Source organism: Aythya marila (assembly GCF_965140915.1).
Source record: "Aythya marila genome assembly, chromosome: 1".
Taxonomy (NCBI): domain Eukaryota; kingdom Metazoa; phylum Chordata; class Aves; order Anseriformes; family Anatidae; genus Aythya; species Aythya marila.
Genome location: NC_139042.1, coordinates 187,926,424 through 188,070,602, shown reverse-complemented (window position 1 = coordinate 188,070,602; position 144,179 = coordinate 187,926,424). Strand labels below are relative to the sequence as shown.

Sequence of the window (144,179 nt, the reverse complement as noted above, 5' to 3'; positions counted from 1 at the left end):
CAGCTTTTTTAATGATGCCAGGATAATTGGATGATTTTTTTCCTGTCATCATTCAAACTCTGCCCATTCTTTAATTCCAGGATCAAGTCTATAGTGCTGCACAGAACAGAGCACTGCATTTTCATCATCTCTGACTGTATCTGAATGTTTTGACTTCACTACACATATAACAGAATCCAACCAGACAGAAGATGATAGCATCAAGATTTTATTCTTTTTGAGAGTTGATCTGTACCTAGAGATAGCATTGATCACAAGCTAGATGACAAATTGAGAGATTAATAGTAAGGGAACTAGAAAATAGGAAGTGAACAGATGCATACAGAACACGTGTAACGGAAAGCAGGAAACTGAAATATTTTCATATTTCTGAAAAAAAAAAAAAAAAATGAAATATTTTCCTTTTCCTAGAAAGGATCTGTGGCAAAACAAAGCTAAGAGAAATGGAGGCAAGATATTAAATAGACTTGTCAGACTAGACAGAAGTTTTGCATATAGGAGAAGAGAAGAGAAATAAAAAGGGAAAATATAATTACAGCACTGGCAAAGAGAGGAAGGGGAAAAAGACAGATAGAGATAAAAAGAGAATAGTGTGAATAAAGTACTAAAGAGAAGGAATAAATAGAGATTAGACTGCAGTATGCAAAAAGCAAGACCAAAATGTGATTGGAAAATATGTGTGAAACTACAAAGAAAATAGTGGGTAAGTAAGAATTAGTAGGAAGAGTATGTTTTGGAGGACAGTTGCATAAAAACATAACAGTTTGGAAGGAAAAGTCAGAGAAGGACAGGAAAAAATAAAATATTTTTAACAAAGTGAGGTGCTAAATATTCCATGTGTTGTCCAGCTACTTTCACAACCTAATGCTGTAATACTCAGACAACAATATTTTGGGTCAAAGTAGGAGACAATCAGTGATGACCATTGATAAAAATGGTGATGAATATGAATACCCATCTTAGGAACGCAGCTCTTGGCAATTTCCTTTCCACCTCTGTCAGGCATTGATTCAATGATAGCGAATAGAAGGAAAGGGGAAACGAGTTATAGTAGTAGCTAGAAAGATATTCTTATTTCTCTTTAGATATACAATTGACAGCTCTTGAGACTCTAGGGGAATTGAAAATTTTCCTTTTCATACAGACTTGGGTTATAGCAATGCATTCCATGTATAGGGCATCTGCCAGCCAAAGTCCTTTCATCTTGAGCGAAATCTGAGAATGTAGCAGTTATCCTACAGGCAGAGGGAAGACAGTGGACCAGTGCCATACCAATTATACCATTTCTCAGAGGGATCCACTCACTACAGGCATTTAAACTCCTTCAATTTTGTTTCAAAAAGGCAGTCTGTGTCAAAGGCTGAAAGCTTCTAGTTGAATTCTGAGCTGCAGATCTTCACTCTCATGGATCTGGAGGAGCAGAATATGACTGATGCCTCCCATAGTGATGAGTTATCTTCTTTGAAATGTTAACAATCATGCTGCATGTCCCATATTTCTCTTTGTGCACAATTCATATGTAGCTGATGATGGAAAAAATATACATGGACAAACAGCTATAGCAGCATTTTCACTTTTTTTTTTTTTTTCACAAACAGATAAAAGAACAAAGTCAATGAAAAGGTTTTTTTAATAGTTTGGTTTGGATTTAATTTGCGTTTCTGTTTTTTTCCCTCCCTGGGCTGTGCTCATTAATAACAATGACAATCTGCTGCAAATTATATCTTAATAGCCTTTCATACACCCCTGTGGCTGAACTCTTGCCAAGGTGCCATTGGGAATTTTTTTTAGGATACTAACTAGTTCCCAGAGGGAGGGAGGAAGAACTTACTCTGAGGTAGGTAGCAGAGCTGCTATTCTGTCCTTAAATAATAAAATAGGAAAAGAGATGTGGCCACTCCACAGCAGAACAATTTAGGCTGGAGGAGACCTCTGGAGGTCATCTCATCCTTCAGCTTCAAAGTTCTACCAGGTTGCTAAGTGCTTTGTCAAGTTAATCTCTGGATATACCTACAGATGGAGATTCCACAGCTTTGATCAGCCTGTTCCACAGCTTAACATTTCTCTTCATGTATATTCTTTTTATTCATTGAGTGGGATTTTCTCATCTGGTGGATTGTGTCCACTGTCTCTTGTCTTTTTACTGTACACCTCTGAGTCTGAAGCCAGAACTGGATACAGAACTCCAGATGTGGCGTCAACAATGCTGAATAAATGGGTGATCATTCTGTATAGTCTCTGACTACCTGCATCACTCGCATATGAACTTCACATTTGGGTAAGAAGATCTAGATATGCACTTTTTTCTCTGCAGAAAGTTGAAAACAACAATGCTAATAAAACAGAACAGTGATAATGAAACAGAACTTTGCATTAGCAAAGGAGACCATAAAGGATGACCTTCCCTAATATTTAGGCCCACGGCCATAAAAGAGAGCAAAGAACAGATCACCAATCTGTTCAACAGATTACGGTTCATGGACTGTTTTTGTAAATGTTACCTTCAAGAAAGTTTAATTTACTGTTACAGGATGTTTCTAAAACTCAACAAATTTCAAACAATGAGGGGGAAAAAAAGACTGTTTTCTTCAGAAAACAAGCATTTTAATAAGACTCACAAATACCTTCATCATTTCTCAAAATTCAGAGCAAGATACATTATGCCCTTCTGATAAAGGTTTGGTCCTGAATTTGGAGTTCTTATTTAAAAAAAAAGGATAGAGAGAATGCAAGAGCTAAAACAGGAGAGAGCAGGGGTGGCTTTGGGAGGAACACAAGAGACTAAACGCAGAGGTGGTGAGACAGTAAGTATCATGAGGGCCTGAGGGTGATAAAATTTGTGTGGGGGCTCAACAGGGGCAGATGAACTGTTTAGCCAAGCATCTAAGGAAGATACATCAGAATATCTTTCAGGACTAAAGGTCCAGCAGAAGATTTTCAAATATTTAACTGTCACAGTAGACTACTATCATTTCTTCCCCATTTTATGATTCTTTCAAATTCTTCTGCGCAAAACATGTTGCATTTCAAGGAAATTTTGTTTACTAGCACAACTAAGAAAAGGCAATTAGTGGTAGTACTAGGCAACTCTCTTCTGAGAGGTACAAATGTGTCCATTTACCAATGCCAACCTGACCCACTCTGTACAGAGGTGTGTTGCTTACTCAGGGGTTGTGTCAGGGATGTCACCAAGAGACTACCATGCCTAGTTTAGTCCACTTACTATTACCCACTGCTGTTGTTTCACATGGGCAACAGTGATATAGTCAGGAGCAGCCTAAGGAGTATCAAGAGGGATTAAAGAGCCCTGGGAGCAGAAGTCTATCCAAGCTGGACTTGAACACTAACAGGGATGGGACATTCACAACTTCTCTGGGCAACCCATTCCAGTGCCTCACCACCCTCTAAGTAAAGAATTTCCTCCTTATATTTAAGAGAACTAGGAGAAGTGCTTCAGCCCTTTCATCATCCATGAGGGCCCTCATCTGGAGTCATTATAATACTTCCATGTCCTTCTTGTGTTGGGGGCCCCAGAACCGAACATTCTCTCCAGGTCTCATCAGAGCAGAGTAGACAGGGACATTCATTTCTCATCAGGGCTGCTCTCAATCCATTCTCCACTCAGCTTGTATTTGTACTTGGGTTTTCCCTGGCCCAGATGCAGGACCTTGCACTTGGCCTTGTTGCACTTCATGAGGTTCTCCCAGGACCACCTCTCAAGCCTCTCCAGGCCCATCTGGATGGCATGCCTTCCCTCCAGCATGTTGACCATACCACACAACTTGGTGTCACTGGAAAACTTGTTGAGGGTACTCTCAATCCCATTGTCCGTGTCACCAATAAAAATTTTAAACAGTGCCGGTCCCAACACTAACCCCTGAGGAACACCACTTGTTACTGATCTCCACCTGGACATTGAGCTGTTGACCACAACTCTTTGAGTGAGACCTTACTGCTAATTTCTTACCCAATGAATGGCCCATCTATGTCTCTCCAATTTAGAGACAAGGATATCATGTGAGACAGTGTCAAACACTTTGCACAAGTCCAGGTAGATGGTATCAGTTGCTCAGCAATATTAATACTATTATTAATAGTAATAATAAAGTATGCAGCGAGAATAGAAAGATATGTAACATTCTTTTTATTCTTTTATTTATGGGGCCTGATGACATACTTCCCAGATCCTGAGAGAATTGGCTAATGTAGTAGCAAAGCCACTCTCCATCACATTTGATAAAACACAGCAGTCATGTGAAGTCCCCTATGACTGGAAAAATGGAAACATCAATCCCATTTTTAAAAAGAGCAGAAAGAAAGACACAGGGATCTACAAACCAGTGAGCCTCATCTCTCTTCCTGGGAAGATCATGGAACAGAGCCTCCTGGAAGCAATGCTAAAGCACATACAGAACAAGGAGGTGATCTGAGGCAGCTAGCATGGCTTCTTCATCAAGGGCAAATCATGTCTGACCATGGTCCCACATGACATTCTAATTGCTAAATTGGAAAGATAATGGATTTGAAGGGTGGACCATCTGGTGGATAAGGAACTGGCTTGATGACCACACCCAGAAAGTAGTAGTAAATGGCTTTATGTCCAGGTAGAGGCTGGTGAGGATCGGTGTCCCTCGGGGTCTGTCTTGGGACCACTGCTTTTCAATATCTTCATCAATAATATAGACAATGGGATCGAGTGCACACTCAGCAGGTTTGTAGATGACACTAAGCTGAGTGGGGCAGCTGATATCAAAGAAGGAAGCCATAGCATTCACAGGGACCTGGACAGGCTGGAGAAATGGGCCCATGTGAACCGCATGAGGTTCAACAAGGCCAAGTGCAAGGTGCTGCAGCTGGGTCAGGGAAATCCCAAACATGAGTACAGACTGGGAGAAGAACTTGTTGAAAGCAGCCCTGCAGAGAGAGACTTGGGGGTTCTGAGGGATGAAAGGAAGGCTTGTTATGAGCCAACAGTGTATACTTGTAAGGCCAGAAGACCAACTGCATCCTGGGCTGCATCAAAAGAGGAGTGGCCAGCAGGTCAAGGGAGGGGATTGTCCCCCTCTCTCTGCCCTTGTGAGGCCCCACATGGAATACTGCATGCAGGCCTGGGGCCCCCAACACAAGAAGGGTGTGGACCTGTTAGAGTGAGTCCAGAGGAGTCACAAAGATGATCAGAGAGCTGGAGCACCTATCCTGTGAAGAAAGGCTGAGACAGCTGGGGCTGTTCAGCCTGGAGAAGAGATGACTCTGGGGATACCTCACTGCAGCCTTTCAGGGCTTAAACGGGTCTTATAAAAATGATGGAGAAGGACTCTTTACTTGGGTAGATAATGACAGGACAAGGGGGAATGCTCTTAAAGTAAATGAGGATAGATTTAGATTAGACATTAGGAAGAAATTCTCCACTGTAAGAGTAGTGAGGCACAGATTGCTCAGAGAAGCTGTGGATGCCCCATCTCTGGAGGTATTCAAGGCCAGGTTGGATGTGGCCAACCTGATCTAGTGGGTGGCATCCCTCCCTTCTGGCAGGGAGGGTTGGAACTAGATGATCTTCAGGGTCCCTTGCAGCACAGGCCATTCTATGATCCTGTGATTCAGTCCTCATCTCAGTGACGTTGTTGGCTGTGCCTAAGACACAAAGCACTGTATTTCAAAAGAATTTAACTTCTTAAGATATCATCTCATACAGACTCAAGTTCTCTCAAGATCCTTGCCATTATGTTCCCTTTCTAAGAGCTACTACTGCCTGTCAAGCCAGTGCCCTAGTTCAGGTCATAACCCGCCCTCAGCTACTGTTAAACTGTGCTGTTGCCTTGAGCCTGTCAACACAGCAATGTGAAAGTCCATAAAAATCAAAGACATTCTTCTCTCTCCACTCAAATTTAGCTTGTGCTCACTGTGGCACCTATCCATTTTTTCCCTTCCTGTGAGACAGTTGCCTATATCAGTATATTTCTTCACTAATTACAAATGTAGATTATTGCCAAGTAATAAAATTATTTACCAGGAAAACCTGTGGGGAACTCTCAATTTTTTATGTTGTGTTTGTATTTAAACCCAGAAAGGTTGGGGCCTGGTAACAGGGAAAAGAAATCAAAGAGTACCTGAGGCATCACTCTAAATTGGATGCAAATTGATAGAATTAAGAGGATGCAGTCATACAAATACTAAAAGAAAGCAGCATACCTTAATCTATAAGGAACTATATTCTAAGATGTTGCAGTTCTTATCGTATATATGTAATTTATTAACTCAGAGCAACATAATTAATTATAGTAATAATAATAGAAACAACAACAACAGCAACAACAGCAACAACAACAGCAACAACAGTTGTCCCTCTGTTACAGACAGAGGGTACTGACTAAGGCTGCCTGGAGGAAAAATAGTTTTATTACACCATACCCACAAGAGGACAGCTTATTTTCTTTTTTTTTTTTTTTTAAACCAACCACTGTTTAAAATTATTCTTGAGATGGTTTGTTTACTTCTCTTATTCATCCAAAAACCCCATGGAGCTTTACTTATCAAAAACAGTTTTCACTAAACAATTGATAACAACCACAATTAAATTTAATCTGTAATTTGAAGTAACTCGAATTATGCCCCAAAGCTCTGTGGCATGTTCACTGCTGCTCTATCAAGTCTCATTCCTCATCAAAGCTTAAAGTTTTATATTCCCTTTGGATTTTACTTTCTACCTTTTAATGCTAAGAATATTTTCAACAGTACAGAAGTAAATAGTTTGCTCATTAATCAGTTTCCTCTGAATATCAACATTATTTCTTTTGTAAGTTGCCAATACAGGATTTTTATTGTCTTTTCTAAAATGCATTTACTTTGCAAACATTCAAAATCAGTTTTGTTTTTGCATTTTCTTGACTCCTTGTGACATGGAGGTACTTCTTGTTGAATAATATGAATTCACTTTCCATAATGAAAATATAGAGACAAATTAGGTGTAATTTGTTAAACATATGCAATATGGCAGCATCCTGCTGATACCACTGCACAGATGTGGAAGAAATTTAATTGTCAAGGTGTTAGCTCCCTGTGAAGTATTGAGAACTGCTAAGAAGCAAGACATAGAAAACACTTGAGGTTAATTCTTTCCTATTTTGGCTTCATCAACATTACATGCATTTAAAGATAATGAACATGCAACACAGACAAAACAAGCTTACTCAATCCTTTGCTAGTATCACTCTATTCAGTCATGGTGTTAAATTTATATTATTAAAGTTTTAATGGTCTTCACACACACTATGGGAAAAATCAATCCTCTACTTTGATTCAATAGTTATAATCTGATCAAAAATTCATTCTTTTTCATGAAAGACAACATAGGAAGTTTAGCGATGATGCTTTTGTCAAAGCAATAACACATTTGCACATTAATGAAGATGGACTTTAAAGATGAGATACTAAAGATCAGATCTGAAGCCACACCCTTCTTCTGGCATGTGAGTATCTTAAATTTTATGAAAAGTAGGAGGAAAGGGATGCAAAAAGGGATACCATCAAATTATTTTCACTCAGAGAGGTTTTTAACCTAACACTCACGAGTATGAAGTGTATAACAAAAAATATAAGAAAAAGATACAATAAAATGATGTCTTATAGTACACCAAGTGTGTTTTTAGGAAAAAGACAACACTCCTATTTACATGATCTAACTACATGACCAGCTCCTCCAGGGAAACAACTTTTACATGACTCTGTGAGGCTAGTTTAAAACAGATTTTGCATTCCTACTCTTCTCAAAGTCCTGGGGCTAGTGACACAATCTCTATGTCATAACAAGGTAGTGGTAAAGTACTAGGGAGCTCTACTGATTCACTACAACCCCCTGCCCAATTCCCATTGACCTTCACTGCAAGTTAAAGTTGTCTTCTTGCTGTCTGCAAAATTAGATTAATTGGAGCAATATGAATGGCGGATTAGGAATAGGAGAAATTTACTTTTTATGCATTTCAATTCCGATTTGGTTTGGTTGTATGGTAGCTACAATTAGAAGAATAGGCTGCCCTCTTTCCTCAATTCCTATGCAATACATCAAATGGAAAAGCAAGCAGAAAACTGTCTGAGCAAGGCATTTCTGAGGAAGAGACTTGTAACAGCTCTACAGATTTGTGTACATTAGCTGAAGTGTTATAGAGGCAGACCTTCAGCTGGCATTTCAGCTCCATTAACTTTCAATAGCACTATAGCAAATTACACCAGCTGACGATGTGCTCCATGATGTTTAATATCTGACGACCAGAGAAAAGTGGATTAAAACAAGATCAAAGGCATACAGGCTCCTAACTCTCTCTATTTATCAGTGTGAATTTAAGCCTAAATTTCTTTGTGGGTTTCATCCTTCACTTATTTTAGGATCATATTCAACGCCAGGGAAACATCATTTAGCTGAGACTGGGAATCAGTATGATCATCCAGTTATACACAGTTCATTAAATAGTTTTCTACTTGCTTTTCAAAAAATAACTCTGTATTTGTTTAAAAACTAGAATATTTTGTGTGTTAGTCATACTATTTATACAACATTTAACATGTTTAGATGATATTTGAGGTCCTTTTTTTCCACTTGAGAATTATAAATATAAAACTTCAACTATCAATTCCTGTATATCTTTATAACCATTTCTGATACAATATTGATCCTTGTACTGATAAATTATACATAAAATTTGAACTACAGAATTTCACATATAGGAAAACAAACATACAGATTCACAAAAACACAGTAGAAATTTACACAATGGAGGAAAGCAGTTACAAAGCAAACAAGCCATTTTTTAAATTGGAATAATGCCTTCCATTTCAAAGTCCTTACAGAATACCAAAAGCAGTATTTGACACTGGTAACATATTACACATATCCTGATCACAGACTGAAATTATGCCCATCTTTATCTAAGACTTTTTCTACTAGGCTATTTCATATATATATATATATATATATATATATATATATATATATAAGCATCTCTTTCAAGCAGCTTCCAGCATGTTTTTATTCAAACTGTAATACAGTTGTAATATGTCTCAGCCTTCTGGAAGCCTTTTTGATTAATTTGACTACATTTTGGAAACTATATTCTTGCATATTTTCTACTCAGTAAATTGCATATGAATAAAACAAGGCTTCCCTAAAATGGGGTAAAGCCTTGAGTGAGAGATTTGTTAACCAAGCTATATATTAGAAGTATGGTGCACTCTTCTTATACAGTTGTCACAGACAAAGTCTGTTCATAAAACTTCTGTTTTTCAGGTCATTACTTGGAAACAGGTGTCTGAAACTTTTAATTTGCTTGAAAATGAACTACTTGAAAAAGAATTGAGATGCCTCAATGTAAATCCGTTGCTGACAGTAATTCAGTATACTACAGAGATTGTGTAGGATTGTCACACTGCAAGTTTATCCTGGATTCTTCAAAATATATTAAGTAATTTTCCTTGTTTTATTTATTTATTTATTTATTTTTCTAGTCCATCTACTCTCTCCTCTGCACCAGCACATATAGCAGTCATTTACTGCCCTTCTCAGGAACAACCACTAACACAAAGAGATGGACTGTGTGTGGATAAACACTGAGCTCCTCATATTTAGGAACAAAGTCAGTGATGTGAACAATGAGAAAAAAATATTTATTTCTACATTAAATGACAAAGCTGCTGTGAAGTCATCTCATTGCTACCAACTGATAATAAAATGAAGGCCAAACAGTTTAGTAGCTCACTTACATGAAATAAGATCCTTTAAATCTATAATTCTTCAAGCACCTTCATTCTGTTTGCAACATATTACTTACCATGTATTCTGGTTATCAAAAAGCAATTTAGAATAATGTCCTGGGACATTTTTCACTGTAGAGAAGATAACTTCTATTTTTTTGATTGTTTGTTTTTAGGTTTAAAAACCATTAATATATTTCTGCTTTCCTATGCAAGTACTAGTAATACTTGTAATCGCTTTGTAAACGTTACACAAAGTCTGGTGGGAGACGCTGGAGCCAATGTCAAAACATGAGAACTACTGTCTAGAGAAGTGCTGGAGTGCTAGCCACAAGAAAATTTTGGTGGACAAAAAGAGTCAAAAATTGGTTCCAGTTTCTCCTTCTAGATTGTTCCCTCACATAGTCTTTCTCTAAACTATGCCAGCTGAAGAAATAAAAGAAAGCCAAAATGAAACTATTCATTATAAACATTTGATAAGAAAATTTCACAGACAACTATTCATAATCCCACAATTATAATACAACTTAATCCCATGAAGGAAAAGGGTAAATTGATTGAAACATAAAATGCAAAATTGGACCTAATTCAACCACTGTGAAGTGTGATTTTACATTCATCAAGCTGGAGAGAGGTAGAGAGACAAAAAACGGTGCAAATATTGTTTTTCTAATTACATCTGGAGTAAACTGGATTTGAATAATCTGCTTATTACAGATTTTGACAAGATTCCTCACTATGTAATGTTGCTAATAGTTTCAAACAGAATGGATTAAACTTAACATGTTTCTAGGAAGCATTTGGTAGAATTGAAGAAAATCAGGATTAGATGATGTCAGCAAACAGAGGGATTAGCTACAGTTGCACCATGAGAAAACATTAGTAACTGCTTATAGTTAAGAAAAAGGTGAAGGTCATTTGTCTGAAAAATGCAACTATGGCAAATAATTAATTAGCAAGTCAAAACTACACATTAATCATATTTCACTCCCTTGTGAATTAAGTCACTGTGTTAATGAGGCTAGAATAATAGTTTTCAAATATATTTTGTATATATCGGCTGTACTCAACTTTCATTTGAAATGAATGCAAATTGCCCTCCATTTGAATCCTCACTTTTCAAATAAATCTGCAACAGAATTGCATATCAGTCTAAACTGTTCAGATTCATATAACCTATTATTAGCACAAAGTGTTTTCCAGTATAATTCATATGTTTATATTGTGGTCAAAAAAGTCACTTATTGGGACATACTTTATATCAGAATGTGACAGTTTAGTTGAAAACAATTAAGAAAAACTATTTTCTCTTGCATAGTGCCAATAATTAAATGGAAACTGTATTGGTCTTTTCTCTTTTCCAGTCTTATTTTGGCTAATGTTTTAAGAACCTCTGAAAATATAGTTTTTTTATTTAGATGACTTACATTTCCACAACTATGCTTAGTGAAACTGATGTGAATGTCCTTGGCCTATTTTTTTTGCTGGTGGTGGTGGTGTTTAGTGTTGTTTGTTTTGGAAGCTTGATATTTCAATATATATCCCAAAGGGTGTCTTTGGGAAACTGACAATTTTGATAAGTAGCAAATGAAGATTCACATGCCTTTATGCTGGAAAGTCCATTACTTAAAAATCTGTAATTCAAAAAGGGCACCAATTTGTTTACAGGCTTCATCTCTACTGAGCCTTTTTATAGGACACGTGGTATCATAAACTAAATCTCTTTTCAGCAAAATCACTTTGCAAAAATGGAGACATTCAAAGATAATTGCACTTTACAAATATATTTTTAAATACATTCTGAAATTTGATAATACATTACCCTATTTCTGAACTTCAACAATGAAATAGGTTATGAAATGTTTGGCAACATTTTTTTTGTAAAGAAATTTCTGTGCTTGCAAAATTCTACAATTACGAGCTGAAATATCAAGAGCAAGTGTCAAAAGTTAGCAAGACAGCTAACTTTTCAGACCATGTACAGTTACTACTAATTAGACAAGTAAGGAAGACTTACATTTATTTCAGTATTTACAATGCCCTAAACTTTAGGAGAATTTAGACCTACAAGTAGATCCAGTGCACATTTACCATTGCTGAACCTTCCTTGAAGCCCTAGTGCTGGGATTTATGCAGGAAAACCCAGAGGGACCACCAGGGAGTCTCTCTTGTGCCACTTCCATTCCACATTGCTGGGTGACAAAAATAACTGGTAAAATTCTGAATTGTATATGCACAATCTGTGAAGGTAAAGCCAATTACATTATTTGTATTACCTAGATAGTGAAATCAGGGTCATACTGAAGTTAATCAGTATGTGCCATCAACTTCAATTAAGTATGATTCCATCCTAGCAGACAGTGTGGCCTCCAGTGAGATTAAAATAAATTTCTGTATGAGCACCAGGGCAATTTATTGGCCACACAAAAAAAGATGTGTATGTTCATTTCATTTTCTGTCCTTGAACAACTCTACCAAACTTCAGGGTAGAGGGTGGAGGTGGTAACCCTGTTTATGAAGTTAAGTACGTGTGCTTGCAGAATTTGTGTCCACATGCTTCACGTATTTTGCCACTTCAAATGGTGACATCATTTAAACATTTTCCTGTTATTCAGAATATTCAAGAATAAATTATAATCATAATAAGCTTACAATTTGAATAATTTCGGTGGGAGTGTTATATATCTTCTAGAGCATAAAATGTGTCTTACAAACTGTTGTTGGCTCTCTTAAAATTCTGTAACTTAAATATTGCTAATTCAAAATGTTGTCCAAAACCTGTCATCTGGACTGAGAATATGAATGCCAGGTTTAAACCCAATGAGGATTAAAATGAGATTTAAAAATGGAAACACTGTCAGATCCTTAACTATAGCAGAGCTTCCAGGCACAGCAATAATACTAGCAACAGTTGTTTGCAGATGTTCTTGTCATTTTAATCATCAAGTTAACAGAATTAGCAATGATCCACAGTTGTCTTTAGTATTCTGTTTGCAAACTATTACATTGTGAAAAGATGAGGGGAGTCATGACAGTTTAATAGAAAAACATTAGTTATTTTAAAATTTATTACTTAAGGTATTTAAATGTGAAGTGCTGGTGAAACTATCATAACTCTTATCTCAGGAGCATTTCCATTATATTTTTAGTGTAATTTTTATCTAAAGCAAAGCTACGCTATTTGCCTTCTGCCACTGTTACTGCCAGATAATCTTGCACAGTAATGCCCCATGTAGCACATAATATCAGGTTACATATTACATGCATTGAAGCCATTGCCTTTAGTGTTATCAATTATGTATCAAGCATATCTTTAAGGTCCTATTGAAATATAATTTAGGAATGAAATAAGCCTCCACAGAGTTAAAGAACTGGTGAAAATATATTCTTGTAAATCCAGATTTTGTTTCTTTGGTGTTTCTGCCTATTCTGCAGCTTTGTCTAGATTTATTCTACCTAGTTTTGCTCTAGATAGAATCAAGTACTAAAGGATTCAGCTGCAATAGCTATGAAAGGCACATATAAGGTGCCAGCTGAGCATAGAAAGCCCCAATTATCATGACTAAATTGCTGTCTGTCCCTAGGCAAGCTAGTTTTAAAACAGTGTTGGCATGTTTACACGTGGTGCAGTCAAGCCACTAGACTGAAACACAAATGCATTAAGATTGTGCTGTAAGTGAACAAGCGAGATCATATAGCCTGAGAATTATAGCCATACTTTCATGCCTCAAGACTTCATGCCTAAATACTTATTATCATTAAAATAGTGCCTGTAGTCCAGCCAAGAATCAAGATTCCCTGTTGTGTTAAGCAGTGTAACCACAGAAGAGGACTACACGCTCCTTGAGGCAGGATTTGACAAAATCTCTGAGTCTGCAGATGCTACTAAGCTCATTTTTGTCAGATAGCAGTAACAAGGCACTACAGAAGGAAATCACAAAAGTGGGCAACAGTAACGTCAGGTGATCCTCAGTGTAGATGAACAAAAGATAATAAATACATCTAGGGAAAAGTTACCTAAACTATACCTCAGAAGAATATGCTGACCTCAGAAGTGGCAGCTGCAGTTCAAGAAAGAGGAGGTGGTTTCATCAACAGTTCCCTCAAATCAACAGTTCTGTATGTAATGGCAGCCAAAAAAAGCCAACAAGTTATCAGGAAAAATATTGAGAACAAGACAGCAAGTATCATTTTGGTGTCATATAAATCTGGGAAGTGTCCATATCCTGAATACTGTGTTGTTGCTCTGCATGTTTGAGATCAGATAAAATGGTAAGCCAATAAAGCAGCTGCCTCACAAGAAGAGACTAAAAAGGGTGGGACTCTTCAATCTGGAGAGGGATAAGAGATACGATTAAAGTTTACAAAATTCAAGGTGGCAGTGGCTAAGACAAATACTGAACTAAACTCACTAAATTCCTCAGTACAAGAACAGAGAGTGCTTGATAAAAATAGCAGGAGATCAATTTCAAACAGATAAAAGAATGTGTCTTTACACAGTGCGGAGTGAATTTCTGGAATATGCTGCCACAGGAAAGCAGACAGCATCAGTAGGTTCAGAAAGGGATTAAAACAATTCATAGGCTATAAACAAAGAAACTAGAAAGGAGTACTAAAGGATGTATCCTTTGCCATCTCTAACATTACAGCAGTGGGTATCAAAATGCCTACATGAAGAACAGACAACAGAAAGTGGTGAGGCTCATGTGTTCTTCCTAAACAGCTAGTCATGTTGTCACTAACTTTTTCCCCATTTCTGGAAGCACATTAATCAATAGCAGCTAATACACAGAGTATACTGAGCTAGCTCCCAGTCCATATCCCAGCCCTCCAAATCTATCTAATCTATAGGTCCCTAACCAAGGCCTATCAGATATTAAACTGGTAAGAGCTGATTGAAGACTAGATTGATCATTTTTATTATTCTTAAACAAGGTTGAAGCCAGAGGTTCTTAATGCCTCTTAAATAAACCATTCTTGGGCTTCCAGTCTGCAGTACCATATGACATTAGAGTGCAATCATATTTTTCACAGTATCCTTTCACTGATATATTTAGGATCTCATTCCCTATGCCTCAAACCCACAGTGTTTAAACTAAGGTCTTGGGAAGTTGTACACAGACCTTTTGTCATGGTTTTGGCTAATTTTCTTTGTAGAAAATTATCCATCATAGGTAATTGGTAATTGGTAATTTCTAATTCCAATAGAAATTGTGATAAAGCACCATTTTTAAATAGCTCCTGTGATGTGATATTTCATTTACTTAACATTTGTGAGTATCAACACTTCTTTCAGGGAATAAAGGTGTAAGCTTGATCCTCAGGTGTGTATATGTCAAGACACTGAGCTCAGAGATATTATCCCAGTGGGTAATGGTGTCCAGGAGGAGGTGTTCTGGTTTTGTTGTTTTAGTTGCTGCACAGCAGTGCTTACACTAAGTCAAGGACTTTTCAGCTTCTTATACCACCCTGCCAGTGAGGAGGCTGGGAGTGCACAAGGACACAGCCAGGAAAGCTGGCCCAACCTGGCGAAAGGGATATTCCATACTATATGATGCCATGCTCAGCAATAAAGCTGGGGTGAAGGAGGAGGAAGGGGATCCAAAGACCAATCCAAAGATTAATATTAGTCAGCTCCTTTTACTCCAGAAGTAACTAGCTATTGTTTACCCAGGCAGAAAGGGTATAGCATAAAACACAAAGAAACAAAAAGTTGTGGTTTTTTAAGGATTTGTGTTTAGCTTTAGAATATAATAGAACAGAACAGAACAGAAAGGAATAGTTCAGTTAGATGGGACCTTCAAAAATCATCCAGTCCACCTGCCTGACCACTTCAGTGCCTTGAAGCCTCCTTTTCTCCAGACTGGACAACCCAGGTGTCCTTAGCCTCCCTTCATAGGACTTGCCTTCCAGCCATTTTTCCGGCTTTGTTGCTTTCTTCTGGACACTTTCAAGGACCTTAACATCTTTTTTATATTGTGGAGCCCAGAACTGCACACAGTATTCAAGGTGAGGCCACAACAATGCTGTATATAGCAGGAAGTAAGATCAAAAGTCAGACAACTCCATTCTCTTCCTGGTGAAACCATCCTATTCCTACTAACTTCCATGTAGAGCTAATTCAGGACCATCATCCACAATGACAACAGTCCCTTCATTTATGGCTTCACTCTCTTTAAACTACAGCCTTATACAACAACTTTTTTTCTCAGGAAGAAATTTCAGCAGACACTGGAGAAGATTAGTTTTTTTTTTTTCCAAAATTCTCTCAGTTAACTTAATTTAGGTGATCTGAGTGGAATTGTTTCAAAAACAAACAAACCAAAAAAAAACCACAAACAAACAAAAAAAACACATTCATACCCAAAATGCTATTGGGAATTCAAAGAAAGCTGCAACTACACACAAACTCAAGGTAACACAGGCATTTTGTGGTGTCTTGTAAGGTCTTGCTTCCATAGTGTTGTAGTGGGTTTACGTGGCAAGGTTTTGGTAGCAGGGGGCCATAGGGGTGGTTTCTGTGAGAAAGATCTAGAAGCTGCCCCATGTTTGGGAAGGGCCCCATTGTTTTCCAGATCTGAGCCAATAAGCGATGTTGTTTGCGCCTCTGTGAGAGCATATTTAAGACAGGGAAAAAAACGCTGTGCCACACAGCAGCTGGGAGTGAGAGAACAGCCTTGCAGGTGCCAAGGTCAGTGTAGAGGGAGGGGGAGAGGTGCTCCAGGCGCCAGAGCAGAAGTCCCCTGCGGCCTGTGGTGAGGACCATGGTGAAGCAGGATGTCCCCCTGCAGCCCATGCAGTACCACGGTGGAGCAGGGTTCCATGCTGCAGCCTGTGGAGGAGACCACAGTGGAGCAGGTGGCCCTGCACCCACGGAGGCTGCCGCCTGTGGAACACCCCTGCCGGAGCAGATTCCGGGCCAGACCTGTAGCCCATGGAGAGGAGCCCACGCAGTAGCAGGTGATCTGGCAGGAGCTGCTGCCCGTAGGGGAGCCAGGTAGGAGCAGTTTTCTCCTGAGGGATGGACCCCGTGGTACGGACCCATATCTGGAGCAGTTCTGAAAGAGCTGCTGCCTGTGGGAAGCCCACGCCGGATCAGTTCATCAAGGACTGCATCCCGTGGGTGGGACCCCACAGCACAGGGGACGAGAGTGACCAAGAAGGAGCGGCAGAGAAGAAGTGCTGTAGACTGACCATAACCCCCATTCCCCTGTTCCCCTGCGCCGCTCGGGGGGAGGAGGTGGAAGAGGGTGGATGGGGGGGAAGGTGCTTTTGGTTTGCTTTTTCCTTTGTTTTCTCACTTCTCTCGCTTGTTAGTAATAGGCAATAAATCTTACTATCTCCTTATGCCGAGTCTGTTTTGCCCATTACAATAATTACTGAGTGATTTTCTCGTCCTTATCTCAACCCTTGAGCCCCTTTTCACATATTTTCTCCCCATTCCTCTTTGAGGAGGGGGAGTGAGAGAGCGGCTGTGGTGGAGCTCAGCTGCCCACTCGAGCGGAACCACGACAAGTGTCCAGCAGATTCAGTGCAGTAGGCTAGCTTTGGATTTGTCTTTTACAGAACAAAGAAATCCAGCTCAATAGAAATTACCAGTAGAAATTTGAACTGGCTAATTAAGCAATATCCTGATAATATGAAAACTAATACATCTTAATACCTACTGGTTGGAGACTTCACAGCAGCATTGCCCAGGGACATATTGTGCCTCCACAAAACAGTGGTGTCTTGCTTCTCACCAGATAGGGTAATAATGCTTATTTCAGGTACTGCCTGTCACTAGACTGTGTTAAAATTATCCTAGTATACATTGTTAATTGTGGAAATAAGAGTTTTGTAAGTGCCTGTTTCAAATTTGCAAGGCTGCTGTATTCAAATTCTGACTACACATCTTCAATTTACCACTGGATTGCAGCTTAAGCGCTACATAGTTTAAATGTTTCACTAGATGCAGTTGCAGCTGTATAGATAAACTCTCTGACTTCACTGGCAGTTCTTGTGTGCTTAAATCCTTTTTTTTTTTTTTTTTTTTGAATGCTCCAACTATATGGAGCATTCAATGTTAGAAAAGAAACTCCATAATCTCTCTGTTGTTACACACTTGATCTGATAGAGAGTTTACAAAAGAAAAGATAGATCTTCCATTACACCAGAACAAAACTTGTTTGCTTTTTTTGTTTGTTTGTTTGTTTTTGGTTTTGGTGGTTTTTTTGCAATCTCCCCCCAACCAAGAAGTACAGCAAGAAGAAGGATTTTTTGCAACACCTTCATGTCCTACAAGGAGAGCTACAGGCATGTGTTAAATTAGCCTGGATGAAGGCAGAAGTTGAATTACATGGACTCACTGATACACACATACTTGGAGAATTATCAGAAGTACATTATGTACTCACACAAAATGTTTTTCTTCCTTTTTTTTTTTTTTTTTTCCTGTGATACAGCATCTCAGGCAGTCTACCACTACTCTATTACTTAAAACGTATATTCTGAAGGTCACTGTAGCCATCTGTTGAAACAAAACTCTAGAAGGAGAGGCATGTATTGAGAGTTTTCATTAGTTTATTTATATTAGTTAGCTTACATGTGCATAATGCTAGTAGTACATTTCCTAGGCATATACAAAGATATTCATGTCTTTGACAGTGCATCTGTAGCACAAAGATAACGGGTTCCCCATCAGTCAGTGTTCTTAGCATCCAGGAAAGTATGACATGCTGAAAGAATGACCACTGTATGGCACTAATGTTAGCTAGCATCCATCACCGGATGTAGATATACTCTTACGACCTCAAAGAAGCTAGTATCCTATATTCTTTTCCTTCAACTTCTGCATTTTGGGCAAACACATATAGAGCATATAGAGTTCTCTAAGTAGAACACTTGCATACCTCAAAGTGGCATAAAATGTCATTGCTGCTTTTATTTCTCTCATCTGGGCAGTGTCCTCCATTCCTGAGCTCAAGTGAGCACAGAGGAGTTCTGTGGATTGCAAGGATGCCAGACGTTCACTGCAACTGGATTTCTTCCTGAGATCTTCTTTAACTGCATTTAAATTCATGTAACAGCGTGGATCCCTAGCTAGTTCACAGAAAAACTGAATTCAGTAAAAATAGACTCATGAATAGTGAGTCTCAGAGAGGTTGTCACGTTTCCCTCCCTGAAGATCTTCAGAAGCTGCCTGGGTGAAAAACCTGCTCTGGGTGGCCCTGCTTGAGCAGGGTGTTGGACCAGATGGGCTCCACAGGTCCCTGCCAGTCTCGACCATTCTGCAATTCTGGGACTGTAAGGAGGGTGCTTCTCTGGAAAAAAAAAAAAAAAAAAAGTGTAGCTAGGTAAGGAAATATTCAATAGTAACTGAAGCTGAAATTTTAAGTACATTGAAGCTTACTACCAATGGGATATTACATTTGATTTAGCTTTTCAAAGATGTTGTATATTGATAAAGAAATTACTCTACTCAAAAAAAAAAAAAGTCCTAAGACATGCAGCAACTTAATTTTTAAGAGACTACACTCCCAGTGATATTTTATTTTACAGTAATCCAGAGCAACTTTCAAAAGATTTTTCAGCACTAAAAAAATACAAAGCAACAATGCTATCATTCATCAGTTATAGACTGCATTCTCTAAAGTTGAAAATCCCTCATGTTTCAAATGTAAGGATCAACAGCTGTGACCACTGTGTCTTTTTTTTTCCATCAGTTCAGTTTTTGGTGCATCAACCACCCATACATGGACTAATTCTTCTTCAGTGTCCTAACCATGAGGCTAAAGTAAACAATCTGTTTATCTGTTCTTTTTCTGCTCTGTAATTTACACTTAGGGCTACACAGTACCCATTTGTAATAGCTGTGGTGAGATGAGTTCTCCTAAACTTGCTTGGCAACAGAGCTCATGGTAAAAGAGAAACAGTCAAGAAAACAGTCATATGCCTAGAAGAAACACTCTGGAGCAAATGATTAATATCTAGTGAGTTTGATCCCACTGAGTCAGACAAGTAGATTGGAGAGCTGCCGAGACTTAAAGCATTTATAGTTGCTTATGATCAAACTTTGGCAGGATTTAGGTAGACCAGATCCCACCTGCCAAGTATTTGTTCTGAGAGTCACAACATGACTACTACAACCTCAATGCAAACCAAGTCACACACTAAAAACACATAAAAAACATTGTGACATCAGTATACTTCATATACTTCATTAGTTAACTATAAATTATAGGTAACTGAAGAGCATTTCTGTGAGGAAAGAAGATGTTTTCTTGTTACAGATGTGGAGTTGAAGCAAAGATAAATACATTTGTTTGGCCATGTTCAAAAAAAAAATACAGTTTAATAGATAGATTAAGCAGAGCACTGATATGAGGTATAGGCTTAATTTTAAACATATAGGCATTGGCATTTAATTACTAGGGAGACTTTATTTCACCAGATACCCTTTATGTAGAATAAGATCTCCCAGGGCCTTGCCTTATATGGAAATAAAATATATGCTTTCCACTCTGATTCAAATACCATCCATGGCTTACAAAACATATCACTGTTTAACAATGAATAATGTGATAGAAGAGATAAAATAATGTTTCTTCTCTGACCAATACTAGTGAATTAGCAGATAAGGGAGCAGAGATACATGAATCCTCCTTAATCTTATAGAAAACTACAGCTTGCTAGAAAAGGATTATGTGACAGAAACACATTATCAGACATTTACTTCTGGTTTATCATAAAATATTTGTTCCTATTATACAGTAAGAGTTGAACCAATATGCTAAACAAGAAAGGAGGAAATGAAAATATTTCCTTAACTTTCATATTCAGCACAGACATCAAAAAGTACATCACTTAAGTGGTTTAATTTAAACCATTTAGGGCATTATTACATGTTGCTCTAATAAGGATTACATTGCCCATCAACAGAGGTATAAAGTACACCCAAAATCTTTAATGGAACTTACTGAGTTTCACAGATGTAAAAGATGTAAAATCAATCAAATAATTTTTAACACACTATAATACTACAGAAGACCATTACTTAAGAAAAATAAAAAATAAAAATTGTATTTCAGATACCTACTCTAGGTAAGTGTTGTATCCCTCACCTTTAATTTGTAAAGATAGCTTTTCCAGATTGATAAAAAATTATATTGCACACTTCCAATGCACTTGAACCCTGTGTAGTTTAGAACTGCTCTCTACCTTCCCCTGCTAAAGATTTTTATAACAACGATAGTTAAAGATTCTGTTATTCTCATTATTCTGCTTTCTACTATGAATAAGAAAATGTGGATAATGTTGCATGTAAGACAATATCTTTTTAGGGTTACTCCCCATCTTAGAATGGATGACTCCCATTCTTAGATTTAACCATTACATCCAATAACCTCATAGGGAAACAAGAAGAGAGAAATGCGTGCCCATGAGGACAAGTGCACTTTTGAATTGCCAAAAATGTCTAAACAGAGGAACACTGCACCAGCATTGTGGAAAATTACAGGAAATAAAACTAGTACTTTGTGTAATTTCTCAATATGTCCAAAAGAATGCTGAAGAAAGCCTCTACACTCATGATATCTCTATCAGGTGATCATTTAAGTTGTGCAAAGTAGTGAATATCTATTATTTCCAAAATGGCAGCAAATAATTCACCTGTAAATTAAGATAGTTTATTTGAAGAGTTCTTTTTTGAAACTATTAGCCAGATTTAGAGGTAGTCAGATAACACTGATGGAAAATTTGTTCATTGATGATAACAATTCTTGCATTTCAAATCCTGTTTATTTGCCCACCTTTGAACAGTTGTGCTTTTCCACAATATTTTCCACTAACTGTTGCTATTACTACTCAGAAAAGCAAACACAAAGATAAAATTAAAATGTGGCATTGTGTCACTTCTAATTTGAACACATTGAAAATACATCACAGACTTAATACTGTTTCCATATTAATCAATGGATGGCAGAAGTCCTGTTGATTGCAGTCAACAGAATTAGATTGAAAAGCTTTAAATAGTAGATTGGTGTTTTTTTATGGTGGGTGAGGCTTCATTCCTCCAGTTCCTGCCTTGAGATTTTGTGACTTGGGAGGTATGGTTAGGGCAATCACTGATGAAGACTGAGGCAAAAAAATCCAACAGAATTTAATGCAACTACACAGACCGTGATTCTCTTGAATAATAACTGGGGTTCCACTTTGAATGTGACAGCTAGTTCACAAACATGGCTTTCAGAGGAAGAATCACAAATGACTGACACATGCTATCACAAAATGCCATCTTCCCCAAACAGGTCAGAATACAGCCCACTGCCCCTAAAGCCCTGAGCCTTTATCTGGATAACATTCAGGAGGCTCAATTAGACTTGTGTGACACTTGTGTGTCAATTAGAATGTGTGACTGTCTGATTCACACATATTATCAAGCAAGTTAAACAAAAAGGAATATGAAATCAGACTATAAAATCAAGGAGTTAGACTAGACAGGTTCCTAAAAAAGGACACTTATACAGAGATAATGGTATCGAAGATCAAAAAAAAACATTTGCAGTGTGTACTCCTGTAAGTATGTTTATCCTTTTTTGACTATATTTTTCTGATTTCAGCATAGAACAGTGAAATATTCACTTTTTGAACACTTACTAGGTGCCAATATCCTTATTCACCCATGAGATACAAACCTATGTTCTAAAAGAGTTTTCATCAGCACTGAGATTTGTGGAGATAAGCCTGACTCCAGATAACTGTGGGTATTGAAATATGGTCTGCAACTTTCCTTAATGTCTTTACTTTTTCTTTTCTAATTTCCCATATAAGAGAAAAATCCATAGGCACATCCTTAATTCTAGTTATGCAAAAAGTAGCATGCTACCTCTGAAAGAGGAAGATGGGGGAGTTAAAATGGTTCCATACTGAGGAGCTTAATCAAAAGAGAATTCTAAAAATCTCCTTTTCTCAGAATAGCAAATTTAAGTAATCTTTATTTATATCATTCTGTATGCAAAAATGTATGTATCAAATTGCCTGGTGCTATGAGATTCTTATGTGAAAATGATTGGGATGGACATCATAAAACAAAAGAAACACAGGCAGATGGAGAAGTCTTTTTTTAATAATTTTTCTCTAATGCTGATACATAGTGGACTTTAACAAGCAGCAGGTGTTTTCTTATCTTTCCAGGATAATCAGTAAATTGCTTGCATCGTGTATCCATCAGCTTTTCCGTAACTCTTTCAATGTTTGTTGCTATTTTATACGTGCCAGTTTTTAGTGTAGTTCAGTCTCCTGACAGGTATTACATCCTCTTTTCATCACCTTTACTTTAGCAGTTTTCAAAAATATGGAAGTCAGACTTTTCATTTGAACATGTTTCCCTTTAGGAGGTTTATATTTTTTCTCAGGAAAAGTATAAATTTTACTGAAAAAGTCTAGTGTATCATTTGGGGATTCTTTTTTTGCTTTTTTCCTATTGCAAAACTGTTATGACATTCTAATCAAAGGTGTTAATTTATTCTAAAAGAAGAAATGATGCAAGGCTAGGAGCATAGCAATGTTCATGTGTTGGGATGTTGAAGAGTGAGGGAAGAATGACATTCCCTCACAGTGGTGAAAAGATTTTCATGTAAGTTTCTATCTTTGCCACACAACAGGTTCAGGTTAGAAGTGCCCGTATTCAATGCTTCCTGACCAACTTGAGCTCTGAGCAACTTCATCTAACACAGGCCCTTCAGCCTACAACCACATTCTTCATTCTCTTTCAGACCAAAGTATCTCCAATACTAGCATTAGCTCTTTCATTTTTACCAGACTTGGCTATTCACTTTATGCCAAAACCCTCCCAATTCTCATACTTTCCCAAATTCAGTTTTTAAGTAATTCCTTAAAACTTCAAATTTGTTTTGTATTCTTTTAGGAGATGGACCATAAAATAAGTGTGTGTGTTCAAGGGGAAATCATGGCTTTTATTTATGGATGCAGAAAAGAGAAGACATCTATTGGCCTTCCTATGAAAAACGACTGACTCAGGTTTTACACAGGCCACAGTAATTATTTGCTATCCAATAACATCACTAGTAACACCAAAATAAAATGTGGGTGTGCAAAGCTTTGGAAAGGAAAGAATAGTTTACTATAAAACAAGGATCAGCTGACTTATAAATTGATGACAGGGGCTTCAACTGTTGCAGAGCCATTTTCTCTTATAAAGTATTCTGTGGGTTTCAATAGGATTATAAAAGAAAAAAAAAAAAGGAAAAAAAAAAAGCTTAATGAGAAATTAAGCAAATGTATGTAAGCAGTTCAATTATGTATGCATTTCTTTTTTTGGAACACATTACACAATAGTTTTTGTTTGTTTTTTTGTTTGTTTTGTTTGTTTTTTAAAAAAAGTTGTAAGTACCTTAAAAAGGAAATGGTAATGGGGTTTGAAGCGTGAGGGTTCAGCTAATATATTCTTCTAAATTTTGAATTCTGAGATAAGACATTATGCAATAGATTTTCTTTGTGCATTCCAAATTGAAACATCATTTATTGAAAAGATATGCTGTGAGGTTAATTATGATGAGATGACTGGCGTTTTCAATGAGAAAAAAAAAAATCTTGCAACATGTTTTTCTCTATTATATTTTCCTTTCTTCTTTCACAGGAAAAAAATTAAATCACCCATTCAGAAGGCTATTTATGTTTTTTTATGGCATCTTTTTTTTCTAAGAATTATTTAGAAATCCTACTTCTAATGACCAAGTGGTTTTATTAGACCTAGACTGTGGGCAGAATTATTAACTATTCATAACCTCTTTTTTTCTTAATATAAAATGACTTACCATATCACAGTGAACCAATGCAGAAAAGGAGAAATATTTCCACAAAGCCTATCCCTTTAAAAAGATATTAATATACAACTTGCTAGTACCTCTTTCTATTGCTTCAAACAATTATATTATAAACAGAAATCTTCTAATCAACATCTAAATAACTCTGCTGTAATAAACGGGTAGTACACGGGTAGCAAGGTTAGACTGAACATCCAGCTAAACATTGTTAATGATAATCATTCATCCCTATAACAGCTTCTTTCTAATATTAAAGGTTACATTGTTCATGTGTGTGATTTACAGGATCTGCAGGAGCAAATGGCTGAGAGCATATTGCTTGGGTAACCGTAGGGTTATAGCTGTTACAGCTTCTGTTGGTTTCAGCTGAAGCCATAATATGTGCTATTAAATTAATCAATAACAAAACCTTAAAATTAAAAATAGTAGGATTATATATACATGATATCTGATTATTATGTTACATTTTCTGGCTACAGATTATTTATGTCCATTACAAGGAAGAAATAATAATAAAAGCAGCCTACAAGAAACTAGGGAGATCTCTCTAGACATGCAGCGCTGTTCTGAAACAGGCAGAAAGCTGCAAGCTGCAATTTCAGTCTTTCTTTTCTTTTTCTTTTTCTTTTTCTTTTTCTTTTTTTTTTTTTTTTTTTTTGTCAGTAGCAACAAATATCCAACAAAGCCAAGTACTACAGCTATTAAAATAGAGACTTACATTTTCAATCACAAGATCTGAATCTGCCTGGACATTTCACACAGTGATAGGAAACACAGAGTAGGCTGCAAGGTGATAACAATTTGTTTTTTAAAGTGAAAACATACTCTGATAAGAATAAATGAATAACTGCTCAAGTGGAAGAAAAACAGAATTTTCTGCTCCTCCTCCCATGCATTTTGATTCCCACCTTCCTCTTAGCTTTCACAAACTCCCTGTTCTTTCCTTTCAGCCTATCAGTTGAAAGGTAAATTTTTATTTTTCAGCTGTAAACACCATTCTGACTCCACCTCTTCTTGCCACAAGGTCTGAGATGCAAGCCAGCAGAACAGGCCTCTACCACTTTTGCTGCAGGAAACATAGCAAGAATGGTTCAGTTAATAAGATATTAGCCTGTTCCACCACATGCTCTCTAAAGCTGTGTCAAGATGACAGCACAAGTATGCTATTCTTACTGCCCTGTCATGTTGGTAGGGAGGATACCCAGATAGAAGGAGCTGTTCGAGCCTATCAACCCACACTTCCAGCCTATATGCTGCCTTCATATGTGGGTCAGCAGGATACAAGAGCAGTAGAATCATGGAATATGCACCTGCACCCAGGAAGGTGCTCATAAGGGGCATTCACCATGGAAAGACATTTCTCTCTAGGTTTCTGCAGATACTCAAACATAGATTGGGTTTTGTTCCTGACTGACATTGAAATGCATGTTTTGTTTCTAAAAGAAATAGAAATGGACCTTCAATGTGAAAGGACTCTTTAAAACTTATAGATGTGAGTTTGATTTTGTGTGTGATTCAATTTAGATTGAGTAACTGATGATCTCATTCCCAACTTCAACCTTTGCAAAGACATGTATTACTTCCACAGATGATTTTCATTCACTTAGTAAACTAAGATTAATTAATAATTCGAGATGGATTAATGATCAAAGTAATTTTAAAAGTATCTTCATATAATTTGTGTGAATTCTTATGAGAAAAATATATGAGGCATTAACATGTTAGTGTATAATGTTTGTTGATAATTTATCAGAACACAATTTGAAACTGGTAACTTATTTCTGTTTTTGATTCCTAAATAAATAATCAGCAAAGATGCTTTTTAGATATATGGAACTTCTCATTCAAATGTCTTGCCATCTTAAAAAAAAAAATGTACTGATTGAAAAAAAATTGGTGCTGATTGATGCTAACCCGAACATGAGCCGGTAGTGTGCCCAGGTGGCCAAGAAGGCCAATGGCATCCTGGCTTGTATCAGGAATAGTGTAGCCAGCAGGACCAGGGAGGTGATCGTCCCCTTGTATTCTGCTCTGGTGAGACCACACCTCGAGTACTGTGTTCAGTTTTTGGCCCCTCACTACAAGAAGGACATCGAGGCCCTGGAGCATGTCCAGAGAAGGGTTACGGAGCTGGTGAAGGGCCTGGAGCACAAGTCTTATGAGGAGCGGCTGAGGGAACTGAGGTTGTTTAGTCTAGAGGCTCAGGGAAGACCTTAGTGTTCTCTACAACTACCTGGAAGGAAGGTGTGGGGAGCTGGGGTCAGCCTCTTCTCACACATAACCAGTGACAGGATGAGAGGGAATGGCCTCAAGTTGTGCCATGGGAGGTTTAGGTTAGAAATTAGGAGACATTTCTTCTCAGAAAGAGTAGTCAGGCATTGGAAAGGGTTGCCCAGGGAGGTGGTGGTGTCACTGTCCCTGGAGGTGTTCAAGGAATGGTTGGATGTGGTGATTAGGGACGTGGTTTTAGTGGATGACACTGGTAGTAGGGTGATGGCTGGACCAGATGATCTTGGAGGTCTTTCCCAACCTTAATGATTCTATGATTCTATAAAGGGACTATGTTTATAGTACTTCTATAACATGGAAATATGTTTATTTGTACTTATTTCTAATTTGTGGCTCTAATAGTTCCACTGTGTTTCTCACTGAGGTACTTTATAGTTTTATCTGTCCTGAACATAGCAAAGATTTTCCTGCCACTATCAGACTTCACCGGCTTTTCAAATCTCAATCCTCATTTATGACAGAAGTTGCTTTTTTCACTAAATTCAACATGCAACAGGATGGAGACATTGTAGTCATTGTAGACATGTAGTAGGATTTCAGTATTAAGTTCTTTATTTTGTTTCACTCATTTAAACAAAAATTTTCACTACTACTTCAGTAAAGTCCTAAACAGAATATTTTACACTGAAACATTTTTCACAGTCTCCTGGAAATCATCCGAATATCTGACATGAGCTACTGGAAAGCTCCCTCTTTAGAAATGTAAGACAGAGACATCTCAGGCTCATCTGCTTTCAGGGAAATGATCAAGTGTTTCTAAGATAATAAGCAGAGATATCAATGGAAAGTAATTACAATTCACATTTTTAAAAGTTATTAAAATATTTTAAACCTTATTTAAAATACCAGGTAATTATTTTTCTTTCTAAGGCACTTTTTCTTTTTCTCTTTTGCTGAAACAAAACCTAGTTGAATCTACAATGGTCCAGTAATTTATAACCACGGCTGGATCATTAGGCAAAAAGACTTCCTTGATGAATTCTTACAGGCAGTGAAGTAGTCCCCAATTACTCCTGTAATGTCTACAAGTACTTTTTTTTTTTTTTTTTCCCTGAACATTAAGCATCTAGTTATGGAAGCAGTTGAGACTTCAGTATGTTGCACAACTGGTCATCTAGAACATGTTTAGGTGAGAAGCATCTATTATATATGCTTGTAGAGGTTAAAATCTTTGTCTACAAAGGTCCATATTCTGCAATTATTTTAATTACAAACTTGAAGCAGAGACAGCATTTCTTAATCATAAATCTTGTATACTTTTTAAAGTTATAAAATGTTCAAACAACCAAACTAACAACCAATACTTTTTGTTTTGTTTTTAGCACAATTAATTTAGAATTAATCTGATCTAATAAGAAGTTATATTGAGGTATTATACCATATGCAGTGTACATTCCCCTAATAATAATAGTTTTATTCCACTAGACACTAATTTTCAAGTGAAAAATGTGTCCTGAAACAAAAGAGGCAAAAGTCATCAGCAAAATTGTTTTTTCATTTCATCAAAGATTCAAACCTTCCAATATAATCTGATTTTTGTTATATCATATGATACCTTTAGAGTATTGTTCTCTTGGAACAGAGTTGTTGAATTAGGTGCAGTCCATTTGTATTCTTGCAAAAGCCTACCGACTTTGTACAGACATGAAATTACAAAGCCTCATAAGACCTGAATAATAGGTATGTTTTATTTTTGTACACATACTTTTAGCTGAAGAAAAATTTACTTCCCTATGTGACTTGACTCAATGCGAATAAATTTTACTCTGCACTGAGCATGTGCAGTCCTGATGATTTATTCCCAAACTCGACTAGCATCTTTTTTAATTTCTAATGTCTATTAAAATAACCAAGACTTAATTCATTACCACAAGAACACTATATAACAGGATGTACAGACCAGAAATAGAAAAGCCTTGGCAAGAGAAGATGGTATCTGTCTTAATTCTCCAGCTACCATGCAGAGAACGGTAAATACACAAGAATGTGCATGGGATCAAAAACCAAATGGGCAGGCCAGGAGGTAGCCTTCAGGCATAGCACGTCTTCTTGCATCTCATTACCTATCTTACTTGAAAATAATAGTGCTTTATTCCCATTTACATTTTAATCTCTTTTTAAATATAATTGAAACTCAGGATCTTGGATCCAGCTGCCATCACCAAGCAAGAACAGTACTTCTGAAAATCTTCTGACAGACAGTAAAAGATGCTTAGTAGACAGAGAAAAGAGAAGGCAGAGGATCACAGGGATGCCCTGGCCTCCTGACAACTTTCAGAGCTCTTGGAGGCAGTCCCTGTAATGTAAAGTTTCCACCAGAACAGACCTTTTGCTTTTTGAAGGAACAAAATGGATAAAAGTTTCCCATGAGAAAATTTGCAGGGAATGTTCCCACTTTGTGTTGTTCTCTCCACTTTTTCCTCACAATAGGGAAGATCTATTCCTACCTTTCCCAAATAAAACAATCCTGAAAGAAGACAGTCACTAATAATAATCAATGCCAGGTTGTTCACCCATTATCATAATGGAGAACTCTAGTGGTGGCTGATACATTTCAAACTATACACCTATAGCAGCAACTTTGCCTTTTGAAGTCCCATTACCTCCTCCAAACTGTTGCTTAGCTCTTCTAAGGGGAATGAGTGCATTTGGTAATTTTAGGAGCAGTAATTATGATTTGAAATCACAGAAATTGCACAATTATAGTCAATTATATAAGAGGAAAAAAATGAGAAAATATTTTATAATACTATACTTATAGCTCCTTACAGAAGTCTTCTACTGTGGTGCTAATTCATTGAAATGCTGAGAAGAATGGGAATAAATGACATGGCACAGATGAAATTAATATTACAAAACAGATGTTCAACAAGTCTCTGTCTAGCTTTGTTTTTTGCTGTAACAATCAAGAATTCACAACTGGTATGCAGATTTTTCTATAACAGAATACCACTTGTGCATAAAAATAACTCTTTAATGTACTTTTTTACTCAGCAACATTGTAATATATTCAAGGATAAATGAGTCATCTCACTGTTGCTCATTGTTTGGCATCATTTGTTTGGTTATATTCCAAGTCATATGTTAGATAATATATCAAGAAAATTCTCATTTTAATATTCCTGAAAAAGTTGCATTAAAAATCTAATGGACCTACCTGGACTAGTTCCAACAGCTCTTTTGGATTTGTCTGGTCTTAAACTACAGCACAAGCTGGACAAGTTAGCCTTTAATTTGGTTCAGATGATCACAGTCAATTCATCTCTAAATACAGGCAATTTCACAGGAGGTTGTCATAATTCTTAAGACCTCAAAGAAAGGGATAAATGTAATATAAAAGGTGCATGTAACACAACATGGAATGCTCTAGCTTATGATAAAGGAAGAAAGAATCAGAATTCTCTCTCCTATCTGCTTTAAACAAAAAGACTTTAATGTGAAGTAAGGGACACCTATACCTTGGTATATCCCCAGTAAGTCTTAATGCAACCATCAGGAGCAAATAGAAGGGAGAGAAATACAGCCCAACAACCAGACTGGTACTTTGACTCCCACTGCTGAAAAAATACAGGCTAAAATAAGTGTGTTTCTATCAAGCTCTCTAAAGCAACAGTTCTAAAGCAAGTAATAATATCCTTCTGAAAACTAGCAATGTAGGATTCAGTCTCAAGATGGTTTATCAGCAATCCAACAGTGCCATCTACCCAATTTCAGTAGAATTATAGAGCATATTCAGTAGAATTATAATGCAACACAAACATAAGTAATTCTCTAATGCTAAACACTAGCAAGATTTGAACAATAGAAAGTATACAAACGAGCAGTGATCACTCATATATTAAATTGATGCAGGCAGAGTTCAAGCTACTCATAAATGTACCATACAATTTACACCCAAGACAGTGAAAAAGATACTGTTGTCTCCTCTATCAAGCAGGGGAAAAAAAAAAAAAAAGAGGTAAGATTAGCTTTGCTTTTAAAAAAAATGTTACATCTATTTATTAGAGAACATCAGTTAAATTATTTTTCAGTAAGTGGCTTATCGTCTCTTTTCATGTGATTGCCAAGTGATTCTCTGGAGTTAAACATTTGAAATCCTCTCTGAAATTTACAGTCTATCAATATTACAAAGTAAATTCTGTGTCATTTAAAATAATGAATAAAGAGCTCGTTAGGCAAAAATATATTTAAACCTAATATCTGAAGGATTCCAATTAGGAGAAAAAAAACAAAACAAAAAAAAAAACAAAACAAAAAAAAAAACTCTTTTCTTGCCCTGTGGAGCTTAAGTCAGCAGATAGAATAAATGAAAAGTTATCTTACCATAAAACTCAGAAAACTAAGGTGGAATGCAATCAGGATTTTAGAAGTAAGAGGCACACCCATCATACTTGACTTTCAGTTTAACATATAAGTTTTAGTTTCCTTTTCCTTATATTGGAGAAAAAAAAAAAAAAAAAAAAAAAAAAAAAAAAAAACTGTGTAAAATTAACATGATTTAAATGAAAGTAGCAGGTGATTCACAGGACAGGCAGTACTCCAACTATAAGACTCAATTACTGAGAAGTAAGATGTCACCCGTACACTTCAACAACAACAAAAAAGATTCTTCTTAAAATACATCAGGGAATGTTCAGTGCTACTTTATAGAAGCCAAGTGGCAACTTTCTATTACATGCCCCAGTGTCATTGTACAGTGGAAAGCACAAAAGAAAATCACCTGTTTAATGAAGTACAGAAGTTCTATGGTGCTCAAGGGAAAAGTCGGTAGATTTCACTCCTCCCGTATCTATACAAACTTGCAAGTACTGTACAAAGGCAGTCCTATCTGCAGACCAGTAAACAATATAGACCTATCACAAGTAGGTATGATAGGTCTTTCTATGATGAAGTGGGACCAAAAGATTAGATGTTCCTGGTTTGGGGACAAGTTTTACTCCAGCCCATAGCTATCAGTGAGCAAATCAGATTAAACACTGCTTGACAAGTTCTGCAGAATTCATTACATAAATTATGCAGTAATATTTTTCTTTCTTTTGCCAAATTTATAGAGATGGTAGAACAATTAGTAAATTATTCAGAGAAAGATGAATCTCTCTTACAGTTCATTGGCACTAAAGCACTCTATATTGTATGCAGAATATTATATTCATTAACAAAATATCCAAAGTTATTTGTAAATTAAGCTGACATCTGAAAATTTTGACAAATCACATGTATGTTTATATTGGCACTACTATAAAGCAGATCCCTACAACTCAAAATGTCAGAAATATTGAAAAAGAAATCCTTTTTTTACCATGAATAAGAGAATTAATTCTGTCATTATATCTTACATAATTAATTGCTTTTCTGCTCTTTGCTGGATGACCTCAGTAGGAAGATCTGTCTTGAATAATCCACTGTCTGGCCTTAACTTGAACACCTAACTTTTAGACCTCTAATACTGGGTGAGATGAATTTCATCAGATACTTTGGAAACTACAAGAATTCATAGTTTAATCAATAGTCTTTATTATGAACAATCCAATAGCATCTTAAAAACTGATATAAAGTGAGATTTTCAAAAGCCTACAGTTTTGGCCTATCTCTGCCCCCATTAAAGTCAATGGGAGTTTCATCACAGACTTACAGAAGCAGTAAAGAAGCATAAAGGGGATTATTTCAAAACATCTTTAGTGGTAAACTTCACAACTCCAGCTCAAGACTGAGTACTTTGAACAGTCTTACCCTCTATCATAAATCCTCAAACTTAAATACATTACCTCTTAAAAATATCTTCGCTCTTTCTGTGTATTTCCAAGGTATGAAAGTGAGTTGCATAGACAAAGCTACTTTGGATCCATATATTTACTATGAGTAGTTTTACAGAGCTATAAGCTAAATAAGAAAGCAGAGATTTCTGTCTGCCCTCCCCTCCCCCAATCACTATTCAAGTAATTAATTTTGTTAGAACAAGTCTTAAAATTTCCCTCATTGTTATACTTTGCTATTTTAACTAATATGTGACTTCAGACCTTGTATACTAAATTTAGGCTACACAGGTGTGCATTAACTTTAGTTTAACATGACTGCAAGACTGTATTCAGAGCAAAGAGGACTATACCAATTGCCTCCTATGCAGTTTATTTCTACCAGGGCAAAACTAATGTATTTGAGATGACAGACAATGAGGTCACAGAAGTATTATTAAACTCAAACATTTTGATCAGAAACATTTTCTGCTACAGCTGGAAATGCTCATGAATTCTACCATATATTTTTGTCATTTCTATCATATTCTATTACATGACATATTCCATAATAATGAGTATGAATTCTGTTATCTTTGGGAAGACTACTACATAGGTCATTCCAACTCTACCCTTACAATTCTTCTATTCAAACTTAGCATAATAGACATGTATCCAGCTACAATATATGACCAGAGATTGACCTTCTGTGTTAGCCCATCTTCAGCAAGAAAAACTGTTCAGCAGCAGTTGATAAAAAGAGAGTACTCTTTTAAATGATCTAAAGGAAAAAAGTCTCTGTAAATGCAAATACAGATACGCAACTACAGTTTTAGCTCAGTGCAGCAGTCCCCTGTTTATAACCAAACACATTGACATTCAATAAATAGTGCTGCATAAAATTTCATCTCCCTGTAGGGAAAAATTTAAACTTACTTTATTATTCCTCTGGAATATTTTAAATGAGAAAAAAATGAAGATAAACTGCGGTTGACCCTAGGCATTATAAATGCCATTAAGGCTCTCGCTCTGTTAGGCCCATCTGTTGCTTTTCAGGCCAGCTATTCATTAACCTTATTAGCACTAGCCCCTATAGCCTTCAGTTGACATTTCCCTGGTTAATATGGAAAGCCCATTTCCTAGCACACATGAAGAGGCTAATTAAAGAATCTGTATGAATTCTCTAATAGATGCAGTAGGATAGAGCAATAACTCGTCTGTGTTTTTTGAGATCCAATGTGAAATTCCTTTCTATGGGCTACTGGACTATAGTGCTCTTACATATGAATATGTAGTTTTGCACAGCTACTCTCCTAATCAAATCAGCAGAAAATCAGTCTTCTTGGCATCAGTAATAATCTCTATCTGTTGCAGCAATATAAATCCAACTGGTACACTATCGAATTTGTACTAGATTTACTGATGAGCCGAAAAAACAACAGCAAATGTATTCACTCAGCAGATATACCCAGCAGCTTAAAATGATGTGAATACATAAACCGTTTATCACATTTAACCCATTGATATGAAGTCACAGGAAGGTGAATGGTTTGGTATTTAATCCCAGTGCTTCTTCACACTGGGGATTCATGCAATTTTTTATTCCCACAAAGAATATTGTGAGCAGTTTAATTTACAGAATGAGTTTAGAAGGAAATGTTTTTTCTCTCTCCATTTTAGATTAGGTACTGCAAGCATAAACAAAATTCCATATATTTCTAAACCTGCACACAATAAACCAAATGTGTCAGAAAGCAAACAAAACAAAATCCTTCCATGTCATAGAATGGGTGGCAACACCAGACATTCTTTCATGCATTAAAAAGGAATGATGAATACTTTTCTGTCAAGAGGTTGTTTGCAATTATTTCTGAAAAGCCAAAAAGTGAAAGTAAATGAATTAATAGGTTAAACTAGACAGGGACAGTTATTCAGTAGCCTTCTTCGGCATCCTCTTGGCATTTCTGATTCTTCTTGTATCTGTGGTAATACAAGGTAATTTTCAGATCATTTTTTCCCATAAGTGGAATTTCAGGATAATTTATAGAGGTGCCCTATTCTTTGTGACTGGTTTATTTAGTTAGAAGGAAGTCTTTTAGAATTTTAAGGCTAAAATTCAGACTGTCCTTCCTAAAAACACACAATTCAGCAATTCAGCAATGTAATTAATTAAAAATGAGATCTGACCTACAGACACAATTACATTTACTGTAGTTAGAATGTACTAGAAGGCATATGGCTGCCCAAGTCCCTTTTTCTTCAAGGTGATAGTCATCAAGTATTCCACCTCTGTTAATCATTGTGTGTCACTTCTGGTGAAGTTTTCTGTCTCTACCATACCTCTGCTAACCCTCTGTAAGACACAGCTTCTCTTTTCTCATTCAAATCTTTTTCAACCATCAACAGACCAGCATTAGTTGGTATGAAAAAAAAAAGAAAAAAAAAAAAAGAACAAGAATAGTCATAAACATTACAGATCTTATCCAAAACTGAGCGAAATCAGTGGAAAGATTCACAGAAAATTCACACGGCTTTGGAGTGCGTTGAGTGTCTTGCATAACGATATGTGTCACTGATAATGTTATCTCTGCACACCATGCAGGTCAGAACCACAGATCCACTTACTCCTATCCCCTCAGTGGGATGGGCAAGAGAATCTGAAAGGTAAAAGTGTGAGAACCCATTGGTTGAGATAAAGACAATTTACTAGGTAAAGCAAAGGCTGTGCATGCAAGCAAAGCAAAACAAGGAATTCATTCACTTCTTCCCATCAGCAGGCAGGTGTTCAGCCACTTCCAGGAAAGCAGGGATCATCACGGAAAATGGTTTATTAGGAAGACAAACAACATCACTCCAAACGTTCCCAGTTCTTCCTTCTTCACCCCAGCTTTATTGCTAAGCATGGCATCATATGGTATGGAGTATCCCTTTGGCCAGTCTGGGGCAGCTGTCCTGGCTGTGTCCTCTCCCAGATCCTTGTGCACCCCCAGCCTCTTCACTGGCAGGATAGCACGAGGAGCTGAAAACTCCTTGGCTCTGTGTTAGCATTTCTCTGCAACAACTAAAACATCTGTGGGTTATCAGCACCACTTTCATCAAAAATCCAATACACAGCACCATATGAGCACGTACCAAGAAAACTAATTCTCTCCCAGCCAAAACGAGGACACCTCCTCCTGGACACCATTATCCACTGGGATGATCTCTCTCAGCTCAGTGTCTTGACTTACACACACCTGGGAATAAAGCCTTCACCTTTATTCCCTCAAAGAAGCGTTGATACTCACAAACCGTAAGTAAATAAAATGTTACATCACAGAAGCTATTTAAAAATTGTGTTTTATCACAATTTCTATTGGAATTTTTACCAATGATGGATAAAATCTAAAGATGCAGTTCAAGTTTGATAAGCACCTCAAAGCTTGTATGCCTGTCTGAAATTTCTTGACTACAAATTCTGAATGATTTATACCTGTTAATTTTAGCTGGAAACTTTAGGAGAAGAACCTGTCTCTTGAGTCACGATGCAACTGTGAAAACTCAAAGATAATCATTAAGCATAAAAAAAAAAAAAAAAAAAAAAAAGAGAGAGAGAGAGAAAAACAACCAAATTTCTTCAAAACTCAGAAACAGGTTTAGATTATCTTTTTCAGATCTGATTCAGGAAATACTTTAAGAAATTGATTGTCTCTTCCTTTATTTAACCCACTGCTTTTAGTTGGTAATATTATTGTAATTGTTAATATTAAAAATACCCTACAACATATTACAAAATTTGCCTAGCATTTCAATGAGACAGAGAGAGAGATGAAAAGAATAGAAAGTTTCTGCCTGCTCCTCTGCCTTCACTCCTCTGCAATGTGATGAGCAGCAAGCTGGAACTCAGTAATGGAAAAACTCTCCCAGTGCTGGTGCAACAGATGTTTTTAAAATGCTTAGACTCCCAGAGATAACTACATCAGATCCCTCATCCTAACAGAACAGCATATTACCCAGGAATCATAAAGCAGCTTTTATGTGAGATTTCACATAAAAATAGAAGGTACAAAAAAGAAAAGTTTCACACCTAGGAAGCTACTGTCTTTTTTACTCAATGTAATTACTTCCTTTTTTCCTGCATATGCAGCTCTTCCAGTTTATGCAGCTGTGACAGTACATTTATCAATTTGCTGGCATGAAGTTTGTGCTTTTCCTTAACTTGCATAATGCTACCTCACAATGCAGTTCCTAATTTAAATCAAGATTCTTTTACAAAGCTCAGTACCTACATACAAAAAATCTCTGTGCCTCATCCTTTATAGCAGAACAAAGATAAAATATAGGAAGTATGAGAAAAATACACATTCATATTCCCATTTTTAGATGATATTGTCTTCTTGTACTTCTGCAGTTCTTTGTTCTCCACCAGAGTGAGGCTAAGCACAAAATACCACCCAACTAATTCTTGTTAGTGCTGTCAAGAACTACCAGGTAAGTACGAAATCTGAATATTGCATACTATTCTTTTTTTCTTTTTTTTTCCAATTAGAAGAATAAGTTATCTGCTTATTTCTACCAGCAAATGAAAGAAAAACTTGGAGTTTGTGATTCTATTTCAAAACAATTGTTCACAGAGTTTGGACTCTATTGGAATGTAAATATTTTCTTTGGGGAATTGGAAGTTCATCTTCTTTCCAGGAGAATTTAATACATATTTCTTAAATAATCTATTTGAATGCATTTTACTCAAAGACCAAAGAAGCTCCTTCCACATAGAAAAAGAAGAGAGCATGTCTCTCAATCTTACAGGAATTGAAGAGATGGACTGTCAAGGTTTTAAATGTGCAGGGGGCAGGTGAGTTTGTCCTGCTTATAGCAAAAAAGCAACCCAATAACAACCACAAAGCCTTCCTTGTGAGCTAAGTTATGTAAATTGAAGAATGCCCTTACTGTCAGCAGGTATATTATTTCGAAGAAGACAGACAACTGTGTTAATCTCCCTTCTGCTTAATCCCTGTCTCTCCACAAATCATTGTGTCGACAGTTTAAACTGATTTAGATGTGACTGAAATCAAGAAAAGGAGATAGTCTCAGGATGCTGAGGTTGATGCAGGCCTCCAAGAGGTAATTTTGTTTGTGGTAGAGAGAGAGCGCGGGAGAGAGAGTAAATCTAACAAATCTAACAAAGCAGCCCTCTGGCCCAGCCCTGAGGATCAAATCCAATTCTACCAAGATACACATTAAGCCCTGTCTATCACAGCTTTGCCCTTGAAAAGACAAATAATGATGAGATTCACCTCGTTGTGCTTGTCTCTGGAGGGAAGACACAAAAGACATTTAAGGAACCTGAACTATTGCTCATTTTGAGTACCTTATATTATTTAATTGTTATTATCTTAGGGTGGAGGTAAAAAAGCAGTTAACACTCTTAATTTAACCACTTGCTATCCCTTAAATAAGAAGCAATAATCACTAGAGTAATAGATGTAGTCAATAATCAAGAAAGCTGTGGTTGGTAAGACAGTGGCTCATACATTATGCATCTTGACCAAATTATTTATTGCAAACTGCAGCTTTTGTACTTCTTTTAGGTGAAAAGGACCAATTTCTACTTAATGGTGTGCTGAAAATCATTGTGGAAAATGTTCTCAAAAGACTGCTGTGAACCAAAAAAAGCCCCGGTGCAACTTTGAATATTTAATTTAATCATTTTCTGATAGTATAAAAGTTAGATTCAGTCATTTTCCCTCTGTGCCTAGACTCTGTCAAAACCAGTCCTTTAGCACTATTTTTCAGTACTTAATAGTCAAGTTTTAGATGAAAGAGGTCCTTTTTCAATAAGGATTACTAGCATGCCGCTCTTGAAGTTTTTAAAACAGAAATTCTATCATTTAATCATTTCAGCTTTAACTCTTATCTGATCAAATTAGCATTTGCAAGACTGCACCTAAAATAACAAAAATTGTCTTTGGAATAATCTTCAATGCAAAGAAAATTATAATTACCTAGGTGGTCTGCATGATCACAGCTTGCAAACCTGTCTTAGTCAAAAACTGGAAAATTAATTAGTTAATGTTAGTGATACTCTTTGAAGATGAATAGTTCTATGAAAGTGCTAAGAATTATTAGAGTTATTAGATAGCACAATTAACTGCTACTCACAATTTAAAAAATTGAAGTAATTCCACTGAACTAAAGGGGATGCCATTATTTGCAATTCTTTGGGCCAGCTCCTCAGGGTCCAGCTGATGGGTAGAGGTGAAAGCAAAAGAAAATCTGTGGAGATCATCAGTATACAAGACCATGGGGCTCTTTAGGAATGACCAAAAGGGTACAGGACTCAGCATGAAGCAGTGGCCAGAAGCTATGCTTCAACTGAGGGCTGCAAAAGCACAATCCTCCCTGTTATGCTGACAAGTACCTTCCCCTTTCTGTGGGGTCTCTCACACTAGAAAAGAGGAGCATACAGGGAAAGAATGATATCTCACAATATGGGAAATGGAGCGTGTGTTAGTAATCCCTTTGGAACCTTTTTTAGTCTCCTCTGAAATCCTACTAGTCAACTTCAGCTGAAATTATTTCTGAGAAAAACTTGGGTTTTGACAAAATAGCTTTTTAGTGTCAAAAAAGGACTTCGTCAAAATTGCTCTGACCTATTCTAGATGTAGTAGTTCACTCCCTGGACCTTGAAGGTGCCTCTTTTGCCAGGCACTGCCTCTTTGCAGACAATGACTATGCTGTATTTCAGCACTTTTATCTGTTTGTAGCTATCCATTCATTGTGTCCTGTGGAGTATGTTTTCATGTTATTAAAACATGGCACTATGTGGTAATTACCACCTAGAGATGTATTTTATGTGGTTGAAATTGAGTTTACAACATCTGCTGTAGATTTCATTCTCAAACAAGTTTATTTACTTCATGAAATACATTTTTTTGTACATTTTTTCTTAAATGTTTTTAGATCACAGGAATGAAAGAGCTAAGAAAGTATGAGATGTAGAATACAAACTGCATGTAATAATATTAGCATATAATGGTGTAAGAATGAATTGACAAATTTAGGTTCCTTTTCAGTGAGCCACCTTTCCTGGAACTATTCATAATTCAGACATATTAGAAGAGTCCTTAACTGTGATATTTTATGGACTGTTGAATATTCATAATTCAAACTATACATTTTCTTAAGATTGCTCAAAGGAGTTGCATTGTGAAATTTCTGTCCACTGATTGCTCCATCACACACAAAGAACTGATTGTGTTTGCAGAATCAGAAATGAGTTTTTGCCACTACTTTCTCATCGGTTTTAAAATTCACTTGATGAAAACATATTGTTCAGTGAACTACATTGCATGTATACCTGCAACAATATTCTAACATTATTGTGCAAGTGAAAAACAATCGAAATTTTACTGTTTTGCATGTGCTGTTTTGTTTTTGGTTTTGAGAATAAGTAATAGAAGTTTATAGTTTTTCAACTGAATTCCTTTCATAAAGTGTAGATGTTATGAATGATTGTGGGTATGTCTTCACTGGACGAATGTTTCAGTCAATGCACACACAAAAGACACTGAAAGCCACTAAAGATACAGGCTCATGAAAATGAAAAAACAAACAAAGAAAAACATCATTGCAAGAGAGTTTGTGTTTGCAGAGATCTAGGAAACATAGTGATAATTAAACATAGTAAGAGGAAGCCTCAAAGTTAACTGCATAATTGGAAACACAGAAGAAAGCTGTGACAACCTCGTTGCTGAGGTATTTCTGTCAAGGAATTATCACTGGAGAGATATCCAGGGCTCTGTACTGCACTGGGATCAATGAGTACAGGCAATGGCCACCTTAAGTTGCCTGTGGTAAATGCAACCTCTTTAGTGACTACAGAACAGTGAATGGGATGTCTGCAGTGGCTGAGCAATCCCAAGCCTTGTAGCACCAGACATACAATAATGATGGCACTAGACAAGAATGCCCTTCATGTTGTCTTATTTGCCCTGATGCTACATTTATAACTGGATGCTGGATATGGAAACATTAATAATTCACCTTTCCAAATGCAAGTAAGTAATAAAGGAGTTGTCTCTAGCTCATGGATGAGATGCAAAAGCACAGCATTGTCATTAAATTTGATCAATGTTCATGCTTCCTGTTCAGCCCTGAAAACTTGTCTTCATGAGACTGAGCACAACGACTGTGATAAGGGGAAGGTTCCCAAAGCCATGTTATCTCATGGCACAGTCAGGTACATTCTGTAGAGCAACAAGAGATTTGGGCAATTTCTGCTGGCCTTTATGCTAGGCTAACAAAATGCTGCATCTATCAAAGAAGAAAGACTAGAAGAAAATGGCCCAAAAGGTTAAAATATTTCAAAGAACAACTTGCATAAATACAGCTAACATTCACAAAGTGCGATGATAACCAAATCACCATATGTCACAAAAAAAAAAAAAAAAAAAAAAAAAAAAAAAAAACACACGTGGGCTGGATATTGCAGTATTAAGCCTTGCAATTAATCTGCTTATTAAACTGCTTACTACTACCTTTGTCTGGCACTAACTTCGTTGGAACTGCTGTACTTTATGCACTAAGTGGAACTGAGGAAATAATCAACTTATACTGGTGATGGGAAAATTATGCCAACACATTCCTATGCAATAGCACTCACCAGAAGAAACAGGGCCTGAGTGGAAGACAAAGGGTATGACCTGCACTGAATGCAATGCTCCAGACAGGAACTGTCAAATCCCCTTCACCTGATCCTCCCAGCAGCTCTTGGACACTGCACTGAAAAATTTGTTCACCTGCACGCCATGGAGGTGAGAAGGGAAGCTGACATCTCAAGATTATTTTATTACCCAAGCAGGTTTTCTGCTCTAACCACGGTATGTAGCAAAAACCTAGTTCTGTATCATAGAATTAACGATTCACAATAGGATTCTTTCCAACTGTGTATGATGGGAAAGACCTAACTTAATATCTTCTTGATCACATTGTAAGTCTTAATAAACTGATAAAAGTAATTACAGATGATTAGTGTTGTTGATGTAATACTCTTACACTTCTGTAAGGCCTTTGACTTACCACATTTTGATTATGAAATTAGAGCAACACAAAGCCAATATGAAACCCATTAAAGGATTAAAACTGTCTGATAGTTTGTTAAAGGGGTATGAAGAGCTCCAAGCTTCAAACATCTATCTAATCTGTTGGTTCTTTGGTTCCCTCAGTTCTTTCATAAACAAAAGAGAGAAAAAAGAGGAACTTTTTCAGAGCAAATGTAACTTGTAAGCTTCAAAACAGCTTTGGGAAGAAAAAATTTGGTACTGCAATTCCATGAGGAACTCTGAAGACTAAAAACTGAGATAACTAAAGTTAAAGTGCACCAGAAAGAAAAGGTAAAATAAACATCATCATTTGCTTCAAGAGTGGATAGCAGTTATTTTTAAACGTATGTTGTATGATATATCTATGATTAAGCATAAGTACATTACTAACAGACTTAGAGAGGACATGAAAGTGTGCATGAAAAGGCAAACAATATGGACAGATCACTAATACTAAGGTTGGCTCACCTACTAAAATGAGCACCTGGGCAAGCCACTTGGTGTGGCTTTTTGCACTTCTTACTGCATTCAATATGGTCAAATGTAGCCATACTTACAGAATGGGAGAATCTGTCTCCTACCTGAGGATATGGGCATTAAGAGATGTAACCATCTGCACACAACCCCCACGTGAAACAGTGAGCTCAAAATCAGACACACACAGACTTTGTATGAATAAAAAGGATATTTGTTAGGAATAGGTATGATATCCATATTTCTGTACTTGGCAGTAGTGCAAATACCTACAGGGATATTGTGTTGTCCAATTTCAAGACCTGCAGTATTATAAGGGTGTTAATAACAGAAAATGTTTATTGAAGATTACTGATTGGAAAATACTTCCCACAGCACATGTCCTTTGGTAAGTACTTTATTCTGTCTTAGTAAAGGGCAGGTTAGGGGATGGCAAGCTCAAAGTCTCTGTACCTACATGACAAACAGGTACTTCATAAGAGAAGATTCATAGGTCTAGTTGGTAATTCTGTAATGAGATCAAATGATCTAGATGAAGCAAGCCAAATTCAGATCAAATATAAAGCACTAAAGACTAATAAAACATTAAAATAATTTGCTACTGATTATGGCAGACTTATCTCTGCAAATGCTTTCAACAAGATTGGCCATTGTTCTAAATGGAACACTCTAGTTCAAATGGGAATTAATTCAAAAATCTCTGATGGGCTATGTTATGGAGGAGGTCACAGTAAACGATCACAATGGTTCCTCCTGGCCTTTATAATCTATGAATCTCTGAACTTGGTTCAATAAAATGAGTTCAGCTTCCTAGCTGCAGGCACGCCAGAAAATGGAGAAGGCTTTCTCCCGTTCCTACCAAATAAGCTCCTATTCCAAGCTCCCAGCAAACAGACCACTGAAATAAATTAATGTTCATCTTGACACAGCTAGTTGGTGCATGAATCTGAGAAATCTATCTTGGCTGTTTTATGTTTAGGTATCTTGGGCCAGAATTAAAATGAAATGTAATTACCTAAAAGAGGCAGTCCTCAGGGACAGGACACAGCTGACTGTTAGTCCAGTCCAGTCCCAAACCTACACAATGCACATAAGCATTCTCTATAATCAGTCAAAAGATGTAAGCATTGACTGCAGATCCAATTCTCAGTGTCCAGGACAGCTGGGTTGACTCACTGCCTGATGGGCCTTCCTTCCTCACCGACTATGGTGTACCATAAATGCCTTGCACAAACTGAACACCCAGCTTTCAGACAGCTAAACCTGAGAGTATGTGGTTAAGTGTAAAATTCTCTTTCAGACCCTCAATTGTTGCCCAAAACTGGTGTTGCAACTGAAAACAGGGGTATATATACCATCTGGATGGAAACAGTTAGAAGACTGATCAGGCCAGGCCAGGTTCAAACTACAAAATAACACTTAATGAGATTGCCACTCATTAACAATACACATTTCCAATGGTTACGTCTTACTGACTGTCAATAATTATCAGTACATATTCAAAACATTTAGACCTTAACAGTCATATCCTCAATTAGCTGTGGTTACACAGTGCCACAGAGCTGATGTGGTACGTTTACCTATATGACTGCTGTGGTCCTCCCAGACTGAAATGATGAGTCTCTTCAGCAGTCCCCAGATATCTGTTAGGCTTTTGATGTGCATGGGGCTAAGATCTTGGAAAAAAAAATAGTATTAAATTAAAAGCACTTGACCCAGAAATTTTATTTAAATAATAAAAAAAAGGTGCTATCTGTCGTACTTCTTAAGTTTTGATTCTCAGTGCCTCCATGGGAAGGGTCTGGCAAAGCCAGGGAGTCACTGCCCAGCAAACAAGAGCCCCTGGGGGGCTGAGCCTGGGGGAAGCTGTGGGAGCAGGGAGCAGTAGCATGTGGTGAGGAAACACATAAAAGTAAAGCCAAATAGACCCCACTCAGCTGCAGTAAGGTCACATGCAATGTCCTTATGACCTACTGGGATATTGGAAGTGTGAGCACAGCACCAGTGAAAAGGGACTTCTTTTACAGTTTTAAAGATATGGAAACCTATCAATGATAATTATATTAATTTGAATTGATAGTGCTAATATTATTGTAACTGGATTAATGACAACTGGTTGTTGTATTTTGATTAGATTGCCAAAACTTGATTAAGACAGTTTATTTTTGCCTCTGCATATGGAGTGTATTCCATTTTTCCTCATAAGAAGATTTGGAATTTAAGACTTCTGTCAAAGCTGAAATTTCTTCAACTAGAAATTCATGGGGAAAAATAGGATTGCTCAATGACACGTTGCAATGGTGAAGATGAAAAAAGAAATTGAAAACCACCCTGTAACTGTAAGAGAGCTGTCCTGCAAAACAGACATCAAGTAAACAAAAGATTTCCGTTTTGTTAAATGCCTGAATAAATGCCAGATTAAAGCATCTATTCATTCATCTTTCATGAATATGTTACTTGATTTGTAGATAACTTAATTTACAATGTAAATCTAAAATCATCTAAAGTACTAGCCTAAGACCTATTCAAATCATTTGGGGATTTTTTACTGACTTCAGTTACCTCATCCTTAACACTATGGGTAAAGGACACCAAAACCAACAAATGTTCCAGCTTTCTGCAATTACTACATGTTATTGCTTCCTGCTGAACCAGATAACCAAAAGCTTTCCAAATAGATGGCTTGTGTGTACCAACACAGGTGCTATCACTGATCCATCATTGCTAATCTAAAACTTCAGATCTGTTTGTGGGGATGAAATTCCTTCTAGATACAGTGTTTGGTTGTCAGCAACCACAACAGCCCTTCTGCTGAATAGAAACATCTCATATTTCTGCACTGCATATGAGAGTCAGGGAAGACAAATCTTTGAGAGCACTGAAAGTTGTTAAAGTTGTACTGAACACTTTGAATTCAAAAACACATAACTCAAGTCTATCTAGAAGACTCCAATGTGCAGATCCTTGCAGCAACCTAATGAGAAATCAAGAATGACTAAAGGACCTTTGAAGGCTGTAGAAAGGACAACAGTGTAGGAGATGAGATGTGTGCTCTACCTTTTCACCTGAGTTAGAAGATACTTTTTTCACTGGCATGGTGATGGAAACAGGCATCCCAGTCAATGAGAGGAAAGGGAGGAATCCAATCAGCAATTACCATTCATCATCACAATGTCAGCTGATGTTCACAAAGCTGGAGTCAAGAGACACAAGGAAGCATCTGGTCATCACAAGAAAGGAAGCATAAAACAGGATAAGAAATGTGGTAAAAACACTAGAAAAAAAATCCACAAAATTGGTATTCCCTAACAAATAATCTTGAGATTCAGTTTTGAGTAAAAGTAACCTGAGAAATCACAGAAACATGTTAGCAACCAGCTGAAGAAACATCTCTGTTTACTAATTTGAAAAGTAAATGACATTAAATGACATACTGGTTGACTTAATCCTTTCAGTTTCTGTAACTTTTCACATAATTTGATGAAAAAGGAGCTTTCACATTCACTTTTCTAATAATCTTGCAGCCTTGACAAGAAAAAGGTAAAAACTCTGCAAAAGCTGTTGCTTTTCCCAGTGTATATGAAGCTGCTCTTAGATTGGGTGAGCTGCTGGGTGGGAAGAAAAAGAAAGATAATCTATGTGCACATTAAATACATGCAAGCACATAGCTTTCATGTGCATAGAAGTGTGTGTGTTTATATAGATAAATATCAAAAAGTGTATTTGCTACAGACAAAGCTTAGTTCAGACAGATGCCCCAAAGGAATACATTCAAGAAGGTAAAAAGAAAAAAAAAGTGCTCCAATAAGAATGCTTTTGAACACCCTGAAGTTAGCTGACAAACATCCATTTCAAACAGATTCAAACAATGCAGCATGCAGGAATGGTAGACACTTGTAGAAAACAGAACAGTTTGCAGTAGTGAGATCTGATGCAGTGCCGTAGCTAAGGTAACATTTTTGAATTTAAGAATCAAAACAAAGAGCTAAAAAAAAAAAAAAAAAAAAAAAGAAAAGAAATGGATGCAGTAGTACAGCATACATGGCTTATTAATTCAGTCACAACATTTCTGTTTTATGCCACTATTTTAACCAGAGACTTCTGATTTTTAAACACAGACTTCTGATTTTTAAACAAAGCTTCTTACTCATGCAGGGTTAGCCTGGATTTTAAATTCTCACAGAAGCAGTTTCATGTTACAGAAAACTCAATAGATGGAAAATAGATTGTTTTTCTTCGGTGATTATTTTATTCCATAGATCACGGAGTAGCTAAAGGCAGTGGGACGCTCCCCTGTGGTGCTTTTTGCTTGGTATTTGTCAAGTGAGTTGCAGAATTGTTCATCCGGTACTAATAAACAATCTCATTAATGCTGTCTGAGCCCTGCTGCCTGCTTCAGCAAATCTGTCCAAACCTTCATAGACTAGTCACCTTTACTGCAACATGCTCTCTCTCTTGTGTGCAGGGAGAACCCCTCCTCCCTGCTGCATTCCTTCTCTCCCCTACTCCCTCTTCATAGTCCCAGCCATTAAATTAACACACAAAGAATGATGTAGAGAAACCAACATATCAATTTCACAGGTGTATATTGCTCTCACAAATTACTTTACACTATGCAATACAAACCATATGATCCAGGGGACTGATCATTTTTCATCCCCCCATGATTCACAGACTTTGTTACTCAATGAAAACAGTTCATTAAAACTCCAGAGAAAGCTGATTTAAAAGCAGGGATTCAAATCCCCTTCAAGTGCACCTCAGATCTCAGTCCCCTATTTAGGAAAAGCAAATTAATTTGCTCCATTAGCCCTTCCAAAAGCAAATAAGTCTCCGGACTCATTTCTATTGTCTGATTAGTCACTCCTCAGCATGGAAAAACCTTGCCCATGTAGACAATATTTGTGTGATGGGCCCCTAGGAACTTCCATTCCAAGTAGAAGAAAGGTGAAGTAATTAGTATGTTTCTGGAGATGGTCACAGAAGCATTTAATTATTGTTGTATCTCTAAATAGGCAGGTAGGTAGATAGCCAGTTCTATTTTTCTACGAGGAAACATTTTGCTTTGAGAGTTAAAAAAACTTTAGCTTGTTTTTTCTTATCAGTTATTGTTTATATCTTATGTAGAGTCTTTACAGAGTCTTTGTGCAGTAGGTTTACAGTTCAAAAAGATATTTATCTGAGTTATTCAAGCATGACAAGAGGAACCGCTAATGACAAAATGACAAGCCAGAATACCCTTATACGAGAAGGTCTGCAGATGTAAAGGTATTGACAAAAGTGTTCAGAGCATCTATACAATGCAAATGTAGGGTCTGAAGGCTTTGAAGCCTCCAGAGTGAACAAACTCAATGCAAGAAACATCAAAATAACAAGAAGCAGAAACAGAGAACATTTCTATGCAGCCAGAAATCTCAGCTCCTCTGTTTTGAGACCTGACCTACACACAAAACATCCAGGTGACAGATTTCTTTGGGATCAGGGGCAGGCATTCATGTGTGTACATGTCACATCATCCTTTTGTTCAGCCCATGTGGGTACTGAAATTTCAGAATCCTTCTTTTACCAAATTGTGGTAGAGAGTCACTCCTTTCTGACTGAGATAGAGTGAATTCACAAAAGGTGATAGCTCCTTCTAAAGGAATATGAAAATAACTGCTTAATGAGGAGATGGGTAGCATAGTTTTCCCTTCAAACCTTGCTCAAAGCATTCAGGGCATCTGGATTTTTGCAGTCCTGCCCAGGATTATTCATGCACATCAAGAAATCTCATTTTATTCTTTGTAAAATATGCATGGCAATTTTCTAATGCCAAAAGAGGGGAAAGAAGATGATTCTTTACCATTAGACTCAAAGGCTGCTTCAGAAATGAGAAGCAGAGATTTGAAAGTGCGCTGAGTTCCATTTCATAAACTTTCCTTCCACATTTTCACCTGAAACTCTGTGTCCTGCCCTGCACAGCAAACAGCTATAATATGAGAGTGACACTTAGTCAATGCCATACCTGGATATAAAACCATTCACTCAAGGCATGCAAAATAGGAAAATCTTCATGTTCTCCCATCCCTGCTTTCTTAATTCCAGGTTAATTTTCAATACAAATTTATAAAACAAATTTTAAATACAATTATGTTTTTAAAGGAGTAACCAGAAGTGTAAAGGCACAATGTTTTTCAGTAATAAGCTTTTAATAAAGATATGTTTCCCAGACATGGGAGACAAAAATTTGGCATTCTTCAATGACTAAAATTCATGAACTTGCATGTAGAAAAGGTCCACGAAGCACATCGAAAAGTCCTGGAAAGCAATCCAATACATCCCACATTCTTAACTGAATTCAGTACTTCTGGTATCACTGGGTGAATAGGTGACTATCATCTATACACATCACCAAATCATGAAACCTCATGAAAATGGTACCCTCTGCTGCTACTACAAAACAAAGAACAAGTGTACCATAAAAAATGCACTTGTTTGTTTTACTTGTCTCTATATGCTGAAAGGAATTTTGCAAAAGGGATTAATAAAATTAAAAGTGAACCTGTGTTTTATGGGATTATTGACCAATAGGGTGAAATAATCCCCGTGCATAATTATGCTGAATAAACAGACAATCAGCTAGGCCATTTCAATGAAACATAATCCAAAACAGTCCACCAAAAGGAGACATAAATTAAGAAACAGATTTATCATCAAATAAAACAATTTATTCCTCACATAATTTTCTTGTTATTACCATTGTCCATTTTCTTTCTCCTCATTCATGCTCATTTTGCCAAATCCAATTTCACTTTATTTGTTCCCTTCTCTTATTTCTGTGTTGTGTACTATCTAGTCATTTCCACACTTTTCATGTCATATCTATTCTCCATTTTTCCTTTATAATTCCAATCTAAAGAATTTCCCACACTCTTCATCTCTTTCCTACACAGTGATTCACTAGGTTTCTGCAATCTCCTCTATACACAGTCTACATATTCTACCCAATCTTCTATCATGAACATGCATTTCAAGTACTATTGTTTTCATTTTTCTGCTGAATCACATCCAGCTAAACTCATGCTACATTGTTCTGCTTCCTAGTTTTTAATCCCAATAGACATTAGCAACATATCACAAATTTCTTGCTAAAACTGTCAACCATTTCACAATTTAAAAAAATAAAAATAAAAAAAAAATCACAGATAAGGAAGTCAAATGCTTGGTATGACTGATATTAATGCTTTCAGCAACACTGAGCAACCGAAGGGAGGATCTCAAACACAACCTATTAAATATCAGCAACTTAGAAAAATATTGCATTCCTCACTTGACATTTGTTCAACTGCTTACATTTCATACTGGTATGGATTCACACATGCATGACCCTGATGACTTTGAACAAGGCACATCTACACTGCACGTCAGAACCCTGGTTTTGCAGTGACTGCCACATGTCTTTCAGGCAACATTCAGGCAAAAAGCTCAGGTCTGCAAGCAGTAAAACTACATCTGGGTAGTGCCGCATCTGACCAAATAAGCTCCATCTGCCTTGCATGATTGAATTACAGTGTAATACAGCTACGCTTCACTCCTCCTGAGCCCCTGGGTCCTCTCTGATCTGATGTTGTCCATAGGCTTACCTAAGCCAGTTCAAGTATCTCTCTCTGTACATGATGTAGTTGAGCTCTTAAAATTACAAAGGACAACCATTCTTCATTCTTCTCTTCTTTGGCAGTGTGGCTGATGGGCTTCCATTACCTGGAAAAAATCAAATGTGAATCCACATCAATAAAAAGGATATACTTTTGTAATATTTAAATAATAGTTAGGTGTTAAGTATATATATTCTTTTTACTATTGTTATATAGCAAGAATTTCCGGGGACCCTGATAAATCTGTGAACCTACAAGAAGAATGTCTTTGTGACAAGGAACATATAAGAACTGCATTGAATTCCATCTAGAAAAGTATCACTGAGATGCTATGGTTTTTGAGATGTCTTAAAGAATCTGTATCTGAAAAAAAATTGCTAAGTTGTCTTGATGAGCACCTTAAAAGCTTTAGTTGCCTAAGAAAGGTTATCCACAGACAAGCAGTACATCACGGTCATGTGAACAGGAATTTTTGGCAGCAAAAACAATTCACTGTTTGACAGCATAGGTGGAGTCACCTCTAAATTGAACATTAAAGACTGTAACAAACATCACAGAAGGCACAGGTACCCCTCTTCTTCACAATCCAAGTATGTAGAATTTATTACAGTGAGATCCTGTACTGTACTACTGTTTATGTTATGTATTGTCTTATTATCAAAAAAGTGTAATTGTAATATTTGATCTGCATTTTATGTTTATTTTTAGCTAGTTTGGTTATCTGCCTTTGAGGCTTAATTGTAAAATTCTGATACAGAAGACTGATCCCATTCTGGGTAACACACAGATTTCTGTACCTCAGCATCAAGAATCATCAGTCCTACTAAGGATTTGTAATATAACTCATTTTATGTCAGTAAGCTAATCTAGCATACACAAACACCAGACTACCCCCAATGCTTGTGCTCCACAGCAGTGCTGTCAGGCAGTGTCTATACAGGCACAGCACATTTGATCTGCCAGCCCTGCACTGCCCCAGAGGACAGGATAATACCCCTAATTCACTACTGACTCACAGGCTAGCTGTCTCCTTATGCAAGAATCAGAGAATCACAGAATGATCTGAGTTGGAAAGGACCTTAAATATCATCTAATTCCACTTCTCCTGTCATGGACAGGGACACCCACCACCATACCCGGGTGCTCAAAGCCCCATCCAGCCTAGCCTGGAATGACAGTCACAGAACTTTGTGTGGCAAACAGCACACGGCCCTGATATTACTGCCTGTGTGGATCCACCACACCTGTAACTACAGTACATAGTTACCTCTCTTCCATTTCTTAGCAGGTTGGCCATGGCTAGCTGCCAGACACCCACCCAGCTGCTCTCACACATCCTCTCCTCAACGGGACCAAGCGGTGAAAATAAAATGAAAAAACTCATGGGCCAAGAAAAAGACAGGGAGATCACTTGCTCAGTTACCATCATGGGCAAAACAAACTTGACCTAGGAGAAATTATTTTGACTGACTACTAATTAAAATAAATTTGAGTAGTGAAAAACAGACAAATCACCACAAGCCCTTCCCCTCGCCCCATCCCTTTCACTTCCTCATTCCCAGCTCCCTCACCTCCTCCTCCCCAAGCCATGTAGTAGGCTGTGGTCAGTCCATAATGTGTCCTCTCTGCTGCCCCATCCTCCTGTCGTGGTTCCGCTCGAGTGGGCAGCCGAGCTCCACCACAGCTGCTCTCTCACTCCCCTCCTCAAAGAGGAATGGGGAGAATATATGTGAAAAGGGCTCAAAGGTTGAGATAAGGATGAGAAAATCATGCAGTAATTATTGTAACGGGCAAAACAGACTCGGCATGGGGAGATAGTAAGATTTATTGCTTATTACTAACAAGCTAGAGAAGTGAGAAACAAAGGAAAGAAAGCAAAAGCACCTTCCCCCCCATCCACCCTCTTCCACCTCCTCCCCCTGAACAGCGCAGGGGAACGGGGGAATGGGGGTTATGGTCAGTCTACAGCACTTCTTCTCTGCCGCTCCTTCTTGGTCACTCTTGTCCCCTGTGCTGTGGGGTCCCACCCATGGGATGCAGTCCTTGATGAACTGGTCCAGCATGGGCTTCCCACAGGCAGCAGCTCTTCCAGAGCTGCTCCAGATATGGGTCCGTACCACGGGGTCCATCCCTCAGGAGAAAACTGCTCCAATCTGGCTCCCCCACGGGCAGCAGCTCCTGCCAGATCACCTGCTCCTGAGTGGGCTCCTCTCCACGGGCTACAGGTCCGGCCCGGAATCTGCTCCAGCAGGGGTCTTCCACAGGCAGCAGCCTCCATCGGTGCAGTGCCACCTGCTCCACTGTGGTCTCCTCCATGGGCAGCAGCGTGGAACCCTGCTCCACCGTGGTACTCCATGGGCTGCAGGGGGACATCCTGCTTCACCATGGTCCTCACCACAGGCCGCAGGGGACTTCTGCTCCGGCGCCTGGAGCACCTCTCCCCCTCCTGCTGCACTGACCTTGGCGCCTGCAAGGCTGTTCCTCACTCCTCTTACTCTCCCGGCTGCTGTGTGGCACAGCGTTTTTTTCCCTGTCTTAAATATGCTCTCACAGAGGCACAAAACAACTTCGCTTATTGGCTCAGCTCTGGTCAGCAGTGGGGCCCTTACCAAACATGGGGCAGCTTCTAGATCCTTCTCACAGAAACCTCCCCTATGGCCCCCTGCTACCAAAACCTTGCCACGTAAACCCACTACATCTCCTCACCTTTTCCCCTCCTCCAGTATGCTTCCCATGGACTGCAGTCCTTCAGGATAAACCTGCCACAGTATGGACTGTCCATGGGTCATGGTTTCCTCAGGAAATACCTTCCTGCTCCAGCACAGGGTCCTCCACAAGCCACAGTGTGGGTATTCTCCGTGGCCTGCAGGGGGGTCTCTACTCTGGTCCCTGCAGTACTACCTCCCCCTCCTTCTGTGATCTTGGTGGCTACAGGGCCCTTTCCCTCACTTTTCACTTGTCAATACCTACATGCCATGTTTTACTCTTTCTCAAACACTTTTTTTTTTTTTTTGGCTGCTGGGCTCAGCTGTGCCCTGCACTGGGGCCATTGGAGGCAACTGGAACCAGCTGTGTCCAGTATTGGGCAGCCCCAGCCTCTCCTTACAGGGGAGTCCTCAGCCCTGCAGCCCTGCTGCAAGCACATGGGCACAGACACACAACACATTTTTATTTTTATTTTTATTGTTATTTTACATTAGCCCTGTGGTGGAGACACACTGTTTGTTCCCAGATTTGAACACAAAGAGATGTTAAATGTGTCACCCCAGATCTTAACACCCCCAAAGTGTGACAGAACAACCTCAATAGGTGATTATAGCTTGTTGTCAGCCAGAAATTTCCACAGGGTCTGTCAGTTTTATGTGATTTACGTTGGCTAAGGCAGTGAACCATGAATAGAAGCAGCATTAGTTGAGGGTTATGCACAAACACAGCTGAGCAGGATTTGCTTGCCATTTATTTAAGCATCTTTCTATGTTTTTGTCTTTTTGTCCATGACCACGGAGATACATGCTTATTACTTGAAATAGTGCATTTTTTACATTTCAATTCCTTTGATTTGTTTAGCTCACGACAAGGTCAGTAGGATGTTTTAGCTCAGTCCTATTTATTAGATCAAAAATATACTGTGGCATATTCTGACAAATGCACAACTGCAATTCTTACAGCTTTCCCTACTGTAATATCAAAATCCTTACGCTTACATCATTTTACATTTTAATATAGTCTATATAGCTTTATATGGTTATAACAGTGTTTTAGGGACCATATTATATAGATACCTAAGGGATCTGATCTGTAAGGTAAAGTATCTGCAATGGGTCCATGCATATCAATGCACCCTTTAACAGCTCTCACTTGAGCAAATGATTTGCTTCAGGTGCTCCTGTGAAGAATAGTCAAAGATGAAAAAGATTAAATATATATATATATATATTAAACTAAATTGAAGAATAGAGAAAAGAGGAGATGAACAGAAGAAAAGTAAGACAAAAATACAAAACACCCACTAAAGGTGTTGGGAATTAATGTAGGGCAAGAGGGGTAACTGAAATGCGCACTTACCCGCCCAAGAAAGATAATACTCACTTATAACAAAATTCGCCTTTTTATACAAAAATAAGTCTCCTGATATATCTTTACATCTATTGTTCCTTGGTATATATTGTGGTTTAACCTAACAGTCAGCTAAGCATCACACAGCCATTCACTCACCCCCAGCACCCCACAGTGGGATGGAGGAGAGAATTGGGAGGAAAAAAGGTGAAACCTTGTGGGTTGAGATGAAAACAGTTTAATGGGACAGAAAAGGAAGGGAAATAATAATTATGATTATGATGGTGATGATAAATAATAATAATGATAACAATAATAATAATAGAATGTACGAATGTACAAAGCAAATGATGCACAATGCAATTGCTCACCACCTGCTGACTGATGCCCACCCCAACCAGCCACCCCATATTAATTATGCCATATGGTATGGAATATCTCTTTGGCCAGTTTGGGTCAGCTGTCCTGGTTCTCTTCCTTCCCAGATCTTTGTGCACCCCCAGCCTGCCCACTGGCAGGACACCATGAGAAGCTGAAAGTCCTTGGCTTAGTGGAAGCACTGCTCTGCAACAACTAAAACATTGGTGTGTTATCAATATCATTCTCATCCTAAATCCAAAACACAATACCATACCTGCCACTAGGGAGAAAATTAACTCTATCGCAGCCAAAACCAGGACAGTATATCAGGTGGAAAGGTGAATTAGGTGTACAACACATGAGCCACTAATCAATCAGCATTTTATCAAAGTTATTCCTGGTTTTCAGGGTACATTGAAGAGGATGGGACCAGGATGGCTTTAAACCTCTGCAAGCCTGGCTGCCTTTGGGACATGGAGAAGTTCATACAACTTAAAGCAATAGTACTCCTAATTTGTCCCAGGTTGTACCAGACCATCCTTTGTATTGTAGGGATGTATTATTGTATATCCAAGGACTGAAAAGCACTGTACCGCTTGATATAGTTTCTTTGTATTCCACCAGATCATTTCTGTGATAGCAAACTCTTAGCTACCTACATAATAGAGCATTTTGTCCCTTTGAACTGCTCTGAAAAAAGATCAGAAGCTAATCTGGACTATTCAAAAATGTATATTTCTTTGCCCTCTCAATCTAGTGTCAGGCACATGAAGTCACTTAGCACAGACAGACATTTTCACAGTACTAAAATGGTTCAGAAATTTCTTTTCTTGGTTGAAATAAGTCATAAACTCCCTGAGACTGAATATATTCAAGCATGATGTATTATATATTCTTCAGTGGACTACACTGATGATAACGGTGGTCTTGAATGTAAGAACTATAACTTTCTAAAGTTATGTAACTTCCATTTCAAATATTTTAGTTTATGTTTACTTCATCTAAGAGTTACAAAAAGTGTCAAAACCAACTGACCAAACAAACAAAACAGCAATAACAATAACAACAATAATCCCTGAGTAGATTTTCCACTGCTGTGGAAAAAAAAAAAAAAAAAAAAAGACAAGATCTCTTTGGCCAGTTTGGGTCAGCTGTCCTGGTTCTCTTCCTTCCCAGATCCTTGTGCACCCCCAGCCTGCCCACTGGCAGGACACTGTTTTGTCTTTGACAAAACTGAGTATTGGATAAAATGCCATTCACTGCCAGAGGATTGCAAAAGGTCTTCTTTGAATTTAGCAACCTTCAAATGTCGGTATAATACTTAAATTGCCCTTAATTTAGTAGCTGGACTGAACTAATTATCATGAACATCAAAAGGTTTCCAGAAATACAGTCATTAAATATTTTTCCTTTTCCTAGCCTTAAAAAGCAACTCCTGGCTTTATTAGCATAAGTTTTCTCTTTAATTGGGTGCTAATGATGGTGCTTTTTCAAGGTTTTTCACAGCTAGTACCTTGGGATAAGTAAACATATAAATAGGTTTGGTAAGCTTTGGGGCTGAAGTCTCAGGTTAACAGCATCATTATAAAAAGGATATACAATTACTACACTAAGTATTTTCTTAAGTCACCTTTGGTGCTTTACATTTCAAAATGACTTGTATGACTCACCAGTCATTAACATATGCCCAAACATTTAAAAAATAATAGTAACAAAGTTATTTTCTTATAGCTTCGGTCAACTTCTTATTTTCTTATAGCGTCAGTCAACTTCTAAATGGCCATTTCAGTGATGCATTATTCAACGTTATCCCTGTTCATAATTTTTGCTTTAAAGTGCACTCAAAATGGAGTAAACTCCTCTAGAAGGAAAACACAAGCAAGTGATATCTGTAGAAATAGGCTGTCATACCAACATTCTTGGTACATACTTTATTTACATATTTAGTTAAAGACCTTTTACTCTCTGTAGCCATGACTGGTGTTTGTTGGCAATTTAAGTCCTTCTTGGTTTCCCATCATTTGCTACCTTGTGCTTTCATAGAGCTAATAAAATTTCTGTCTTTCTTTATAACTTAAATAGGTTCAGGCTAAGTTTTTTCTTTTATCTTTTCGTTCTAGTAATGCAGGAGGTATAGAGGAGTGAGGGTTGTCACTGATGGCATTTGAGGCATAGGTTTGTCAGTGATAGAGTGCCACAAGCCCTGGTCCTAACCTGTATCAATCTAGTGGTGCCACAAGTCATTATTCTTTCAGAAGCCTATAACAGCCTCCTATCACCAACCTTCAGTCTGCAAAAGCACTATCTTCCACCAGAGAGTATCTCTATTCCTGTTCTCAAAATATAATGATTTCTGCTTTGAAATTCCAGGAAAAGAACAAATCAAACTACTATTAATGTTTTATGCACTGACCTTAGCAGCAGTGGCTTTAACTGTAAAAATATTACTTGTTAGTAAATATTCTTTCCTACAAAAATGCTTCATTCTGTGTAGCAGACTTAAACCTTCCCCAATCAGACAAGGAAGAGGAGAAGGTGGCAGAAAGAACGCTACAATTCACCTATTCTCCAGACTTCCTAGGTCAATTTTCTCTTTGCTAGACATTTTTAAATGCAAAATGATTGTCACTGACATGAAAAACTCTCCATTCTGCAGAAATTCTGACATATTGATCAAGATGAAAGAAAATTAGCCTATGAAGTAGGAATAAGGGAAAATAAAACTGTAAAGTTAATATTGACTAAGTTTATCTTCAGATTTTGTAACTGTTTTTAGTACTTTAAAATCTATTTAAAATATTTAATATTTTCTTCATGAAATGAAAAATTTAGGATGATTCTTTTTTTTACTCATCTTTTTTTTTCATTGAAAAAATAAGCTCCTCTGAAGCATCTAAGGGATATGACTGCTTCTCAACACATCGTTAGTTTTTCAGTTGTTGGAGTACTCAGTGTGCACTTGGGCTGAAATAAAGGCAGCCTTCATCAGGAAAAAAACAGATTGAGACTTTCTCGACAGAGTGGTGTCTTGGCATTTCCAAAGTCACTGCAGAATATTTCCTTTGGTACTGAATCACAGAAATGCAGTGTAAAATTATTCATTGTCCTTTGCAGCCTTTCTCTTTCCTTGCCTTGCCTTTCCTTGTCTTCCCTTGCCTCACCTTGCCTCCCCTCTTTTCCTCTTCGTTCCTCTTTCGTTGCTTTATTTTACTTTACTTTTTTTTTTCCTCCCTGTAAGCCATACAAATTTAGCTTCTGAACATAATTTTGCAGCATTCTTGTGGAAATACCAGTGGTAGTACCCACAATGCTGGAAATGTTTCCATTCTAAAGATATTCTACATACAAAAAAAAAAAAAATACAAATTCTAAATGCTAAATAAATAATTTTTTTTTTTAAAAAAAAAAGTATTTTTCATTTTCTTTTAGCGTTGAAACAAGGTAGATTTCCTTGTGATCAAAAAGACTACTTCAAGCCAATTTCCATCTGTCTTTGAATAAGGTGCAACTATAACAATTTGATATGCCAGACAGAGATCTGAACCTTATCCTTACAGCTAAAAAGTTTGCTCATGCGTGTCTTTGTGTTTTTAGCTATACGAACGCATCACCTTCTTTAACAATGCCCTCTGGTCAGCTGGCTTACTGCACCAGGCATTCAGCTCCAGACAGATATGGAGAATATTAATCATGTCAATGTTTTACCTCCTACTGCCTTGACCTTCACTGGGGAAAGCAAAGATCCCAGAAATAGAATATCCGAAGGAGTAGATTAATTTGGGATGAATCCTTTTCATTTGGGGCCAGATCCCAAGCCAGAATCAATTTAAAGAGTCTGTGTACACCAACAGAATTATGTTACTGAAACCAGTTGAATATCTTTTGCAACAACAGGCTCTTCACTCCTCAGGAGAAAATTATTTTTCAGTTTATAATAGGCTGCCTGAAATATTAAAAACACTAAAGTAAGCATATATATATTCTAAGTAAATGGTGTCCTTTAGAATATTTAGGAGCTAAAATAAAACTATCACGATTGGCACTTTGTTAATGTTTGTATAATAATAATAGTTATTAATATTATAAATATATAAATATAATAATAGTTATTAATATTATAAATAATAATTAGTTTTATTTTTGCAGGCTCTTTCTCAGGTATCTTTGCAGGCTTTCTTCTTATAATTCCTGGATTTTTTTCAGCACCTTACTAATACAGTATTGCAAATATATCCAGTCTCAATTTCTTATTTTTAAAGAAAGTTTTAGCCTTTACAGCTACAGCAGAAAACACACAAAAAATAAAATAAAATAAAATAAAATAAAATAAAATAAAATAAAATAAAATAAAATAAAATAAAATAAAATAAAATAAAATAAAATAAAATAAAATAAAATAAAATAAAAACTCTCTAATATTTTAATGGCATGAAAAGTCAAAACAGCAAATTAAAAAAAAAAAAAATACATTAAAAAAAAACTCAGAATATTGAAAACAAACTGGTAATATTACTGTTCATCATTCCAGCTTTTGAGTCTGGCAGTGAAGCTGTTAGTCCCATTTCACAAATGAAGAAGCTGAAGTAGTGCTTTGGATGAAACAGGGTGAGCAGCTTTTGAAAGTGAGCCAAGTGTTAGGGTCCAGAGGCAGCGGGGAGCACTGAGGGTCCCAAAAGCCCCAGGTTAAAACTCAGACTGTTTTCATCTAGCTATTACACTGTAACATCATGTAATGAGCTGATGCCTCAGAGAAAACCAATCAATCCTTACCCTTTCAGGGTGATCTTAGTGACAGGCTCTGCTTTGGAAAGCCAGAGATCCTAGCTCCAAACCTGTATGCAGTTCTCCAGGGTATGCAACTTGGTGCAACATCAGAGCAACAGTTGATAAGGCAAATTGGTATGAAAGTAACATAATTTATTCCAGTGTAAATAATGTGACAAATTCTCCCAGATTATTTAACTAAGCATGATACTGACAGTCGGCAAGAAGGATTCCTGACTGGGGAGAAAATAATAATAAAAATAATTAAAAAAAAAAAAAAGTTTTAATTGGAATAATTGCAAAACATTTTAATGACTTCTATTTTTAACAAGGAATGAGACCTACCATGTCGATAACTCACAATTTCCTCCACAAGCATCCATGTCTGGGGCAGGAGCTGAACAAGCTGCCCCACTAATGAGCCCGAGCCTTGTTTTGAAGGAATAGCAGTGACAGGAGGTCGATAAAACTCTGACAGACAGGACAGGAGGGGGCTGCATGACTGACCAACCATGGTCACTTCTCAAAGCAGAGGAGCACCCAGCCTCTGGGGCAAACTCATACATTGGCATGAGCTAACACCTGCCATCACAGGATCTCTGGTGTGCCAGGAGCCCACGGCCTGGGAGGTGCTCCACCATTTGCATACTGTGAACACACCAGATGATACAAGAGTTTATACTCTCCAATGTCTACAGCTTATCAGAAGAAAAAAAAAAAATACTCAATTAAGGTAACAACTCCTCCTGTGTGGGGAGCTCAGCTCTGTGAGATGAGGTAAATTGCAGGAAAGGTTTGTATACCAGAAGCACCGCAGCCCCACAGGATCCGTGTGCTGCTGTGGCTGCCACCCTGGGAGCTGAAGGCTCCCCAGGGTAAGTCCCTTGCAGGATGGCACAAATGCAGGTTTCCCCCAAGGCTTGGCACCAGCCCTATTGGGAAGCTGCACTGGGGCATGTATGCAGCGTGCCCCCCCTTTCCAGGCAAACTATTTCAGCAAGTCTGCAACACCACCCAGCAAATACAAACGAGCCATGCAACAGGGAGGCTTTCAGATACAGCCCATTAGAATCATCATCACTTATCACCATTTTTTGTTTTACTTTGTGAAGACAAAGTCAGTAAGCTTTGAAAGAAAAAAAAAAATGATGACAATGTCTTTTTTTCCCTCCTTCCTCCTTGCCTAGTGAAACCTCCCACACTTTAACAGTGGGAACTGATGCCTCATGGGAGAGAATTGCCCTGAGACGCTTTGGAGCAGCAGTGGGGTATGAACATCCAGCTGACCCAGCTCTGCTTCCATCAGAGTAAAACAAAATGTTATTACAGTTTGGGTTCAGAAGAACAAATGCTTTCCGTGTTGATCTTGTACAAATCTCAGTTTGGAATACAATGTGTGTTTTTTGTTTTTTTTTTTTTTTTTTTTTTTTTACTCTAATTAATTTTAGAAAGGCTTTTTATTTCTTTTAACATTTAGAATACTTTCAGTAGTAGCATATTTTTCTACTACTTAAGACTTAAAAACTTAAGATTGTACATCAAACCAATAAGGACTCCAATCACTGTTTGCTGTGTGATGATTTTTTTATACTGTAAATATTTTTGAAAGCTTTTTTTTTACATTTATATTACATTCAGTAATAGCCTTTTTGTGATAACCTGCGAATCTGAATAGTCAATTAGAAAATTCATGACCTCTGAAGAGATTTCTCTTTTAATTTGTTTTTATTTCAAGGATAGTTTATCTTTTGCTTCTTAGTGTTTACAATAAATAAAAAGACAATATTGATAATGCATGTGTTTACTGCAGAGAAACATTCTCAATTTAATTACTCTGCAAATAATACAGCTTCACATACACAAAATAGACTAGCAGATGAACACAAGGTTATCATAAGTAAACGGTTAAAGAAGAGAATAAGCTCCCCTCATGCACACACATTATAATGTTTCCTCAGGCAGTTTGGACTGAAGAAGAGCTCCTGCTGGGACATTTTAAGAATAAAAGCAATTAACACAAATAACAGTTGACTATTTACATTCTCAAGACCTGATCTCTCTCTTATTAAAAACAACTGAAAGACTCCCCTTTATGTAACAAGACTGGATGAGACCTTTAATTTTTCTGTCACCTTTCTATAGTGTTATGTGGGTGTGTTGTCATTTTGCTGGCATTAGAGATGATAAAATGAAAAATTACATGGGTAGGTTTTCTTCGTGTTTAGATTACCTTCTATACAAGCTTTATGCACAGTTTTGAGGATCAGGTCTAACCTTCCCACTACGATTTCTGACTCAGCCCTTTCTTTAACAAGCACGAGGTACTAAGGGAAAATTATTGTAGAACGTTCTAAATTCATTCCACAATCAACTCTGTCTGTGAAACACTCTATAATTCAGCAATATTGAGTTCTGGTAAGCGCCTTTTTTTCCCAGAAATAGTAGCTGAAATGTGCAACATGATTTTTCTTATACATGCGTTATGAAAAAAATATTGCAGGTGATGAACAGAAGTGGGTTAGATTTATTAAAACACTTCATGTAATGTCTCATAAAACTGTAATATCTCCAAAATTAACTTCAATTGGAATTGCAATAAACATAATCATACAGGGTAGAAACTATCTGAATACCCATAAATATGCATTAATTATAAATATCAGTATTTTGATTTATGGTCAAAAGTGGTAAGGAGACTGGCAGTAGATCCCTGTTTTGTTTAAAATTTCCATGTCAAATCTGGAAAGTAGAGAAAAATATGACGGTAACTGAAGCAAGCTTGAGAAATAAAAGTATTTATGGAATTTAGAAATGCAATAACAAAAATTGTTACAATTTAGGAAATATGGTCTTTTACCTTGGAATAAGGCTAATGTAGATCAAAACTTGAAAGGAGGAGAAACCAAGAAACCTGCAAAGCAATCACATCAGAGAGGGTCAGGTTGATGGCAATTTCCTGTAGCTACATGATAGCATCAGCTCCTGCCAGGCTGCCTAAACCACTATTTTCTGGAATAATCTAAGACTGCAGCTGCCCAGACACATGGAGGATGAGCAGAAAGGGTCAGAGGAAGACCCCAGCAAATACAGTTCTGCATGGCTACCTTCGCTTTTGTCTCCTTTTCCAAGCAACATTGAAGAGCAAACTGGGTTTCTTCATTTTGGTTCCCATCAACCTTTGTTCTTTTAACTATCCCTGTTAAGAAAGAAGTCACAATGATCTCCATATGCTCCAGAGAAAGGTGCTAGCACCTAATTTTAATCCTCAGAAAACTTCAGCAACTCCAGAACATAAAGAAAATGCAGTTCCAGAGAAGAGAGACTTAATCATCTTGTTCTTGTTAGGTTTCTCCAAGATAATTTCCTTTTTATCCTTCATAGTACGATTTTGTCATTTCCACATATCAAGCTCAAGCCTGTGCAAGTTTAGATGCCCTGGACAGTAATGAGCAGGTACAGTGTGTTCCTTGAATGAATGTAAATAAATTTTATATTTATTTATTTTCTATAGCCAGTAAATGAGGATGTATCATTGCATCATTTGAAGTGTTATGTATCCAACTGTGGATAACCATGCAACTGCTTATGCTGCAGAGCTGCACCTAGTATGGAACCATTTGAGTGATAGAGCAGTCTGCAGTATAAAAATTCCCAAATTTCTCATCTGTGAATCCTACTATATATCTAAAGTGGTACTTCTGTCTACTCTGGCTATTTCCACAAGACAACAGGAGGGGCTGTCCACCCCTGGGCAGTGACTTGTCCCGTTGCTTATGTCCCGTGAGAAGCATGACTGGACAGCTGGACCAGAAGATGGTGAAAGTCTGAAAAAAAACTCTCTGCATGGACTCCTTCTGAGCACCTGGAGAGAGAGAATGGCCACTCAAAAAAAAAAAAAAAAAAAAAAAAAAAAGTGAAATCTACAGTGCTTTCAATTTCAGTTTCAATTTCAGGATTGAAATTGAAAAGGATTACTAGTTTTTAAAACAATTGTTGGGGTTAAAACTGTGGTAGGAACAGGGCTGGGTAACATCTACATCTAACAATGTACAGTGCATTTGCGTGCATAGGGGTACCTTTGATGCTCTTGCTTGCATTAAATGTGCGGAAGGCATTAAGAGGTATCCATGCTACTAAACAGCCTCTATACTCTTAAAGCCTCCATACTCTTAAACAGCAAAACACATTTGGATTAGAGTATCTACTGAATATCACTAGAAACTGGCTAGAGCAACCTGCATCACTTCAGCTACCAATTTTGAGGGTACCAGAGCTCATCTGAAAGCACTGCTCTTCGTTTTGGAGGCACTTACAGTGCACCCCCAGCCATGAGCATGGCACACTGCTCTTCAGAGCTGTTCACAAAGTTGCAAACTGCAGCAAGACTGCTATTAGCAGGATAATTTGAGGAGGCATGCACAGTCCAAGAATGCCATCTTGTGGAGTCTGGCTGCAGATGAAAATTTCAAAATCTAGGCTTGCCATCCAGACATCAGCAATGAAGACATTTTTTATCACATTTATGGCACTCAAAAAAAAATTAATTATTTTTTAAAGACTCTTTAATGAATCTTTAAGAGCAAAGTAAGGATGTTAAGTACTCCTGAAACAATCAGAGAAACTACAGTTTACCGAAAAATTAATATTATCTAATAATAAATATTTTATAGCTGCAATGTTTTACAGTTACAGGGAGCAGTTTTATGTGCACGAATTTTCAATTTAATTTAATGGTTTATAAATTCAGACATAAAAGTTAAATGAAATCTTTTAGAGAGTGGCTTGGTAAAGAAATTTGCTCTCCCAACAGACATTATCTAGTAAAGCAACTTTAATACAGGAAAACTGCTCTCCTATTGAGTTACACAGGTTTCTTTGAAGAGGTTAGTGGGCATTAAGTGTTTTATTTACTCTATATCTTCATCTAAAATATTTTAATATATTTACATCCTATTTAAAGACATTTTCAAAAGCTGTTTTTAAAAAAATAAATATAAGTGTTCCAGCAGGGACAGGTATAATTGAAAATTTGAAACACCATTATCTGGATTTGACAGCGTTTATCCAGTATACATATATGATGCAGAATTGCATGTGTGATGTACTTAATTTTATCATTGCCACACTTTTTCAAACTGCCTGCTTTGTAAGCAGCCTGTCCTCCTGTAGCCTGATTGCTGGGCTAGGAAATCCCAGGCAATCAGATACTCCCAACAGCAGGACACATCTGGAGAATGCAAGTTCATTATGGGGGATGATGAGCCCTGCTCCCTGCTCTGTCATCTGCTTTCAAGGAGACTGTTTCATCCAAAGATAAAAGCTAAGAGCATTGTTTTATGTTTTCCAAGGCCCTGCCGTATGTGCAGCTCCTTCTTTGTACTGTTAATATGCAGCTTACTATGAGACCTCAAAATGCCAAATTCATTTCAGAACCCAATGAACATGTGATGAAAAAGTCCCTTGATCAATATTAACAATGTGTTGGGGATATATGATATAGAGAGTATCAAACTGGGACATTATTAAATACATTTTGTTATTGTTGTTTAAGCATTTTGCTTTTTATTCCAGAGATGCTGTGTAAAACACTAAAAAGTTTGAAATCTAATCACATAGTAACTAGCCAATAATAATCAGCCATTAATATTAGCCCGAATTGCATTTCTTTTACAGGTTCATAATATCAGCTAGCTAATAGTATGAGAGTTCCGATGTAACTCTCTGTAACATTTTATACAATAAGTACACATTTTGAGTTAACTTTGTCTCTACATGTATTTACTATGTTATCTATTTGCTGTAATAATACACAGAGGAGCTTCTAAGTTAACACACACAGGTTGTATTCTAGAAGTTGAAAAAGAAATTGAAAAAATGCAAATATTCAACCATTTGTGTACAAAATAACCAGATGAATTTTTAACAGTGAACACTCATTTTCACTTTCCAATCATATCTGATTTTCAGAAACTCTTAACTTTGTCCAGTCTACATGAAATGAATACAAATGTTGCTTGTCTTTTGAAAAAAAAAAAAATAATCATGCATGTGTTGAACAGGGGGATGTAAGATCATTGTAGTTGGTTGTATTTGGAAAGGTACACCATCATGCCTCAATGAATATTAGTGCATATCTAAACACCTCAGATCTATGAGAATGCAGACATAACACCCTTTAAAGCAAAGAGCAGGGTGGAATATTTCAGTCCTTTAGAGCAAGAAGGACAAACAGACCAGGTTCCTTCCACCAAATTCTAATGGATTTGGGTACTAAAAGGCACTCCCATGCTAAAATAATCACATTTCAGAAGAACAAAAATCACAGACCTCCACTCAGCAGTTGCTGAGCGTGTAACCACAGAGTAACATATATGACATAAGCAGAGATAACAGAAAACCAACATCCATTTCAGTGTCTGTTGTTGTGGTAAGCTTGTCATTTTTATTATTTCACCTTTTGTTCTAATTCTATAACTTTACAACTTTTCATTATTATCAAATTTCTCACATGAAATATGTGAGTAGAACCAGATATTTTCAGTCACAACAATAACAACCATACATCTTTACATGTGATATATTTTGACATGTTTACATTATCATCTTTAGGTTAGATCATAGCTTTGATGAAAACATAAATGTGACACCAAACGTCATAAAAAGGCAAATTGTACTTATATAGAATAACAGAATATGGGTAGCTGCAGAGTGCATGTAATCTATAATGTCCGTAGATAGATCAGGTGACAGAACCTAAAGTCCTGGAAGTGACTTCTGACAATAAAGACACAGGCATTTAATCTGCTCCAGCCCCAATCACTATTGTATCAAAATGCTTCTTTCCACTAAATATAACATAAACAAACAAATAAAATAAATTCCTGAAACAGGGCTACTAACAGGTAGCCTGTGTTTAATGTTGTAGTTCAGAGAGACACAGAAACACTAAATTAAACTGGTGGCCCTTCCGCCAGGTGTTCCAAAGACAAATATGTGATAAATTCTATAGTGGGTCTCACCTAAAAATTTCTCAATTAAATTAGTAGGAAAATGGAGGCAGAATCACTATTTGTGCAAGTAAAAATAAACTGTAAATGTCAAAAATTTACTCTATTACTAGCGAACAATTTAGTTGGATTTTGCTCCTTTGGAAAAGACTGAACATCAGTAGAAGTGTTTTAGATATATGTGTCCTGATCATCAACATCATATACCTATGGCATTTTGTCTTTCAAGCAAGGGCTAAGCTGAAGTCAATAAGGTTAATGCTAAGGGCATGCACATCAGCAGTTACAGCACTCTAGGTCTAGCACACTTCATTCATGAAAACTGGTTTATTTATTTATTTATTAACATCTGATTTTATGATATATTAGAACCTTGTGCTCACTGGGAATCACTTTCATCTATTAAAACAATGGGGATTTCTTGGGAATTTTTGTATGCACATATTAATCATCTGCTGCTCCATATGTTTGCTGCATCCACGTGCTGAAATTCACTTGAAATTTTGCTTTAATTGAAAAAATCACAACTATTGCTCAGAAATCTATTTTTCTGGAAAGACAAGCTTGGTCTGTTTCAAGTAGTGTAACAGAGCCTCACTATTTATAAGGACAACGAATTATCATCATGTAGAAGCCACCAGGCAAAATCTCATTTAAACCAGCTTTGAATTTTAGTGGTTTTAGAATAGTCTTGAAAAGACATTTCTGTACAGGAATGTAAGAATTAAAGAGCCAAAGGCTGTGATGTATCCACACCTGACTATGAGGGAACGTGTTCAGACTCTGTTGTGTCATGCTTAAAACTGAGTTTAGATATATTTGCATCTGCATTTACCAGCACAAGGAGATAATCCTGGTGGAATTATGGAGGTAATTTTAAGCAATGCCACAAAATCAGCCTTGCCATTATTACCCACAGTTCTGCCATATCAATATAGGAATTCTTTTTGTGCCTCAAAGATAAAAAGATATTAATCCTGCATGACAATATTCTTTGTTGCTATACATTTTTATGACCCAGCTGCTGTATTATTATGCATGAACAATATTCTGGACAGCTCTCAGTTACCATACATTGTTTCATGGAGCAAAGAAGTTAAAGCAGTGGGTACTATTTTCCATCATCTTTTGGGGATCAATAACAGGAGCTAGCATATCAGAGCGCTAAGACAAGTGATTCCTTTCATAGCAATAGTATCAGCTGTGTTTTCACAGAATTAAACATCGTGAGAGACCTTGGTCTGCTCTCTCAGCCCCTATTTCTGATGAATGGAGCAGCTGAAGTTTGAGGAAGTGCTATAGTATCTGTTAATGACTGTATGAAACAATGGGGTATGATTGCAGGATGGGATAGCAGCAAGAGACATACTGCACACTGAGCTGGAAGGATTTGCAGTCCTCTGGTTGATATCACTGCAGAACAGAGGTTTTGCCCACATTTTGTTGACAATGAATGGATACCCACATCACACAGCACTCAAATGGCAGCAACTTTGCAGAAACTTTCAAGCAGTGAATCAGCTGCACAAGAACCACTTCAGAAGTGCCCCAGATGTCTCCAGAAAAAGGTAGAAATGCATTGCAATGCAACGTGATTGAATGGTGCTGCTTTTGCCTTAAATAATCTAAGCTCTGTCCTCAGGACTTCATATTAATTTCTTCATGGAAAGGAAATTAATTCCAAAGTCCCAAGTAAACCATCTTTGAAAGGTTGATGGTGACTTTGTTTATACCTGAAGAACCCACAGCTCCATCTTAAAATCCTGTAAATATTTCCATCAAACATATTCATAAAGCCCTGAGAACTGACTGCCTGTCAAGAATAAGTAGAAATCCCTGAAGATCTTGTTTTGGACAGGAGGCTGAGTTAACCACCTGTCTCTACATATGTCTATAGGGACATTTGGGACTAGATCAGTATGACCTCAGTGTTCTTTTAGATTTATTTTAACAGGCAATATGTTATGCTAAACAAAACTATCCCTGTGGCATCATCCATCAAAGAGAATACCTGCAGCATATAGAGTAGGTCCTCATGGGGAAAAACACGATTCTTTTCAAAGTTCTCATTTTTCTCGAGTTTTTTGTTCAAATAATATTTGGAATTTTTTCTGGGTAGATGTTGGGTGCAATTATAATGAGCACATTCCTTAAAATGATTAAAACAGGATTTGGATGTGAAGTTTAATCAAGAATGATATGGGAAGAAAATCATAAATTATGACATTGTTCTCATTTCTGGTACCAAACATAGGAACCTCCTGGTTTTAGGAGATTTTATTATTATTATTTTACTTGTTTAATACCCATATATTAGGAAGAAAGAGGTTTGATAAGGTTTTGGTGACATCTAGACCAGGTTTGGAGGACATTTGGGGTCTGCTTTATCTGTAAGCCTCCACAATGTTTCAGGCACATTTTGTATCAGATTGGTTATGAGAATTACAGTATCAGGTTAGGATAAGAAAATTTACACCTCAGCCATATGCAACTTTCTTGTGCAGAGCACTTTAATGAGAGTTCAGATACTAGCAAACCCATGCTAATGAAACAATTTTCTATTTCTACAGTTATAATCAAATGCACCACACAATGTCATTGTAGAACAAAGATGTTCTTGAAGTTTCAACTACTCTATTATTTTCAATGTTGTTAACTCTAATACTGATAATGTTATTTTAAATGTTAGTACTGTTAAATATCTCATTATCCAAAGGCTAGGAAATGTGATGAGACTCATTATAAATATGTACAGCAATATTATATATATGGATAACATCAAGCACATAGAAAAATTGTTCAAATTAAAACGTATTCATTTTTAACAGGTCAGGTGAAGCATATTGAGAATGAGTAAGTGAAGCTTTAACATACTAATTTACTTTTGCTTTTTTCATTTGGCCATACACACATGCACAAACCCTGTAAAAACAAGAAAATTACTTATTTGTGTAACTCTCCATTGATTATAGAAATGTTGGTGATGATTTCATCTCATAAAATTGTTTGCCTTTTTTCTGCCAACAACAACAAAAAAATGTGAATTCATATAGATTGAAATTTCAGCCAGAAAATTACAAAAAAAAAAAAAAAGAGCCATTTTTAAAATGTATCAATTAAAATGTATGCAGTTTTCCACTTTGAAACATTTTACTTCAGAAACTATGCTTACTTTTAACTCTGTGCAAGTGGGAAAAACTAAATATTTTTCACATAAGATGTGGAAATTTTGATCACAATGAAATTTACAGTGAAAGGGGATTGAAGTATTATTTTACAAAAAGAAAAGAAAAAATCAATCTGAAACAGTTTAATTAATTTCTCAGTTAAGATAACAACTTGCAAAAAATCACTTTTCACATATATATATTTTTCACATACATACACACTTTAAAATTCACATCTATCTCAGAAAGGAAAGCTAGAAACTAAATTTACCATGAAATTTTTCTGAGTGCTAGAAATCTCACCAAACCCCAAAACTGCTTCTAGAGTGGCAAAAGTGTAAAGATAGAAAGAAAAAGTCAAGTAACAGGAAAAAAAAGATTAAAGTTTGTCCCCTGTTACAGTCGAGCAGACATCTTCAACATCTACTACAGACATCTCTACTAGAGTTACTCTAGTAACTTTCAATCTCCTTGGAATTCCTTTTCAAAGGAATGTTTCTAAGCTTTTAGTAAAATCTAAACTGTAATTTAAAATAGGATTATTTTCACTTTGGAGAAAAAAAAAATAAAAAAGAAAAAAAAGATAAAGAAAGAAGGAGAAGGAGAAGGAGAAGGAGAAGGAGAAGGAGAAGGAGAAGGAGAAGGAGAAGGAGAAGGAGAAGGAGAAGGAGAAGGAGAAGGAGAAGGAGAAGGAGAAGGAGAAGGAGAAGGAGAAGGAGAAGGAGAAGGAGAAGGAGAAGGAGAAGGAGAGGGAGAGGGAGAGGGAGAGGGAGAGGGAGAGGGAGAAGGAGAAGGAGAAGGAGAAGGAGAAGGAGAAGGAGAAGGAGAAGGAGAAGGAGAAGGAGAAGGAGAAGGAGAAGGAGAAGGAGAGGGAGAGGGAGAGGGAGAGGGAGAGGGAGAGGGAGAGGGAGAAGGAGAAGGAGAAGGAGAAGGAGAAGGAGAAGGAGAAGGAGAAAAGTCTTTTCAGTTTTTTCAAATCAAAGTCATGTTTTTAAAGATTTTCTCAGAAGAGAAATGAAAGGAAGTATTACTTATTTTTACATTCACAAATTTTAAATGTTTGCAATTGCTCTACTGTTGTGTGACATCTTCAATCTTCTTAATTTGCCCTATAGGACTCTGACATTGAAATGGATATATGCATATACTTTGTATTTTATTGTATACATCTTCTTTATTGAATCACACAAAGTAAGACTGGAAAGAACATTGAGAACTCATCTTTTCCATTCCTCCATTCCACAAGTTACTACCTCAAATCTTCATCACAAATGTTACCTTGAGTTGTAAATCTCTAGTAACTAAAATCCCACAATATCCATTGGCTGTCTAAATCTAAGTTGTGCAGCGTTTTTACTATGAGGGAGCTTTTTCCTTAATGTCAAATATAAAACATCTTGACTGCAATTAAAATTTACTGTTTCTTTTCCTATACAAAAATCGCTGTAGTAAAGGGTTTCTTTATGTTTAGCTATTTTTACATTTTGAAGACTCAGTCATCTTGGAACTAAACACCATCAGTAGGTACCACTAGACAGAGCTGAAACATTTTTCTCTGTCATTTGAAAATGAAATCTGTTCTGTGGTCAGAAAAAAATAAATAAATAAATAAATAAAAATAAAAAAATAAAGTAAGCTTCGCATTGCATGAAACATCTGGGAAGACGAAGACGGCAGGGCTTATCCTGCTTTGCTTTCCTGGTCCTGTTTTCCTGAGAAAAAGACAGGAAATAAATGACTGGATCAGTAATACTATTAGAAGAAAATAGTCCTTGAACTCTTCTGCTTCCAAATGTTTCTCACCCACCTGTTACTAAAAATGTATGTGCTTAGCACATACAATTTTCTTCTGTAAATATTTGCCTGAGCCTGAATCCTGCAGTCAGACTTGTATAATCAGACTGCAAGAATAGGACCAGGACCACCATCCAGACTACTAGCATCCGAAACCTGCAAAAATTCTTAGGACTATGCCAAGCTCTTGGTAGAGCATAAAGTTTTTAAGTTATTCCTTGCTAGCTTTTCTGTGTAGCTTTGTTTTACTACGTATTTTTTTACTGCACTGTACAGGGAGGAAGGGAAACAGCAGCAATAGTCTATCCTCATTTGAAGGTCTTGGGGAATGGTTAGAGATTGCCTGAACCATTTCTTAGCTTTATACACTTTTGATTCTTATGCAACATAAAACACTCACAAGGAATGAGCAGTCACTGTGTAAACTGAATTACATCATACACGTTTACCAATATATGCATACGTACACATAAAAGATGAATATACAGGTGGATTTATCAGAACATTTCCTGTAATTAGTTAGATCTTGCTTCTTATTTCTAGACCACCATGAACTGGTTTAATTCTTTGCCCCAAACTCACACCACCTGCAGGGATGCAAACAATTTCAAAAAGTTATATGGCATAGATTTGCTTGCATATGCTCTAAAGATATCTGAAATTGCTTGTTTTGTGCCCCTTGAAGTGGGAATCATTTTTATGCTACTTATTTCTGTAGCCTTGAGACTCCAGTTGGTTATGCAGATACAAAAGAGAAGCTGTACTTTTTCAATCTTCAAGATAAAATAATCACTGCTCAGCCTTTGAGGTTTGTTGTCACTTTAAAACCTTCATTGACAGTAGAACAACTGTCATAAAATACGTGCTTCAGCATCAGCTTCCTCTAAATTGTGCTATGTTGGTCACATATACTCAGACTGGTGGATTTGCAGCCCTTTAGCCTGACAAATACTGATTTAATTGAAAGTTACTCAAAACTTCAGTAAATTTTAGAAGTAACCCTGCCAATATATTTTGATATGTTGGACAGGTAGTGATGAATTAGCATATAGAAAGAGCAGCTTAATGATCAGGAACCAGGGAAAGTGAGAAGTTAGTTCTGCCTCAGATAGTGGGCAAAAGGAAATAGCAATGCTCTGCAAACGATCTAAGCAAAAGGTATTTGGGAAACAAGCAAAAACTTACTAGGTTGTATCACAAAACTATGTTAATTCTGTAACATGGGCAATCTGGCAGGAATGAAAAGTATATCATAATATTTGGTAATTGGCTATATGTTAAAGGTATGGCACCTTAGAGAATTAGACTACTTTTATAAGCACCTGGATATAACTTATGTTGCAGGGAAAATGACAGTTATGAAGAAAATAACATTTCTAAAGAAATAAATTTAGTTATATCAAAAGTAAGAAGATTCAGATCTTTAATCTGAGATTTAAATCAAATCAAAACAAAACAAAACAAAAACAGTTATAAATATTTACTCCAAGACTTTGGAAAACATAAGAGAAATTAAAACAATGTAAATATCTACAAAGCATGTATGATTTAAACCCAAGCTTTTCACTTGAAGTCCTTCAAAATCTATAAAGTTAATTGCTTTCCTGAGGCCACCTTCACTCTGGAAAGTCTTGGAAGACATGCAGGGAGACCTGTCCAATCTCAGCATGCTGTATGCCCTCCAGTACGCAGTAGATCACATAAAAATAAGGACTGAAAGACAAAAGTGAACAGCCCTTGCTGGCTGAGCAGAGAGTCCCTCTGGGTCAGCACTGATGCCTCATTTCAAAGCAAAGTCACACAGATAAACTTAAATCATCACGGTAAATTAGTTTGCCTATAGTGAGAAAGTCTTTTCCAGATGCTGATAAAGTTATCCCACTTTAATTAAGCAACTAAATATCTGTCAGGGAGGGAATTTCAATCCAGAGGTCTTACATCTCATGATTATTCCGTGGTTTATGGCAGAAATAGATTAAAATTTGCTAGAGTCAAGCTATCCCACCAATAAATAAATAAATAAATAAATAATTTTTTTTTTTTTTTTTTTAAAAAAAAGCACTCTAGCCATGAAGAACGTGGTGAAGACATTTGCAATAGATGTAGCATAGCTAGGATCCTTGGCAAACTCAAGAAGGGCACAGGGCTGATCACACATGTCTGTCCCACACAGTTACTGCAAGCCCACCTAGGTAATGAGAGTTGCTTCTTTGATGGGTTGACTAAAAAGTCCATTCTATGCCTCAGAATACTCAGTTGCAAAAACCAGTGTTAAAATTTCTTGCTGTCATGGAATTTCGGGTCTTAGCAAACAGACCTTTTTTGACAAACTTTTTAATGGAAAAGTTGTTTAACTGTTATGCCATGAAGATTTATCCTTTGCCAGTATATCTTCCCTGACAAGTCAGGATTTAATTCTGTCATATCCTAGGGCTTGCCACAGTCTTTTAAATAGTTAATTTTCATAATTCATTCTTAGACAATTATCAACTTTCTCTGCCAAAGGCCTGTTGACATTGCTGTTATCTATATGATCCTTTGACATCATTAGCAGCAAGTACACAATGTGTTTCAGTTAAGGTTGAAGGACACTGCAATCTGCCTCTCATTTCTGGACTGCCTGAATTAAACCATTCCAAATAGTTATAAATTGAGTGAAAAGCAATTGATTTTATATATTATAATTTTTTACAGGTGTTGCATAATCCAAAAAGAAGTGTGAATCTAAAATGCATTTATTTATTAATACATAAATGTTTTCTATATAAAGAGAACATGAATCTCTTCTACTTAGCAAAATGTAGGCATATTTACTGAATAACAAATATTCCATTTACCTTTACATCATTTCTATATGTTTGATCTGTTTGAGCTTTTAGTCGTAGCATGTTGTCTGGAAATCAGACAACAGTTCTGAAATTGCAGACATATTTGTCTGTAATATTTCTAAGTGAATACAAGAAGTCTACTCAAAATATTACTTTGAAATTTCTGATTTTATCTATATTTTCATGCAGTTGTCTTAGTGTTAGTCTTAAAAATTAAGACCATTTACTTCAGCAGATACGTTGGGGTCAATAGAGCAGGACCTGGCTAAACTGTGTCTTGTGCAATTTCTTGACCTCTCATTGCACAAAGGTAGAATTCCCTTTCTGAAGATTTTCTCAGTTTGTTCACCTTCCTTGGAGTCAACATTTTCATTTCTTCTCTTAAAGTGCAGAAGGAGAAAGCAAATCAACCAAAGGGAAAAATGGAAATACTGGACTCTTACAGACAGACCCATAACAAATCTGGAAGATCAAGGAAGACAGGCAAAATAGAAGGCAAGGTGAAGTGTGCTTACATCTGTCCTTAATAGTCAGACTAGTTATCCTTGGGGTACTCAGCCTCCTAATCTGAAAAAGAATTTTCCCTAGGACAGGGAAAAGAATAATCCCATAATCCTCAGCCCCACCCCCCGCGGCTCAGGTGGAAACAGTTAAAGACCTGCTGCTCCACCTGGACTGTCACAAGTCCATGGAGCCAGATGGGATCTACCTAAGGGTACTAAGGGAGCTGTCAGATGTGATTGCCAAGACAATTTCCAACACATATCAGCAGTCATGGTGAGAGGTCCCATTTGACAGGCGACTTGATAATGTGACGCCCATGTGTAAGAAGGGTTGTAAGGAGGACCCTTAGGGGGAACTACAGGCCTGTCAGCCTGACAGTTTTGGGTGAAGTGATAGAACAGGTCTTCTTGAATGCAATCATGCAATGTATATGGGACAGTGGGGGGATCAGGCCCAGCCAGCATGGGTTCATGAAGGGCAGGTCCTGCCTGACCAACCTTCTGTGCCCTTCTGTCCTTCTGTGACCAGGTCATCTGCCTGGTGCGTGAGGGAAAGTTTGGAAATTAGGAGAAATTTCTTCTCAGAAAGGATGGTTAGGCATTGGAATGGGTAATCACTCCCCACCCAGGGAGGTGGTGAGTGATTGCCTTTGCATCACTTCTCTCTCTCTCTCTTCCCCCCCCCCCCCCTTTTTTTTTTTTCCTCCCTTCACTTATTAAACTGTCTTTATCTCAACCTGCAGGTTTTCTCACTTTTGCTCTTTAAATTTCCTCCCCCATACTAGTGTGGGGGATTAATAACTGAGCAGCTGTGGTGATGTTTGGACGCTGGCCAGGTTCAACCCATCACACTTTTTCATCTAACAAAATTCACTGAGCAGATGAGTTAGTGATTAACTTCCAAATTTGCCAGTTGATTAAAAATGGAGTCATAATTTCGCAACTGATGCAGAAGTGTGTTCAGTTCAATTCCTAGCTCTATCCCAAGCTTCCTCTGCATCCTTGGACAAGGCACTGAATTTCTGCTTCACCCTTTTATCCATCAGCCAGAGACAATGACACTTATAACTTTCTTCTGTTACATCTAATTTACAGACAAGCCCCTGGAAGGGTGTAGTGCAATGCCAGGTCAAACACCAGCAAGAGATTAGGAAGCCAAGCAGAATGGTAAGCAATACCATATAAAACCAAACACAAGGATTAGAAGTGCATTTCTCTTAAATTATCATTTGAAGTACCTTTCTGTGTGTGTGATACATATCTATATGCCACAGACACACATGCCTGTCTATGCATCAGGTATACCTGACTCAAGTATGGGGCCATCCCAGCTAGCAATTTTTGTTGCAGACTTACATACATGATCTAAAGAGGTTTTCACCTCTGCTGCCAGTTATGGGAAGTGTTCACAGGTTGTCACACGGTTCTGTATGTGCCCAACATGTGCCATGTGATCTCAGTTTGGAGGCTCTTTTCCTACAGTTTTTCTTTACCATCCTTTAAGTTTCCCTCCATTCTTTAAACTAAGTAGCTTTCCTCCAACTTGAAGTTTCTATTTTTAACAAAACTAACTTTTGTCTTTAGCAGCGGTATTAACCCATTTTAATTTTTTTAATTTTTATTTTTTTTTAGTCTTGTTCTAGAACTGTTTTCCATCTTGTTGTATTTAAATTAAACAATAATTTAAATAAATTAAACATTCTGTGCTTATAGCCATATAGGCTCTGGCTTTAGCCTGCAATTGTTCTTTCTTCATACATACATACATACATACACACACATACTATATATACATAGTGCTTTCTTAATTTTATCAATTACAGGCTACTAATATGACAATTTTAATTTATAAAAAAAAAATGAATTAATACATTTCTCTCTAGGCTATATTTTCTGTTCAGATTTCTTGCTGTGAAATTATTTTTATACTGTATGTAAGGGTTGGCAATGATGTGTTTTTGCAGTATAAAAAAATTAAGAACAATAACACGTGGGATTTAAACCTGAGTTGTAAATGTCAAGTGACATTATGCACGCCTGGTTGCAATCATGACATGGAGGGTGATGACTGCATAGCAGCAGCATCATCTGCCCGTACTCCAGCAGCAGGTGTCCAGTCAACCTGCCCCTTTTCATCTCTGCAGTCTTTGATGTAAGGACAAAGCTAGATTTTGGAGAAAATTAAGCCAACAGTAAGCCAACAATAAAATAAAATAAAATGAAAAAAATAACAGTACAAAAAAAGTAAGACATGAGTGAAAAAATTAAAGGCATATTTGTAGCCTTCAAAGTAACTTAGTTGGATCTAAAAGAATCAGATTACAGTCTTTCAATTATTTAGATTTAGATTAAGGTTTCACAAAGGTGACTTATTTTATAACACATCCCATGAAGATCAGAAAAGATAGTGGTAACTTGATAACATAAAGTTGAGAAAACTAATGTCTACTACAAAGATTTCAAATGTTCTCTTACTGAATAGAATAGAGCTAAGCAGACTCACCTTCAGTTCGGTAACTTTTTTGACTTTCCATCTGTTTTTTCTTTAGCCAGTAGTTGTACATATATGGCTAGCATTAAAAAGATGTTTTAATACAGGAGCTAATATGAACTTCAAATTGTCCCCCAAACTAATTTTAGAAAGACAGGTAATAAAACAGACTTGTGTAGTTCATTAACTACACCTAACTCCTGGACTGATTGAATACATCACTGTCAGCTTTAGTAACCTTGGCCACAGAAGATACTGTCACACTAACTAAGATTAATGAATATACTGTACGTCAATTGTGAAGCAAGAGCAGAGTTTTCAAAGCCAAAACTTTTTATTGTTGAGGTGTTAAAATGCTAATAGTTTATTTTTATGCAAGTAGCTTATACGAAGCGTGGAAGATTTGATAGACACTTTGAGCAATTGCAATAATAAGACAGCAGCATGAGCAGGATCTCTGGCATCAAGGCATACAAGGCTCTGGAAGAAATGTCATGCGATTACCCACTGCTGCAATTGTCTCTGACTTCATTTATTTTTATTCCAACTTTAAATTAAGAAACCTCTGACCTAATTTTATATGCAGCCTCCTATTAATTTTTTTTTTCCTAGAAATTAGAACTTTAATAAATAACAGCACCACATATTTTAATGTCAAATGAAATTTTACTTGGCCTTTTTAAGTGTTAAAACACCCATGTAAACTCTGCACAATGAAAAACAAGATGACCTTCATCACGAAGATATCCTGGGCTGCATTAGGCCAAGTATGGCCAGCAGGCCAAGGGTGGTGGTCCTTCCCCTTTGCTCTGCTCTGGTGAGGCCACAGCTGGGATGCTGTGCCCATCTCTGAGCTCCCCAGTACAACTGAGACATACTGGAGACAATCCAGTGAAGGGCCACGGTGGTGATGAGGAGTTTGGAGCACCTCTCTTTTGAGGAAAGGCTGAGAGAGCTGGGACTGTTCAGCCTGGAGAAGGCTTGGGGGGAGGATTTTATCAGTGTCTATAAGTACCTGAAGGGAGGTTGCAAAGAAGATGGATCCAAGCTCTTTTCAGTGGTGCCCAGTGCCAGGACAGGAGGCAACAGGCACAAACTGGAACACAGGAAGTTCCAGCTGAACATCAGGCAGCACTTCTGTGCTGTGTGAGGGTGACTGAGCACTGGCACAGATTGCCCAGAGAGACCGGGAACTTTCCCTTGTTGGATATCTTCAAAACCACCCTAGACACGATCCAGTGCAACCTGCTCTGTGCTTGAATGGGGGTTGGATCAGGTGGCCTCCAGACGTCCCTTCCAGCCTCAACCGTCCTGTGACTCCATGATATCACAAACTGAGAACACAAGAATTGTTGCAGTTCAACACAACCCTCCATTCATTATACCTAAAACCCTCAGAGTCAACAACAACCCCAGCCCCAGGTCCAAGAAACAGGACTGATCTTGTGCAGAATAACATGTAAAGTCCAGAATGCATGTATTCATACAGCATTTAAACTATCTCAATATATCTCTTCTAGTCAGACACTCTAAAAACTTTTTTTTTTTTTTTTTTTAAATCTACACTGCTGAAATTTCCATTCAGAGAGCAACATTTTCATTAAAAGTTAGGATAATTTTCTAATATAACCAACAATGCAACCAAGACAAGTATTGTTTCAGCTGGGAACACCTGCTGACAAGTACTCTATTAGACATTTTCAGAAGAAATAAACATCTGTGGGAAGAAACAGACAATTGTGCAGCAAATTAGATTAGCTCACTTCAAATTATTTGATGAAATTGATCTGAAAAATTGATCTTCAAGCTTCATCAGCATCCTAACTGCATCTCATATGCGTTCTCCCCATAATCATCATCCAAAAGAAGTGCAGAGGAGTAACTTCAATTTCACTTTCTTCTAATATGTGTACATTACAGACTACTCAGTTTCACCATTGTAAATACGGCTGTCATAGAAAAAGCAGAAAATCTAGATTGCTAGTTAAGCTCACATACCATCAGTCTGTAGTGTTTTTGTTTGTTTGTTTGTTTTTTCCTCCTGTTTAAATCCACTTAATTACTGTCATTTTCTTTGGACAAAGATGTCTATTAAAACAGCTATTTTCATTGGGGAGGAGAAGAGTGAAGTAGTAGCAGCAGTAGAAAAGACATCTCTCTTAACACAGGTCTTAATTTTACTTCATAAAGGAAGCACTACCAAAATGTAGCATCTTGTCCTAGTTTGGACAAATAACATCTATTTAATCCCCAACTCCCCCTGTGCTGGTATTTAAGCATCACTTTTTAAGGTTAACTCAGGGAAGTTTACATGGCAGAAAAGAAAAACTAATTCTAGGATGTCCCTATCATAGATAGAAAAGTCACACCACATATGAAGCAAAGTATAAGCCAAAGAATTACTATAGCAAAATAAAAGTTCAGTCAAAACAGAGATGTGGGTACAAACGCACACACATAAATCTGGTCTAGTATTTTAAAGTTTTTGCAGGAAACTAGGAAAATGCTATTGTACTCTCTCAGCCCATCTCAGCTATTAGCTTTCTACCTAAGCTTCAGCCACCATCACTTCTTTCACCAAATCCTTGCAGTGGCTTCATTGCTGGTGTCAGACACTAGCAGTCAGTTTCCCAAATTCCCCCTTTTTAACGGAAACACTGCTTTAGCACTTCAGCTGTTCTTTAGAAAGTCCAGAAGTCCTCTGTGAGTTCATGATTTAAAGTTTTTCATATAGTCAGTCCCCCATTGATAAAAATTTCTTCTTGTAGTTCCCCATCTACTTGAGCACAGCACATCAAAGTCATACAGCCTTAAAAACTATTCAGATATGGAAGATATTCTCAGCTATTTAAAAGGACTAGGAATATTGGGGAAGAAAAAAAAAAAAGAATTGTGTTAATTTCAAAACAACTTCCTTTGTGAAACTATGCAAAAATGTGCAGATTAACGGGGAAACTGGCCATACTTCTGCCCACTGTTTAAAGAGGAGACAGGACATAGAAACTATTTACATTATCCCAGAACTTTACGTACTTCCACAAAGCTGAGGTTTGCCTGATTTGCTGACAGTGCTGCTTATTGCAGAGGAGATCAAAATAGACAACCAAAAAATGAGCTGAATTTATCAACAAGCAGTAGAAAAAAAGTCTGTCCAGAAGATCGCACCGGGATTAATTTTTTTTTTTTTTTTTTTAATAGACTTATATTGCTTATGCTGCCCCCTCTGCCCATATATTATTAGCAGAAGATACAACAGGATGACCACAGTTACTGCAAGTGTTGAATTTTTAAAACTATGGAAACAAACCTTGAATAACCTTAAAATACAGATGCTGAGATCTTGCATTTTCCTCCTCTACCAGAAGACTTTATAGCAGTTTCTGTTGCACAAGCAATGAAAGAAAGATGAACGAATTAGATAGATAAAAATAAGTTTACAGACCTCTCCCACCAAATGTCGATTTCCAAAAAGTTTAAAATATATGTATATATTGCTTTTACCAATTTCATGCTATTCCAAAAGAGCACTTGCAACTTTAAAAATTTTCATTAGCTTGAATTTGCTCTTTTTATACCATATCAGAGAAGTCTTAAAGGAAATAGATTTTTTGACAGAAGAACTGATAAAATAGGTATGTTGGAACTGAATGTTGTTTTATAGAAATGTACACAAGAAAAATGAAGTGTTAAGTAGAATGTGGACAGCAAATGCTTCCTGCATTTATGTACACTTCTATGTGTTATAGACTTGCAGGAAAAAAAGTTTGTTTATTTGTTTTTAAATACAGATAATGACCTTTACCAACACAATCACCCGGGAGAGCTTTTATTAAATTCCCTGTGAATATCCTTGAGACAACTTTTCTCTACCAGCCTGCTGGGTAAAGTGATTGTCTCATCTCTCACCTTCACCTCCAAATTTGAATATTTTTGTCAGCAACTCCCTTTTACTCAACTTGCACTATGTTACTAGCAGCAAGAAGTTCTGGATGATTTTCTGTCTATAATCCTCCAGAACGAATACATAGCAGTACGCCTCTGAACAGAAATAAACAGCTAAATAAATCACTGTGAAAAGGTAACTTGCCTGTCACTAGCACATAGATACAAACTAAGAGAGCCAGAAAATCCAGTGTTGCTGCCCTACCTACCAGCTCTTCGGAGGAAAACACACATTCTGGGAAAGGTTCACTTGCAGCAGGACCATCAGAGAAATCCACTTTTAATGGACTACAAAAACTAGAAGCAGGAAAGACTGTTTTACAGCAAGAAGTTTTAATAGCAGCATTTTAAAAAGAAAATATTAAATATTTATTTTGGTGAATGTTGATGGTCTGTGTGTATTGCTCCCTCTAGTGTAAAAATACAAAATCACAATCAGCAAACATTGCAAAAATCACTGTGTTTGGTAACAAATACATATATATTTTTTAAAGTCATTACCCCCATTTTTTCCCTAAATATTTAAAACATGATTTCTCACATTTTAATACAAAAGAGACAGATTAACTTTATTTCAGCTTCTGATCTGGGATTCTTGCACTTTATTAGCTGGGGATGATAACACCAGAATTGACAAGTGAAGATGCAAATCTGCACGCTGTATTTACTGTTGTAACACTCCTCGAGAAAATAATAGGATATATTTAGATAGTGTTGTTCCCTTCTTTTTCCTCCACCAGAATACTAATTTGCATTCCACAATTATTGTACAGTTATTAGCAGACCATGCTCTTACAAGACACTAAGTTGTAGAGAAGCACATTCTCAGATACCTATGTATTCATTTGGCTACTGTATCAGGTTAAACCCTAGAATTGGGAAATTCTAAACAGGTATTCATTTCCTTACAAACACATCAGTGAAGAGCAGCAAGTCTGAGAAAATATTTTATATTTGAAACCAACCTGAAGAGCCACTGGAAAATACTTGACTTTGGCATAGGAGCATAGGAAAAGCTGTAGCCATTGCTGCAACCTCCTCGCAGACAATGTCCTGGGACAGTTTCCATCACATGCACAAAAGAGAAAGTAACACAGCTTTCCATGCATTTCATCAAAAGAATATCCAGTTTGTATAGGATGCTTAAAGGGCCTCTTTGAATCACTACTGTTTTCCAGCCCAGAATTCTCTCAAGATCAAGAAAAACATCGTTACTTTCTCCAAGAACTGATGAAGCTGCCTCTGAAGATAAAACCAAGAAAATGAATCTTGAAGGCCTGAGCCAAATTCACACTAAAGCTTCCACTTAAGATTTGCTTAAACAGTTTGTAACAGAACAACAGAATTAAAGCCCCACTTTTATTTGCAAAAAGGAGCTTTTTTCCTCCCTCCAATGTTCCCACCATTGGAGGCAGTTGAGAACTTGGGAAGCCTTCTGAAGAATCATTTTCAACTGTGTATTTTTGTTTTTGAACTGGTACTTCATACTTCACATATATCAGATTTACAAAATTATCATCCTATTCCAAACTGCAATTACAGTTTTTAAGGGATCTGAAAAATCCAAAAAAACATTTTTCTATGCCTGCCAATCATTATCCCATTTCATACACACTGATTCTAAGTATATTTGCTGTCTGAAATATGATCTGATGCAGGCTACTTGCTGAAGACTCTCTTAATAAGCAAACCTAAGATCAAAAGTGGTTATAGCGTCTCAACAAAGTGCAAGCTCCATTTTCTTCAAAGGTAAGAATGGTGAAATGGCAGATTTTGAAAGTCATTACACAAAAGTACTAATGAAAGCCAACAACCAAATTTTCATTTTAGTTTTCTACCTGATGTGGCTATTGTTTCTGTCAGAGCAGCACACCTGTGATGCTCCTTGCAAGATACCTACCATCACTACTTCCTGCAAAGCAAGGTTTATGGTCAAGACTGAGAAAATGGTTTGCTTGCTCATTTGTGAAATTTATCCAAGTACTCTGTAATTATGAGAGTCCATTATAGGTGGTTGCTCTCAGCTAGTATAACATAACTAGAATACCTACCAGGCAGAGGGCTCAGTAAGGATGACACTGTATGCTATAGCATGAAAACAATTGGATTCTTTAACTAGCTCCTCTAACAACTCAGTCATGGAGTAAGAGAATGGGCACTACAGCAAAATTTCAGGGGCTAAATTCAGGACAAAATTAACAGTTGAGAAAGAAATTTTATTTCAAGCTTCTAAGGGGGTATTACAAACAATAGAGAATAAAAACATTAAAAACTATTTAAGAAGTAATTGTCCCTTTAAAATAAAGATTCAAGCAGGTTTAACAATGAAGTATGCTATTCATGAAGTTTTAAAAAAAGATTTAAAAAGTATTGGTTTTGCTGTATTTGCTAATCCTTTATAAAAAAGCTGGGCATAAATACTTCGTGCATTCATATGCATTATTTGGTGTTTCATACTATATAACTTGGTACAGTATTTAAGATATCACTGCAAAAGAGTTCAAACACAGTGCATTTATAAATAATGGAGTCATTATAAATCACATTGCAAACATACCTTGCCATTTTCATTGTTACAAATTCAGTATTCTCAGTGAAGGTAGGAATAAAGTAGCTACAACAATCAATATCTTGACTTTATTTTTTTTTTTAATATAAAAATGCAATTCTGGAAACCCACCCTCCTTCTTTCCCCCTGCCCAAACATAATGCTTTACTTCTTAAAAATAAAAATAAAGTACTAATTCTATATACATCACATGTACCATACAAAAATGTATCCAAAGTTTCTATTGCTACCAAAGTGTTCTAAATTAAAAGTTACATAAATCCCCTCATTGGAAACAAAAGATTACAAGTTACAAAAAAAATCAAATTACACACAAACCATCAAGTTATTTTTATACAATTTCCAATACATTTTTCTCCCAAAGCAAGTTGTCTTCTCATGTGCCTGTATAAAAATGCATATCAATATATTTGTCAATTTTATTTTTCATTATAAAGCAAATTAATACATTTTCTACAATAAATAAAACACAGGGAGGCACATATATCAACAAAATAAAATCAATGGGAGATAAATGGGATATGGTTTTGAAAGAAATAATGTGCTTGCAGGCTTTAAGCCAGATTTGTTTAAAACAAAAACAATCTTAAGTTATTTTGGGCAACAATGGAGTGTTTTTGGTGATTTGCAAGTGATGTACATAGTATAATTTTTTTTCTCGATGTCTTTCTCACAAAGTACCCTCCAAAATAATGCAACTTCCTTTCTTAAAATACATATTTGTAATTGTAAATTTACATCAATCTTAAATATGTGGTACTTTGTGCAAAGAGCAATGATTTACACAAACATTCAGAAGTCTTTTTCAGAAGCTACAGACCAAGGAAGAAATGATACAAGCAGCACCATATTGTATATGATTCAGGCAAACATATATTTGATGCCATTTTGATATTAGGCTTTACAATTCACTAAACACCTTAAGCTGGAAGGTGGTGCTTAGGTAACTTAAACTTAGAAAGAAAGAAGGAAAATAAACAGCATGGAAACAAAAACCAACTCCCTCCCCAGCAAAATTATAAAAGGAATTAAAGAACTACTTCTAAAATCAGAATAAGTTAAGTGTTGAATATACATTTATGTACAATTATGAACACTATGAACAAGACATTTTAACAGGTTTAGTGGAAAATCCTCCAAACTACAACACGATAAAACCATTAATCAATATGGCAATGGTGATTTAGAAGAATTGCTCAACAATTTCAAGTTTGCAGAACTCAGCCACTGAATCAACAATTAAGGGGTTGTATCTTCAATACATTCTTTTAGACAAAGAGGTTCATTAGAAGAGTTCAAGTCTGTGGTATTTTTCATGCCTTGGTAGAATCTGTTAGTCAATATCACTGAAGTCACTGACTGGTTCTCCATGTACTCTACTCAGGTGATTCATAGCACGATCAAAAGCAATCCTTACTGCTTTTCGAATGCTTGAGTTGCGGCCTTCCATCATTTTTAACTTGTCTATAGTCTCATCTATCCCAAGGGGAACCATTTTGGATTTGGGAAGCCACTGCCTGTAAGAAAAGGTAAAATAACTATGTTAAATATAGAATAACATCACAAACTTCGTCCAGAACTGTAAGGGCTGCTACACTGTGTTTCCCATTTAGTGGGTCAGATTTGCCATTTTTAAAAAGAACAGTGGAATGTAACTCAAGATGTAACTCGATAAAAGGAAGAAAGAGAAGTAGCTGAAAAACTTCCATACCTAGAAAAAAATAAAAAGATCTAGTGGAAGGGGAAGACAATGTCTGTGTGAATATTATGTGAATTCTCCCCTCAGGCTCCACACAGCATATTGCTGATAATGAAAGAAATAGAAAAAGGGAAGGTTTCATGGACAAATTAGAAAGAGTTAAGTACTTCAAGTGCATATACAACATGTAACTAAGAAGATTAAAAATTTAAAGAAAAGACACTTGAACAGATTGGAAGATGCATCGTCATTTGGAAAACAATGATGAAAGCTGATACAGACAAATACTGAAGACTATCTTTAAAAAAAAAAAAAAGAAAAAGAAAAAGATCTGTGTAGTTAATTTATCAGGTCCATATTAAAACCAGCTTGTAGATCAAAACAAGTTTATATTATTGCCTTCTAAACTGACCATAAATAAGTATCTTCCAGTATGATACACGTTGGTGCAAGAACAGACTCCAATACTTTAACATTATAGGTGATACATCTGTATGAAAAAATATATATAAGTAGGAATGTCTTATCTTCTCTAATGTTTTCTCTTAGACTTAAGCTACAGACTTAAAGTTTTAAATCTCTGTATTGAGAAAAGTATTTTGAGAACATACCAACTTCTTTTGTTGTCAAAAAACAGTACTAAGAATAGCTTCTCATCTGATTTGGTCTGCATTTGTTCTCCAATTTTGAGTACATCCAGGGGTGGCACTGGTATAGTAACACCATTGTGATGGCCAGCAACACGAGGCATCTTGGGGTCAATAATCTATAATAGAGAAGAAAGGAGAGTTCCTGATTTAAATTTTACATCTTACACATAAAAGAAAAAATAAATAAATAAATCCAGCCTATGTAGCCTATGTTAAGGTATGGTTATTTGTTTCTGCAAAAACAGAGTCATACCTTTAAAATCTGAAGGAAAAATGAGCTCTTAACAGAATCAAAAGGAAAAAAAAAAAAAAAAAACAGGAAGAAAAAAATAAAGTAACTTTCAAATATCTTGCATATAATATTTAATTATCAGAAAACACTACTAATTTTTCAATAAATTATAAAGTGACAGTCACAAATAAAACTCCTTTGTAGATACTTCACAGTATTAAAAATTGCCCAGTAGCCACTGAGGAACAGTTATATTATTCCATGGCTGTTCCATCCATCTCTTGCCCTACAAACTTCTGTTATTTTGCCAGTTTTCCCACTGATATCCATCTTAATTCAAAATAAACTGGTTATGCGAACTAAGCCAACAGATAGCTAGTAACTGTGGAGAGTTCATGGAAATCACAATAACTTTCTTCTCTTGACTTGAGAATATTGAGGAATTAAACCTCAATCAAGAGGAATTAAACCTCAATCAGCTCATCAACAGAGAAACACTAGTGTTTACATAAAACAGCGGACAGAAAAGGAGCCTTTTGGCACCTCCTAGTCATGATCGACTTAAATCTAATACCAAACTGCACCATTCAACAGACAATCAAATTTTAAGCATCTGACCGAAGTGTGCTTGGGTCACCCACTCAAGTGCTTGGGCACAAACTCAAGTGCTCTGAATCTCACCTCCACTAGTTTTAACCTGATTTTGTTATGTTCCTGAGCTCCCCAGTAGGCACACCTTAAACCAGTCACATGATTATCCAGTTTATTATATAAATCAAGTCATGAACTGTTTTTATTACCCCAAAGGCCTGCCTGAAGCCATTCAAACACTTTATGAGCAACATTTTCTCTACAAACTCTTGATTTAAGCAGAACTGTGTTTATTTCTCCTAAAATAACATGGACACAACAGCTTTAAGTTTCTAGCATATCATTCACAACTAACAAAAAAAAATAAATGGTTTTATCCATTGATTTTTTTTTCTTTAATGAGCTGCTGAATTTGAATACTTTAAATTTGTTTTGCAGCAGAAAGCATCTCTTAAGTTCCAACACTAGCAAAATGTCTGTCAAATGCTTATTCAGTTGATCCTCTAAACAATATTGCAGTGACAAAGACTAGTGAGACAGTTAGGGTAATAGACATCATTGGCTCAACATCTGATATTGCAGTAATTTTACAAAAAGGATTCATGTTAAAGCTGTAAAGAGGGAAAAGTAATCCACTTCTACTCAAGGTAATTCGTAACTTCCCCTTCATGCTGAGTTCATGCATCAAGATTTTCAAATCAGAAACTAGCGTACTGATGGAAAGCTATGTACTCACCAGAGCTGGGTAAGAAGGATATCCACTGCATTTGGCCCATACTACTTTCAGAGGCTCAAGAACAGATGTTGCAGCATCAGTTGAAATCCACATACTGCTATGCCCAACTTCTAAGAACAAATAATAATTAAATATAAGGTTAGTATTTTACAGAATAAAACCTCAGACAAATCAGCAGTTGTTTTCTCAACAATATTTTCATAATCATTAGAAATCAAATGTATACCAGTATTACCTATGTGCAAATTTCAATAAAAAAACAGGTAATGTTCACAATAGCTCTTGAAATGTTACTAGTAGCTTAATCCAAGTTTGCAGATTAAGAATGAGTTTTTAGAAGCTTCAAGAAACTGCCTATCATAGAACAATTCTTAGAAAGCAAGTGCCATCAGAATCTTATATTCCCTTTTACTTTGGGAAAAAAAAAAAAAAAAAAAAACAAAAACCCTGAAAGAAAACAAAGCTATGGTACTCCAAAAACGTGTTTGTTTTGAAATTATGACAAGCCTATCAAATAGGTGATGGTATGAAAGATATAAGTTGTGATGGCATTAAAGATGCAAGTTGCATGATCTTTCTAAGATGTTGGATATAACATATAACAAGATTAGCCCCATGTCACTTACAGCACTTATCTGATAAACATAACAATAGAAACGTGTTTAAGTTCTAACTTGCTTTTTTGTCATTGATGCTCATTTTCTTTCGATTTAAATCAGAGTTCTTGTCCCTCTGTCTAGCCCTTTCCTGAAGCAAAGTAAAAAAGACCAACAGGATTCAAGGAAGCAGCTGCAATAGTGGTTTTTCCTTCTCAGGAGGCAGCACAACAGAAAGCTAAGTTTATGTTACTGCCTGCTTCTACCAGAATCCTCAGTTTTCGTCTCTGTTGCTTCAATCACCACTGGACTGAAGCACGAGACAGGTTTAAGCCATTTAGTCAACTAGACCCACAACTGACTCCTGTCAAGAGACTGGGCAGAAGACCATGAGTTGCCCACTCAAGATGGAACTTGGGGCAGAGAATGTATGAAGATGAGAATGAAAGGTCATGAACTGTAAAAGTGAGGAAAAACTTGTATGGGGAAACCTAACACCAAACTATAGTTCAGAAGCTGCAGTTGCACAACTTTTTTAGGAGCAAGACAATACTTGGTAGAAGCAGCTTTCTAATTGCCAAAAGAAAGTATGTTAAATTCTTCCTAATTTGCTTCTTTTTCAAACAGGCAGTGCTTATAATGAAATCTGACATGCAGATACATATTCCATTTGAACATCAAGAAAATGGCTTCAAACCTTGAAAGTGAGGAAGAAAATACTTGAGGTGATCACTAAACAAAGAGGTCAGTCATTCTCCACAACATATTCTATGTCAATTTCCAAATAAAGGCTTTTCATTCAACTATAGCTTATTTTCAATCAATGATGGTATCAACATTCCAAAAAAATACTTGATTGAGAAGTTTAAGGCTAGAGATTCACAACCCTGTAACATGAGTTCTCAAAATGCAGTAATTCATAGTAATCTGCCACAACAGCTTAACCAAGATGCTAGATGCTTTTGAAGCTAAAAAAAAATGCTGCAGGTTCTGTTTCAGCTGTGTATATCAGAAGAGAAATAGCACCAAATGCATTTTTTTTTTCAGCGTTTAAGACCTTAAACAAGTGTCCCAAAGAAAACTGGGATGTTTGCCACCAATTCCAACAGACTTTACAGATGAGAACTTTAATCAGTGGATTCCATTATATAACACTGTGGAAATAATGCAGTCTTATTTCTATTTTCTTTGTTGTTGTTGTTGAAACTGAACTACATAACCTTGGAAGAAAACTGAACTACATAACCTTGGAAGACCTGTTACTAAACAATTTATGGGTTTATTTATTTGTTCCTTTCTGAATATTTTTAGAAGTCTTATTAGGATTTTCCTCACTTTCTCATTGAAAACCATAATAATATTCTTCAGATGAATAAAATACAATACACTCAGAAATAATAGAATCAGGCATTCTTATACTTCTAATACTATAGCTGAATTCATTACGTATTGGACATTATGGAAAGACATGTCAAATCTTTAGACAACTTCTTTATTTCTCTGCTTTAATACCAGTATGCTAAGTATCCCCAAGGTGGCTAGACACAGTCATGAATTTTTAGATTAACGTGTCTTTTATACAAAAAACATTTTGAAAACGTGTACAAAACTGTACCTGGTACATAAAAACAGTACAAGTCCTCTTTTTTGAGGGGGCAGCTAACAGAAGAAAGAAATGAAACCTACATTATTCTCAGCTGTAGAGGTGATACAAAAATGAAAAAAATGATATTTTAATGCAGAGTAGAAGGTCATACATAATCTCACTAGAGGAACACAGCAAGACTCCCTCAGAGACTTCTCAGCCGTATAAACAGTAGGGAAGAGTAGCAGAATATTTTCCTAGTAAGAATTTATTCCATATGGTGTTAAGGGTTTAGTTTACTATTGCTAGCACAGATGGTTAGTAGTTTTGTTTTATGCCATAACAACTCTTTATTTCCTCAAGCTACGAGAGACAATGCATTTAAGTTAGCAGTCATGACAATGTACTGCTGAGGATTTTAAAATAACAGTACTCACACTATCTGAAAACCAACACTAACAAAATACCAGACACCAGACTAAAGATCCTACATAGTTCAGGGTAAAGACAAGGATGTCTTTCTAAACATTTCCTCCTCCCCTTACAGACTTCCTACTTCTCACAATGTTTTAAAAACAACTACTGTGTTGTGGTTTTTTTGTTTGTTTGTTTGTTTGTTTGTTTTCATGAGTATTCTCACAATGAAGTTGATGAGTTTAGCTTTTTGAGTAGATTGAGCAAAACACCCATTAGGTGCCAGCACTGCAGGCCTCAAAACTTTAAGACACTTATCTTCAAAAACAGAGTTAAGAACTTCAAAACCCCAAACTTCAAGAAATCTGCACAGCTTTCAGCAAGGACCAAGAGTTTTTTTGTAGTTCAGTAATGAACTTTGTTTTAAATCAGAAACTTCAGCCTCAGAGAAGAAAGTCTCCTTTTCTTCTTCTTTTTTTTTTTTTTTTTTTAAATAACTGAAACATGACCAGAGTAGTAAGAGTGCACAGTGGTTTTTTTTTTTTTTGTTTGTTTGTTTGTTGTTGCTGTTTTGCTCTCAAATTACTTAGAGGCAACTTTGATTTTAACATCTAAATCTGCAGATGAAGCCACAGATACGGAACATATATAAGCTTCAAAAATACTGAGCCCTAAAAACGAGCTATGATCTCTCCAGCACAGATAGATCAATCTTTAGCACAAGAATTTATACTGAGGCTTTCCTTTTATTGTTTAACTTCTGGAAAGTGTTCTTTCTGCCATACCTGTTGAAATGAAGACTGTGCACAGAAGAAAGCTATTTGAGTCAAATGGTGTGAGACCTTCCCTACAACCTACCCCCCTCCTCATTTCCCATTCCTGCTTACCAGCCCAAAATCACTGAAGGGAAAAACAGCATCTAGACACTGCTGGAAAAGATACTGTCACTAAGCTTTACTGAGGAAAGAAAGAAGTTTGACAAGAAGGTGGAGAAAGTGATTGGCAAAGATGGGGGGACAAAGAGTTTAAAAGTTGAGACAAAAAGAATGAGAGGGATAGACTAGGAACAGGAGAGCAAGACAAGAATCTTGGATAAGGAACAGCTGAGCAAAAGGACTGGGCAAGGTTCAGGAGGAGACAGGCAGAAGACTGCACTGCCACTCTTGCCCAGCAAGTTCCCAACCCTGTAAAGGAAGTCCAGACCTACAAATCTTAGTGTACCTCTGTATACAGCACCTATTTATGAAAACCACTCATAACATGTCTCTATTCATCTTCCAGTGCTCCTGCATAACAAGGACAACAACCGATTACAAACAGATGATTCTCTATGAAAGACAAGAAAACCTACCTAAGCCTACAAATCCAAGCCCCAAAAGTTAGATAGAATTGTAAACTGTTTTTGAAACCTTAATTTATCCTCTTGTATGTATTTATACCTCAACGTTGTCTTCAGGTTTTAATGCAGAAAATATTTTTCCGTAATATCCTTAACTTATTATGTACACTAGGTAGACAGCATGCTCTACTTTGCTTTGCAAGTTCAACAGCAGTCCTGTAAAATTGTTTAAACTACAGTGTGCACATATGTCAATGTGTATGTGCATGTATTGCAGTGTGCATGTATGACAATGACTATATCAATCAGTGCAGAACCGCATCCCATTGTAACTGCAGTATTACAACATAGTAGAGGTTTTGAGTTAGCATCTTGTAAATAAAAATAAAGCATTACTTGGACAGCATGACTGTAAGCACGGTGTCCATTTCTAAAGCACATGTAATCCATTAAGCAGAGTTGCTTGTGACATTTTACTAAGCATGGGCAAAACTTTGTTTTAGTTTCTTCTTAAAATCCAGGACTTTACTAATGAAAGTAAATCATGACAAAGTTCCAGTTATGCACACAACATAAGCAACATATTTCATTTCAGTCCTGCCTGTTTCTTCTTTATCTGCCAGTAAGAATGCAGCTGAAAGAATTAAAATTATATAGAATATATAAAAGTATATAAAATAATACCACTTCTCCTTTGAGGCAGACTTAGAATGTATCTGAGAACAGAGACAGAATTAAGATGGATCAAGGAGAGTTTGAGAAAGCAAGTACAGGAATTGTAAGTGGAAAGTGTTAAAAGTAAGACTAGCCAGGACAGAATAAGGAAAGTAAATGGAAAAGGCTTTCTTGTATAGTAGGTTACCATACAAATAAAGATCCTAAACCTTAGAGTAATGAAGCAATAGCTGAAAACAGATTAGCTGCAAGAAAGAAAACAAAACAGATCTTACAAGGAGGAAAGAACAGAGTAAGTCAAGCAGGGTCAGATAAAAAGTACTGGAAAGACATGAAATAATTCTAGATAAGCGAGAGGAGCTGTAAGGTCAGGGACTAACGACAAGCCTGCTAGACACGGCAAGCTTGACCCCTAACTGCAGCATGGGAACATTGTATTTTACAAACAGATCTACAGATTAAGTAGATGACCTACTTAAATTGTGCAATACAATTTAAAAATATTAAAAGAAAGGCATATCACCAAAACATAATTAATTCCCTGAAATATGTTAACCTATTATACTGAATTCTTAGAAATTCTTGCTTTATTCCATTTTTTTTCCTGAAACAAAGTGGACCATGTCTTACCCACCTGTCAACACATTTTTGCAGAAGAGTATACAAGAGGTAAATGCTAAAATAAAAAGCCCAAAGAAAAATGCTAACAGAACCACAAACAGTACTGAAGTCCAAGTTCTGCTTGTACTACTAGAGTAAGCTAATTCACTTTAAATGCCACTTATTCATCAAAACAACATTAGATATTATTCTTTTTTCTTTAAATTTGTAAAAAGTTGTAGGCATAATCTAGCATTTTCTACCATGCTATCAACACAACTTTCAGAACTCTTTCCGCTGAGAAAATAAGAACGTTAGAATAAGTTGAACTAATGGACGAAATATAGCTGCATGGTATTATTAAGAAAACATTTATTTATAAATAGCAGTTACCAGCTGCAATTCTTGCTGCTTTGGCATAGTTTCCATTTTCAATGCATGATATCAATTCACTTCGATCTTCCAATGTGTGTCTTCGTATAAGCGCTGGTTTACCTTTACCACACTTTGGTAGGCTGAAACTGCAAAAGTATGGATATTAAAGACCATCCCTTGATAAATTAACATTGTTCCCTAAAAATGAAGACTCTGAACAAGAATTTGGAATCATACATGGTAAAAATCAGAGCTACAAACTCTGAATGGATTCCACGTAACAAAAAAAGTTAACCACCACAAAAGCTACAACATTTCATGCACTTAATTGGTTTGTTATTAGCAAAAGACAAGCAGAATGCAATTGCACTTCAACTTTAGTGCAGGTTATACACATTCAGCATGAGCAGCTGCATTGTCTCCAGTGTTAGAAAATGAATACTGGACACATAGAAACACGTTCCCTCTGCTCCAATAGTCCCACTAAACAGAAAATGCAATTATTTTCTCTTTCACTTTTCATTACAAATTTGAATCTTTCACTTGTGATACTAATGTCTATACACAAAGTGAGAAAGTTGTTCTCAAGAGTCTTATTGTACACCTGAGTTCAAGAGATCAAAGAATGTGAACAGTAGTTATTCTAAGTCGTATCCTCAATATATCACATTCACAAGAGACCCAATATTAAATTCTCTTTGCTCCTGAAAGCCTTTTTGACATGAATGCATTAACACCACTCCCTTAGGTAATTTAATACCAATCATGAACAAATGAACTAGTGTCTTCTTTAAAAAACAATAAAAAACTCCCTCTCCCACACAAACCCCACAGATTCATCCTATACTCCTGTATGCTCTATCCTACTGTAACAAACTCTGTTCTTCTATTACTAATTTTCAAACTTCTTCACATCTCTCATCCCATGAACATGAAAGTCGTGTACCACTGCCACCCGTATTTCTAGGCCAAGACAACACATATCAGCAACCGTCATTCCATGGATCCAAACAAACCCATTCAACTCTACTGACATGTTACTTCCTCAACTGTCATAGCCCAGGACTGGAGATAGTTACATGAAGGCTTTTGGAAGACAGTGCACCATTGGTGATGGAGAAGTAGACATCAGTAGTGACAGAGGTGACCGTTCCAACAGTCCTATCCTATCTTTAACAACGGGCTTCACAGAGAGACAGTCACCAGTTGGTATATGGGTAGGTACCGTCACCACTGCAGAAACTACCCGGTGGTCTGAATCACACACTGACAACCCACAGTTTCACGACTGCTGAATTCACCTTCCCTACGGAGAAGACTCAGCTTTGGAGATTGCTCCCTGTCCCCATCCCCACTGATTAAACACACACATTTTTAGTGTTCAGGACTGTGAAGGCAATTAAAACTAAATTGTACACACATAACATGCATATATATCTATCCATCTATATGTATTTATACAGAGCAGGAGAGCAAGACAAGTGCAGTCAAGTATAAAGTGTGCCTGGAGTTGCAATAACCTGAATACAACAAAGGAATACTAGCAATCCTATTAGGCGTCTCATGTTTAACACACCACCGAGAAAAATGAAATGCACTCTTTTTTTCTAAAACGTATTCAATCCTGCTATGTGGGTCACAAGCAGCACAGAAAACTGACATATTCAACCTCAAATTTGTATTTGATATTCAGTTTTACCTGGTGTTACACAAAAGACTGTTACTAGATGAAATACTAGATTCTGATGCACAGCGACGACGAGGTTCAACTTTTCTCCCCGGAGTATCATCTAATGCTCTCTCTTTACTTCCATCTCCAAAACCATTTGAGAGACCTACAGCACAACACAGAAATAAACTGCATCAAACTGGAAAAAAACACACCATTTCATTAACAATTTTATATACACACACATTGTATAATTATTGTTCTGTACCTCTTAAGCATTTTGATAGGATGAAAAAGAAAGAACATGAACAAAATATTTCATTTTCAAAACACAGTATTATAAATAGTAGGATCCTGTAGTCCAGTTTTTAAAGTTAGGATGGAAATTTAGGTAACATAAAAAAAGGTGAAGATTTCAATATGGGAAATGCCAAACAGAATATCAAGTTAGTCTCTGTACGTAATGCTTCCAACATGTAGTACATTAAGACAGTCAAGCCGCAGAAGCTGGGTAGAAAAACCAAGGAAAAAAATGTTACAAACCATAGACAGATTTACCAAGTCAACAGAAAATTAATTTGAAAACAGGGTTACAAACATCAATCCAGAACTACTGAAAAATCCTTTTCAATTACTGAAAGTAAAAAGTGGGAGGGATTTTCTTATGAAGTTAGCTAGCTCTTCCTGAAAGAAGTCCTTTCATTTTAGTAATTTCAAATTAACATCATGTCAATTTTCTGGGATCAAAAAATCAATAATATGCATATGTGTGTTTTTTTTATTAATTAATTATTTTATTTTTTTTTTTTTTTTTTTACAATCTTTCTCCTTATTCAAGTTCAGATACATCTGAGTATTTTTACTTCACAACTGTAATGAACACGTAACAGAAAGCTTTTACATTACAAGCTACTAATTTGGTGGGCTGTCATCAATCCTGGTCTGGTCTGCTAATTCTCTAAAAACATAGTTCTTATAAGCAGAACTTGCTGGAAAATTCATGGAGTGAGTTTGTGAAACCCATCGTAAAGCCAATGTAAATTTACCCATCATAAATTTGATTAAAACAGACCAACAAAGTGGTTTAAGCTAACATTCTAAAGAAATTTCCCAAGGGGAAAAAAACAGTTAGAACTTTTTTCTGTTTTCTGAATTATTTTTTTTTAAATAAAGTATCCAACACAGACTCCAGGATATCATCAAAAGTGAACTGGTTTAAAACAATGGAACTAGCTTCCAATACACTACCACAAGGAGAACAAAATTTTAACCTGAACTCAATTCTGAGCACATTTATTTCCTTACAACAAATTAAAAATTTTAATTCTGTGTGCATAACCTACATGCTTCTCATAATGCAAGAAAGAACTATCCATCATAGCCATCATATTATCAATCTTAAAAGTCATCATATTCTTTGTTCATTCAGACACAGTTATTTCAGCTTACGTATCTTCACATCTCTACATAGGGTACTGAAATAAAAGCAAATTATGACAGGATTCCCCTTTTTGAGTTCTAATTGTTTCAGTTTGTCTGTTGCATCCCTCTATAGAAAGACGGATGAGAACTATGAACTTTAGCTTAGCAAGCCACTTTGTATGATCCAGGCATATTTCAAAGGGTTTCCATTCAATGATCCCCTCCAGAAGACGTTCCCTTTCAATTAAGTTTTAATGTTTTTTAAAAGAAAGAAGAATTTATTCAGTAATCTAAGAGATTACTGAATATGAGCATTCCCTTTCATTAGCATTTACTTTACACTAGATTTAAGAGTGCTTAGGTACTTTTTTTTTTTTTTTAATATTTAAGAATATTAATTTTGATTTCAATTGAAGCAAATCAGTATAAATAGCTGGGGATTAAGTAGAAGCTCTGTCCTAGACTACGTTGAGTGGCCTGTTGAAAAAGAGTAGGCTTTATGAGAAAGCCTAAATTCCCCTGTAAAACTATCATTGTACACTTTATATAGCACATAAGATGAAAAACTAAACAACTTTTCTGCAAAGATAGAAAGGTGATCTTAAGTCTCTACAAGTAACTTTTCTGTTCTTAGATATGTGAGGCCTATTTTTCAAGTGGATCGTAAAGACTGTTTTGTTTTCACCCTGCCACAAGCAGGCACCTAGTTAATATACACCAACCACAGAAACAAGTTACCTTACAGATTTCATTTTAATTCTACAGACAGGTTGAGTAAATACTGCTACCAGAACCAGAGCAGGGTTCAGTTTCCCAATGGACTGAGAAAGTGAAAAGGAAATACATCTTCTTATGAGATTAAACACGCATGGTATGTTCAACCCAAATACAACTTGGCTATGTGTCTGTGTACACCTGTGCTGTATGTGTACGTATACCTAGGAGAAAAAAGATCAGGGACCGGCTTCCCATTTTGATTGCTTCAGTAAGTTTATGACTGGGCCGCAACTGAAAGGGATGGTTTAGTGCTCTCAGTCCCTTCCAATGGTTTCGTCTCATCTTGATCCCTGTCAGTACGAAGAAATGCAAGACCACATGTTGAACTAGTTTTCAGCCACACACTGGGAAAAGCAACCAAGTAACTGCATGACTGCTGATATTGAGAAACAAGGGAAGCAACAGGAACATACAACTATAACAATGGGGACGGCTCTCTGCACTGGCAGTCCAGTTTAAACAGACTATATCAGAAGTTTAACAACTCATTTACTTCACTAATGTAGGTTTTGAGGACTACAGTAATTCCACCTGTCCTCCCCCCAACATATTTATCCCTTGCTTGTGGAATGAAAAATGAAGAAAATGAGACTATCAGCAGGAGCAATTTTCCTGAATATCAAGCCCTTAATGATATCAGCTTACATAGTCCAGGAGGCTCAGTTTATACAGTCTATTCGTCAGAAACTGTAAGTAATATGCAGAAATTGTAAGGAATATGCAGTATTTTAAGAAAGGAACCTCAACACTTAGTTTAAGTGAAACACACATATGTGGTCACACAAATGCAGTGGTTTCCAAGTGACAGGAAAAAAAAAAACTTGAAAAAAACTTGACAGGAAAAGCAGGCAATTAAATTTATGTGCTTTATGGTATCACTGATGTCCAAAAAAAACCACAAACAAATATACTACATTTAAATGCTATAACTGGAAATGTGTTTTTGAGATCATTATAAAACTCCTTCTCTCAAGAACCAAGAAATACCCAATCTCCTCCATCTACTGGAAGAAGTGAGATTAGAAAAATTCCCAATTCTTTTGAGGGATTTAATTTTTTTTTGGCTCAAAAGATATTACTAAGAAGGTCAAATAAAGAAAATCTGTGAGAGACGTAACTCATCCTGCTTTTGCATGTTAGTAGCCTGGGTAAGTTTGCAACAAATTGGCATGAGACACTCAAATTTTCCAAGAGCTCATGACTATGTTAGATTAAATGAGCTAACACAAACTAGAACTTCATTAGGTCAGGTACTAAACTACTTACACACACACCCTTCACTAAAACTTGAGATTTTAGTGAAAATAAACAAATAAAAATCCCCCAAATCAAACAAAGGCCTTTAATTACTGGATGATTTCTTTTTCATTTCTCCTCTACTTTTAAGTTTCTTCAAAAAAGCACTCAAAGGCAGAACTCCTTTTTTTTTTTTTTCTAGAAAAGGGAAAAAAAATCACAAATAATGAAGTTTACTGTCAATCTTAACTGCAGTTTAAAAAGAAAATAAGAAGTCAAAGAAGATCAGCTTAATAGTTGTTCAAAGGTTTCTCTCCTCCCTGAAAATTACGTTTATCATGGAAAGTTTCAGCTTCGTAACAGAAGCAGTTTGTTCTTAAAGTGCAGTCAAAACTTGGGCTGACTGTCTACGTCAAGCAAGTTAGGATCTTCTTGTCGATACCACATAAACAGAAGCAGGAAAAGATAACTGCAGAGAGGCAGCATACGTTTGGAAAAATGAAAGAGGAACAAAACCCAGGATAGTCCAAGGAGCAGCATACTCCATGAACATACAAAACGCTACCACATAACACAGAGCTGTGCATTTTAGACTGCAATCTGATTTTGTAGTTCTGCTGAAACAAAAATAAAGAAGCAGAACTTGTATAAAATTATTCTAAAGCAATTAAAAATGTATTATGCATAGCCTGCTGCAAAGACAAGCATATCAAAACATAAGATGACGTGCTATATTAAAACCACAGCTGAAGAGCTGAGAAATGAAAATAACAGTTAAATAATTTCAACCACTCCAACAAAGTGGGAACATTCAAAAAATGCCTTACACAGTCACCAGCACTTATATAACACTATTTTGGTTGATTTTTACTAAGCAAGGACTAATCAAGTCCTGACTTGTGCACTTACCCAGCACGAGTAACGTTAGCCTTCAGTAAATATATATATATATATATATATATATATATATATATATATATATATATATATATATATATATAAAGAAAAAAATGTATTTTATTAAAATTACATAAATGCACAAAATAGAGCATTCTTTTGTATGCTTTAGTTCTCCAAAGAAGATCAGACTGGGTTTTTGGGCAGGGAAGATGAAGATGGAGTGTTCTGAACTAACCTGCTCTCACAAAGCACGTTTGGGGAATAAAACACTGGGACTAGTAAAAATCTGCGACCAATTTGAGTCACATATACTACAACATGTACAACTTTATAACTTACGGAAATGGGGCAATATATTGAATGAAGAGCATAGTTTCATATATGTCAAAGACTTCCTCCAACAGTGTTCTTTTTTTTGTTTGTTTGTTTTAAGGATGGCTGGTGTCTCCAACATGATCCAAAATAATTACTTCAAATGTAATTGTCTTTCTGCGCTCCAAAATGATCATTTAATTGGATTCCATTCCATGTTGAGGATAACAGAAAATAATTAGGATCCAAAGAGATAAATACCCAGCATGATATTAGTTAATATGAGAACCTGGAAGACAGTGAAAAAGCCATTAAGTCTCTCTGAAAGGAAACAGAGCTTTTAAATAAATAAGCCATCCCTACATCAGTGTCAGAGACAGTGAAAATGATACAAGTGCTCCACGTATTCTAATACTGATTCTCAGCTTAAGTTTAAAAAGGGGAAAACTAGATTAAAGGTTTCACTTTGATTCAGTCCTCTTTGTTGAAAGAGAAAATATATATAAGTCACTAAAAGCACAGAAAAAAATCTCCAAGTGCATGATACACATCAAGAACATGGTTTTGAAATGCATCGAAAAATCCCTCCAATAAGAAGTAGAAAGAGGATGACCCTATCTTAAGAGGATTTATGTATATAAGTATGCACAGAGAGGATAGAGGAATACTTTAAGTTAATAAATAATCAGAAGCTATTGTATTCTTAAACACATAAATGTGCGTATTATAGCAAGAGGAAGGCATCCACAAAGTTTTTAAAAACTGAACTTTACAGTAGATCTATAAATGCCTTTTTCCAACAGGAAACTCTGGAACATAGTGAGAGTAATAGAAACAATTATTCTTTTCTGAATATACAGACGAATATTTGAGCATGTCAGAGTTTACATTCCTTAACTCAGTCCTAACAGTACGCAGACAAAATAGGAGCCAGTTATTCTTAACATGAAGGTGTCAAATTTTGGGGTTAGGAGTCCCCCTGGAAATTAAGTTTTTAAAAATGAAGTTGCTTAAAATTTGGTTTGACAATTGTTCTAAGAAAGCAAAGAAAGCTCAGTGTGAGCCCTTGAAATGGCACCTACATACCGAATAACAACAGCTTTCAAGACCCTAAACAGAAAATTCCACTTCTGTTGGTTCAGGTAACATGTAATGAATACCGCTTAGGGGCTCACAGAAGAGTCAGTTTGATATGTTTCAAAAGAATGCTTAAGAATTCATCCTGTATCTACTAATTTGCTTTGAAAACTGAGAGTAAGAAGTCTCTCTGTCTGCTAAAACAGCTGAACGCGAACTGCACAATAGAAGGGAAAAGTGATCAATATTTAATAACTACAACTTTCAAAAGACAAGGATTATCTGTTGCTCTTCTCACCGAAACAATGGGATCGTTGTGTTGTAGGATGATTGTTCAAGACAATTTAAAATACACAACTGAGAGGCAACACTAACGGGAGAGTCTGAAAACATTCCAGAAAGAAGAAAAAAAAACCAGAGCATATAAGCAGAAACAAATCATAAAAATTGTTTTAAAACTTCTAGAGAGCATCAGCTGTTCTGGTGGTATAGAAAAGACTGATGACAGCAGTAGTAGTATTACTAAAAGCCACAAAAAGCATACGTACAAGCCTAAGGAATTTAAAATTCACCAAAAATTTGGATTATTTAGTCAGCTCTAGTTGATACAATTTATGATGTGTAAAACACTCACAGATGGTTGCAAAATACAAGGCTCGAGAGCCTGAATGACACATAGATCTATCATATGTCATTCAGGATACAAGAAATACAATGACCATAGAAAATCATTAATATTTAGGAACATTTACTTCTAATTATGTTGGCCAAGACTACTTATGAAGACTTAAGATCAGTTTTCTGTGTTTACATCTAGCAAATTCTGAGATAAATCACAAAAAAGGAGAACTGAAGGGGCATTGTTAAAAACTTTGTTCTCAACTTGTATCATGAAAGAGCATGAACACTGCCTGTCAGTTGATCTTACTACAAACTGCCCAGAAGCACCTTCAGAGGCAGACTATGCCATTTCCTAGTAAGTTATTTTTCTTACGTTATTATCTTAAGGATTTTATACACAGCTTTTACCAACGTATTTTTTTCTTCCTTCTTTGAAAGTAAATATTTCCCTTTAACTGGGGGAACACAATTGCTAGGAATGGTATCAAAAGGAAAAGAAACAGAGCTCTTACATAAGCATGTCCAACAATCCTACTCTATTAAGAAAAAAAAAAAAAGCATGCCATTTACCACGCATTTCCCCTTTTAGAGAAATTCGTTCTTAATTTCTGCCTCATTCCAGTACAGTGAGCAGAAACTACAGTTTCCTCTATGGATGCTGAAGGAACCAGCGCTGAAGGACACTGGTTACTTCAATGCAAAGCACAGAAGAGAGTTATCAATTAAAAATGCCCTAAAAAAAAAAAAAAAAAAAAAAAAAAAAAGAAACAACAAAATACCTATCTACCTATCTCCAGGACTATCTAGGATTCTCAAGCATATGTGCCACTTGATACCATTTCTATTTGCAAAGCCTTACAAATACTACCCAGAAAAATCGATGAAAAAACAAAGAACAAGATTCAAGAACATTATTCTGTTTCTTCCCAGTATCTTCTTGTTTCTCTGATAAGCACTTATACTGATTTTTTTGCAGGAAGTACATTGGTCACCACCAACGCTTTTCTTGCTCTCTTGTTCTGTATTCTTGCAATTACAAGACTGCATATACATTATATATGACTGGAACTGAAATCGTATTTTATGTATAGTAAAAATGTCCAGGTTATATTTATGCTTCCCAGCAGTAGCCTGTATAGTGTTGTGCTTTGTGCTGGTGGCTACAAGAGTGTTTAAAATGCACCAGTGTTTTGGCTATTGCTGAGCAGTGCTGGCACAGCATCAAGGCTGGCTCTCAAGGCCAGCAGGCTTGGGGTGGGCAAGAGGTGGGGAGGGAACACTGCTGGGACACTCTGACCCCAACTATCCCCCTCTAAAGGGATATTCCATACCATATAATGCCTCACACAGCAATAAAAGCTAGGAGAACGAAGGAGGAGGTGGGAACATTTATTATGAATGAGTTTGTCTTCTGAAGCAACTGCTATGTGTACTGATGCCCTGCTTCCCCAGAAGCCTGCTGATGGGAATTAGAGAATAATTTACTATTATTATTATTATTCTGCTTCTGCATATGGCCTTTGCTTTCCTCTTATTAAACTTCATTTATCTCAACCCACAAGTTTTTTGTTTGTTTGTTTGTTTGTGTGTGTGTTTTTTTTTTTAATTTGTTTTTCCTCATGTTATTTTCTCCTCCTATTCTTTTAAGGAGTGGGAGTGAGTGAGCGGCTGGGTGCACAGAAAGTCAAACCCCCACAACTGATTGTATTCTCTTTGCAGAAGGTTATTGTTCAAGTAGTCTACCTCAATTTCTCAGTTTATTGGATTTTTCTGTCAACGTCTGGTGTTCAATGAGTCTTCAATCAGCACTCATATTTAAAGTGTGTAATATTGCCTGCCTTCTTCAACAAACCTGTGAGTTTGACCATCTTAGGGGGCGTCCTTGTCAAACAAACAGCTGAAAAGCAGTTATATAAAAATGGGTAATATTACACAGCTACTTAGTACTGCCACATTGATCAAGTTCTGCAAGACAAAATGATTAGGTTATAATTCCCATCTCCTTACGGTGACTGACACATAGGTCAACCTAACTCTGAAAAAGACTGTAGATGTTTTATAATTTTGAGCAATTACTAGAAAAAAAAAAAACAAAAAACACAAAACAAGCAAGTCTTTGTGATATAGTGTCATGTTTGACGTATCACTGTTTTTACTATTTTTTCCCTGAAGTATTAGTGGAATCTATTACAACAGCTCCTATTGTGATCTTGTGATCTAGCTACAAGAACTTCAAAGAATAAACTGAAGAGTAGTTTCATGTTGGAAGACAGTGAACTAATAAACCAAGAAGAGTACATAGTTAAGCATCTTCTGCATATATCCCCAGATTTACAGGATTAACTTAATTGTCTTTTCCTAAATCTACTGGAGATAATTGCTGCTACTTTGAAGATACCAATGGCATTTCGTCAACACTACGATTATGTGGAAGATTATGAGCATTAGAGGAAAAATAAGAAATTTTAGTTTTAAAATACCAGCACTGTATTTTCCTATAGCAGAGAGCATCAAAGTGCCAGTTCCCAATCACTCTATCTGTGGAAGAGATTGTCTAGGCATTTCTATCTAAAAAGCATGCATAAGCATACACATACAATAATACACAGCACCACAATTCAAGTGTCATCTCTGCTGTAACTACTTCAATCCTACTTGGCTGAAAGGATCCCTACTCCTTATCTGGCATTTCCAGTTAAAAAGGAAATCTTGCCTGAGGTCTGACTTGAAAGGGCGAAGTGAAACACTTCCCAGGCATTTTCGATAAATCAGCTCAGGGAGGAGGTTCTTCTTTGACAGTGTATTGTGTAACTGCCACACATGATTTTCTAAACCAATTTTCCTTCATGGAAAGGAGCCTTCAGGACATGAATTTCCTTTTACTTCCAGTTTTCAATTTTGTTTACAGTATTGCCTCAGCAGAAACTTTCATCGTTTATCTTCCTTCTGACATTGTAAAAACATTTTGAACCTCTATTTTTGCAGAGGATGCAAGTCCAGCACTCTACAATGGCAGGATCCCCTCCCTCTTCCAAGTCATTATGGGGGATCTTTACAATCTGACAGATTACAGGCACAGAAAGACTGTGCAATCAAGGGAATGATTGAAGGCTGACAAAACACTATGACATTCCTGAATTTTGCTCTATCAGAGCAGAAAGAGCTATAAAAATACAATAAATGGAGGATTAACAATTTATCACTTATGGGTTTACAATTTACTATGTCACATTTTGTACTTCAGGTGAATAAGAACCATTGTACAGGAGAAGAATGAAAAGTAACGTGTAACTAACTGATGTAAGGAGTGATCCAGACATAAGAATTACATCTCAGTATGGACAGATTCAGAGAACGTGTATGACACAGTGAGAGCATACACACCACCATGTTCTGCAACTCTTCTTTATGCAGAAGGTCTCTTTGTGCTTGTAACCATATAATCTTTTCTCACCTGGGGAAAAAACTAACAAACTACCCTCTAAGAGTGTGTTTCATCTTGTGGGGACTGTCTCACCCTCTCTCCACTTGTATTCGAGCAAGACACCTGTATTTTTTCTTCTATTTTCATTGCCTGAAGTTACCACTGGAGTCATATTCATTTTTATGATCATCCATCTCTTAAATCAGACCTGTAGGCAAATTATGTTCTAAAGAGGTCAAAAATAATGGTGATCTGTATGATGGTGATTTGATGAACTCTGGTTCTGTACATTCCTGATACAAGGGATTCTATAACACCGAAGCGTGAATTTTAAGGTAGGTTACTACAGAGCCCCACCACCAAGGGAAGCGTGTTCTTAATTCATAAGCATAATATGGATCTCCAAACTTTTTTTTTTTTTTTTTTTTTAATTACCTTCAATAAACCCCAGTTCTCATCCCACCATCTGTATCACACAGAAAAATGAGTTAGTGTTAAATGCCGCAGATGAAGCACAGAGGGTACTATGACATTTTGTTTTTTAGAAAGCCAAAACTGGGCCAAGAATGAGCTAAGCAGTCCAAAAAATATGAAATGACAAAATATAGTGAAAGCCTCCACAATTCCTACAGCATCAAGAAAAACAGAAGGGCATCTAGAAATATTTTTATTATTATTATAACAGAAGATTCAGTTATATTGATCTTAGAAAACACAGCAACTCTAAGTTAGATGCTAATAATTGTCTTTTTTGTTATTCAAAAGATAGTGCTTTAAAGAGATTAACAGGTTTAAAACCCAAGAAAAGTTTCTAAAATTGTATACTTTAGCTTATGCATGCACAGACTCCACAGAAACAGAACATTTATCCAGCTGTTCATCAAGCCCCACTGCTCTTGACTATGCTGCTCTAAAGAAGCACTAAGCAAAATGGTTTTTAATGGTGAGGAAGTTAATATCATACTTTAGATGCAATCAACCAAAAGGAGTATTTATGCTTAAATGCTGATGCAACTGTTGACTGGTTTAAAATAGTTTACATTCCTGTCCTCCTTACTTATGCTCTTATTTTATTCCACATGTATTACAAAATCCTACCCTATTTCTCAAAAATTTTCAATAAATCCAACTAACAAAAAATTTAGTAGGACTGCCAGAATTATTGTCTGAAGCATTAGTGGGCCAAACACAACATGAGCACTCTTCCTTTGCCCCCCTCTTCTCTCCATAGTCTGCCCCCTGCTCTAGGGGATTTGTCAGTTTTACGGTGGCCTACCACCCCATTTTAAAAAATAAAAAGGCAATTTATCATAAGCAAACAAAACTAGACTAACATTTCCCCCTTCACCACAGAACTGTTGGCAATATTCTAGTCAAACTTAGCTTCCTCAGCCTCCTTGGTGCTTATGTGTTACTGTGCAGTCTGGTTCTATCCTGACAACTTAGCAGTCGAGCTCCTTTAGTCCCCGTATCTGTACACTAAGAAATTTAACAAGCCAGGGGACAATTCCTTTCAAGCCTTCACAATCTCCAATGCGTTGTTTGCATTTACACCTTAAAACACTTCATGCTTTGAAATTCCTGGAGAAAGGCAGCTGACGTTTTTGGACATCACTAAGTGCTTAAATATCTAAATTTCATGTCATATTTTACAGGAAGCAATCAGTATGCATCTAAAGAAAAAGAAGAAGAGTAGATGTAATTCAACATATAAAGAGTCTGGATATGTCCACAGGTTTAGTCAAATTACTGCATTTTACTCATGAATATACAACAGACACTACCATTCTTATCTATGATAACCAGACTTCAATAATTCTGTTTTCAAAATTCATTTTTTTCACTCAGCTAACTCTAGCTTAGAATTTTCTTTAGATAGAGAACATAAATTATGTTCTCAGATGAGTGTTTCTTACTTCCATCTCTTTCATTTAGAGAATGGTGATTGAATTCTGCACATGTCAGCTTGGTTAAAATTCAGGGTTCATTTGTGCTCCAGAGGCGAAGATTTAACAGAAATCATTTTGAGAAATCCAAGAAACAACATGTGTTCTATTTTACCCCACATACAATCTCTGTCCTTATCATACCAAATAAAATTGATTAAAAGCATTCATCCCTACAATCTGAAACATATCACATACAAGTGGAATCCATGTACTGGTTACTTAAAAACAATTCTTAAGTGCCAAAAAATATTTTGTAGTAGCCAGGCAGAAACAAAAGTCAGGCCAACGCTTATTAATAGATTTATAAAGGTATAATTATGTTTGTTGTATACTGACAACTACACGCAAAGTAGTTATTACAAAACAATAATCTCCCCTCCTCCCCCAAATCTGTGTTTTTTGCAGTGTTTCTCAAATTCAGTGATCCCTGTTTTAAATGCATGCTTACATCTGTTTCAGTGCCCTAAGGAAATCTGTGCAGCTGGAAGTGTGAAGAATACTGAGTAACTAGAGTTACACCAAACTATTACTGCTGCCTAGCCAAGAAGTAACTGAAAACTGCACTGTAATAGTCATTGTTTGCAATTCTGAATCTGTGGTAAGTTAAAGTATTTGCTTTAGAATGGCAAATTTTAAATACATAGCTTCTGCTTAAAATATAAAGCACAAACACTGCAAGTGTAAATTACTATCCTACATTTATGAAAAGCGACTGATAAAACCAAGAGCATCTTCAAAAATTTAATCGAGCCTAATTTATCATCTTATAATAACCAATCAAAAGGCATCTCAAAACAGTCACTTTTCCCAGGATTTCATTTGTTTGATATTGATAAAAGCAAACTTTTAAATGCTTCATAAAAATCTCTCATATATATATATTGATCAGCTTTATTTTCCTCAGATGTAATAACTCCACCATTTAATTTTCTGACATTAACCTGACCTGATGAGAAGGACTAAGGTTTATAACAAAGAGCACTGTAAGTATGTGATAGATACGTTAGGAGGGTCACTGAACTTGCAGCAGTTAACTTTTGACACACCAGAACTTCAAGAATCATACAGTGATCTCCAGCGTAACCAAAATTGCCAGAGTAAAACCTCTCTTCTTGCTGAAATTATTTGATGCTATATAAAGCAACAAGATGATTTATCTAGTACAAATAGAAAAAAATTAAACACATCTCCCCCAGTACGTAGTTTTCAGTTTACAAATAGCAACCATGGAGAAAGAGGTATTATGTATATATTATCACATACATATATGTATGTATGTTCGTGATAATGCCCCAGTAGAAGAGTATTGCTTCCAATTTCTTAAACAAGGATTCAAATATAAAGGGAGGCCAGAATATTAAAGACTGCTTTTGGGCCTCTTTGAAGGATAGATAAATCATACTGTGCAATTATCAGTTATTTCTGAAAAAAAAAATCTAGTATTTCAATAATTATTTTGTATACAAAATTAGTAACATATGGGACACCATACTTAAAGTAGTAGACCAATGGATCCTGTATTTAACTTTCTTGCAACTAACTAGGGAGCGTACCAGCCTCAACTGTACTCCAGTATAATAGAGAGAATAATAGCAGGCAGTCAATGACAATACTGAAATGTCAGACAAAATAAGTACGGTTTCACCTAACTAGGTAAAATTTGGAGTCTTCTTTTGAACCTCATGTAGAAATACACAAGTGACATCAAAGGGGGATACTTTGAGGACAGGATAAGGCGAGGAACAAAAACAACAAGGCATCTCTAAAGAATGATGGAGAGAGGAAATGAAATCAAAAAACAACATTGGTAAGGAGGAAGAGATGTGACAGCAGACAAACTCCACAGCAGTGCCTGACCAGTAATGACACCCAGCAGCCTGGGTGCAGCTCTTGACCAGTTTTTCTTTCTAGAGACCAAATTTTCAATGTATATTTGTATATTAAGTGAAGTCCCTGTTAATGTAATTTTTCTTCTATCCATTAGAACTGAGGATATTTAACATTCATACGAGTAAATCATGCAATACTCATTCTCTCTAAGTGACAGTGATCGATCACGGAGTTGCTAACTCACAAGAATCCATGTAAAGAGCCTGAAGCATGCCTTATCTACCATGGCATGTCTCAGAAGGGAAAGAGTCACGTCTGATGAATTCTTCTCAAGAAAAACATTTTACCAGCAGTATTCAATCACACTTCATTGAAAAAAATTCCAAATAGAAATTGTGTGTACAGTAACCTTTTTTTTTTTTTTTTTTTAATCTTATCAGAACACAGACATCTGCATGAATCTACAACAGCTTGCATAGGCAAAACTAAAATAATTCAACTAATTTTATATCTTGGAAAGTGTTTAAGGTTTGTGCTGGTTTCCTGTTAAATTGTAGCTCAAAATAGCTGCCAATTGCAAATTGGCTCAAATTACTGTGGAGACATGATTCAAAATAATGTAAGGAAGAACGTCTGCAATGTAAAAGCAAGATTTTTGTTTCAAATTGACAAAGAATCACAAGAGTAAGATTTAATAAGTTGGCACATCTGTATGAACAATATATGCTTTGAAGAAAACACGTGCTATTCAAGGAAAAAACAGAATACTTCCAGTTGAAAATAATTTGGCCAGAAGAGTTCAGTTAACAGACAGTCTCTTCTTGAACAAGCAAACAAAAACATAAACACCTCCCTAAGTAATAGTTCTGCATAGATTTTATTCCATGCATAATGCGTATTCCATTTCTTTCAGGAAGAAGTTATAGAATTCTATTTAAAAAATAGTAACAGTAATAAAAATCTTTTAACCCTTTGGATTTTATTCCCATCGTTGACCTGCATATTATACAATAACAAAATACCTAGAAATTCTGAAATGGGAAGTCTATTAAAATCAGAAGAAATTATTCATAATTCTTTTAATGTAATTAAAAGCATATTTGCCCCATGTACATGCACTGCACAGAGAAAATGAATGACATGACAGTTTTTAAATGTATTCAGCTAGTCTGATTTACTTATTTAAAGAATTAAGTCAGTCTTCCTATATTAAAAAAAAAATTTAGAATGTTTAAGATAACGGTTTCATAGTTCAGACTAATTGCCTGCATGATCTAGCATAAAGTGAATCATTATGCATGTGATAAAATGCAATCTGTATAAAGACACATGATTTTACTGTCCAGATTAAAGACCAGTAAGTTAGAATATTTAGAAACCAAAGCTTTTTATGTCATTAAAGAAGATTAGTACACTTCTACCAACACACCACCTTAACCTGATTTCTGCTTCAGAACTAAGGTATCAGATTAGATGTATGGGCTCCTTCCAAGCTTTCATAGAAAAACAAAACAAACACAACAAACAGGGATTTTCCAATGAGGGAAAGCAAACAAGCCAAAAAAAAAAAAAAAGACACCAAAAATATCTCTGCACCAAAACTTATTATTTTCTTATTTTATTTTTCTAGCAATAAAATAATTTCCCTTCTCTTTTGATCATTAAAAAACAAACTAAAAGCACGTCTCTTAGATTAGGTTGATCTTTTAGGTCTGCTTTTAAAGCACATCTTCACAATAAACGTTTGAAATACATTTCTATGTCTTTCATTCAGAAACAGAAAAATTGCATGCTCTTTTCATACTTGCATACAGGCTATCAGTGTAACAATGAAACAGAGTGCTTATTTCAGAAGGTGATAATAGAAGTCATAGCAAGAGCCATTAAGGAAATACATAAGTAATTTCCTTATGCTGCTGTTCCTCCTCATACAGGGTTTTATTCAAACCTCTCCAAACAGAACTATAGTTTGCTAATACAAATTGCATTTATTTATCTATTTAAAGTGCACAGACTTAAGAAGAAAAGCACAGGAAATGTCGTCATTATTTGGGATTTTAATGCTTCCATAAAACACATGGGTAGGCAAAGCACCTCACACGTAATCATCAGTTTCACAATGTGAAAATATGCTTAGCTTGTGCATTATATCAAATAAATGCAAAATATGCATTATATCAAATAAAGCCACACATGGAACGTACAGTTTCCATGCTCCTTGTAAAAATTCTAGTTTTGGCACCATATATGAAGTTTCCTTTTAATTTAACAGGGAAGTTAAAAAAAAAAAAACAGCTGATTCGTATTTCCCATTGGATGCAACAATAGGAAATAAGAAAACAAGTAAATAAAAATGAAAATATCACCCACCCAGACACGTTAACTTGAAAATTCCATTGCTAAAGTGAAGCTGTGAGAAAGGAAAACTTGGTTCACTAAGTCCAATTGCAAAGGGCCAACATAAAGAAAATGATATGGTAATTTTCTGAACTGTAACTACATCTGAGTACTGAATCTGAGGAAAAACTGTTCGAGTGCTAAAATCTGAAGATTAACAATTTCAGGTATGTTAACTTTTGAGATGCATCCATTCAAATAAGTTTTGTAACATTTACCTGTATCCAAGCGCTTTACAGGGGACTCATCATCAACCTCAGAATCTCCACATGCACTCCTTGATCTTTTCCTTGGGTGCAGAAGTGTCTCCAACCTTGGAAGGACTACAGACAAAAAGGTTTTGGTCCCTAGCTGTGGAGAAGTTGGCTGGGTTTCAGTGTTCTTTGCAGACTTTTGGGGGCTTATACTTTTCGATTTGCAGAAGAGAATGGATGTACGTCTGTTTACATCAGTTGATGACTCAGCTACAGCAGAAACAGTCGACTCATTGAGATTACTGTCAAGTAAATGTTCTGGAGTGTGTCCATTTATTTCTTTCTGAATGGAAGTGCTATATAATTCATTATCAAATTTTACTCTTTTGTAAAGCTTACTCTGCTCTGGATTGAGTTCTACTGGTTTGAGGGTTGGTGGTTCTGAATTAGTCTCCAAGTTTGAAGGAAGAGGTAATGCATCTGATGGTTCAAGTTTAGGGGGAGATTTATCTCCTGAAAAAATTATAAATAGAGTGTGATTTTTGAAAACTTGTCGTTATAAAGTCTATTATAAAACTCACTATAAATGTGCAGCCCACCAAATAAATTGTTGTTTGGAAACAAAGCATAACATTTTAAAAACAATTCTTGTCTAGCAACAATCTGTCCTAGTTAGTAGTTCCTACTTTTATACTGGGAGTCTAACATGGATAGAAAAGTAGGTGTTTATAGTTGGTGTTAACAATTTACACCTGGATCAGTACTTCTTACTTCTCATGCAATTATGTTAGTTTCATTAACTAAAAACTAAGAAAACTACTTTTTTTTTTTTTTAATACCAAGTTGGGGTGGTGGATGATTATCTGTTAAATGCACTTACACTGCCATTCAAGTAAAATACTTGATATAATACATTTTACAAATTTTGTATATTCACCTTAACTGCCTAAGACAAGTTTTATCAGATAGACATTTAAAAAGTGGTATTTGTAACCTGATCTACTAGAGTAAGTTAAAATGTGATATAAAATTACAGAAAGGCAATTTCTGCAAAGCTGTTTACATTTGTGACCAGCAGATTCATTTGCAAAACAAACAACAAAGCATCCCCTAAGCCTTGCAGCTTTGACACTTGTTGACAAATACAGACTTGACAATGCAGACTTGATAGAAGAAGTCAGAAAAACCACCCTCTACCAATTTTCTTTCATCCCATTTTTTTCTCCCCTCATTATCCTTTCCCAGATTATTTAAATAATTCCACACTGGGAGAAGACAATGGAGATGTAAGTGTGAGCATGAACAACTAGTTTCAATTTTTCATCCCAAGTGATGGGAAAGAAAATATATATTCTACTGTTGCAACATTCCTAAATACAAGTAACAGGACTACCTCACCCGTCAACACAAAAAAGATGATATACCTTCAATAGCTTCATAGATGTTAAAATTTATAGCTTCCAAGAGAATCTTTTAAGATGTGAATTAATAATAAGATGCTTATTCTGTATGAATAACTGCATGAGACCAATGGAACATTTATGCTGTCAAATCAATTTTTAAAGTCTAGTTAATTTTCTATGTCACTTGATAAAAGACATAGAACAGCAAGGGTTTAAACCCTGTATCTGTAGTGAATTAAATACTATCTACGTATTGTTTTGGCTTAGCAATCTTTACTTTGAAATCAATAACTATAAATTAAAAATAAATAAAATAAAAAAATAACTAAAAAATAAAGCGTAGAAGAACTCTGCCCTATCATTTAAGGTTTAATTGAACAATAGCACAGTTCCTATTAAAAATATAGTGCTAAAATAGTGTGACTATGCTCACATCCTTTGAAGGCATGCAAGTATTAGAGTTGGTAAATAATATTTCTGGAGCACATTTAGAATGAAATTTAGGGTCAGATAAGCATATTTACAGTAGCACCAATTAAAAAAAAAAAACCTGTAGTTTAGAATATCCAAGATCACTATTCTTTTTGAACAAATTCTATTTTTCTCACAATGAATTAGAAAAGATTCTCAAAAAGACTAAAGCACAGAAAAACACTTAATTTAGACACTGAAAACTAAATTTCACTGCATTATTCTGCCACCACATTTTTAACATAATCAGAAATTGAAAAACAGAATTGCCAGGGGTTAATTCACAGCTCTTCTAGAATCAGCTTCTGTAATCCTGGGCACAGGATTCTCGTGGCTACCTTCCTCATCTCTCTTTTTTAGATATTTGTTCTCTTTCCTCTAAGTATTTCAGAACCAAAACTTGAACTTGACTACTACTCTTCGCTGTAACAGCAATGCCAATCAACTCTGGATGATGATCTTTATAATTTTTAAACATATTGTAAATTTAAGAAAACAGTTACTGCTCAGTTTTAGTCTATTATTTGCACAAGAGCTGCAAAAGTTAAAGGCTGAGTAATAAAAATGTTAAACTACAAGTAATAAAAAGTTAGTGTATTTTTTATCTGACAAAGTACATTGTTAAATGACTATATCCAGAGGCATCATCACTTGAAGGAGATTTAAATAAATAAATAAAACAGCATTAAACATCTTAAGAATGTTTAACAGCTTCACAACGAGGTAAATCACATGCTGATCCAATTACAATTTTTCTACTGTTGTCGTTCAAATCTCAAGCACATTATGTTTGGAAACCACTCTTAGTCACAGTAAGAAACAAACACTAAGTTGCTGTTTGAATGGCAGTTAAGGACAGTCTTTTTATTCACTTCACAAAAATTTTGATACCATCAAGCTGCACAGGACTGTTTTATTTATTATCATGCTTCCACTTTCCCTTCCGCTCTTTCCTCCCACAATTCAGTAGTATTATGCCAAATGAAACATGCCTCTAACCCTCCTAAAGAAAAATAATTAGCTTTTTAGAGAAGAGCTGATTATAAAATAAAACCTCTCAATAACATTTTTTTTTTTTTTTTAAAGACTGGATTTGTTTGCTTCATTTAAAAATGAGCAATAAAGACCTCAGTAACTGTATTAAAAACAAAAGAATCAAATACAATATTGAACTGTAACAAAAAGTTGGGTCTTTCAATTATGTTGCTCTCACTGAAATCAATGGGAACTAGCCAACAGTTGATGTAGTTCTGAGACCAGTATTTCAAGGAGGAAGAGAGGCACAAGGGGAAGGGCTGGTTAGATTTAGCTGCCTTGGTTCTACAACATGAAGTTTGATCACTCCCATCAATAGTTAGCTTTATTAAAACAGAAAAGAAACAAATAAACAAACCCTACCCTCCACCCTCCCCAAACAGCCTGCAGATCATAGAAAAGCTACAAATGACTGTACAAGAGCCAACATTTTCAACACGGTTGACTTAGGCTCACATGATCCCTAATACATATTTTGGCATTTAAGTGGATTTCTGGAAGTATGAACACATTTTCCACTCAGACAGTTGATTCCTTCTTGTATTACTACAGTGAAAAGAGGTTTTAACTAAAAGGATCATTCTCATATTGTACTTAAGTGGCTATTTATCCATTTAAAAATGAAACATTATATTCATTTATTACACTTTAATTCACGTGATTAGAGCAGCTGATTGAAGAAGTCCACAGTAGTACTAATTTAAACAAGATATAATTCTTACCTTCTTCTTCTCCATCCTGTTCTAGTGCTGCACTTTCTTCTTCAAAACTTCCAATACCTGATTCTATTTGAGGAACTTGGTTGTGTTGCTGACTTAATTTGTTGCGAATACTGCTGATTTCTTTCTTTAAAAGCTTTGCTCTTTTGCTCCTTGATCCACTGGATTTCATTGCACAGGTAAGATCAAGTTTTTCTAGCAACTCTCTCAGCTGTTCTTCCAAGGACATATGCACTCTGTTCGCAGGATTCAGTAATCTATCCACTGAAGTCAAAATATGTATAATTGAAAATGTGTTAGTGTTTCCCACATACTAACAGAAAAAAAAATAATCACGTGCTGAAATTGAAAACTTATCAAGAAGCTACTTAGATTAGTCTCAGTCGCTTTCCATTACCAGTAAAGAAATGCTGGCATGAATTCCAATTGTATAATGTTACTACAATTCTTCTTAATCTGAATTTTGTTCAAGAAATCTAAGCAGTTGAGCAAGGTCAGAAGGAATACAATTAACCTTTCCCACCCTATCAGGTAATTTCCTTCTTGTCAAAGAGCAGGGAGAGATTAGTTATAAAACTAGTGTTATTTTCTTTCACTGTCAACAACTCAGAGAACTGATGTGCATTTCTAAAGGAAGCTGTTTATTTCCCAGTATTACAAGTGTGCTTGATTTTTTTTAATTCAACGGATTATTTAAAAATATACTGAAGTTTACGCATGCTGGTAGTCATTTTCCACTATGTATGACCAGATACAACATATGGAAGATGATGCTGAACTTAAAACCTTTTTTCATGTATCTCTTTAAATTAGGCTTTAACATTGTTTTCCAGATTCTGATTTTGACAGTGCTTTCTAATGGCAGATCGAGTAAAAGAGAATCAACTGAAACTTTCAAACACTGTCTTTAGTGGAGAAAACAAATTCTAGTCAGTAGACTGAACAGCTACAGTTTTAAGCATTTGTATGGAGTTTACATACACCAAAAATGCGACAAGACAAAAATGTTCAAAAACAATCCAAAAACATCTTACCATCTTCCCAAGAGAAAGGCTGTGGTGACTCAAGTTTAGGCCGTTCAGGTAAGTGCATTCCAGTTTCATTATTATAACCAATTCCTTCGGCATCTCGTCTAGCTTGCCTGAGAACTACGCCTCCTTGATCTCTTAACCGCACTGCAGCTCTATAGAATATTGTATCTTTTGCATTGTATTTCATACAGTTATCTATGATAAGATTGAAGTCTTCTTCAAACTCACTGAGGTTTTTATAGCCTTGAGCATCTAACCGTTTTCGCATGGTAGAGAAATCCATAGGATGTTTTATGTGATCCAAATAGTCTGGAACCTTTGAATAAATATTTAAAACAACAACAAAAAAGGGTAAAATTATGATAAAATTTTCATATTATCGATAAGATAATATCAGCTACTAACTGATCTGCGTGTTTTAACATATTAACACCTCAGATCAAAAACTGCAAAATGTAGCAGAGTTACATATCTTGATATTGTAAACATTTATACACCAGTAGAACAGTACATGTTACAAGACTTTGTAGCGTAAGTCTACTAACAGATGCTGAAACTACTTATAACATATACGTATGAAACACATAGTTCTAAAAATATGTGTATTTGTGTATAAATACATTTAGATTATGTATTATAAATATATTTTGATTATTGCACACGTACAATACATGCATACTGCATACACACATATATGTAAAAAACCACTTTACATATATATTTCTATACATGTATACATGGATATGCACGTATGCATACATACACACATGTATATATCGCCTATTTTCCCGGTAAATGAAAAACAATTTTACCTCCAAATAATAACATACTATCCATATTTCAATTTTTAAGACGCCCTTCAAATTTTCTTTATCAAAGAATCTTATAACAGAAGATCAGTATGTTGTCATCTTATTTGGCACATGTATTTGCTAAAAATTATTTTGGTATATGAACAGATTTTCATAGCAGCATAACTGAAGTTACCAGAATACAGATTAGAAAGTAATACTATTCGGTTGCAACACTGCATTCTGTGATGCCATGAATTGCTTCTACTTATGTTTAAGTATGACTTGGTCACACATAAGGAAAACCCTGGAAAAAAATAAGCTTAAAACATACCTCCTTAAGGTTCACTGGCTGAGCAAATATACGTGCAGAATCCTTTTCCTGCAGCTGATCCAGAACTGATCGCAGAAGTACAGTAAACGGAGTAAGCTGAAGTTCCATAGCAACTTGCTCAATCTTGACCTAAAGAAGTAATAATTACGTAATGAATTACTTTTTATTAAGATACTATTTTAATGTAAGTTGTCTTGCAGCAATAGTACTTTAGATATGAAAAACATTAAAAAACACTACTTCAACTTCAGCTGAAATAGAGAGTTTTCAAAAATAACACTTCTAGATCCTAATGCTACTTTCAGTATCATCAGTTGGCATGGGTCTAACACATGTTTTTAGCTGATAGCTTTATAAAAAAAAAATCACTCATCCCTTTGTTGTACACTCAATTTCAACTCTAGCTTCTCATCCTCTCAGAGCCTGTTTTTTTAATCTGTAATAACTGAATTTTGCTTCATTTTTAATCGTAATTATTTTCTATTAATAGTAATTATTTTCTATAGAAGTTATTACATAAGAGATTCATATTTTTCCAACAAAAATAACAAGAATTTAAATGCAATTTATTTAAAGTTAATCTTCATTTGTAATGACATTTTCAAGATGCAAAAAGAGAACCTGAAGAACATTTACAGGCTATATAAACCCCAAACAAATGTAATTTTAAAGACTATGTCCTATACAGATTCCAAACATCATTTAAACAACCAGAATCTACATCTTCAAATACTTGGTCACCCTTCAGAATTGTCGTTATTTTTTCACAATATTAAAACTCCTCTACAGTTTATTTTCAGGACATTTCAAGAGTTATCAACACTGAAACAGTTTTGTTAAGGCAAAAATAAATTATTTATGACACATCTATGGTGTGGGTGCATACACATAAACAGACAAAGCACGTTTTACAAGAATAATTAAAGAGTCCTAAAGGCAAACTTGTTGCTTTCACAGTTTCATATAAAACATTATCTTCCTGCAGTACTGCTTCCTCCCATCTCTTGTCCTAGCTATCTTAACCCTATAATGCTGTATGATTTAGATGCAGCTTTTTGGTTTTTGTGTTTTATGACAAACAAATAAAAGTGTTCCTCAATAAAGGGACCTATTGGGAAAATGTGATAATCAAATTTTATACATTTCTTCAGAAACCAATTAACTTTACAATGACTCGTTAAGTAACTTTACATATTTTAAACAGCTTGTGTGAGAGTGCATGCACAAACAGCACAGACTTTGCACTACAAAAACTGTGTGAGAATACTTAAATTATTTTTCCTTCAGAAGAGTTTCACCAAATTAAAAAGCAAAATTAAAGAAACATTTACCTGCTCTCTTTTTAACTTTTCACGCTTACGTATAAGTTCAATTAATAAACGTGCCCTTTCAAGATCATGGCGCAGCCTTTGCCAGTACTTCAATTTTTCCTTTAAGGCTTGCATTTCTTCATCATCTTCTCTCTAAGAAAAGAATCAATAATTTTCAGGAAGTGAAAACACTAATCTCTTTCTATAAGCTAGTTTTATGCAATTATATAGAAGTATTCACTGGAAAGAATAAACTTTTTTTTTTATATATACATATACATACTCAGTAATAAGCTTCATACTACAATTCTTAATTTTTTCAACTATCTAGCTGAAAGCAAAAATTGTAAAGCTGAAAAGGCCTATAATGAAGGTTATTTACATCAGAAAAAGCAATATAACAAATAGCAACCCAGCAAAAACTTGGTATTTTCACACCAAAATCCAAACCAGGAAAACTAGCCCTGAAGTGGTCAGTCACTTGATAACCCTTGTAGATCCCTCCCCACTAAACTATTGTATTGTATTCTATTCTAAGGATCACCAGCTTCTTCAGAAACATCACACAAGCCTGGTAGAAATGAACTCTTACTGTGCTCAACAGTCCACCTCCCCCACCCTCAGAAGAATCAGGAAACGCTTGTAAAAGCATCAAGATCATTCTGACTAGTGAGGACAGGAAATGAAAAGCAGATTGTCAAATAAAATACTAACTTCAAATGGTACTGAAGAAAAAAAAAAAAAAAAAAAAGATATCCAGTCATACAACCTGGATGACAATGCACTTTTAGGAAGAATTGTTTAAATAGTACTTAGTTGGATCTGTACACACAGAATAGAGCCTTTCCTCTTTGTTTTTACTATTTTTCATAAGAAAAATAAAGATATTGAAATAATACTACCTACAGTATTCAAAAGAGATTTATAAACTCAGAACTGTGGTAAAGAGTAAAAGTCCTGCTACTAGTACCAAGTGCACAGAAGAAACATGCTTTGGAGGATTATTACATTTTATGAGAATACTTTAATAAAGAATCTCATGAAAAGACCCACAGTTTTGTATGCTGGCCTGGAACTAGCATAATGCAATATACATTTGGTAAGTTTTTTTTTTTTTTTTTTTTAAACTAAAACAAATAAGCAAATCATAAATAAATTCCGTAAGTTATAAGAAAGTAAAAGAGGATTAAGGAAAACAGGCTAAGCAGGTGAACAGTAACCACACATTACAAACTGTGACACTCATAGAGAAAACATCCCTAATAGAAGGTAATTATAAGTCCTTTAAATAAAGCTTGTGCAATTTTTCAGCCAAAAGGCACTAAAATTGAAAAAAAAAAAAAAAAAAAAAAAAAAAAAAGGCTGTTTAAAAATATCTAATAGATCTGTGAGAAAGAAACCCATGGAAACTATGAAGATAGTTTTATTCAAATAAAACTTCTTAATAAGAAAAATCCGTAGTTGTTAACTAGCTCTGTATCCTGGTACAGCAATCTGGTAACAGCAATTTGTTCCCCTTTTCAAAATAACACAAAAAAGACTGAAAACTGTAACTAGAACTTTCTACTTCCCTTTCCTAAGGTCTTTTACCACTGACAGTTATTTTGGTTTTCATTTCTTTAAAGAAGCTATGTCTCGAGTTAGACACCTAGTAACTGAAGGTCAGAATATTTCTGAGTAAACTTTGATAGCAGTACAAATATTAGTACGCGCATTTTTAATTCCATAGAATTTCCAGAGACTCACTGAAATAGAAAATCTGCACTGACACTAATTGCTGTTCTTGTACACCCCTCCATCTCCAAGTCCAGATCCCACATGTGGAGAAACAACCTGTTGACTGACATATTTATACTTTTTTTCCCCATGGTATTACTGTTTTTGAGAGTCAAAATTCAGCTCTGGCCCTTGTCAAAAGTGGCAGTCCTACCCTTTTGCTTGCACTCATTCAATAGTCTGTTCTTTTGCCTAATGTAATTGCATAGTTCAGATTGGGGAACTGATTCTGCTGAAAGCTAAGACAACAAAACCATAGTAGTTTTAAGGTGTGTCAGGAAACCTAAATAGAGCAAGAAGAAAAGTAACTTTGTTGGAACAGGTCTGGTGTAGTTCATTTGGCTAAATCTAAAGGTGCAGCTGCACTTAAAAATATGTATTTATAAGATTTTTAAAAAACTAAACCGCTTGTTTCACCTGCTACAGATATGTCTATGAGATAAATATAATATTTCATTCTCTAAGATAACCAGGTAGGTTTAAATGTGCCAATGTGACCCAAAGCATCTACAGCACCTTGTCTGCTTTTTTCTTGGGCATACATACACTATGTTCCCTCCTTGAAAGTCACTTGGGACTAGGGATTAATGGCAAATTTACAGTTTTGCATCACTTATGTGCAAAGTGATGTTGGCAGTTATACTAGCTGATACCAACTCTTTTTATACTTTATTAGATAACATATACCTTAATTAAATTAAAAGATACAGGCAAGTTGAAAAGAACTGTTGATGCACTGGCTTCCTGTATCTGTCTACTGAAAACTTGGATAAAACAAGACCCTTTCAAAATTTTAATTTCTCAAAACCCTGCTGACAAGCACATTTTCTATTAACTTCCTGATAAAGAGTTCTTCCCTCCAAACCTTTATTTCCATAACAAAGCCAGAAAAAAACTTCTTGCTGACAACGTAAGACAAATTTAGAACAAAACTGATGCTTTACAGTGAACATAGTTCTTACCAAACACCAAAAGATGCATTATCCAGGAAAGCTAAAACTGATATTTATTAATATTGCGTGAAAACACTTCTAAGTCTACACACAGAACATACACCAATTGAGAACTCATCTTCAGCTCCATCTCTGACCATAATAAAGCACATCGTACCAAGTGGGCACACTGTCACTGTACCAGCAAATCACTCCTTATCCTGCATGTGAATATATGGGGACAGCCTCACTCCTTACAGGGACTGCAATTTAACAAGAGCCAAACAGGAATAGAATTACTGCTATAACACTGGATCTTGATTGATAGAGTTAGCTTTATTAAGATTGCCTGCTGCTATTCATATGCCAGCCAAAACCATTTTGCGACTGCAATTAGTGTTCTTACTGAAATCTTCACTGCACGTATAACCTTAACCAGCAGCACTTTCAACTTTTCCATTCTTTTTCCAAATAGCAGTTTTCAAACAACCTCTCTATAGCAGCAACAGCTATTCCACTTTAATTTCATGTTTTATTTTTATTCAAAAAGTTTCTAACTGCATGAAAATAATGGGGCTCTAAGTTTATTATTTCCAATATCTTTCCTGATTATGTAGGTGGAGAAAGAAGTGACAGCACAAACCATTCTTTCAGAGGGTTCCTTGCTCTTTCAGCTGGTGAAGTGCTACATAAAATCTTTTTTGTTTAGAACCATTTGTTGATAGATATCACCTTCAAAAGCCCAACATAACTAACCTCTAACACAGTCATTAAGAAGTAATTTTTAAATCATGGGAACACTTCTGCCAAATCTGTTCTACGAAACAAACATTGAGTAGGGATCACAAACACTTGACATCTTGAAATCAGTTTCGGGTTTTAATTCAGAATCCTGATCTTCACATTTCTGTTCAATTTAAATTAAAACCAAACAACAACAAAAAAACAGAACCACCTCTTCTGAATCTGTATTACACTGGCACTTATGTTCCTGTGACTGACTGAAAACCAGAGTTTTTGACATTTTGACCTCGAACCTAAAATCAGGTAAAAACATTTTTCTCATCCAGACCGAAATTAACAAAATCACGCTCACTTGCCCCACTTGACTGGCAAAAGTAATTTGCATCTCAAATTTCTGAGGAGTTTAATAAACAGCCATAGCTGTTTTTAATATATATATATATATATATATATATATATATATATTTTTTTTTATATACAGCTATGGCTGTTAATTAAAGGCTTCATTATGGTTTGGCCTACACTTGAGTAATGAAGATGACTAATACATCTAATTCTTTGTAGTTATGACTACTCTAAAAGGTATTATAAATACCTCTAGATGATGTTACAGAGAAGACAGTGTCACACACAGGGCACTTGCTACTCACTGAGCAGCACTACCTACATGTTTATCATCAAACAGGTCAATTTAAAACTCAACTTTGCTTGAAAGTTGCATTTTATTTTCAAAAGATGAAGTCCAATTCAATTGTAATTTTTAAGAATAAAGCTTAGCAAGTTCTCCAATTTTTACAAAAGCAACAGTTTCCAATTATTTAGAAAATATTTTCATTATTTACTTAGTTTAAAATAGCATTTTTCTAATTCTGTAATTTGAAAAAGAAATGAAGTAGTGTTTATACAGGAGTGCAAACATGTAAAGGCATTTTAATCAGCTCCAATCCAAGGTCTACATTTGTAATATTTAATGTTTGATCATAATCCTTTTGTTGTGGTAGTCATTATTTAAATCTTTACAGATGTTGCAGTTCTGATGGAACAGAACACACCATCTCAATAGCAGAAGCACTTCTCAATTACCAACTAGTAAATAAATGTTTTTCATACACCATAACTATAGTTTAAGTCTGTGCTTCCACACGAGTCTTGGACTTTTTTGCTTGTTTTTATTTATTTTAAGGACTCAAGTTCACTTAATATTTTGTTGATGTTGCTTTGATGCCCACTATCTGAATAATTAATTTGAGCTATTATCAGGTTAACTGTCAGACACTACTTTGTAGAATAAAAGCTTCTATTACAGAATTAAAGGATTAATCAAAAGAATAAATAGTATAAAAAGGGAACAATATCGAAACATACAAAAGATAACTTTGAACGTAAATTGGCCACTTGTTTAATTCCACATGAAAGGAATAAGGGCATCTCTCCTGTGAGGAAAGGCTGAGCGAGCTGGGACTTTTCAGCCTGGAGAAAAGAATGCTGGGGGGAACTTATCAATATATACACATATCTGAAGGGATGGTGCAAAGAGAGTGGAGCCAAGCTCTTTTCAGTGGTGCCAGGACAAGTGGCAATGAGCACACAGCAGGCTCCATCTGAACATCAGGAGGCACTTCTGTGTTGTGTGGGTGATGGAGCGCTGGCACATGCTGCCCAGGGAGGCTGTGGATCTCCCTCCTTGGAAATCTCTGGAAGCCACACGGATGTGGTCCTGGGCAGCCTACTCTGGGTGGCCCTGCTTGAGAAGGGTGTGGCCTCCAGAAGTCCCTTCCAAACTCAGATATTCTCTTAACTGATGATTAGTAGTTTTATGTACAAAAACATAAAAATAATAAAATAAATGCACACAAAAAGGACAGATCAGTAAGGTAGGAAGGAATGCCGAGTATTATTTTTGTGATTATACCAATTCACGATTGATCAACAAATAGCAGCGTAATACAAATGAAATTAATAGCTAAGCTACAAAGGGGGAAAATTTTCAATTTAATTCAAATAAATGATAGTAATATACAAAGTTTTTAAAGTTATAGAACACATTCTGAAGATCTCGAGGTTACTTTACAGTAACAATTCCACTGGAAATCAAACATCTGAAGAATGGAGAGAACTCAGAACTGATATTATCAGTTCATTTTAAAAGGTAACTGGAATGCAGGAAGAATTTTCACACCATGTTTCACAGCGCTTCAAGGACTATTACATGGATCCAGGTATGGAATACAAAAAAAAAAGTTTTAGTTACTTTCAAAGTTACTCAGTGCCTTGAAACCAGACAACAGAAGACCTGCCTAAACTTCTAATGTTGCTAAAGTTGTTCATATTACAAAAATGAGAAGCAGAATAGAACTGCTTTATGATTGTGATACAAATCTGCATTGAATGTTTTTCTGTTTTTTTTTTTTTTTTTTTTTTTACAAATTTTAACTGGTAAATGCATACAGCTTAAATAAATCAAAGTTGTTTAAAGATAGGTTGAATTTAACTAGAATAAAATATAAGCATGAATTTATGCCTGCCTATAACTCCACTGAATTGTGTCAAAAGTAAAACTAAAAGTTGCATCATCAGGCCTTTGAACTTCATCCACATCTTGTTCTTTCTTTTATTATTACCAAACAATGTGGACAATAAGGTTCTAACTTGAACACAGAACTCATATGATGTTTAACCTTTTACTCTGTAAAAGTTCATGTTTTTTGTTTATTTTGTTGTTTTTTTTTTTAGTTATGCATGTCAAAGAAGAAATCTGTTTTCCATCTGTTAATGGATGGACTAACTCATGGCACATTGATGAATGATTTCTAAAAAAACACAAATCTAAATCAATAATACTAGATAGTTTTGTTGAATATTTTGTGAAACATTTAGGCAAATAAAAGATTACCCTGTGCGAATATTTTTTCAGATTTCACAAGTAAAAAGAGTTAAATAAAAAGAGTTAAACGTGACTTGAATTTGAAACTGTACATTAAAAGTAAGGTAAAGCTTTTACTCAATGCTGAAAAAGAGAAAGTTTTTACTTGGTGCTATGTTTCCTGATTAATTCTTTTACTCTTTAAAATAAGACTTTCTGATTTCTTTTTCTAAGTAAAAAATTATGTCACCTACCTGTTGTGTGTTTCTTTGTGACTGTAAACTGGACTGCAGCCTTCTCAACAGAGGAACACCATTCCTAGACAGCCTTTTAAGCAACCAGTAACTGTGCACTCGTTCAACAAACTGCTTCTTCCGCTGAATGGCCACCTGATTCATAATCTTATTTAATCTAAAATATGGAAAAACTGATATTGTATTTTTTCCAGCAAAGCATAAAACATATTTGTTTAAGGAAATTTAACATCAGGTATATATATATATATATATATGTATGAATGCATACTGTACCAACAGCAGTGTAATGTATCACCACATTTTTCTTTCAATTACATCACTTTCAGCACAGTTATCTCTCAACAGTATATTACAATCAGAAATACAGCATCAAGCAGATGTATTTAACAGATATGTTAAGGTACTTTAATGCTAACTGATCCTTAAGGACATCAATTTTTTTCATGATCATTAGTTTTCTCAAGAACAATTCCAGATTAAGGCTGATAATAAAACTTAATGTACATTTTAGAATAAATTTCCTTCTGAAAACAAAACAGAAAGCTTTAAAACCCTACTGAAGTTTTTGTATCACTTGTTGCGTGTTTAATATTATCTTCACACAGAATGAATAATTTGTTTCAAAGACAATACATCTACAAAATTTGAACATAAAAACATGTGAATACTCTCTGTACTTGTCAATAGAACTTGTATTATTGATCTACTGATATGAATCTTTTGGCAAATAAAGGGAAGAAAAAGAAACGTTAAACAGCTAAACACTTATGATTTTTACACGATGCATATGAAAACATCCACACAGAAAAGCTGCAACAGGGGATGATAAAAAGTCAAGCAAAGTATCTTGATTAAATAAACAGCATTTTCTCCAAACTCTGTTTAACACACAAATATTGCTCACATTGCACTTTCCTAGAATCTAACATGCACAACTACCTCAAGTGCTATTTTTTAAAATAATGACAAACTTGCCTGTTAAAACAACAGGAGTCTTGCAAAACATGACATAAACAGCTCAACATTTACAAATATAAGTTCCTTTGAAACAGATCTTCAACGCTGTGCCTACAACATTTTGAATTCACAGTGCAAAAGTACAAAACCTTGATGGTTGTAGAAGTTTTTGTCTTTCTTTGATATTGCAGGGATTTGTGGCTGATGGCAGCCCTTGCAAAATTAACACCAGGTGTCCCAATATACCAACCACCTGCACTGTCAGAAGGGTTGTTCATTCAGTTGGGTGAGTCAGAGAGAGGAAAGAATTTCCCAGAGCTGGATGCAAGACAGAGTTACAGAAAGGATAATATGAATGAACAAAAATCTGTTTGTTCTCCAGGCAGTATACTACTACCTGTAGAAAAACTCTACAATGCATAGCACTAGATCTGTCAAAGACTGTCCAATTAAATTGAATAACAAAATAGGCAAAAAAAAAGTCAAGAGGCATCCATACCATGTACCAAACAGTACCATGAAGCATTTAAATAAAAATTCTGAACACTTACATATTGTTTTTTTGTAGCTTTTTCCCTTTTAGTATTATGAATAAAGCAGTTTCTCAGCTAAATGATAGAAGTAGTCAAATACATAAAATATAAAGTTATGAGTAGTCCTTTAGTAAAATTATTTTTAAGAATGCTTTGGAAGCTTGAACAGTATTCTTCAAACAAACATGCATGCGAGTCTACCCAGAGGCCATTTATCCCTGGTTGTTTTTTCTTGGCTACATAAAAGGTAAGATGCAATAGGTCTACTCAAGATTATGCTACATGTAGCTACAGAGCTTTCAATCATCATAGGGTACAGGCATAGCAAACACAGGTCTTGAAAATACAGTCCCACTTTCTCCTTCAGCATTCTTGATAATTTCTAGCTTAACTTACAGGTAAGTTAGAAAGTCTTTCACTAACTTACTCTTAAAAGCCTTTCACAGGCAAAACAGGCATTAATATAACTATATTAAACTTCATATACAAGTTAATTGTATACAATCACAGTTAATTATATAATTTAATCAAAAAAGATTACTGTCATCTCTGTCTTGAAAATAGCAAAACCTACTGAAGTGAGTCAAAAAAGCAATCAAATATATACCTATTTGGAGAGATCTGAGAATCATAACTCCACATGAAGAAAGGTGCACTGGCTTCACGCCCATCAGATGTGGCAAGAGTACGCAAACATCTTTAATTAGAGCTTTAAGTACATCTGCCCATTCACATAACAAACCATTCTATTCTTAGATAATTATGATAGCAGTGTGCTAGAAAAAGCTTTAGGAGAGATGTTTGCAGAAGATATTTTCCAGCTTTCAAAATAAAAACAAGCAGAAGGTAGTTCACAGTGTAGAAACGACCTAACAAGTTGTAGGAACCTACTGTTCTCTCCCTACCCTCCAAATAAAACCAAAGCCTGGCTGTTCATATTTCATTTAGACACCAGGCTTCGGCAGTAACAAGATAACGTGAATCACCTTTTCGTTTCTCAGAATGCAGAGGTCAGAGGCTCTTCACATCACACACATCTACAGAGCAGATGATCTCAATGACTAAAGACATTACATCTGCCATTAGCCCCTGAAAACCCTATAGTACAGTTTGTTGATCAACTTTTTTTTAGTCAGATACTCCCAGGAAGACTTTCACTGTCTGAAATGCTTCACATTTTGACAGATGATACAATCATGTGGGAGAAATAAGACAGGATTCACCTATTGCCATAAAACCCTAGAAGTAGCTCAGCCCAGGTACTGATTTTGAAGGTCTTGCCCTTGACAGAGCTAACTACCATCATGGGAAAGTCTTACTCGGACTCAAAGATAAATTCAGCTGCGGTGAACTTGAACACACACATGAAATTAAACACACATACGTATCAGTCTTGAACACGGTGCTTTCTGCTACCTGAGCTAGAACTAAGGTCTGAAACATTGAAACTAATTTTTCAAACAAAATTTGAAATCCTTTGATGTACTTAGGGAGCTTGCTGCATGCTTCACCTCCCCCTCTTCCTCCCTCCAATAAAGAGATGTAATATTAAAGAAATTATTGAAGAGTTAATATATATATAAGTCAGATAAGAGAGCTGTTTGAAGAGTTCATAGTTTTGCAATCCAGGATCTGACTTGCATAAGACAGGACTAACTGCTGTACTATGCTGTCAGCTCCCCCAGGAAGAAGCAGAACTTACAGAAGAATTTAGATCACCTCCCAGAATGACACAAAATACACCAGTGACAGAAATTACTGCCAAGGTACAAGGTACCCATCCACCCTAGAGCTTTTGCCAACTATAACATCATGAAAGAATAATTATCTCTAGTGTTTTTATTTTGTAAAAGCAAGTGTTTACTGTAAGTGTTTATTGTGCTAAGAGAATATAAGTCAGATTTAAAGTGCACTGTAAACACAGGTGTATTAATTTAACCCATAGTGCTTTATCTTCAGAAATAATAGCTAAGCCTCATCACAATGAACTACTTTATCTCCCTCTTTTTTTTATATATATATATATATATATATATATATATATATATATGTATATATCTGTTGAGACTGCCAAAGAAGCTAAGACTACTGTTCCAGACAGCCCACAAAGAAGGGAACATAGGATCACACACTTGAAAGGCACTACCAGCATTATTGCTTCCTCTATAACTGACTTCAGACATATCAGAAAATGAAAAGTCACAACTATAGTGGCTACAGAAAGCAAGCACGAGAGATGAGAACTGTCCTTGCTGCCCACGTTCCTTAGGGAATGGAGAATTAGTTAAGACAAAATTCCCAAGAAGTCTTCTGAAATGGATGACGTTGTGTTAAACAATTTCCTTTCTAAATACTTAATCAACACAATTAAGCTAAACAAGTTTTCAAGCTGTAATTCAGTGTAGCAAGAATTGATGTTCTCAGGCCTGAAGAGCAGCTCAGCATGGCTCACAGCACATTGCTTTTACCCCTCAACTTTTCACTTATTTAAAATAAATAATATTGGAGCATCACAGATAACCTATAAATAAGATTTATGTATTTCTCTAAATGGTTTCTCTTTAGCCTTATAAGTTAACAGTCAGAAAAAAAAAGAACATATTTTAGATTTTTCAAAATTTCTTAAACCATAGTTGTTCTCCCATGATATTTGGTACTCTCAATATGTAACTGGTCCCATAACAGAAGCATTAGGTTTCGAGTTCACAAACCCAATGATACTGATGCCTGTTGTAGCATCCCGACCCAACCATTTTCTCAAGGAACCCTGTCTGACCACTGCAGCCTTTTGATGTTTGGCACCACCAGGCATACTCCCCATTGACTTTTTTTTCCTGGGGGAATACATCCCAATGCTATGCAGTTACAAGAACATTTTCAGAACTATTATGTATTTGTGCCACAGGCAACCAAGAAAGCGAACACTACTTCCCTCCCCCAGCCCCACTTGTCTCCTACTGTAAAACACTGACATGCGCTACAAACATGATATGGAAATATCTTAGAATCCCATGTTTATCTTAAAAGAGAGACAGTTTGCTTTTCAACTGAAGCTTTCAAACACCATCTGCAGTTCCAAGCCTGAAACTATACTCTAGTTGAGAATAAATTATGGCATTAAAAATACAAGGCATTTACAAAAGCAACAGAAGGATAAGGAGAGGAAACTGTTTTGTTTTGAAAAGGTAAGACAGACTCAAATTTAAGATTAAAGTTAATAAACAAAAATTCCTTACCCAAGCTGTTGTATATCAGCTGCCCTACTCTACCCCTGTCCTCACACGGAGAGGCTTGATATCTCCCCTGCCAACAGCAGTACTCTTAATGGTCAAAGACATCTGAACTAAGATGTGAGAAGTAACACTAGTCCTGTATTTCTTCATTTTTTAGCTAAGTGCATAGAATATTTTCCCTCAACACAAGAGATCTGCTGTTGTGATATTAGCAATCTCAGAACTTCCTCCTTCCTACGGGTGGCTGCCTCCCTCTACCAGTTTCAGCGTAGCTGTCTCTGTGGCAACTACAGCAACTGGTTACATGGAGGAGTAAAAACATTACCTTTTGTGACTATGTGGCAGTTCAGCATTGAAAAGCCAGCAATAGATAACCTACTATTTTCTATTAATCATCACTGATTGCTGCACGGACAATGCTTGCTGTCTAACCCCACTGATATTGTTTTAAGAATTCTAATACCTCAAGATTTATACAGTATCTCTCCATCCTCAAGTTTTCAAAAATACAATCCAGAAAGATAAATTCCATCTTAAGGCTAATTTTGTTGGTTTTTTTGTTTGTTTGGTTGGTATTTTGTCCCCCTCCACCCCCTGGATTACTTTAAGTAATTCTGGCAGAAGGAACTTCAGACGAGAATCAGCAAGATTCAGTAACAGTAAATACCCACCCACTAAAACCAATCAAATTTTAAACATGAACTAAAACTAGTATTTTAACTACTGTACTTCTCCTAAGCCTGCAGTATTGATTTGTGATTTTGTATTTTCCTTTATCCATCACAGCTGGATTAAAGCTTCATGTAAAATACCAGCAAAGACTGACTTATACTCCATAAAATCATATTTAGCATCACTAGAATACCCAACGTCTCTTGAACTGTGGTAATACCCATAAACAATCGAATGACATTCCACTTCACTGTGCGAATAAAATACCCCTATTTTCAAATACAAAGGCTGCAGATATGTTTTTAAAAAGCTGTCAGAACAAAACACGAAATATCTAAATTGAATTAATCGTTACTAAGGAAACCGTGCATCCAAGGCTTTCAAGCCTTGCTCAGCAAAGTTCCAGAGAACATACCGAGACTCCCAGGAAACAGGGAAAAAAAAAAAAAAAGCACACAAATATTAACTACAAACGATTACAGTAATTCCACTGACACTGACTGGAAAAGAATTAACGGAAAAATGGAACAAAAAAAAAAGCTGGGGAAGTTCCTGCTTTGGGAATTGGAATGAGTTCTGGCACCTGGCCAAGCACTCCTCCTAGCTCAAAACTTCAAAACTTCAGCTCTCAGAGGTGTACATATTTTATATGTTTTAACATTCCAGATAGTAAATTTGCCTCTCTCTGTTAGGTTAACTCTGATAATATATTTTTTTTCCTCTGATATATTTCCCAAAGCCTCAAAGTGTCTTCAGGTTCCTATTTATTACTCAAAATTTTATTGGTATTTAATTTGATTTTTACTGAACACATAGGAAACATGCTTCATGCTTCAAGTGACTGAAACTAAGCAAGCAGCTTGGAAGTTTTCTTAGGTAGAAAGTAGAATGTTGCACTGAAGGGCTTAGAAAATGCTACATTAATTCCAGTCCCTTCTCTATTAGTGATAACAGGTTACTTTGTTCCTATCCTCCCAATGAACTCTGTGACCTTCAAAACCTTTGGATAAGGTAGAGGAAAAAAAAAAAACAAACTACAGCAGCAACAAAACCCAGTCACACTGGAAAACTTCCTTAGCCTTCTCAGAAAAAAAAAAATCACAAGCACAGATTTCCTTCTGCCTCTTTCTATACATCTTAGGGTCATGACTTTTCTTTGAAAGCATTCAAAATATTTGCTTTCATTGAAGGAGTCATAGCCATACTGTCTATGATTTTGAAATATAATCTCTAAAGCTAAACTCACATTAGCAAATTAATAAAATATTAACCCAAAACAGACTTTTGTCTATAATGGAAATTAAAGCTTTAATTTACAATTTTTTTGCGCATTTTGTAACTTAGACTATTGAATAAAAAAATAAAAAACAACAAACCGTTCTTAAGACAATTCATACAGAAAATCTTGATTTTGTATAGAATTAGAAGATGTATCACCCTCTAGTCACCACAAAAAAAAAACAAAACAAAAAACCACACATAATGGAAGTTCACACAATTGCTGAAACTCAGAAGCACCAAGGGAAAAAAAAATATTTCAAGTAGCTGTGGTGTTTTATTACTGTTAAATTCAGGTCATGAATTTTGACCTCCCTAACTTTAAATCAAACCCTGAGGACGCACAGGGCACTAATGATGCACCATGCCAAAATATCTAACATATTTTAATTCCACTTCTAAGCTTCTTTGACCTGTACACACAAAATAAACAAAATATACACACACACAAAAAAAAAAAAAAAGAAAGAGAGAAAATTTTACCTATAGTATTTTCCTGTATCCCTTTTGTAAAAAGGGAGTGTTTAAATATGAGGCATCATTTCCACCCTAAGGATGAGGGAGGAATCACCCCCCCAGAAATCAGCCAATATTTGGCTTTTATTGCCAGATACAAATATGCTCTGCCCTCTCCTCCTCCCCCCTCCCTTTTAAATTAAATTCCACTTCTTTTTTTTTTCCCTTAAACACATTTACTAATTCTTATCTAAAAAGGCAACTGCAGTCAAGATGAACTGGCTTGAAAATAAAGCTCATCAGTTACTGTTTTCATTATTATTTTGTTTGCTTTAAATAACGCTGAGGCAAAGCTGGAGACCACTCTAGAACTTCTTTTCTCGATTTAGGCAATTATTTATTTATTTATTTTTAATTTAAGCAAGAGGGGTAGGATGACTTCAATAGATGACATCTACGCATAGAGAAGGTTTTGAAGTTGATCCACCTGATAAGAAACATCGGTGACTGACTGTTGGTGGCATCCCCTTATACTTTACACCTAAGTGGTTCCACCACCTAGGTGCAACCGTAAGGCCTATCTCCATCACGCTCTCCTATAATTAAAATAAGGATCATTGTGGGGAAGTATATATACACACGTATGTATTCAAGCTAATAAGCATATGGCTAATAAGCAATGGTCTGCATTTATATGGCTTCATTGCAACACTGGTCCTAGTAGCATTATCCAATGTTTTTTTCTGATGTTGAACTTTAAGTAGTATTTATTGTTATTTTCCCACACTACGATCTTTCAGAAAGTATTAGAGAAAACCAACGCACTAAAACATCAAAATAAACACCAAGAAGAAACCCTCAAGCCACATGTACAGTCAAGATGCATCATCCACAAGAGCAGACTGACAGTATTTCAAAGGCCTTCATGTATGTTTCTTCCCACTTATATAGTGTTTCATCCATCACTTCCTCTTCATTTATTTTTCTGGTCCATGCTCCACTTTAGAGGCAATGAAGATTCCTGTGTCTAGATATCATAACTACAGTTAATTGTTAAGAAAGTAGGGTAATTTCTACCAGATAAATTACAAAACAAACACACACCAGTTCTGCCTTGAGACACACAGCTACAGAAAGCCGGTCTTACCACCGGGAACAATGTGCTTTCTAATCACAGCAAAGGTCAACATGGAAAATTCTGGTTATACAAAACACCTAAGTGTTAATTTCTAAAGACAGCTGAAAATATCTTTGTCTTAACATTTTTTTCTTAGTTATCTGCTTGCTGCTTAGCTACTTTCATAAATACCCTTCATGCTTTTTCAATAGTGTGATGTAACACAGCTGACAGATGAAAAGCAAGCACAATGCCTTGTTCCTATCTATTATTAAAGTGGTGGTTCTTTCGCTTATTTTTTTGTTCCCTGTACAAGTATTGCATTTCAAATGCTTTCTTAATTACAGACATTACATATATACCACATAGAAACAGAAACTAAAAATGAAAGCAAATATTTATATACTTTAAAATGTCTGCTTCCATTTACTAGAGCAGTAACTGCACGAATAGTGTTTTTAATGAAACAGATTACAGTGTCTCAGCATGTATTTCCAAAATACTGAAGATTAAGTATTTCATTTACTTTTCCCCCAAGTATATGTCCACAAAATCCTAGTTATACAAGATTTTTAGACAACACAAACACTACTCTTAGCTTTGCTTTTCATAAAGCAATCACATCCTAGATGCCTCTTTCAGCACATCAAATCAAGAGACTACACCAAAACAACGTTTTTCATAATATAGAACCAAGCACTCAAAAATAAGAGAAACCAGATTAGTTGTAATGTTCTCTCTGAAAACTTCCTTTGTGCATCCATCCTATTCACTGAGTAAGGTAGCTGTTATAAAGGTTAATGACAGGTAGCAACAGGGTAAAAAAAAGAAAAAAAAAAAATCACAAGAAATGTGCAGAGCTAGTACAAGTTAACTCATGCAGACAAGAAGCAAGGTTTAGATTGTCAAGTCAACCACAAAAGCCAGAATTTCCTAACTCAGAAATTTTGGGCCTGCAATCTAAAGACAATACTTTTTGTACTTAATTAAGAAAAAAAAAAAAGACTAATTTATTTAACTAGGCAAAATTCAACCATCACACATCATCGGTGAACTATGCACCTGCACCTTGGCACTGCAAAAACAATTTGCCACTGTTTCCAGACAAATTAGCTGGTGACAGCAGGAGGTTGGCATTCTGACTTTATTGCCAAAGCACCCAGGTACTGCCTGTCCCTGTCATACAGAGCTTTGGCTGGAGGCAACATCCTTCTCCCCTGCCTCCTCCCACAAAGTGTGTAGCTGCTCTGACACTTCCCAGAAGCATGAGACTAGATTAAGCTCATTTCTGTATCTTGAAAAGAAAAAGAAAAAAAAAAAAAAAAGAAAAAAGAAAATAAAAAAAAGAAGAAATAAAGAAAGAAAATAAAAAAAAAAACTGATGAATTCAATAGAAGCAACAATTTTCAACACTTTATATTTCAACAAAAAATGAGTGGAATTTCTTACTGAAGAGAGAACACACTTCTGTAGACAGAAAGATCTGATGCAAATCATGTATATACATATGAGATTCCCCATTAGTCTCGTATACTATTCCAAGTGCTAAGCAACTTACTAAGGAGCCTGCACTGACAGCACTGAAAACTGAAGACACCTCCAGGCTCTAATGTGACATCCTGCACCTTTGAAAGTGGATACTTAGGTATGGACTTCCTAAAAAAAAAATGAGGTAAGAGAGGATAGATGCCCAGAAATAAAAAGAAGGGAGGGGAAACAAGCATTCATCTCCTATTACAACCATTTAAAATCTTCTGACCCTACACTACACTCAGTAGTTCCCAGATGACAAGTCTGTGGGGCCATATAATAGACAGATTATAAATGACTAAGGAATTACGACCTGTGTAATTTGAAGTAGATACAGAAATTAATGAGTTACAAAGAGTTGTCAAAAATTATGAAGTACATTGTTTTACACCAGTATTTTTAACATACCTTGAATATTAAGACAGATGTCTTACAGTACGGAATTATTATAATTGGTGTCAGTGTAATGTCCAGTCTTCTACATACACTCAACAACAACATACATCCCTTCTACCTTCAGCTAAACATGAAATGTTTAGCTGAACAAGAATGGTTTCCCTGAGCAGGTGTGCTCAATGGCTACATCCACCAAATATTGTCCTGCTCACTATATTCTTCACATTTGTGTACTAATGCAGCTATAGTGTAGATATTAATGATGAAGAAATTACACCAAACCAAATACCACCACAAGTGTGCACTTCTGATACAGAATACAGTATCAGAAAATTGTATTTTGTCAACTAATACAAATATCTATGCTTGCATCCAGTAATATGAAGCTGAGCATACATGGAATACAGTTGACCCTCTGCAGTTCTGGAAAGAAGTTTAGAAATCAATACCCTTTACAAGTCTGTTCCTTGCATGCAACAACATGTAAAAAGAACTAATACAGTTCTGATGATAGTATCCTTTTAGTGTTGGTGTCTGACAAGTTACCTGTGGCAAGCATTACCAGTGCTACAACTGAGAACATGCATTCTAGTTCTCAACTCTCACATAGCCCATTGTCTTTTGTAGTATATTCAGAGAAGGAGAAAAAAAAAAATCAATCAGGATTGTCTTAATTCAGTCAAAAGGAAATTCTTTTATATGAGCTCCCCCTCCCATGGACAAAAGCACCATTTCAAATAACAAGATTTGTTGCTAACTGTCAACTTAAGCCTTTCTTCAGTGTATCACCAAACAAAATCAAGCAAATCACAGAAGTGAACAGTGTAACCATCTGATGTTTGCAAACACCACACAGGAGCTAAAGGTTGTTTGTCAAAGTCAATATATAGCTAGCTACATACACTAGCAAATCTTATTGCAGGAAGGCATTGCAATCTCAAAACATTACTTATTTAGATTAATTTAAGTGGTTTTAAATGTTCACTACCTGAAACTTTGGATCCAGCTTTCAAAAAGCATGGTTTATTTATATTATCCTAAGAACCTTGTACATGATTAAGCTGCACATGGGAATTGGTGCCTTTTTGGAGAAACTTTCTAAAGTGCTATTATTAACTTCAATAAGAATTTAATTCAAGGGTTAGGCAAACATACTGATGTTGTAAAAGCTGGTATCAAAACAAATACTCAATAAAGGCAAACTTGGTTTTAGTCCCAATAGTCCGATTTTGCATTTTTTTTAGCACAGTGAGTTATTTATCAAATGTTCAGCAAAACCAAAGTTGTATCTTTCTAACCCAGAGCTTTTCTTCATTACTCATATCCCCAAAACATGTATTTCTACTGCTGAAATGCATTAAAAGTGAAAGAAATCTGAAATGAGACAATACAGCTCTTTTAAACTACGATGTAGCTAATCTAATTGGTTCCAAAACCTTTAACCCCTGAAACAAAGATAAACAACATTTCCATTTTGCTCCATTCTGTTATTACATATGAAAACACCACTTGAACCACCCCCACTTTCTCAGGCAGGCAACACTTCTCTAGCCTCACCAGATCTAGAGCCATCTGCAAGCCCCCTGCTCATCACTGTTAAAATACAAAAACATGGCACATTAAATGTAAAGGGCAACTTCAGCTCTGGTGTTTATATTTGCAGTAGTAATAAAAGCTTCTGCGAGAACTGCAACAGGTACACTAGTAGAAGAATCAGCTTAAACAGAACTTCTTACAAAGAATGAATTTGTAAGTGAAGACATGGTTAGGATTAAAACTCATTTGCACGTTCATTAATTATTTTTTGTTCAAACAAAGATTACACTAAAGTTATAGAACAGATTTTATATCAGAATTGTATGGGAGAGCACATTCGTTTTTGGTTACATGACTAAGAAAGAATGCAACTAATTTACAATCAACTTTTCTAAAATAAAAAAAAAGTACACAGGTTAGCAAATTCCTCAAATTCTTCATAAATGCTACTGTATTTGCAAAAGAAAAATGCAGATATAGGAGAAAAATGAAAAATTACTCTGCACTGCAAGAAGAGTATTTCTTGGAGGGCTTGTTGTACCCTCATAGATCTTAAGGTACAAATTTATGCTTAAGTTATGTGAGATGAAACAAGATTCAAATTCTATATATGCCAATTTAATTTTTATTTTGGAGGTCTTAAGGTTAGGAAAAGAAGTTCAGATTCCCAAATTATGAATACATTTAACCTTGAGCTTGGCTTTTTAAAATGAATGTCAACTACACAAGCGATTTTGAATTCAGTGGATAATTTTCAAAAGTACAGCAGACAACTGCACACACAACATCATTTGGTCTGACAAAAAAAAAGTTTCTGAATTCAAGAAGTCAGACCACTTACTAACTTATCTAAAGAAGTTACTGCATTTTTAATGCAATTTCACTAAAGTACAAGGTACATCGTTCACATTAATCCTCTGAATACAGCCTTTAAGGAAGACATAGAAGAAACATACAAAGGCTTTAAGTCAGTATCTAAAAGCATTGGCTTAAGATTAAACAGGTAAATACATAAAGGTTTCTCTCACTTGGATGGTTTGCTTACCTCTGGGGGGGGATATAAGGAGCAGATACTGTTGGCATAACTGTACAGGGTTCAACCACTGTTTTCTTGGCCTTTTTTGTCTTTTTTCTGACTTTTGATGTAGACCTAGCAGTTCTGACTGATCCCTCCTTCCTACAAACACCGTTTTTGATTTCAGCTTCTCCATAAATATTTAGAGGTCTCCGTATGCAACCTGGTGGAGTATGTACATCACAATAGGCAGTCTTTTTTACAGAGAACGTTGTCCCACTGCCAGTTAGTTCTTTCACAGGTTCCATTTTCATATATAGACCAGCTTTTTGAGCACACGTCACATGGAATGCAGTATAGCAGTTTGCTTTGTGGCACTGGATGCAGGCACCAACACCTTTCTGTTTACAGAGGTAGCATGTTAACTTCCATCTGGCCGGGGGAATGTTCCTGACACCATCAATTGGCTCGATAAAAACTGTATTGGCAAATCCAACTTCTGGAATCCACAAAGCACACACAACATGTCCCCAGCGATCATCATCAGTCTTTTTAAAGGCACCTCCCTTGTTTGGGCACAGCACACAGTCTACAGGCCGAGAACGGGACTGCAGACAGTGTCTGCAGAGCCACTGACCCTCAGGTATATATGGCACCCCATAGCATTCCTGATGTACTGCTAAATTACACATATCACAAAACAGGATTACATTGCTGTTCTGACATTCACCATCCATGCATATACAACACACCGCATCTTCATCAATTAAAGACTGATGATCACCCTGTTTTTGGTTCTCACAATAAGACTCCTTTTCAAACCTATCCATAAGGAATTCAAACATGTTTTGTGAAACAACTGACACTCCATCACTTTTCCGCTTTTCATTTATTATTTCTAACCACGCATAATCTTCCTCATCCATGTCATACTCAACTTCATTATCAAGTTCTTCTGCTGACTTCTCAATGAATTTGTAATAAACTGGAGGTCTCCGAGGAGCTGAAGGGGGACTGTATTCAACAATCCGTACTTTTGGTTCTGGAAGAGGAGTTGTTGTAGCGGGTATACCGTGTGAGCTCGGAAGAACTTCATTTTTCTTTTTCACTTTGTTATTTTTATGCCGTTTGCTTCTTAGACAAACTGGTGGTCTTTCACTATTTTCCTTATTGCTGTTGCATTCACTCATTTCCTGGGCTGTAAGATCATCTTCTAATATAATCTCTAAAGGATCAAAGATACTGATCCTATGCAGGCGACCTTCAATTTCTATTTCAACCATTCTTTGAGCTTGAGCGTACGTCAAGGTTTCTCGTGTAGGGGAGTGCTTAATACTGCATGGGGAAGAAGAATGCCTTGCTGCCGATACTCGATGGCATCTTCCTTTTCTCCTCATTTGGTAATGTTTACCTAGAACGAGAGCAACAGTTAAAACTATGAACTCTGAAAAATGACTTGAAAATGTTAGTTTTATTATACTAAAAGAAATAAGTTAAGTCCTATGGCTCCCAAACCACCTATCCAATTAGAAGAAAAAAACTAGCAACAACAGAAAAATGCTTCTCACCCTTGGTTTATAAGACTGCTCAGGCTTGAACAAAGTAACTTGATGATAAAATGATCTCCTAAATGCTAGCTTCTCTAAGTAAACACAGCTATATAAAATCCATAATAAAAATGCTGCAGAAGAGCTAACGGGAACAACTCTGCATAAGAAAAAAAGAATCAGAAATGCCACAGAAAAATAATAGAGCTGTTACATTGGAATTACTGTATTAAAGATTTTCTTAAAATTGCTGAGTAACTAGAATTGCAATTAAAAATGCAGTTTCTTTTTTTTTTTTTTTCCCCTGAGCTTCAGTTTTTTCAGATTTTTTTCCTCTAGGTCTCCCATCTGAAAGTACTAACATAATCCTGAAAGTTTTTCCCACAACTGTACCAGTGCAGTTTGAAATACATTAACAGCTCAGTTAGTACACCTATGCTTACAGCTAGAAAAACATATATACCTCCAAGTTTGACAGCCTTTTTTTTTTTTTTTTAAATTCTTCATGAACCTATTATTCTTTACCTTACTATACTTACCCACAGAAATGGTTCTAAAAGCATTGTATCTGAGAATCACATCATTGCCATGGCCACAAAGTTACCAGCATCAACACACATTTTACTGTTTTACATAACTCCCATAGTAGCAGGTTGAATCCCAGTCAGCGCCAAAACTTTTGAATACAAAGAGATGCTCGAAATGACAAGAACACAATTAAACTTGCAGTGACTGATACAGTGAAGTATGGGCTGCAGTTATGAAATATTCCGCTTGTAATTTGACTTAGGCTCTGAGTACACACTGGGTGCATCTGTGCGTGCACGCATCCCTCAAACCCTGGTCCCTCAATCCATTCTTCAAGAGTTCTCCTCAGCAACTGGAGTAGGCAAGTATCTCCCTGTCTTTAAATTCAAGCCCAAGCTCTTTATAAATGACATAATTTCCAAGTTTATCAGCTGCTGGAACAAGATCAGCACCCATTACACACAACATACCAAAAAAAAAAAATAATAGACTTTTTTTTCCCTAGCATGAAGCACCGTGACTAGAACAGGAATGCATTTTGGCTACAGAAATTCTCATTAACAGCTTCCATGCTTACACTCTATATGACACATTCCCTTCCCACCCCCCCACAAAAAAGAAAGGCTGAACACTATTACAGAACCAACCAATAACCTCAAGCTTAAAAGTTCTTTTACTCCCCTTCCTAATAAATCATTAATAAAGCAAACTTCAACCTCAGGTACAGAAAAAAAAACAACTCTTGATCTTTAATCACCTGCTTAAAGTATTATTAGGGCCTCCTATTTTAATTCTGAACAGACAGAAATACTGCGACACTAACAAATTCACGTCAGTGTCACCTATTAGTTAAAATAACTCAGCTAGCATCAGCACGTATTGCCAAAAGAGCAGACAATTACAGAGATCAGAGCACAGTTATTGTCACAAAGCACTGTAGCTATTTTATGAAGAAAATAGCAAAGCCTGGAACAATTAATACACAAAACATCCTGTGCAGCCTGCCTTTTGCTTTTGTTGTCTGACACCAATTTCAAGAAATCCACCTTCAAAGTCCCGAAGGAATTCATTTTAAGGGAAGACTAGACAATTTAGGCAACAAGTGTTAAAAGCAGCTCTTGAGAGGGTCTTATCTATCTGCTATCACAAACTGACCTTGGTTTCCCAAAGAGAAATTAAAAAGATGAATCTAAGCTACCCTTATTATTCATGTAAAGATTAAGCGTATTACTCACAGATCTGACTTTTACACAGATATTCCTTAATTCTTATTACTTGTTTTTATAGCACAAGCTCAAAACCAGACAACAGTCAATGTTTAATCATCACACACCTCTGATCTGCTCTTTATAAATAATGGAAGAATAAAAAAGGTTCCACCTCTTCAAACAAGTTTGGAGAAATATTTAATAATCTAAATCTGTTAAATAACATAGGATTAAATTAGACCTATTTCTTAACTCCAGAAGTTTATACCACTAATGCTGTTACAGAAGGCCCACTAACTAGAAACAGACATACGGATAATTTAACTGCAATTAGAAGTTAGTTCCCACAGTTTCACAATAGATTTTGTGATTCAGAGGCCAAAGATATCACAATGACCCTGATTTGTTTATTAACGTGAACAAATATGAGAGATTTTTATAGCTAGTACATGATGTGTCAGTGTACAGCAACCTACTACAGATCAGTATGGTTTCATTTTATGGTATTTTTTGATACTTGTCTTGAATTTAGTCACCAATAAAAACAAACAAATAACAAAACCCTGATCATTTAGTTATGTTCATCTCACACAATTGCACAATTTTGTCTAGATGTAAAGGTCTGTGTTTTCTCTTTAAATCTCTCTTCCTACAATTATGAACAGATACATAACCAGCCAAGATATTCATGAAGACAGCCAGTGTTCTGAACAAACTACTGAGGGAGACATGGGAGGTAGCCTTCAGAATCAAAAATTGTGCTACTTGTCCACATTTAATTATCTAACCTAACCCAGTATTACAGTACTATAATAATAATTTCCAATCTCTCTACACCTATCTTCCTGAAATTCTTAGGCACTGCTGCAAACAGACAACAAGAGGAAGAAACTATTTTGAAGCACGTGCATTCTCACCAAGGACTACTGCCAGAAACGTCAAACTGTATGAATCAGTGCTAAACAGTGGCTGAGCTAACGTCTAAGCACCTTCCTTGTAGTATTCAACTGTACATAAAGCTCAATCATGAAGCAAATTATGATTTGCTGGTACAATGGATACCCTACACATATAACGCAGTGAACACAGATCTGGAATTGGCACTAATCTGGCATAATTTCACTGAAACTTAAGTGTGAATAACCTCAGCACTCCAGGAGCCAAAGCAGCAGTAGCTTTGTTTTGTTGCCCTCACAAGTCTTCTATTTGCAAGTGTCCCATAAATATTCCAGAGGAAGACTGGGTTTCTACATAACAAATTCATGACCGGCTTTTGGTTTGCTTTTCCTGGTTAATTATCAGACACCTCTCTTCCCTCTCCCTCTACAGTGTCCCGCAGGCCCCCAGGAATGAAGACTACGCACGTAACTTTGAAAAGCAGTGAACTATGCCACCAGTTTCCAGTCGATATTTAAAAAGCAACATCACGCTTTTAGCGGAGTAATTTCAATATACTTCTGCCACAACTTTTCTGCCTCTTTCAACAAGTCGAAGAGTGTAGGAGGTCAGACAGGAAAGTTTGCAGCTCTTCCCTCTCGGAATTACCTCAGCTGCTTGGGAAGAGGCGCCAGCAGCCAGCTTGCCCCACCACAGCACAAGCGCACGAAGACAGCTGTCTGTGAGGGCGGCAGGAGGCGCGGGATCACCAGCAGCAGAGCACCACAACGCAGCCCTTGCTCACAAACTTCTCTCACAGCCTCGGTCCCGGTTACCTCCGCCCTAACCGCCCCGCTCGGTGGACCGGGCCCCGCCGTTCCCAAGGGGCCATCAGACGCAGCGCGCCCCAGGGCGCCGCTCAGCCCCACACCATGAGGCAGGGCAGGCGAACGCCGCTGGGGGGGGGAGGGGGGCACCACCCACGGCCTCGGAGCGGGAGCGTTTCCCCTCGGGGGAGACTGAGGAGGACAGGGGCGGGCAGAGGAGGCTGAGGAGGACGGGGGGAGGCGGCTCGGCCTCGCCGAGGCCGCTACGGTGACCGCCGGGGCTGCCGCAACGCGACGCTCCCCCCCTCAGCCCCCCCAAGGCCTCCCGACCCCCGGCGCCATCTCGCCCCCCAACCCCTCAGGCCCCGCCCCCTCCCTCAGGCCCCGCCCCCGGCGGCTCCTGCGCGGCCACTTCCTGCCCACGCCCAGGGAGCCTCCAGCGCGCACGCCCCCCTCCGCGCCCGATGGTTCCTGCCCGGCCCCGGCATTCCCCCCCCCCCTCCGCCTCCTCCTCCTCCTCCTCCTCCTCCTCCCTTCCCGCCTCCCCCCCTCCGCCCCCGGGAGGATGGTTCCTGCCCGGGCCCATCACCTCCCGGCCCTTCCCAACAGCCGCCTCCCTCCCGCCCTCCCTCCCCTCCGCGAAAATACTCGGCCCACCAAGATGGCGGCTGACAAAACAGCCCGAGCGGCGCCCTCCCCCAGACCGCCGCGCTCCGCTTCCCCCCCGCGCAGCCTTCCCCGACCACCGCCGCCGCCGGGCCCGGCCCGGCCCTTCCCTTCCTTCCTCCCTTCCCACCCGCCCACCCTCCCTCCCGGGCCGGTGGTCGGCGGGCCCCGCCGCCCTCCGCCGCCCTGCTCCGGCTTCACTCACGCTGTGGGAGCCGCCGAGGCGCGGCTGACAGACCTCCCGCTCCGCCTCTGCCGCCCTAATGGCGGAGCTCCCGCCGCTGCTGCTGCTGCTGCCGCTGCCGCCCGCTCCCGCGGCGGCGGGCGCTGAGAGGGCGGCGCTGCCCGCGGCGGCGGCCCGGCGCTGGCTGCGGGGCTGCTGCTGCTGCTGCTGCTGCGGCCGGTCCGGGCGCATTCGTGAGGCGCGGCGCGGGTCGCGCTCCGGCTGCGGGCTTCGGCGCTCGGCTCCCGGGGCTGAGCGGCTCCCCTCCCCCCTCGGCACAAACAATGCGGCTTCACCACAGCGCTGCGCCGACGGGGGGGAGGGAAGGAGGGAGAGAGGGAGGGAAGGAGGGAGAGGGAAGGGACGGGAGGGCGCCAGGCACCGCCCAGACCCGCCGCTGCTGCCGCCGCCGGGCGGAGCCTGCGCGCCGCTGCCCGCCCGCCCCTCGATGGCGGAGGCAGCGCCGGGCCGCGCCTCAGGGGACAGGGCGGGAAGGCTCCGGCCCGGCAGGGAGAGGGGGCACGGAAATGCCTCAGCGCGGGGGGATTTAAACCCGGGCGAACAGGGTGTGTGTGGGGGGGCGGAACGGGGGAGGGCTGCTTCACTGCAAAACCGGGGCTGGGAGCTGCGCGGAACTGCGATTTATTATTTCTGCGGGCAAAGTCCAAGCTCGAGCTTAGCGACTTCGCTTGGAAGTTCGCTCTTACGTCGTCTCCGGGTCGTGCTTCTGCTTTTGAGTAACTGGGATCGGCCTCTACGTTTTGAGCGGGCAAAAAACGCGTTGTTTCTAGCTCCCTGCGCAAAGGACAGCCTTTGTGTATTATTTTTAGACAGCCATGTTCGAGATCTGGAGGATTTTACTGTGTGTTTCCGTGGGACAGCTGCACCCACATGCTTCAAAAACTTCTGAGCTAGCCCTGTCTGAGGGAAACACTTGTCTTTGCCTATCACACAGAGTCCTGCGTGCAGTGAAAAACAGCAAAGAGTAGGTGTGGCGCTCTTTGCCCATCTGCAACCCTTTTCTTTCTTCAAAACAACTTCATAACTCTTTTATAACTTTTTTTTTTTTTTTTAATATATATTTGCCAGAATCCTTTGCCTCAACCAGCAGTTACTCCACCAACAGATTTATGGCTAGGAAATCAGGTATAGATACACCTGTCATTACTTGCAAAAAGTGAAGTAAGGTCCTAACAGCTCAAGTAACTTAGCTAAAGAAATCTTGTTCAACAAGCAATATAAGTACTTTCCGTCTCGCTTCCTTCCCCCCCCCCCCAAGGACCATACAAGCAGGCTGCTCTCTAGCAAAGCAGAGGGTATTAAAACAGGTAACATTTGTGCACTGCGCTCCCTGCA

The 144,179-nt window shown here is 36.6% G+C and overlaps 1 protein-coding gene across 5 annotated transcripts; it reads right to left on the bottom strand.

The window, feature by feature from the left end:
* Positions 1-81,073: 81,073 nt before the first annotated feature.
* BRD1 (bromodomain containing 1) lies at positions 81,074-143,199 on the bottom strand. Of its 5 annotated transcripts, none has more exons than XM_082784833.1 (13): positions 142,806-143,199; positions 136,979-138,359; positions 124,223-124,379; positions 117,675-117,806; positions 116,344-116,472; positions 115,222-115,534; positions 114,191-114,451; positions 110,584-111,072; positions 94,451-94,586; positions 92,770-92,897; positions 87,168-87,277; positions 85,570-85,724; positions 81,074-84,776 (listed from the first exon to the last, which is right to left on the bottom strand). In XM_082784833.1, the coding sequence occupies exons 2-13, from the start codon at positions 138,343-138,345 to the stop codon at positions 84,593-84,595; spliced, it is 3,561 nt and encodes a 1,186-aa protein (XP_082640959.1). In that variant the 5' UTR covers positions 138,346-138,359; positions 142,806-143,199; the 3' UTR covers positions 81,074-84,592. The 5 variants fall into 5 exon arrangements, with proteins under 5 accessions (XP_082640959.1, XP_082640960.1, XP_082640961.1 ...); XM_082784834.1 differs by having other exon boundaries at positions 110,584-110,688; XM_082784835.1 differs by lacking the exon at positions 110,584-111,072.
* Positions 143,200-144,179: the final 980 nt, after the last annotated feature.

Coding starts and splice junctions, on each gene's coding strand:
- BRD1 (XM_082784833.1), bottom strand. CDS start 138,345: ATGAGGAGAAAAGGAAGATGCCATCGAGTATCGGCAGCAAGGCATTCT. Junction 114,452..115,221: donor GCCTTTCTCTTGGGAAGATG/GTAAGATGTTTT, acceptor TTTTGACTTCAG/TGGATAGATTACTGAATCCT. Junction 85,725..87,167: donor ATCCTTCTTACCCAGCTCTG/GTGAGTACATAG, acceptor TCTCTATTATAG/ATTATTGACCCCAAGATGCC.